Source organism: Hibiscus syriacus, unplaced genomic scaffold (genome assembly GCF_006381635.1).
Source record: "Hibiscus syriacus cultivar Baekdansim isolate YM2019G1 unplaced genomic scaffold, ASM638163v2 tig00112925_pilon, whole genome shotgun sequence".
NCBI lineage: Eukaryota > Viridiplantae > Streptophyta > Magnoliopsida > Malvales > Malvaceae > Hibiscus > Hibiscus syriacus.
The window spans coordinates 1,336,241-1,480,419 of record NW_024063420.1 but is presented as its reverse complement, the minus strand read 5'-3'; the positions used below and the strand labels follow the sequence as shown (position 1 = coordinate 1,480,419).

Sequence of the window (144,179 nt, the reverse complement as noted above, 5' to 3'; positions counted from 1 at the left end):
AAGATCTCCGGAATCTTAATCTTTTACTTAGGACTTCAGCAACTGTAATCCGTTGCTTAGAGTCCTTGGCTAAGAAATTCTTAATGATGTCCTTTGCACCTTTAGATATAGATGGTTATGGTTGGACTTTTATGTCAAGATTACCTTCTAAAATTGTATGTAGATACTAACTAGTACATTGCACCATAGAACCCCACTATACCTGAAGGTCCTTTGCACCTTCTTAAATTTAAGTTAAAAAATATTTCAAATTCATATATTTCTTCTATACATTTGAAATTCAGTTAATTTTTATTTTTAAGAATTTAATTTATTTAAATTTTAAATTTAAAAATTCATTTCAACTGTTAACTGTTATTTTTTTCAATTAAATCCATACCCACTGTGATGTCAATTTATTTGGATCATAACTTTCAATCAATTTAAACTTTATTTTACCATAAAGCAATAAATATTGAATTTAAGTATTGAATTTGTATCATAAAATCCGTTAGCATATTCTGAAAATGAAGTACTCAATATAAATCCGTTATTTGACACCTATATATATTGAATGTTGAAACCTATTCATTTCACAATGTTAAGCTTATTAACATAACATTTTATATTATTTTAAATAGTTCTAAATAAAATAAAATAAAATAAAAATTAAACATCTCATCTTTCGTTAGAAGAAAGTTTAAATAAAAATTTGCAACATATTCTGCATCTAAAAGATTAGTAGAACTACTTATCACATTAAAAACTTTTTTGTGATTTTTTTTATTAAATAAGATTAACATACCCCAGTTATCAAAGACATTAAAGAAATTAAACTATTCAAAACTTATGGTTAATGCTTTATCAAAGACACCCTAAGTTAGGGATATCATCCATATTGATCGACCAAAATTTCCTCATTACAAATTCTGCAAACACATAAAAGCTTCAATAACAGCTGTCGAAAATAAACGTAGAAGGAGAAAAATACAAACCCACATAGCAAGTTGAATTTTAGGAACATTCGTTTCCTCTTCGGGAGCTGCAGGAAGAAAGAAACAAGAAAAAGCAATTAACAGCGGCAAAACATGAAAGATGTGATGTATCCAAACATAATTTTAAGAGAAACAAAATATGGAATTTGTACGTTGATCATGTGGGAAGGATTCCCAGCATGTCATCCTCATGTGGAGCCTTTGAACCATCATTTTCCGGCTGGACCTTCGAATCTTCAATGTCCAGCTGAGGCTTTGAACTCACACACTCCAGCTGGCCCTTGGGTTCTTCATTCCTCACTTCAGCCTTTGGACCCTCAGTCTCCACCTCAGGCTTTGAACCCTCATCCTTAAACCTGGCCTTTGTATCCTCACTCTCTAACTGGGGCTTAGGATCCTCACACTCCACTGTGATATCAGTATTCACATTCTCATTTTTCCTGAGCTCTGCAAATCTTGTCCAAGCAATGGTACCTCAGATACCATATCCTTGGTAACTGTTATCTTGGTCTGAAAAGTGGTGGTTTGAGCAATGAGCTCCTCTTGCATCATGATGTCCCTTTCCTGAATTCCTTCATGACCCAAAGAAGCTGCACTCTCATTAATGTCAACCTGAACCTTCACTCCACTCTCCTTAATCTCACAGTCACTATGGTCCACAATAGTTTTAATTGTCTCTACAATAACCGGCGTCACCTTTTCAATCCCTCCCTCATTTATAGGCTGGGGATCAGAATTTAAACCATTATCTTCCTCGTTTCCGGTATTTCCTTCTCCATTCTAAGCGCTTCATCCAAACGTTTTACCAAGTCCTCTTTCAAGCCCCTAGTTGACAATTTCCGCCTTTTAAGTTCTTTTCTCAACTCAGTAACCTTCCATTTATCAATGGGTCTATTGTCAAGTATTTGATACTTCGAAGACATCTTCTCCAACCAAATCTCACCTCCTAAACCTACTAGAAAGTATCATATTCCTCAGTCACAAAAAAGGTAAGACTCTTGTAAATGATGTACAATAGAAAGAGAAAACCAACAAGTCCAAAGAAAACATGTTAAAATAAATCATACTTACAAGCTAGAAGCAATAATGGAGCGAAAGGCACGATCTCTAACAGTTTAAACAATTTGAATAATGCAACACAACATAGAGATTAATTCCCAGAAATGAACCCCAAAAAAAGGCATTGAGTCAGGAAAAGACCTCTTGACAACACATTAGTTTTTAACCTGATTTTCCTAGACAAAATAAATGTACAAGAAACATCTACTTTCTCCCAAGAATGAGCAAATACCGAAGAAAATTAACGCATAAAAACAATAATATATTCATTTTCAGCTCAGAATTTTCCAAATCCCGACTTCAGAAATGAAACAATGGCATAAAAAATGAATCGTAGCTTTCATAAATTACAATTCCACTAACAACCATTAAAAAAATGCTTGCAGTTGCAGAGAGAAGTAGAGAATACTCACAGGATTATATATTTGGGAAGCCACTACAACCACACTTCCCTTACATGAGAAATAAAAATTATCTCAGAAACGACCTAATTGCAACAGACAAAATCCACAATCAGAGCAAACCCTAGTTTACAACAAAGACAGTTATGGAAAACAAGGAAAAATTAGAAGAAAAAGAAAGAAACAAATGGAAAATAGGAAACGATGTCTGAGAGAAGATATAGATGAGCAATTGATTTTGTTTCCAATGTAATACACGATCTGGCTCTCCTTTTCTTTTAGGATAGGATTTAGATAGAGAAATGGGGGATGGGAATTAAAGACAAGGGTGAAATTAGGGTTTTTCAAAGACATGCGTCCGCTCAAGTTTATCGAATGTAAAAAAACACGAAGCCAATAGTTCCAGTCAAGAGCTTACGTTTGGGCTAAACTACATATTTAGTCATCCAACTATCACTTTTATTCTATTTGGTTATCAAAATATTATTTATTTCAAAATCATTTGTAATATTAAGTTTATGTTTTATTTTGGTTACCCGTTGTTAAAAAAATAGAACTATTGACCTTGACAACTTTTTATTTTTTAATGATGATAAAGTAATATCTTACAGTAATACGTCAGTATCACTATTAACTTTTTAATGATATTTAATAAATAAAAAATAAAATTATAACTTTAAGTATAATTTAAAAAAATAATAGTCGAATGACTAAATAAATAATATATCTCTTGCTTTTGTTACCATTCCAATGCCTAAATTATCCACAATGTTTCCCTACGAGTCATACTTACCTCACGTGTTGATTTTATTTTCAACTGTATTACACTTTTTTCCATATACTTTTTCAAAATTTTATGCACCCCATAGAACTTTTTCACCATAATCTTATAAATTTTATTATTTTAATTTGAGGGCAGTATTTAACATTTTTCTTAATGTGTCATTAATTTTTTTAATTAAAAAAATAATTTACTTTTGAAGATTCTAAAGATTAAACTGGTAATTTTAAAAAATTAATCTATTTTTAATGACTTTAAATATTTTTAGGTCACATATCTATTTTCTAAACCTTTCAAAAATACACTAAAATTTTAACTAATAGAATTAATTTATGAACAGAAAATAAAAATAGAATGATATTAAGAATTTAAGAATTTATATAAAATAGGTTTAAATGCATCATCGCCCCTTAAACTATGCTATTTGTATCGAGTTAGCCCTTAAAATATATTTTAAGACGTTTTTCTCCTAAAGTTTAAAATGTTATCTCGTTTGCTTCAAATCGTTAACTCCATTAAAAATATCAAGGGTAAATTACATATTTAATCACTTAACTATTCTTACAATTTCATTTTGATTACCCAACTTTTTTTCCTTCTGAAATCATCATTAAACGTATATGACTTCTTTACAAGCGGTTAACTTTTGTATCTTCTTCTTCAAAGCAAACCTATGTAGCCATGTCCTTCCCAACGCTTTCATCGATCAAGTTTTCACCTCTTAAATTGCAACCTAAGTTATTGTCTCAAGAATCAAAGATTAGAGATGAATTCATCAACACGATCTCAACGGGAAAAAAAGTTAACGAGATCATTGTTTCAAGCAAACTCGCCTGCTTCAATGGCTACCTTACAACAACTTTTTGTTGTCTTAGAGGCAGTAATCTATGGAATGGAGATAAAACTGATTCATTTACTATCGAGCCAAACACATGCACATGTTTGGGTAAAAATTGTGACTTATGACTAATGTATTGTCACTTATTGTAATTCACTGGCATACCAATTTAGATCACTACCTAAAGTCTCTTTTGGCAATTGAAAATTCACATAAAGCTTTCATCAAGTATCATTTATCTCTGGAACTTAATCTAACATGTTGTTATTATAACCCAAAATAATTAATACACATAGACCACAACTACATTGATTCAGATCACATCAAATACATTAGTAGGGGTGAGCATTATTTGGTTTTAATATTTAACTAATAACACTGACTTACATCAGTTTCATTTACTAAACTATCAACGCTGACTTACATCGGTGTTAGCACACCTCATTAATAATTCGCTCAAATTAAAACCAGCTGATGGATTAATTGTTCACCAAACAAAAATCTTTAACTAATATTGTTAAGTAATTCTAATGGATTAAAACATATCAAAATAATATATTGAAACTTTAATTTTCATGAGGTCGATACCTTCTTCCATGATCCAATTTAGTCCAAAAATTTTCAATAAGTCCTCAAGTAATCTTGAGTTTGAGAAATTATAAAAATTGACTATCGAGTTAGAGATTTAATACTAAATATAGGGTCAATTTTTATAATTTCTGAAACTCAAGATTACTTGAGGACTTATTAAAATTTTTTGGACTAAATTGGATCATGGGGGAAAGTATCGGCCTCATCAAAATTAAAATTTCAATATATTATTATTTTGATATGCTTCGATCCATTAGAATTACTTAACGGTATTAATTAAAGTGATTTCTGTTTGATGAAAACTAATCCATCAATTGACTTTAATTTTAGCGAATTATTAATGAGCTATGATAACACTGTGTAAGTCAGTATTGATAGTTTAGTAAATGAAATGACTAACTTATACCAATGTAAATTAGTGTTGATAGTTTAGTAAATGAAATAACTAACTTACACTGGTGTAAGTTAGTGTTGTGCGTTAAATCGATTAAAACCGAATAATACTCACCCCTACTAATGTATTTAATGTGATATGAATCAATATAGTTGTGGTCTAAATGTATTAATTATTTGGGTTATAATAGCAACATGTTAGATTAAGTTCCAGAGATAAATGATACTTGATGAAAGCTTATTGTTAGTTTTCAATTGCCAAAAGAGACTATAGGTAGTGATCTAAGTTGGTATGCCTATTTACCACAATAAATGACAAAAATATTAATCATAAGTCACAATTTTCACCCAAACTTCATGTGCATGTGTTTGGCTCGACAATGAATAAATATGTTTTATCTTCATTCTATCGACTACTGCCTCTAAAACAACAAAAAGTTGTTGTAAGGTAGTTATTGAAGCAGATGAGTTTGCTTGAAACAATGATCTCTCGTCTTTTTTCTTGTTAGGATAGTGTTGACGAATTCATCTATAATCTTTGATTCTTGAAACAATATCTTGGGTTGCAATTTAGGAGGTAAAAGCTTGATCGATGAAAGCTTTAAAATGGACATGGTTGCATGGGTTTGCTTTGAAGAAGAAGATACAAAAGTTAGCAACTTGGAAAGAAGCCATATACGTTTAATGATGATTTTGAAAGATAAAACATGTTCATTCATTGTCGAGCCAAACACATGCACATGAAATTTGGGTGAAGATTGTGATTTATGACTAATATTTTGTCAATTACTGTAATTCATAAGCATAACAATTAGATCTTTTACAGTCTCTTCTCACAATTAAAAATTGAAAATTAGTTTTTATCAAGTTTCATTTATCTCTGGAACTTAATTTAACATGTTGCTATTATAACTCAAAATAATTAACACATATAGACCACAACTACATTGATTCATATCACATCAAATATGTTAGTAGTGGTGAGCATTAGTCGGTTTTAACTGATTTAATTGACAACACTAACTTACACTAGTGTGAGTTAGTTATTTCATTTACTAAACTATCAATGTTGACTTGCACCGATGTTAGCACACCTCATTAATAATTCTCTCAAATTAAAGTCAATTGATAGATTAATTATTCATCAAACAAAAATCACTTTAACTAATACCGTTAAGTAATTCTAATAGATCAAAACATATTGAAAATTTAATTTTGACGAGGCCGATACCTTTTCCATGATCCAATTTAGTCCAAAAATACACTATTATTTATGTTTTTTTTTTCATTTATCGTTCAAAATCATGGCTCATATTATACCCAAATTAAATTTATTTTTTTTGTATGTAAGGTTTTTTCTTAACAAAATAATAAAAATAATGTTTGAAAAAATTTATTCATTTTTCTACGACTTATTAATATAATATTGAATTATTTATCTAAAGTAATAAAATATACTTTTGTTAAGAATTTATTTTTGAATTTTACTCGTGATCTCGAAAACATCCGAGACTACTATGTTGTAAGTAGGATCCGCCCAAATGTAACCCTCCAGACCTGATCTGTAAGTTAGACCCAAATCTAAGTGGTCACATATCCCATTCAGAGTTTCTTTTTTCTTCTTAAAATACATTAGATATAATATAGAACAAAAATATTAATAATACAGATATATCCAAAACGATAGCAAATACATGTCACCAATCATAACCGAAAAACATATAGAGATATACGTTCGTACAAAATAAGTAGTTGATCTCCCCTGATGCCAAATCTGCTAGCTTACGGTCTGATGTTATCTGAAAAATGTTAAAAACTACAAAATTATCTAAAAAGCCCAGTGTGCTCCATACAGTATATAAAAAAACATACAGATAAAAACTTTCAATAAAATCAGTTTATGCAACATGTTTTTAAAACATGAACACTACCCCCATCCGTTCACATCATAAATGTGTAGGTTCCCCAGAACCATACACCCAACCACACATGCCATTTAGACCCTGAGCACAAAGCCGAGGAGTCTGCAGATAATCTTCCTTCGACAATACCCCCCAATGACAATATTAAACATGAATGTATTCAAGTGAAAACAATGATTAATCACTTAAAACATAAAAATGTTTCATACTTGGAAACCATATGCAGAAATACGGAAATCAGAATTCAAAACAGTAATATATGGTAATTCAGATGTCAGATAATCAGATTTCAGAAATCGGTATGAAATACCTTAATCCAGAAATTATATCGGAATATACATTAAATCAGATATCAAATACTTGGTACTCAGATGAATCATTTTAAAACAGTAATGTAATACTGTCAGGAAACACACCTGTAACAGTATGAGAAATCAGATAGGGAAGCCTACTACTGGGTTTGTCGATCACGCTCTGCTGCAGCAGTAGATCCTACGAATTGGAAAAATCCATATTGGAATCCTAATATAAATAATCTTAATATTTATTTAAATAATATACGGAAACCTACGGGTAATTCTTGTAGTACGCGGTTCGAGCTGATCTGACGAACGAACAACTCCGGACCTAACTGATCCTCGCTCAGGTGAAACACGAGTACCTTCATAAAATATTTTATTGAATCAATTCCTTAACCAAATCTCAAATAAATAATTAAAATATTAAAATACTAAGCCCTTTTTTGGTTCACGTGCTCGATTTGGGAATTTCGGGACATAATTTGGCAAAACGAACTTCGGAATCAGATTCAGGACGTCGAAAAACATAAAGTATGGCCTTCCGGATATTTAAATTCTTGGTCAAAGTCAAACAGACCCCAAAAACGGATTTGGGACGTCAAAAAATGTCAGGATAAGTATACTCGGAAAAGATTAACGGTCATTTAATGGCCGATCAAAGTTCTGGTCAAAGGAGGTCAACGGGCGGGCCGGGTCGAACCGGTTAACCGGTTAAGACCGGTCAATCCGGTTTCAAGCACTGACCGAGCCTTCCCCACGTACAATGGCGGCGTGTGGGGGCACGTGGGACCTCCTCCGGTGTCCTATAATTCACGAAAAAATTTCTAAAAATTATTTTGAGCGATTTCGAGATACTTACAAAGCTCGGTTCAAATTTTTGAACGGCGGAGAGCTCGATTTCAATAAATCGGAAACTTTGATTGCTTCACCTCCCCACGCCGCCGTCTACGGAGACCAAGGATGACACCGGCGGACTCGGAACGGTACAAGGAACACGATGGTGTGGGAGGTGTCGTAAACAGAGCAACGATCAGCGATGAATTTAAGATTTTCTCGGCGATTGTCCTAAAAAAACATCGAGACTTTGACTTGAAATTCTCGGCGTTTGGCAGCGTTTCACTTTAATTAATTTAAGGGGTTTGTTCCTCGCTCGATGATGAACACAGTGATGCTTTCAAATCGACGATCGGAGGTCGGATGGCGTCGAAATAGTGGTCGGAAGTTGGGGCTTTGAGGAGGAAATTTGGTGAAATTCATTCTGATTTCAGAATGAATTTCACACTTATAATGCGTGCATGCCGACACTCTAGGGGTAAATTCAGGGCTTGGTCCCTGAATTTCCTTCATCTCTAAAATAAGCTACAAGTTTAAAAACTTTTAATTTAGTCCCCAAATTTCACCAACTTACTTAATTAACTCGTCCAATTTCAATTAAAATTATTATTATTATTATTTTCAAATTTCCGGGTTGTTATAATTCTCCCCCTCTATAAGAAATTTCGTCCTCGAAATTTACCTTATGAAAATAGATGAGGAAACTGAGCCTCCATTGACTCCAAAGTCTCCCAAGTAGCTTTTGAGGGACTACGATTACTCCACTGAACTTTGACCATTGGAATACGCCTATTCCGAAGAACTCGTTCATCCCTCTCTAAAACCTAAACAGGCTCCTCCTCATATGATAAATCAAGTCTCAGTTCTACCTCATCAACCTGAATGATGTGATCGGGATCTGGACAGTATCGCCTCAATATAGACATATGAAAAACATCATGAATACGACTGAGCTGTGGAGGTAACTCAAGCTGATAAGCAACAGGTCCAACTTTCTTCAAAATACAATACGGCCCAATAAATCGTGGACTCAGTTTACCCTTACATCCAAATCTCAATACCTTCTTCCAGGGGGATACTTTGAGAAAAACATGATCTCCCACCTCAAACTCGATATCCTTACGTCGCTTATCTGCGTATGATTTTTGCCTATCGAATGCTTCTTTTAAGCGATCACGGATCAATCTGACAGTATCTTCAGTCTCTCGAACCAAGTCTGGACCCAAAGTTTTTCTATCATGCAACTCTGTCCAACATATAGGAGTACGGCATCTACGTCCATACAGAGCCTCGTACGGTGCCATGCGAATACTCGCCTGAAAACTATTATTGTAAGCAAACTCAGCTAACGACAAGAAATCTTCCCAGCTACCACGAAAATCAATCACACAACCCCGTAACATATCCTCCAATACTTGAATAACTCGTTCAGACTATCCATCAGTCTGAGGATGAAAAGATGTACTAAAATTCAAACGAGTACCCAGAGCCTCATGCAAAGCTTTCCAAAACCTGGAAGTGAACCTCGGATCTCGGTCAGATATGATAGACAACGGTACACCATGAAGTCTAACGATCTCAGAAATGTACAACTTAGCCAGTTTGTCCAGAGAATAATTAATCCGGATAGGAATAAAGTGCGCTGACTTGGTAAGTCGATCAACAATCACCCAAATAGAATCCTTTTTAGAAGGAGTCAGAGGAAGACCAATAACAAAGTCCATCGTAATACACTCCCATTTCCACTCAGGAATCTTAATTGACTGTAACAATCCAGATGGATGCTGATGTTCTGCCTTAACCTACTGACAAGTCAAACAGCTCACCACAAAATCTGAAATATTCTTTTTCATACCAGTCTAAAAGTAGCACTCCTTGAGATTATTGTACATTTTGTCCCCGCCAGGATGCATAGCATAAGGACTACTATAAGCCTCCTGAAGAATAACCCATCTCAATTCATCATCTTTAGGTACGCAGTAACGACCGTGAAAACACAAAATACCATCCTGATTCACAGTATACTCTGAACCCGTTCCCTGCTTAAATTGTTCAATAATGGGAAGCAATGAGCTATCCAGAAGTTGTTTGGCCTTAATCTCCTCGGCCAAAGTGGGTTTAACCTACAACTCTGCTAACAGACTGTTATCATCAAATAAACTCAAGTTAGCGAATAAGGCTTTGAGATCTGATATCGTCTTACGGCTCAAGGCGTCTGCCACTACATTAGCTTTTCCTGGATGACATTTTATCTCTAAATCATAGTCCTTTAGAAGCTCCAAACAGCGACACTGTCTCAAATTTAATTCTTTCTGAGTAAGCAGATACTTCAGACTCTTATGATCAGTATACAAATAACACTTTTCTCCGTATAGGTAGTGTCTCCATATCTTTAAAGAAAAAACCACGACAGCTAACTCCAGATCGTGAATAGGATAGTTACGCTCATGCGGCTTTAACTGAAGCGAAGCATAAGCGACAACTTTCCCATCTTGCATCAAAACACATCCTAATCCAGAGTGAGAAGCATCACTGTAGACAGAAAAATCTTTCCCAGATTCAGGTTGAATCAGCACTGGGGCTTGAGTTAGAATAGTCTTCAATTTCTCAAAGCTAGCTTGTTGGTTCTCAGACCTGACAAATGGAACATTTTTCCTCAATAGTTTCGTAAGAGGAACTGAAATAAGGGAGAACCCCTCAACGAAACGAAGGTAGTAACCAGCTAAGCCCAAGAAACTACGGATCTCAAAAATGTTCCTGGGTTGCTTCCAGTTCAGAATAGCCTCCACTTTGTTTGGATCCACCCGAATACCAACAGCAGAAATGATATGTCCAAGAAACGTCACTTCACTGAGCCAAAACTCACACTTGCTCAGCTTAGCGTATAGCTTATTCTCCCTTAGAGTCTGTAGAACAATCCTTAAATGCTCCTCATGTTCTGCTTCACTTCTAGAATACACCAGTATGTCATCAATGAACACAACTACAAACTGGTCCAAATAAGGTCGAAACACCCTATACATCAGACCTATAAAAGCAGCAAGGGCATTTGTTAACCCGAATGACATCACTAAAAACTCATAATGCCCATACAGAGTACGGAAAGTAGTCTTCGGAATATCCGAGTCTTTCACTTTGAGTTGATAATAACCAGACCTCAAGTCTATTTTTGAAAAGATATAAGCCCCTCGAAATTGGCCAAATAGATCATCGATCCTGGGCAGAGGATATTTGTTTTTAATCGTGAGCTTGTTCAGCTTCCTATAATCAATACAGAGTCTCAATGTCCCGTCTTTCTTCTTGACAAAGAAAACTGGGGCTCCCCACGGTGATACACTAGGTCGGATAAATCCCCTATCCAACAACTCCTGAAGTTGGACTTTCAGTTCCTTAAGCTCCTTTGGGGACATACGATAAGGATCCATTGAAACTGGAGTGGAACCAGAATAGACTTCAATCTCAAACTCAACTTCTCTATCCGGAGTTAATCCAGGCAACTCCTCGGGAAAAACATCGGGAAATTCCTTAACAATCCGGATGCCTTCAATATCAGATTGAGAACTCCTAGTATCTAATATATAAGCAAGAAACGCCTTGGAACCTTTCCTGATCATCTTCTCAGCTACCAAAGCAAACATAATATTCGTCAGAAATCCACGGCGTTCCCCGATCATTACAATTTTTCGATTATATGGGGTCTTCAGAACAACTCTCTTAGTCTCAAAATCAATATTTACTCGATGTTTGTCCAACCAATCTACGCCGAGAATCAAATCAAACTCTTCCAAAGGTAACTCCATCAGGTCGGCCAGAAAAATTTCCCTATTGATCTCTATAGGACACTCTCTAAAAATACGATCCAACATTATGGACTTGCCTATGGGACTTTGAACTATCACCGAATACTCAGTATTCTCAACATGAATATTTAGACCCTCAGAAATGGAATACGATACATAGGAATTGGTAGAACCAATATCAAACAATAAAAAGTAGGGAAATAAATGAATAGTAACAGAACCTGCAGTCACATTAGGCCCATCACGATCTTGTCGAAGTCTGGCAGTGCAAACCAATGTAGGCTATCTGGCCTTAGATCTGACTGGACCCCTACTCTGAGATGCTCGGCCTCTGCTAGCCGATCCCGATGATCTCTCATGAGTACGACCACCTACAAGAGTCTGAACAGTACTCTGATTATGAGCGGGAATATGAACTGGTGTCTGAACTATAGTAACTGACACTGGAAAATCCCTTATAATATGGTCACCAGAACCACATCTAAAACAGGTGCCAAATTTTTTTCTGCATTCCCCAAGATGATGTTTCCCACAATAATCACATGTCTGCAAAGATTGTAACCCAGAAGAGCCACTATGTCTAGAAGGCTGAACAGCTGAAGAACCAGATGCAGCAGGTCTGACACTCACACCGCCTTTCTGAAAGGAATCACCTCTGCCTCTCTTGCTAGGATATGCAGAAGAATCAACAGAACCAGAAGGCCTCCTGAATCGGTTTTGAGCCCGATCACTGTCTCTCTTAGCTCCATACCCAATCGCTCTATTTCCTCAGTAGTCTTAGCTATCTCAACCAAGGCATCCAAATTCCTCTCCCGGTGAGTAGCAACTCGGCTCTTGATTTCATACCTGAGTCCATTCTCGAACCTCAAGCATCTATCTACCTCAGTGTCAACAAGTCCAGGGGCATAACGACTCAATCAGATGAACTCCACCTCGTAATCTATAACAGACATATTACCCTGCTTCAGATCTTGAAACTCCTGGCGTCGCTCCTACAGATATCTCTCCCCAATATAGCGACTCTGAGAACGTGTCTTGAAAAGATCCTATGTTAACTGGTTTCTAGGAATACTACCTGAAATTGATTGCCACCATCTAAAGCTCTCTTTCTTCAACATAGTTAGGGCTCCCTTCAACTTCTGCTCAGGTCTGAGATCCATCTCATCCATAATCCTCTCTCTGTCCTCCAACCAATACTCAGCGTCTATCGTAGGTCCACCAGTAATACCCTCGAATGGAACTACACCAGCAGCGACCAGAGAATTTGAAATCTCAACCGCAGTCATATTACTAGGGGCTCTGACAGCTCTCTAAACCATGCATAATATAGCTCTATTAATGGCGTCTTCGTTCATGTCACTATCCTCATCTCCAGTGACGGGAGGGTCTCTCACAGGAGTAAACTGGTCATCATGAGAAAGGGTCGGATCTACTTGCGGAACAGGAAGATCACGTGGAGATATCGGATCGTCGATCGTAACAGAAGGTCGAGCGACTCGTCCTCGGCCACGGCCACGACCTGTCCTACGACCCCTAGCAGCACTCATCGTTGGATCTATAAAGCACTACAGAAAGAATTTGAAACATATGTCAGATTAACATCAGGGATCTCGAGAAAACTTTAAATCATAAAATAAGGTGACATGTTTTTTTTCTCTTCAAAATTTCTTTAAAACTCCAAAGTTTAGGACCCATATACAGTCCCAGTGTTTAAAACCGAAAGCTTTAATACCACCAAATGTAACCCTCCAGACCCGGTCTGTAAGTTAGACCCAAACCTAATTGGTCACATATAGACCACAACTACATTGATTCATATCACATCAAATATGTTAGTAGTGGTGAGCATTAGTTGGTTTTAACTGATTTAATTGACAACACTAAATTACACTAGTGTGAGTTAGTTATTTCATTTACTAAACTATCAATGTTGACTTGCACCGATGTTAGCACACCTCATTAATAATTCTATCAAATTAAAGTCAATTGATAGATTAATTATTCATCAAACAAAAATCACTTTAACTAATACCGTTAAGTAATTCTAATGGATCAAAACATATTGAAAATTTAATTTTGATGAGGCCGATACCTTTTCCATGATCCAATTTAGTCCAAAAATACACTATTATTTATGTTTTTTTCATTTATCGTTCAAAATCAAGACTCATGTTATACCCAAATTTAATTTAAATTTTTTTTATGTAAGGTGTTTTCTTAACAAAATAATAAAAATAATGTTTGAAAAAATTTGTTCATTTTTCTACGACTTATTAATATAATATTGAATTATTTATCTAAAGTAATAAAATATACTTTTGTTAAGGATTTATTTTTGAATTTTACTCGTGATCTCGAAAACATCTTAGACTACTATGTTGTAAGTAGGATCCGCCCAAATGTAACCCTCCAGACCCGGTTTGTAAGTTAGACCCAAACCTAAGTGGTTACATATCCCATTCAGAGTTTCTTTTTTCTTCTTAAAATACATTAGATATAATATAGAACAAAATATTAATAATACAGATATATCCAAAACGATAGCAAAAACATGTCACCAAACATAACCGAAAAACATATATAGATATATGTTCGTACAAAATAAGTAGTTGATATCTCCTGATGCCAAATCTGCTAGCTTACGGTCTGCTGTTAACTGAAAAAGGTTAAAAACTACAGAATTAGCTAAAAAGCCCAGTGTGCTCCATACAGTATATAAAAAAAACATACAGATAAAAACTTTCAATAAAATCAGTTTATGCAACATGTTTTTAAAACATGAACACTACCCCCATCCGTTCACGTCATAAATGTGTAGGTTCCCCAGAACTATACACCCAACCGCACATGCCATTTAGACCCTGAGCACAAAGCCGAGGAGTCTGCAGATAATCTTCCTTCGACAATACCCCCCAATGACAATATTAAACATAAATGTATTCAAGTGAAAACAATGATTAATCACTTAAAACATAAAAATGTTTCATACTTGGAAACCATATGCAGAAATACGGAAATCAGAATTCAAAACAATAATATATGGTAATTTAGATGTCAGATAATCAGATTTCAGAAATCGGTATGAAATACCTTAATCCAGAAATTATATCGGAATATACAGTAAATCAGATATCAAATACTTGGTACTTAGATGAATCATTTTAAAACAGTAATGTAATACTGTCAGGAAACACACTTGTAACAGTCTGAGAAATCAGATAGGGAAGCCTACTACTGGGTTTGTCGATCACGCTCTGCTGCAGCAGTAGATCCTACGAATTGGAAAAATCCATATTGGAATCCTAATATAAATAATCTTAATCTTTATTTAAATAATATACGGAAACCTACGGGTAATTCTTGTAGTACGCGGTTCGAGCTGATCTGACGAACGAACAACTCCGGACCTAACTGATCCTCGCTCAGGTGAAATACGAGTACCTTCCTAAAATATTTTATTGAATCAATTCCTTAATCAAATCTTAAATAAATAATTAAAATATTAAAATACTAAGCCCTTTTTGGGTTCACGTGCTCCATTTGGGAATTTCGGGTCATAATTTGGCAAAACGAACTTCGGAATCAGATTCAGGACGTCGAAAAACATAAAGTATGACCTTCCGGATATTTAAATTCTTGGTCAAAGTTAAAGTCAAAGGTTTTGACTGACAATTTGGAGGCTTTCGAGTTCGAATTTGGTGAAACGGACCCCAAAAACAGAATCAAGACGTCGAAAAATGTCAGGATAGGTATACTCGGAAAAGATTAACGGTCTTTTAATGGCCGGTCAAAGCTCTGGTCAAAGGAGGTCAACGGTCAACAGTAAACGGTTAACGGGTCGGGTCAACAAGTCGGGTCAACGGGTCGGGTAGGGTCGGACCGGTCAACCCGGTTCAGACCGGTCAAACTGATTTCAAGCACTGACCGAGCCTTCCCCACGAGCAGTGGCGGCGCGTGGGACCTCCTCCGGTGTCCTATAATTCACGGAAAAATTTCTAAAAATTATTTTGAGCGATTTCGAGATACTTACAAAGCTCGGTTCAAATTTTTGAACGGCGGAGAGCTCGATTTCAACAAATCAGAAACTTTGACCGCTTTCCCTCCGCAGTCGTCGCCGTCTACAGAGACCAAGGATGACACTGCCGGACTCGGAACGGCACAAGGAACACGATGGTGCGGGAGGTGTCGTAAACGGAGCAACGATCGGTGATGAATTTAAGATTTTCTCGGCGATTGTGCTAAAACAACGTCGAGACTTTAACTTGAAATTCCCAACGTTTAGCAGCGTTTTACTTCAATTAATTTAAGGGGTTTGTTCCTCGCTCGATGATGAACACGGTGGTGCTTTCAAATCGACAATCAGAGGTCGGACGGCGTCGGAATATTGGTCGGAAGTTAGGGCTTTGAGGAGGAAATTTGGTGAAATTCATTATGATTTCAGAATGAATTTCACGCTTATAATGCGTGAATGCCGACACTCCATGGGTAAATTCAGGGCTTAGTCCCTGAATTTCCTTCATCTCTAAAACAAGCTACAAGTTTTAAAACTTTCAATTTAGTATCTAAATTTCACCAATTTACTTAATTAACTCGTCCAATTTCAATTAAAATTATAATTATTATTATTATTTCAATTTTTCGGGTTGTTACAATCCGGATTACATTCATGTAACTTTGCAAGGTTTATTATATAAAAAAAACTTTGCAAGGTTTGTAGAAACACCATTTCCATTCACAACTTCTTTATAAAATCTTTTGTCCTTTAGTGATGCAAGATCATTCATGTTTAAAACCACCTGTATACTAAAATTTTCTTGATTATAAGTAGGAGCTTTGCATTGAAAATCTTGATAGAGAAACCGTCTTTGACCCTGACATTTCCTCTCTCGACCGGTTTGAAGCTATGGTGATTTGAAGCTATATTTTTAGGGGTCCATAAACCTTTGCTCTTGGACTCCATTGAATCCTTTCTTTCTAACTCCGTTGGTTCCATTGACTCCGATTACTCTTTGCTCGGTTAGTTCCTTTCCCCCACCATGCTCTCTCCACTCCACTTAAATGTGATTCACTTGTTTTTTCTTTTAATTGTTGAGCTTTCTTTCCTTTCTTTACTTGCTCTACTCTCCTTTTTCTTTTTGTTATTGCGGTTATTTGAAGATTTTGAGTCTTGATATTTCATAACTGAGTTAGTTGAATATATGCATTTTATAATTGAAATTAGATATAAATCAGGATTGATTGAATGGAATAATATGCATTTATTAGACATATTATGTTCTTATTATAAGAGAATGGAAAGGTGCATGCATTTTGTTTGAAGATTTGTCTCCGATTAAATTTAATGGTATCAGAGTCTGGTTCATCCCTCGGACTGCGGAGCTCGACCATAAATGTTTTATTTGACACCTACACATATTGAATTTTGAAAACTATTCATTTCACAATGTTAAGCTTACTAACATAACATTTTATATTATTTTAAATAGTTTTAAATAAAATAAAATAATTAAACATCTCGTCTTTCGGTAGAAGAAATTTCAAATAAAAATTTGCAACATGTTCTGCATCTAAAAGATTAGTAGAATTGCTTAATACATTAAAAAAATTCTGAATTTTTTCTATTCAATAACATTGACATACCCGAGTTGTCAAAAACATTAAAGAAATTAAACTATTCAAAACTTATTGTCAATGTTTTATCAAAGACACCCTAAGTTAGAGATATCATCCAATATTTGATCGACCAAAAGTTCCTCATTACAAATTCTACAAAGACATAAAAGTTTCAATAATAGCCGTCGAAAATAAACGTAGAAGGAGAAAAATACAAACCCACACAACTCTTAGTTTTACATTTTTTAGAACCGTTAGACGAGGGAAATCAAATGTTGAGATTATCTTCTAGTTTTTTTTTCATTAAATATCTTTTCATTTTCCACTGTTAATCTTATTTTCTAATTTACTTCATCCAACCATTTTAAAAAGGTATAATGCTACTGAGTGTAATTATTCTGCCCCGTAATAATAATCCATCTAAAATTTTGTTTGTACAAATTACTTTTAAATATAAAATTAATAATATACTAAAAAATAAATAATATTTAAGTCAATTACAAAAATCTCTTAATTTATACTTTTATATATATTATAAAAAAATAGATGATGTAGAATCTAAATAATAATTTTAGAATATCGATTAAGTTTAACTTGATTGAGAACATTATCAATAGGAGTGTTTAATGAGTTGAGTAACTCGTGAGTTGTTTGAACTAGACTTTGTCAAAATTTGATCATTATTCGACTCAGGTTGACTCGACTCGAAACTTTAACGAATTGAGTTGAGCAAGGTCCAACTCGACTTGATAAGTTAACGAGCACTTAATTTTTTTTTAATAATTACCTTAAAAATTATTTTATTGAAAAAAGTACAATTACTAATTTACTAATAGATAATAATGAAAGATATTAAATTACTAATTAATATCACTACTAATTTATTAATTTTTAAAAAACAATATAAAGTATATTAAATTATTAATTTACTAGATTTCTCACATACTTAAAAAAATAAGATAAAAATCACGTTAAACTCAACGAGTGTTGAATATGAAAAACAAAGTTAAAAGATAAATCTTTCTATATTCAACAATGAATAACGAGTTGAACAATGAATATTGAATTGAATAATAATTTTTTTAGAAACTTTTATTAAAAGATATTTTTTTATTTATAATAATCTTCTTTCATCTTTTAGATCTTTGAATAAAATTCAATTATAAAAAATATATACCTTAAATTCATCAATTTGACATGAGAAAGTCCACTTTTAATATCATCCAATGAGAAGCTTGCAGACAGACATTAAAATATCACTAATTGTAACATTTAATAAAAGTTCTACCCATTGGCTAAGACAGACATTAAAATATCACTAGTTGTAACATTTAAATTTTAATAAAAGTTCTACCCATTGACTAAGTGTTGGAATGAGTTTCAAGTTTTAACCGTTTTGTAAATCCCCAAAGAAAGATCTTGTCTTGGGCTGTAAAGGGTTAAGTTTTGGATTGGACCATGAGTTTCACATTTATATGGTCTTAATTGTTAACATAATATATATATATATATATATATATATATATATAGTAATATTTACGATAAGTTATGTATTTATTCATCTAATTATTACTTTGATCATCTAACTATTTTTTCTTAAAAAATCATCATTAATATTACGTTTTGATTTCATTTCGATCATCTGTGAGTCACTATTAAAAAATTAACAAAACTGTTGACATGCTATTTTTTTATTTTTTCAATGTTAACGTGACTAAATATGTGATCAAAGTACCAAAATGATAATCAAGTAATTTCATACATAATTTACGAATAAAACAGTGAAAATGTAGAATATGAAGTGTGATGATGAAAGATGGAGCTCACTTGTAAATCTATTTTCATCAATAATTGAAGATAAGCTGAGCTTTTACGTCTTTGTCAAGACTGAACAAGTGGTTCCATACTGTTCCACCACACTTGAATGTTTATTATTTGATTCCATGACAATACCTCATTTATTTACAACTTGATGTATCCCTCAATAATCTTCAAAAAGAAAACAATTGATGTATCCGTCCGTATATACTCATATTTGCTTAATTTGTTGATTTAGTTGGTGAACTAATAAACGTTTTCTTTTACATTGTGGATCTTTTTTCAGTTTAATTATATTATTATTATTGTAATATTCGAGATAATAATTATCTTTCTATTTTATGTCAGAAAATATCTTTCTATTTAAAAGTTTGGAGAGAAAATATGAATAAAAATGTATAAAATGTATATTTTCTAAATAAAATAATAATATTACCAATTGACTTTTGTCTTTCAAATTTATACATAATATTTTCAAAATATCCTGAACCACTCTTTGAAAATGCATTCTCTCTATAGAAAACCCCTTTCTGAATAAAAAAAACAATAGATTTATATAACAATTTAGTATTTCATGAATTAGACTGTAAGTTAATGAGTTTGTATCTGAATTAATTCTTTACTTTCAAATTCGTGATCAATTAAGGTCCTCATATTGAAAAATTATTGATTATACTTGACATATATTATGTCATAATACGATAACTTCATGGATGAATTGATGGAGGGTGGGTGGGAAATATAAAATTATCGTATATTTTAGATTTTTTTATTAAAATTTATTTTCGTTTTCCTGAAATTTTATAAGTTCGTCCCATTCTAAAAATTTATAGATTCTCCCCTAGCATAAATTTTTTTGAGTGATTTTTAGGTAAAAAAAACCCCATAATCTCTTAAAAATTTTAAATTCTATTACATAGTAAGTCCTTAAAAGTTTTAAAATTTTGTAAATTAAATATTATCTCTTAATGTTTAGGGATTTAATTACTTCTTAGATCCCTATTAGTTTTAAAACCAAACAAATTAAATTATAAACTTTATTTTTTAATATAAATACTTCTTAAATCTTTATCAGTCTTGATATTAGATAAAATAAACAACATTTTTATTATTTTCATTAAACTACTTAGATCCTTATCAATTTCAAATTTAGATAAATTAATCATAGCTTCTAAATCTAATTCTTAAATTTGCACTTAACAACTAGATTTTAATTTATTTTTTATTATTTAAATTTTCCCTCCTTTTCTATCATATTAATTACATCTATAGTTCATATTAATTACATTAATGTAGTGGATTTTAGGAGGAATCATGGCAGATTTCAAAAAGAGAAAGAGTACCCTACTTTGTTGAAGATGAATTAGGAGTGAATATTTGATGAGTTGAGTTAAGTTTAAAAAAATTGAATTAGTTGAGCTGATGGAAACTTTATTTGATTTTTTTAAGTCGATTAGAATTAAATCGGATTATTTGAGTTTATGAAATTCGAGTTGTTTGAGTTTCTGATTAAATTTAATTGTATGTATTTATAATATTATGGTACTAATTGATTCTAATTTAAATAGTTTTTATAACCATATGCGATATACATATACATTTCTTCATTTTTTTCATATATAATATACATATACATGGACAGAGCTATGTTCGAGCCCAAAGAAGCCCCGACCCCTGTAAAAAATTTATTTATTCCATATATTTTGGTCTAATAATATTTTGTTTCAAGTAAAAATAAGTATTCAATTAAAAAATATAACATTTTATTAAATATTTAATCAAGTAGGGGTCGAACTAAATAAGGACAATTCAATGTTCCCAATTTTTTTTGTCTAATAACAATTTAGGTCATTTCAAATTTAAATATTATATAAATTAAATATATTTTTCTGAATTTTGAGTTTAAATACATAATAAGTCGTTATATTTTTCTTAAAAAGTTCAATATTTCAGTCCCTACTGATATTTAATCCTAGCTCCGTCACTGTACATATATCATACAAAATTAAGAGACTCGACTTGAACTTAAAAATCAATCTACTTATCATGAAATATTAAGTTATTCAAATCATCCGAATCTTATTTTATAACTTAAACTTTATTTTAATTTTTTTCGAGTTGAGATGAGTTTATAAAATTATGAGTCTTGTCAAACTAAAATAATTTTTTTAATATTAAATTAAAATTTTAAAATATTAATTATTTTTAAATCAAATTTTATTCACCTAATTTTTTTTAGGAATATAGAATATAATCATATAACTCGTATGTCATATCTATGGGGAACTTCTGCTGTGCAACGCCTAAAAAATGGCGTGACCGGTTAAAATATATACCAATTATGTTATATCATTTAACCGGAAATATTATCAAGTACAATAACAAATTAGGTAGCGCTTATATAATGTAATAGGTAGCGCTTATATAATAAAATAGGCATTTAACCGAAAATATTATCAAGTTCAATAACATATTAGGTAGCGCTTATATAATGTAATAGGTAGCGCTTATATTGACATATTTTCTAAGTAAACCGATATATTTATACCGGTAACATTGTAAATTTACCTAATACATTATAATTATCGGTTTCGATATTTTTTTGATCAATACAATTTTAAATGTACCGACACTTTATGCGTGCACCTCGTTGGGCATTCATTCTGGAAAAACGTATCGACACAAACGTAAAAAGTGTCGATACATTATTTAGACCTATTTTCTCATAAAACCGGTATGTTTATATCGGGTACATTGTAAATTTACCTATCACATTGTAATTATCGGTTTCGATGTTTTTGGGATCAATACTTTTAATAAATGTATCGACACTCTATGTGTGCACCCCGTTTGGCATTCATTATGGAAAAAATGTATCGACACAAATTTAACAAGTGTCGATACTTTATGCTGACCTATTTTCTCATAAAATCGGTATATTTATACCGGTTACATTGTAAATTTACCTATTACATTATAATTATTGGTTTCGATGTTTTTGGGATCGATACTTTTAAAAAATGTATCGACACTTTATGTGTGCACCTCGTTTGGGCATTCATTCTGGACAATAAGTATCGACACAAATTCCATAAGTGTCGATACATTATGTTGACATGTTTTCTAATTAACCGGTATATTTATACTGGTTACATTGTTAATTTACCTATTACATTATAATTATTGGTTTCGATATTTTTTTGGATCGATACTTTTAGAAAATGTATCGACACATATTTAGGTAGTTATTGTACATACCTAAATATGTCCTGCGAATTTAATGTTGTACCCACCCTTCAACTACCAATACCACATCATATTGAAAGCACGACTGAAACATGTTCAGTGAACCTTTACTTACATCTCCATCAACTCCGAGACCACTAAACTTGCACAACAAAATTTTTGCTATGGATCATACTGATACAGACAATGTTAAGCCAACTGAGGAATGCCATGAAGTACATAATGTTGATGAATCTGACAGATTGGTTGGTCAGATCTTCTCTTCATGTGATCAAGCTTGGTACTTTTACAATGTTAGCTAGTTCTAGAATAGTTTATTATCTTGTAGCAGTTAAGTTGTTGAGCTGTTAACAGTTTGTTGTAACAGAAGATGTTTCCATTCTTATCTGTATAAATAGCCTCTCTCTAATTCAAGAGAGGTCAACTTCTTGTTAATAAAGAATTACAAAGTTTTCAGTTCATTTCTTGTTTCCTTAAATAGCTCAACTTCTATCTTATCATAGTATCTTTCGCCAATACCTAGGTGTTTTCTTCCGTTGTTTCTTCTTCTTTCCAGTAGCTGCACGAGATTAAGTTATCACATCGCGTATTCTTGGTATCATGGTTGATTTGATGGTTGATCCTGAGGATGTGTCTCCAAACACTTCTTCCCTGAGTCCGGGCGCTTCTCGAGGTATGTTTGGCATTCAACACATACCAAAGCATGATATTGTTAAACTCACTGAATCCACATACCTTCTTAGGAAGCATCAAGTGGCTTTGATAATTGATGGTTATGGGTTGCTGAGGTTCATCTCGGCCGGTTCTGTTGCACCAGATGAGTTCATTACTAATGCTTCTGGACAACTTGAAGAGAATCCAGTGTTTGTAGCTCATCACCAACAAGATAAACTGCGTGCTTCCTGGCTTTTAACTACTTTGAGTACAGAAGTTCTACCTCACAGCAGTGCCAATTTGGAACACTATATCTCGTCTGTTTGGGGCTCGGTCCAGTGCCAAGATTTCTTCTCTCCGGCATAGTCTTCATTCCGAGCGAAAGATTGGCTTGACGATTAGGGAGTATCTTGCTAAGGTCAAATCCATTTGTGATTTGCTGAACGCTTCAGGCAGTGTAGTTACTGAGCAAGAACATGTTAATGTTGTGTTAACTGGACTTACAATGGAGTTTGAATCCATCATTGAAATTGCGTCACGAGAAAACTTTTCTCTTGATGTTCTTACTGAAATGTTGTTAGATTACGAGGCTCGACAGAAGGTGTTCTTGAGTGAAGGTATTTCTGCAAATCTTGTTCTTCACTCTCAGGAAGGTGGTGCTGCTGAAATTGATTCTTATGGAACTTAGGATACTAATACTGGGTCATCACAGGGTCATTTATCTCACGGTCAGTCAAACTCCTATCGTGGTAAAGGTCGAGGGCGTAATAATAATCATCCTCAATGCCAGTTGTGTGGTCGTTTTAGACATGTGGTCCAAAAGTGTTATCATCGTTTTGATAGAGACTACACTGGCGTGTCTGGATCTGAATCATTGACTGAGAATGGTTTGAAGTCCACTGGTGCTAGGAACTCTTCTAAATATGTGCAATCTGGTGGACAACCCTATGCTCACAACATAACCTCTATGCCTTCTCGTTCAAACTTTGTTCCCACTCCAGTTTACTTTCCCTCCCCATATGCTCCTGGATATTACTCCTTTCTTGGCTTCTCATCCGGATTTACTTCGAATGCTTCTTATGATCCTCATGGTATATCTCTCTCCTTTTCGATACCTAGCTCGGCAGCATATATGTCCACTATTCCAACAAACTCCGGGTCCAGTTCTTCAACATGGACCGACTCCTTGTGGTATCCTGACACTGGTGCTACACATCATATAACAAACAATATGTCTGTGTTCCAATCAGGTACTCTTTATACGGGTGGTAATTCCTTGCTTATGGGTAATGGTGATGGTATTCCAATTACACATGTTGGTCAAGGATTTTTGAGCTCAAATAGAAAGCCGTTAATTTTACAAAATATGTTGCACGTACCTAACATAAAGAAAAAATTGTTGTTTGTTTCTCAGTTCACACGTGACAATGGTGTCTTCATGGAATTTTACCCTTCTGAATGTCTTGTGAAGGATTCTCAGACTCAAGTGGCTCTGCTTCGCGGGAGGCTCACGGATGATGGACTCTATCAGGTGCTTCCTTGTAAGAACCAAGGTTCATCTGCCCTGGTGAATAATGTTTCAAAATCCACCACTTCTTTGAACTTGTGGCATCAGCGTCTTGGCCACCCTTCGCTTGATACAGTTCGACTTGTTATGAAGTCTTGTAATCTTGTTTCAAATAAAAATGATGAGCTGAGTATATGTTCTGCTTGTATGCAAAGGAAATCACATAAGTTACCCTTTTGTAAATCATTGACAGAATATAATGAGCCTTTTCAACTTGTTATCTTTGACGTATGGGGACCAACTCCTGTATGCTCCACTGATGGTTTTCTTTATTATGTTTCCTTTGTTGATGTTTGTAGCCGTTATATCTGGATGTATCTCTTGAAACATAAATCTGAGGTGGCTCAGTGCTTTCTTGACTTTGCGAAATTAGTTGAAGTACAGTTTGGATACAAAATGAAAGCCCTCCAGACTGATGGTGGTGGGGAATATCAACCACTTCGAAAGTGGTTCTCTGTAAATAGAGTTCAGCATCGTCTCTCGTGCCCTGGCACCTCGGAACAGAATGGTAAGGCTGAAAGGAAGCATAGGCACATTGTTGAAACATGATTGACAATATTAGCTCAGGCTTCTTTACCTCAGAAATTTTGGAGTTATGTCTTTGTTTCTGTTGTTTATCTTATTAATCGATTACCCACATCTGTTTTGCATGACAAGTCTCCCTTTGAAGCTCTGCATCGTGTATTGCCAGATTATTCTTTTCTCAGGGTATTTGTATGTGCTTACTATCCTTGTTTGCGTTTATTTAATTGTCATAAGCTAGATTTCAGGTCAAAGATGTGCGTGTTTCTAGGATACAGCACTACCCATAAGGGGTATAAATGTCACGATGACTCTGGCAGAGTAATAATTTCTAGGCACGTTGTATTTGATGAAAGGGTTTTCCCTTATGCAGTGTGTAGTGTTTCAAATATTGCTCCAGATAATGGTGTTTCCACAGGTATTATTCCTCTTGTCTCCCCTGTACAGACATTGCAAGTCCCATTAACGTGTGCTTCACTAGTGCCTTCTCCATCAATGTGCGTTCCACCAGTACTTGCTCTATCAACACGTGCTCCAACGATGCATGCTCCAATAATGTGTGCAAGTGCTCCGATAATGCGTGCAACGCCTGCCCTATTAAGTGAGAACAATCCATGTGCTTCTCCATCAACGCATGACTCATCAAATAGTCGAAGGCATAATGCGCATGGGTGTCAAAACATTGTTACCACACCTTTTGCCATGGTCGAGGACCAAGTGTTGGATGAACATGATTTGGTAATGCGAATGAAGGCACTTTCAACGTTGTTGGGTCAGGTGCGCATGGGACCACAGCTTTTGAAAACACGCATGGGACCACGCTGCAAAATGAAAACACGCATGGTGCTCTTTCAACGCGTTCAATGCGTGATTTTTTAATTGCAAATGCTCCAACAACAAGTGTTCCACCAATGCGTGCAAACAGTCCACGTGCAGTTGATTCCACGCCATCTCCACCAAATTCAACCGGTGCTATGTTAAATGGAAACAATCCATATGAAGCTCCATCAACATGTGCTCCTTCAATGCATGTTGATAGTGCTCTTGGTCCCACACATGCGGCTACTTCAACACATCCAACGCATGGATTACTAATTGCCAACAGTCCATGTGCAGTTGATTCCATGCATGGTGCTTCACGATATTCAACACGTGATTTTTTAATTCCAAATAGCCCACATGTTGCGCCGTTGCTTGACAATGAGTCACTCGACCATGATGTTGCGGATGGGGCCACCCCCTTTGGAGCAATATTCGATCGTGATGGTACACATGGGGTTACTTCAACGGGTGACAATGCGCATGGGGCTGTTTCAGTCCAAAATATACATCCAATGGTTACCAGGGCCAAAGAAGACATTCGAAAACCTCCTGTTCTGCATGTTGAATTCTTTGATGAAGAGCCTCGGTCCATTAAAGAAGCTATGAAAATTCCTCATTAGAAGAAAGTTGCACAGGAAGAGTTTGATGCTTTGATTACAAATAACACGTGGTCTATGGTTCCCCTTTCTAAAGATCGTGTACCTGTCAACTGCAAATGGATTTTTAAGGTGAAACGTAATGCTGATGGCTCAGTGTCTCGGTACAAGGCTCGTCTTGTTGTAAAGGGGTTTTTTCAACGACCAGTGATTGATTTTCATGAGGTTTTTAGTCCAATTGTGAAACCTGTAATGGTACGAGTGATTCTTACTCTTACATTGACAAGAGGTTGGTTGCTGCATCAAGTAGATATTAATAATGCCTTTTTAAATGGGGCATTGATGGAAGAGGTTTACATGACTCAACCTCCTGGTTTTGTGCAAGCTGGTGATGGTTTAGTTTGCAAGCTGCATAAAACAATTTATGGCTTGAAGCAAGCTCCTCGGGCCTGGTTTGAGAGCCTTTGAGAATACATGGTCTCTGAAACGTTCGTTCTGTCTAATCTAATTCATCCTTGTTTGTTCGAAAATCAGCTTACATGCTTGTATATGTAGATGATATCATCTTGACAGGGAGTGATGCTAGTTAGGTTCAGTATGTGATTGAAAAACTGAATTCTCATTTTTCGTTAAAGGATCTTGGTTCTCTTAATTTCTTTCTTGGTATAGAGGTGTGTTCTGATGGAAATGGCCTTGTTTTGACTCAACAAAAACATATTCGTGAGCTATTGCATAAACATGGTTTTGGAGATGTCAAGAGCCTTCCTACTCCCATGGTCTCCAACTGCAAGTTATCGAATGATGCTGGTGACCCCATTGAAGATGCAGCCCAATATAGAAACATTGTAGGGGCTCTCCAGTACATATTAGTCACTCGGCCAGATATTGCTTTTGCAGTAAACAAAGTTTTCCAGTTCATGCAGTCACCTCGCAATAGCCATTTTCAGGATGTTAAGAGGATTTTATGTTATCTTTAAGGAACGGCTGATTAGGGATCTGATCCTGATGATAGGCGTTCCACGACTGGTTACTGTATTTTCTTTGGTGGAAAACTTATTTCTTGGAGCTCACGCAAGCAGTAAGTTGTTTCTCGTTCCACAGCTGAAGCTGAGTATAGGAGTGTTGCTTCTACAGCTGTTGGCATTGTTTGGATTGAGTCATTGCTTCAGGAGTTGTGTGTGGTTCCACATGGTAAAGCTACATTGTGGTGTGATAATTCCAGCACTGTTGCGGTCTGTGCCAATCCTGTTCAGCATTCTAAGTTCAAGCATGTAGAGCTTGACTTATTTTTTGTACGAGAAATGGTTGCTAAAGGTCGTTTACAGTTTAATGAGGTTCCTGCTTATGAGCAGGTGGCAGATGTTTTGACAAAGCCACTTTCTTCCTCTTCGTTTCTCAAGCACAGACAGAAACTCTTGGTAACACAACTAAGAGGTCATTGAAGCAGGGTGAATGTTAATGAAGCAGCTAATGCTGAAGCAAGTGCTGAAGAAGTTAATGAAGTAGGGTGAATGTTAGTGTTATGAACACATGCTTATGGATGTGTTGTGAGTTCTAGAATAGTTTGTTAGCTAGTTCTAGAATAGTTTGTTATCTTGTAGCAGTTAAGTTGTTGAGCTATTAACAATTTGTTGTAACAGCAGATGCTTCCATTCTTATCTGTATAAATAGCCTCTCTCTAATTCAAGAGAGGTCAGCTTCTTATTAATAAAGAATTACAAAGTTTTCAGTTCATTTCTTGTTTCCTTAGATAGCTCAACTGCTATCTTATCAGCAGGTTCTATCTTTAGGACTTTTGACATTCTAAGATAATATAGAAGATTCAAAACAGAGAAAATGGCCGAGCACTTGAGGAAGCATGAAGCAGTACTACAATATATGGTACACAATTTATCATATTCACAACTTCAATTGATTAATCGAATTTTACAAATAATGAATGAATAAGAACCACAAAAAGGGTGTCCCAAATTCTCATAAATTTTGAGATAATTCATTAACTCAATAAGCCAGGGGAAGGACCCTCTTATGCTTCATCCCATATTCTCATTGAAGACGAGTTTTTCCTTCTCTTTTCATTCATCTGAGCACTGAATGAGAATGCTTGAGCAAATTGTTAATTGGTTGGCTTCCTTGGGCTTTACGTAATAGATTCTTCATTCTTTCTGTCACCTGCTACATTCAGTTCATTTTCCTTTTTAGTCCTCACTAACCAAATCAAGAAACCATGTTACATAATTATTCACAAATTGGTATGGAATAAAACCTGTCCCAAACTTCCCCTTGTGTAGGGACGGTGATTTCCTGCTGGTTTCTTCCCTGCATGTCGATTTTCCACTTCTACTTCGTGTCGTTATCGTTGGGGTACTCTTCCAACTTCCATTCAATATGGCAGGGAGGCTGGATTCCTAGCATCATACAAACTCAAATACTTAAAACATTTGATCTTTTGATTCTAAGATGAAGTTAAATTCATGCGAACATACCAAAAAGAGAACAGTTGCACAATGCTTTAAAACCTCTAAATTCATGCGAACATCATCCAGGCTCCTGTGTTTTTGCTTCCCAAGCCCAAAGTAAGTAGCTAAGCTCGCCATCTGCTCGACGGGAAATCAGATCAGGGCAACTATTTCGGACATAATAGGTTTGTCATGTCTTAAAATGATATTATTCATGTCTTAAAATGATATTATTCTTACATATAACAAGTTTGCTATGAATTTTGTACCTTCATATTACCAGCTCTTTTGCGAAACTTCTCTGTGAGGACTCCTAAAGAATCAATGATCCCAAAAGATACAGGAGGAGGCCTACCAATGTCGGCAAATGCCTCCTTGATACGAACACAATCGAATCTCTGAATGTTATGCCCACCCAAATCCTACCATTCAAAAGGCTGAATATTTTATCGGCAACGTCCTCGAATGCAGGCGCATTTGCAACAGCATCTCTGGTTATCCCATCACATCGGGCAGACCTCAATGCAACAGAAGACAAGTCCTTGGGCTTAATCAGGGTACTATAGCTCTCTAGCTCAACGAGGTTCTTTGAACAAACTACAACGGCACCAAATTCCAATACCCAGAACCTTTGACCGACTCTGTTGGGTACTGTTGTTTCTATATCGAAGAACACAATTTCTGCTGACCCTTCTTGGCCTGGAATAAAACCCTCCATTGGAACAAGTGTAAAGGTTTTAGTTAAAGCTTTTCTATTTGGCGACGTTGATTGTGATTGTTGTAATCATGGTATATAAATGGGTGGAAGAAGAGAATTCTTGGCATTAGAGATTGATTGTTTTGTAGTTAAAGTCAATAGTTTTAGACTTTTACGGTTTGGATGAAAGGTTTTCAAAGCTTCTTAGGGATCAACTGCCTTACTGAAAGGGAATTCCAGATAGGCGGGAATAGTATTGAAAGGGGTTTGGTTTTGCTTCATTGATATGTTACCATATTCTAGCTATTTCTCATGGAGCAGCAACCTTTTGGACAAGTTGACGCTTTTCTGAACATTAAAATACTACGTTGGAACTCGTGTTTTGAAAACCGGACCGGACTGGCCAGTTCAACAGGGAACCGTTGTCTGGTCCGGTTCATTCTACACCGGTTGTGAACCGTTGAACCGGACCGGATCGTTAACCGGTTGAAAACCGATTTTATTTTTTTTTCTAAAAAAATTAAATCAAACGACATCGTTTGTTAAACGAGCCTAGACGAACTCAAAAACTTTAAAAGTAAGCTCAACTCGACTCAAAAACTCACGAGCTAAAAATTATCAAGTTCAACTCGAACTTGAAATATAATATTGAAACTTGAACTCAAAAATACTCGAACTCAAAAAAAAAAATTTAAAAGCTCAATTGAAGCCTGAAATTCGAGCTCAATTGAAGCGAAATAATAGTTCGCTCTGTGCTCAACAAAAGACCCCATGATTTTGAATGCCAAATTACCTATATTATTTATAGAAGTCAGTTGGGATGTTCTTCTATGTTTCTTAGCCACGTGGGATTGTTTTGTTTTCATATTTTTACTCTTTAGATTTTTGTGATGATCTTCTATGTTTCTTAGCCATGTGAGATTTTTTTTTAAAATAAATTTAACCAAACTACATCGTTTGTTATGATTTTTTTAGCCCCAAATTTATTTTTTGATTATAGTTATATAATTATATTTATTATTTAATATGTTTTACCTTAAATATTATGTTGTAGTTGATTTGAATCATTTTGTTTCACTTGATTTTATAGTTTTTAACTTATATATGTTATAACTTGCTTTGAATATGACTTGTGATATAAAAAACTATTTTTTATTAAATGTTTTTTATATTTTTATTTAAATTTTTTAAATAATTAATTAATTATGACGTCGTCCGGTTCTTCCGACCGGTCTAATCGGTTTAACCGGTTGAACTAGTGAACCAGTAGCACGACCGGGTCGTTGACCGGTCCGGATCTAAAAACCATGGTTGGAACATATGAAGCAAGCTTGAAAGGGAATCGGTTCCTTGGAATTATAGATCTGGCTACCGTTACCCCACAAGCAAAAATATTCCTTGGGAACATTCACATTGAGATGCTATGTTACCATCTTCTTACGCTGTTGACATGCAAAACGATGTTTTGTAATATTAATTATATAATACCACATATATAAATATAGACCTATCATTATTTTTTGACAAGAATATAGACCTATTATTTAATTTTATTATTTTATGTATAATATATATTTTTATAATATGATATATTTTTATATGATATTTATTAAATTTATAAATGAAGTAGTTAAGTTATTAAATAATTCATATTCTATTAATCATTATTAATTATAAGAAATACCTATATATTGTAATTTTCATTAGTCTTATTATAGGGAAGGGATAAATTTATATTAGTGGAAAATAAATTGAGTTTTATAGTCTTTTATAACTTTTTCTTATACTGATATTATAATATTTACCATTAATATATTAATGTAGATAATGTATGTCAAGTTTCGAATTAATTAAAAATATATAATTATTTATTATATATAATTTTTAAATTTTTAAATATATATTAATGAAGGCATTATTTTAATTTAATACGATAGAGATATTAGATCAATTCAATAATTTATGTGTACAATTATATTGATAAATCAAACCTTCATATTATTGAAATATAAATCATATAAAAAATCATGTAAGTCGGACAGATGTTTGCTTCATCACTGAGCTCTGTAGTTGAGTTAGTGCAGTTGGAAACTCAAGCTAGGGTGTTAATTTGTACTCAGTTATGTATAATAATAATAATAAAACTCGTATGAACGTTGATGATAATATTGATCTTTATATATTTGATTCAATAATTAAATTAAATGATTTTTTATTAATAAACATTGTTGAGTCCATTTAAAACAAGTCAAAACAAGCAACTGAACTGGAAACAAAAACCCTTAGGTTTCATATGTGATTTGGATTTAAAGAACATTATTTAAGATTGACTATTTTAGAAGTAATGGACGTGCAAGCATTTTCTGATTTAACAAAGTCAGTCGTTAGTGTTCGTGGAACGCATCAATTGTTGATTATAGTAAAGATGAATGAATTTTGTATTGATAATCAGCCTCTACTTTCCTTAATATGGAGCCAAGTTATGCGACATGCAAATCACTTACTATAAGCTGCTCCTTGCACTTCCTACTTGGAAAATAGTTCCCACCACAAACAAAATTGCTCGAGAACTCGATGAGATTTATAAGGATCTACACGAGCTTGACTTAGCAATTGATGTGCCTAAAATCCTGGTCAAAAAGTATAGCCTGCAAAAGGAGAAACATATACCGGTTGATCCAATTTCATTGCGAGAATCATCCATGGGAGAAATAAGCTTCAACATGATGTTAGCTCCCCAAGCTGATACTGAAATCCCTCTTCCACCCCCTTTGCTACCCGCAAAGCACAAGTTCTTAAGTTATAGCCCTCCCAACTCCGCGACGTCGTCCCCTCGATTCGGCTTGATTTTGTCAAGGAAGATCTTGAAAGCCGAAATCCAAACATCGCCTCCGCAGGTTGACAAGTTGGTGAAGAAGCATCCGTCACTGAAAAGCAAGTCTTGTGGAGATGGAAGAACATGTGCACCGCCAGATGAAGTCGATGATCTTTGGATGTACGAGAAAAACGCTTTTCATTACAACAAGCATTATAGACATGGAAGTTTAATCTCCAATCCGAATGTGATTAACAATGGTGATGAGATGGATGGTAATGAAGTTGACTTCAAATGCAATGCCCTTTGCTTGTTCCTACCAGGGTTTACCAAGGCCAAGCAAGTAAAGCCTAGAAAAGAAGCAATGGCGATGGAGAATTATAATGCGATATCCAGAACAGTTTCCCTGGAAAAGTTCGAATGCGGTTCCTGGGCTTCATCAACGATAATACCAGACCGTGATGTTGATGACGGTGACTCCATGAATACCTACTTCGATCTTCCATTGGAGTTGATTAAAAGTCTTGGGAACGATTCGGATTTACCGGTTTCTTCTGCTTTCGTGTTCGATAATAAAGATGTAAAAGGAGTTTTGAAGAATGGTTCAAGTCAAACAAGATCAACAGGCAGGAAATCACACGAATCATCATCATCTCGGCATGTCAGGTTCACTGCATCATCCCCAACATCGTACCCTGCCTCACCTGCTTCTCGCATAACGCCTCGTTTGCGTAAGGCTAGGGACGATTTAATGCTTTCTTAGAAGCACCGACACAGACTGCATGAGATTACTTACTCAAAATTCTGTCCTTTTAATCACTGTGTATGAGTTTTTCCTTTTTTTTCCCTCTTTATTTTCCGTTGAGGCATTGCCTCAAGAAAATAACACTTTGCAAATTGCATTGCTCCAATTTGCTACAAATTAAGATGTTCTTGAAAGGAAGATAGAAGAATTGCTCTTGAAAGGTGTATTAGAAAGCAAATATACACCTATTATTAAAGGTGTCTCCCAATTGAATTTGAAGGCGTAATTTTACCTTTTAAAGCTTGTGTGCAATTTTTTTAAGTTTAAAATATTAGTATACTTTCTTATCCTACGATAATGCATACACATTCTGTACACGTAATGTTCGACAAGAATTTTAGAAAAAAACTATATTCCTTTCACCACTAAGCTCACTCAAGAGTTCAATTAATGAAATATTAATAAATCTTCATCTGAATAATTGAATAGAATTAAAATATTACTTAAATAAAATAATAAAATTAAAAGTTCATGTATTATAATAATATACATAAAATCAATATTCATGTCTAATTTTATGATCTACTATTAGGAACTACTATTAATTGAAAATAGGATAAAGTACACTAATGGTTTTCCAATTATAAAGTGATATTTTGTTGAGTTTATCATTATTGAAAGTTATAAAAATGATCCCTCAATTATAAGGCCTTATTTTGTTGAGTCATCCGATTATTAAAAGTTACAAAATAGTCACTCAAACATGTGCTATTTTTAGGCTAAACTTAAATATATTAATTATCTATCTATTTATTCATATATTGTAATAATTAATTTTAATTATACGTATACCGATATATAAAATATAATTTATTTGTGCATTATATTTATTTTTTGTTGTCCTTCTAGTATTAAGACTTCATCTTGACTATTTTGGACTGACTTGCGTCGCATACCTAGTTTAAACGATATACAAGGACTCGAACTCGAGATCTTGCTTAAGCGATATCAAGCTACTTACCACTTGAATCAACTCATGTTGATACATTTGTGCATTATATAAACTAATCTAATTAAAATTACAAATTTGACTTTTTTCTCCAACTTTTCAACCATACCGGAGCATTCTCCACCACCGACCAAGTTACAACAGCCGTTACAAAAACACATTTGAGGGGAAGTTTTACCATGCTTCCCCTTAATATACGGTTAAAGAAAGATGTTACTAATTTTATTATTATTATTTTAATAAAACAGTAAAATATTACCTAAAATATTATTATTTCTACCTAAAACATTAATATTTTTTAACATTTCCGGTAAAGTGTCAAATAATAACAAAACCGGTAGAAAAAATAATATTTTAGGTAACGTTTTATCGGATATGTTAACAAAATTGGTAAAACGCCCAATAATAACAAAACCGGTAGAAATAATAATGTTTTTGATAATTTTTTACTGATTTTATTAAAAAAATAATAACAAAACCGATAGCTCATTTCCTTAGCCGTATATTAAGGTTGTCGAGACTTTCCAAGTTTTGTATTTCCTGAATTAGGCTAAAGTAAAACCTTTATTTTCTAATAATTGTAACATAAAGGGTAAATTATATCACACTTCACTGTATTATTTGTATGTTTACAATTAGGTCACTTTTTAAAAAAAATCACAATTGAGTCACTCAATTAATCAATTGTCACAATCAAGTCATTGCGTCGTTCAATATCAAACGGACATTAACTTTTTATTTATTTTAGTCACTTAACTATGAATATGCTAAAATTTTGATCATTTAATTATTAATAAATTTACATTTTGGTCACTCAACTTTTGGTTGTGAGTAAATATTTTTTAGTTTTTTTTTCTAGTTTCTTACAGGCTGATGCAAGATCCATTTTCAATTATCTTAGTGTTCTTCTTGCACAAAATATCTTTGATTTTTTTTTTTGCTTGGATGATTGCTTTGATGCTTTTATACTTCGCCAATCTATAGAAAAAAAATAGGAAAAGCATTTTTTGTTTGAATTATTATATTACAATCTACCCATTGGTTCTAAAGTTGAATAGAAGCTTTTAGCTTTCGGTTGCATCATAACATACACCTCAAGAAAGATGAATCAATATGTTTCATTTTCATTATATGCTAATGTTAGTAACCTGTATGGTGTATAATGGTGGTCTAATACTTTAATGTGCACTTACAAAGGAAACTTATCACATTATCAGTAAATTAATTTGGTATGTAATAAATTTTTAAGAGAAGATGATGATTGTGAAAAGGCAAGCAGTGAAGATATAATTTAAGCAGAAAATGTTATTTTCATTTTACATTACAGACTCATGAAGAATAAAAGTACTAAAGATTTTTTGTTCAAGAACATCGAGTGAATAAGGAATCGATGTTGCTTTAGCTTTATTTGATCGATATCTAAAGTAATAGGACCTAAAATTATTTGCATACAACATATACTAGTTCTTAATAGATTAACATTTTACTATATTTGAACTTTCTCATTTTAAAGTTTCTCTGTAGCAGTTATTTTGCATTTTGAAAGTTACCACCAGTTTTTGGCGTTGAGGGCAGCGGGTGGTGGCTTTGCCCGGCCACTACCTTGTTCTTTTTTATTTTTCAGTCAATTGTTTCGTTTTTGTTATTATTTAGATATTTTTAATATATTTACGATAATATTTTCTCTCGGCCCTTTCTCTGACAGAGGGTATCATGACTACCGATGCCTTTAGGTTTTCGGTACATGTTTCTTTCTTTGATTTCTATTCGGTTTCTGATCTCAATTTTCTTGCAATACCATCTTTTGGTCATGTTTTCCTTTGTATGGAGCATGGCTTCTTTTCGACGGCTTGTTCTTTGTCCTCCCTCTGTTCTTTTTGTGATGGTAGGATAAGATAGCGATTAACGGAAGATTGGTTTTTCATTCATTCGTGTTGGATTCTCTCTAGGTTCTTCTCCTCTATGTTTTTTGTTCGGAGATGTTAGAATGATCCGTCTCTATATGTCGTTGTCTCAATAATTTCCGCTTTTGTTCATCCGACTGTCACTATTCATTATTCTGTTTATGATTATCTTGGATGTATCTCCGATAATATTGTAAATGATTTTTTATGGCTAATGCAATATACGTACCTATTTTAAAAAAACTCCACTTAATTAATTTTAAAGAATTGCTCTAGTTTGAGAAAAAAAATTGTATGCAATTGAGAATATATAGAAAGGGGGGGGGGATATCAGCCTCATGGAGAAGCAGCCAAACAAATAAAGAAAAGGTTTGACCATTACTCCTCAAAACTTATCCAGAATCAATAACAATTACTTCGTAACAGCGGGGAATCTGCATTGTCACCAAAACTCCCTGCATGTGGACTTTCTTTTTACATCATCATAAATTTATTACTTACCAACTATTTGGATTCCCTTCCGTTTCCGAACAAATTCTTTTTCTCATTTTTATTTAAACTCATCAATTGATCTTAGTAGTTAAAATAATGTTATTCTTCCTCGAGGTCATGAGTTCAAGCAATTACGCCTGTAGGTGTGTGCATTGACAATTGCTAATAAAAATTTTGAACATATACTATTATGTAATACTATAGTATTTAATTTTTTTAAGTTGATTGTACGGAACATTTTAAAATTAAATTAATTTAACAGCAAAATTTTAATAAAGCTTTATTAACAATGTAATTTAATGGCTAATGAAAGGACTTGACTAGAACTATATTGATGATTTGAGACTCAATTACAATGTGTTGAAGTTTAAGGATCAATTTAGAGTTCACCTAATAATTTTGGGATGTTTGACGTTATTTACCCCAACCTTTTTAACGACCCTCGGGCTTAGAGCTTGAGGTGTCATCATTTGAATAATGAAAAAAAACTCGAAATTGTGAATTTGTTAGCCTTTTTATTTTATGGTAATTAGTCAAAATTTGTAATACATAAAAAAATGAAGGAAAAAAATCTATTGGCCGCTTATAAAATGGCTTTACACATGCATGGCAAGCACAGACAGATTGCCAGCCTGGTATTTGTTTCCATTGAATACAAGTGAAATCACTCACAGTTCATAATTCCTTTGCTTCTCATATTTTCAACTCTTCTTCCCCTTTCTTTCTTCTTCATGGCTGGTTCAGGGAAGAGAAAGAAAGACGATGATGATGAAGTATCGACAACTCGAGGGGCATTATCTAAACGCAGAGCCTGTCTCATTCGAAAAGCTAACGAAATCTTCGTCAACTGCGGCGTCGATATTGCACTCATCGCCTTCTCTCCCTGCGCCCGCTTTTGCAGATTCTTCTGCCGGGGAAAGTCATAACTTTTAACTTTTTCTTTTCATTTTTGTTTTCTTCGGCACTGATTTTAAGTGTTTATTTCTGTCGTCTTTTGTATTTTTTAAATAGGATGGAACATGTGCTTGAGCGTTACATCAACCTACCCACAGAGAAAAGATACCAGTATGAATTTTAATTTCTATTATTATTATTATTATTATTTACTATCATGGAGCTAATCGGTTTGATGGGTCTTTTTCAAAAAAATTATTGGCCAAAACAGAAGTATAGCATGTTTAGAGGTAATATATATATATATATATATTAGATTTGTGAATTTTTTCTTCTTAAATTTATGATTTATATTGTTGAGAGTAGGAAATTAATGTAATATTTCCAAATGTATGCAGTGGAGGTTACATAGGATGAAGCAATTGGACTACATCCAGGGAGATGAAATCAAGCTATTTCACCTCGAGATTCAGTTTGTTTATCTTCTATCTATTTTTTTCTCTTCAGTTCTTACAACTTTGCATTTATTTTACATATATATATAACTATAAACCGTATAAAAATAAACTTTTTCCGTACCGTTAAAGATTCGTACTTAAATTTTACCGTTAATCGTTAATACCGGACATATTTTTCGTTATTTCTTATAAATATTAAAGAGAAAATAATTTCAGTGTCCGAAAATGTCTTATAATATACGATTTTAATCAAATTTTTTTAGATTTGCGAAAATGACCAACAAATTCGCAACGCGAACTCCCATTTCGCAACACAGGTTTCAAATTCGCAACGCGAATATGTAAATCCCAACATAGAAGTCAAATTCGTAACACAGAAGTCAAAATCGCAACACAGAAGTCAAAATCGCAACGCGAATTTTATTTTCGAATTTGAAACACAAATTAATTTCGCAACACAAATGCAAACAATACAACGGCAACTCATAACCTAAAACCCAAAATCACAACTCAGTCTCATCTCCATCTCTCACTCTCTCCGGCGACATCCGTCCCCATCTCCAGCGACATCCGTCCCCATATCCGGCGACCCCCCTCTATCTCTATCTCTCAGAGCCACCCTCACAACCATTCACGACCACAAATGGAAAATCAACCACCGAGGGTTAGTTTTTTTAATTATTTTTATTTTGAAATTTTTATTATTATTAGATTTTTCATATTTAAATTGATGATAAATTTACTGGTAATTTCAATATATAGATTAACCATTTCACTTAGATTGCTTTGTAAATTCATTTAGTTGCTGCCAATACTGCTAAACTGTTTAGTTTTTAACCTTGTGAAGTTAGTTTTGGTTGAAGTAATGCAATTCATTCAGGTTTCAATTTGCAGAAGAATAGTTTTTGAAACTTAAATTCGCAACACGAAAATGAAATTCGCAACACGAAAATCGCAACGTGATTTTGGTTTCGCGTTGCGATTTTCATTTTCGCATTGCGATTTTCATTTTCGTGTTGCGAATTTAAGTTTCAAAAACTACTCTTCTTCTGCAAATTGAAACTTGAATGAATTGCATTACTTCAACCAAAAACCAAAGACAAATACTAACTTCACAGTGTTGCGAATTTAAGTTTCAAGAATAAAATACTACTCTTGTCCTTTTAAATGTTTATATAAGTGCTTACTTCTGGAATGTTATCTTATGCATTTTGTGAACTATGATGGAATAATGACTTGAGTGAATACCGTGCTAGTTTGAAACATATTTGACTATATTCCAGTTTAATATCATGTATGTTTATAGTGTATAATTTGTAGTTTTTGGTATATCTAACTTGGTATGTTTATTGTTTTTGTTAAGAATTTTTTTCGGCTTCATTGACTTTAAGGAATAAATTAAGCCTACCCACTACAATTGCGTCAACACTTACACCTGTACAAAGAAAGTTGTTTGAGAATACATGTTTCGAGCCATGGCTGAAAGTACAACATCCAGGTGGAGATGCTATGTTGACCCATTTGTTTCTTCAGACCATGACTAACGATCTACCCGAGAGGATACAACGTGGTGATGAAGAGATATGGTTTCATTTTCCACGGGCGTATACTTTTTTTGGGCGGGAGAAGTTTTGCTTAATCACTGGTCTACGTTTCGGACGACACGATGAAGTAGGTCGGTACACTAGTCATATCCCCCGCCCATCATGGTTATTTCGGGTTTTTCCTGATCTGGCAAAGGCGAAGCCCAGTTTACACGTCTACGATTTGAAAAGATTACTTCTTAAAGATGATTTTACTCGGATGGATGACCTTGATGTTGTCCGAGTATGCCTTTTATTACTTTTGAATGGTGGCTTTTTAGGCAAAGAGGGCAGACAACCTATTTATGAGGATTTAATATTATTGGTAGAGGACCTAAATGCATGGAACGTGTTTCCGTGGGGTTCATATCTATGGAAAGCTACCTGGAAAAAGTTGTCATCTGCCTTTGAGGACCATCGTAGTTTGCGTGGCCCTGGTTCTAAATACACTTTGGTAGGCTTTATTTGGGCCTTTAAGGTAAGAATTTCTATATAATGTTTCCAAAATTATAATTAATTATTTAATAATTACTAATGTTTGTATATTATAGTGTTTGTAGATTTGGATATTTGAGGCTTTTCCCCGCATGCGGACATATGCAAATTCAAATGATATTCCTAGGGCTACTACTTGGAGGAGGATCCGAATGTTGGATTGGGAAGATTTACTACCATATACGACGATGAATGATGTAAGTTAACACAAATACTACCATATATAAACAAGTTATTACTAGTAGACGTTTAACTTTGTTTGAACTTTTATATTGTTAGGAGGCCAACTATCCATTACAGAGGCTGAGCTTGCCACTGATTGGTGGCAAGCTAGTAAGCATTTTTTTGATGGGATAGATGATGAGCACCCCCCACTTTGAGAGCCATCACTTGATCGAGCTGATTCTACAGCTCGACACCCAGAGCCATCAACTAATCGAGCCGATTATACACCTCCACAACGAGAGCCATCACCTATACCATCACATCATCGAGCCTCTTCTCCACCATCACCTCATGATAGGTGACCGAAAAAGATGCCACGACATTTATCTCCCTGTTCTCCACCTCCACGGGATGAGTTAGTGGAGTTACGTGATGTGGTCAGTGCTTTGTGTGATGAGGTCAGTACTTTACGTGACGATAATGGTACATGGCGTGATGAGGTACGGTCTTTACGTGGTGAGGTAAATTTTTTACGCGATGACAATGGTGCTTTACGTGGTGAGATATCTACTTTACGTGATGAGGTAGCCGCTCTACGTGAGATTGTTTCATCGTTATAGAATGAGGTTCATACTCTACGCAATGAGGTACGTTTGTTTAATACTATACTAAAAATGAAAATAACCTTTTTTCGACATTATTTATTTATTTATTTATTTATTTTTAGCGGCCCGATAAGGTAGATGCTTTATTTCGGGTTTTTCTTCCACGATGGGGTTCACGCATCAGACATCGTGAATGTGCCATTACGTCTCCTTTCACCCCAATAGTTCCAAGACTCCGTAAGAAGAATCCCGATTCACCTGTCATTATTCAAGAGGCCCCTCATGTCGTTCAAGAGGCCCCTCTCATCGTTCAAGAGGCCCCTCTCATCGTTCAAGAGGCCCCTCCCACCGTTCAAGAGCCCGATTCACATAGCATATTATGTCAACATATTGATAAACCCCCTCACGTGCCCGGTATGATGGATGAGAGTTGGCTTTCGTATCAGTTATCGGCTAGTACCATTCCTCAGCAGGAGAGGAGAACACTACCAGACACAATTATGGATAATACCCTTTGGGCTAAGACCACAATTAATTTTTATCTACATGAGCAGAGCCAGGGGTGTTACGTTGACATATGCAAATTTGGTCTTGGTGGGGTGTTTTATTAGGGGTTGAAGAGAATGGCTATTTCGAATGGCGGGTAAGTCTTATATTCTTCTTATATTGCATTTTGATTAATTTTTTTAAAAATTTATTAAATTCACTAATATATGTATTTTTTTATAAACAACATATTGATGCATGGGTGTCACGTCTTCTGATTATAAGGAAATTGAAGAAAATAAAAAAGAAGCGATGGACTATTATGCCTTCGTCTTTTCACGTAGCTCACTTGAAGGATCAGAGAGACGCTTCATATGCGTTGGGTAATGGAAAAGCTATCTTTATCCTGCGTGGTGCGAGGTCGATAAGGTTAGTATTTATTTTTGAATATTTTAAAGGTGTTCATAAATTTTATTTTATGTGCGCAATTGAATTATTATAAAATTACAAGTGTTTATCCTTGTTATGGAACGTCGTCATTGGCTTCTCGTCGAGCTTCAGCTCTCATCCCTGAAGACGATAATATATGACAGCATGTTGAATTACATACCATTGTCTGATTTGAAAGATATTATTTGTAAGGGATGGAGCGCTCATTTGGCTAAATACTTGGATGCGATTGATCATTGGACTAATTCTGGAAACAAGAAGCCAAAAAAGTTCAAAGTTACAATGATGAGAGACGAGACAGCGCCACAACAAACGACGGGAGCCAGAAGGGATTGTGGTCCTCTTGTATGTATGTGCTTGGAACGTTTGACGACAAGAGGTAAACAGTTTCTACCTCCCACAGATAGAGATAGAGGTGCAGTAGGGTTGTGGTTTCGGCATTTTATGGCTAGAGCGATATATGTGAGACGTTGCCTACCTGCATCCGCGTGCTGAAAGTGTGCGTAAACAACCATTTGTTATTGGTAAGTTTGAGCAAGTGTTGTTAACATATATACTCTTTGTTGGTTTGAAAATGTTTGGTTAAGTACCTAGAATTCTATAATTTGTTGTTTGTTGGTTTTAGATGTGTAGAAAATCTCATGGCCATAACGTTTCTGCAGGTTAATCCTGAAGTGAGCTGCGTGAACTGTTGGTTAAGTACCTAGAATTCAATAATTGATGTATTTGGATGTAAGCTCCTATTGTTAGGAGCATTTGGATATATTGTCTAGGGCTAATTGTATCAATGTGCTGTCAAGTGTAAATAAGAATTGTTTTTTTTTGTTTAATTGATTTGTTGTTTAATTTCAATCTGCATTATGTTGAAGGCAAAAATAACCTGTTGAAGGTACACTTTCGTAATGGGAAAGTCAAATTCGCGTTGCGATAGTCAAATTCGCAACTTGAAAGTCAAATTTACAACGCGAAAATCAAATTCGCAAGCAAAAATCGCAACGCGAAAGTCAAATTCGCGTTGCGATTTTTGCCTTGTGAATTTGATTTTCACGTTGCGAATTCAAGGAAAACACCTTCAAAAATCTAACAAACAACAATCTGATAAGTGATAACAACTGAACAGATCATAGCAATGTTCAAACTCAAGTTACTAATGCATGTCTAACTGAAAATGTATACATTCACACATAAAATACATATGATACAACGTTTGCATTTAAAAATCACCTAAGTTAATAAGTCCCAAAAGGTGAAGCCGGTTGTGATTGGGATTTTGATTTTGATTTCCTTTTGCTTGGCACCATATGAGCTTTGGATTTTGATGAGGATCCATATTTTGGTAGAGGAAAAGATGATTGTGATGGCACTGGTGATCCACATGTCAACCTTGTATGACCACTTTCCTTGCACCGACTACATGTTGATATCCTCTTCTCTTCACCCTTAGACGGTATACGATCGTGATTTTTTGGTCGGCCAGGTAGCCTGCTGTCCATGACTGGTGGCAAAACTGTTTGTAAGTCATCTGATATGTCTCACTCAGAAGGATGTGGAATAGGGTAGACAATCTCGACATAAGTCTGTCGATATACTTCTGTAGTGTAGCAATCCATAGCGTATGCGCTTGAATCATCTTGGTTTAGATAAAGAGCAACTTTTATAACATGGCCACACGGATAACCAAATGTTTTCCATTTCATACAACTACACGTCTTTGCATTTAGATCGACAAGCCCATTTAAGTTATTATCCAATACTTCAAATAAAGTGTTTGAACATGGTTTAACTCTCCATGATGTTGACTTCACAACACGTTTCATTATCTTTTTTTCAGTCCATGGTGTAACACGACGTTCCAATGTTCCTGTAAAATTAAATAAATAATACTTAGTAAAATATTTAAATTAATTATGATAAGTTACGAATTTAAAGAAATAATACATGCATGGTTTCTTTTCTTGTAGTACCACTATTGAATAGAGGCTCAAAAAAACTCCATTAACATAGTAATGAGTAATTTTCGGGAATGACGACTTAGAGCGTTGATTGATTCTGCACTATTAGACGTCATTAAACCATATCTTGCTCCAAGTTGATGTACTCTTGACCATCTTTCAAACCCGACATCTTCTAGTGTTTGAGCACATTGAGGCAAAACACGTCTTAAACAATTTATATGCTTATTAAAATCCACTTCCCGATAAGTTTTTACAGCATTCCAATATGTCTATTTGTGATTTTTTATACCAACAGACCTTAATTTTAGATTTCTGTACAAATGAACACCACAAAGTCCATGAAAAGCATCTGGGAAACACCTTCTAACAGCGTTGTCAATTGAGTTTGCCCTATCGGATATGATTTTCAGATTGCTAATAGAACCTATGCAATCCCTAAGATGCCCATAAACTATGTCCATGAATTAGAGGTTTCAAATTTGCCAACCCCGTAAGCTATTGGCAGTATCCCATTGTTAGCATCCATGGCTAATGCTAATAAGTTTACTCCAAGGTATCGACCTTTCAAATGTGCTCCGTCAACTATAATAACTGGGCGCATGCAAGTAATAAACGAACGAATCTATAAAATAATATACACAAGAAATATAATCATTTAAATGTGAAATTCATGTAACTAACAAAAATGAGTCAACAAAATTATATTGATTTACTAACCGCAGCACCAATGGCGAAAAACAGCAACTCAAAGCGTCCATCTCTATCTGTTTTGATATGAGTTACCGACCTAGGATTTTTCAGCTTTAAATTGTGACAATAAGCCGGCAATTGGGCAAACGATGCTTCTGGTGACCCCCTCAACAATTCCAAGGCATAACATTTGGCTCTCCAAGCTTGAGAATATGAGATACTAATATTGAACCAAGCATTCATGTCAGTCATAATTTCATGTCTACGATATACCATGCCATTCAAAAACATTAACTCATCCAGAAAACCACCCAACACCTTTTTGTTTGCTGTCTATGGTGAGGAAAAAATTGGGTTCTTGAACATGTATGTTTATCAATAAAAGTCCTAACTTTAAACATTTCGCAATCTTTTATCCTCTTTACAATCATATGCCACATACAGTTTTTGTCAATCATACACTTTGTTTCGAAACGGTCTTTGCTTGATTTGTTAACTTTTAGTTGATAGCCATCTTCCACACATTTCGTATACAAAGCTATCTTCAAGTCTACCTTTGTATCAAAACAATCATCTTTCTTGATAATAATAACTTTTGTGTAACAATCAACTGATATCTTTACCAACTCTTCTTCTGGTATCTGAGTAATTCTGGCATATTCCAGTTATACTCCAGTGGCATTTTCTTCTTTTTCTTTTCTCCGGGGACTTCTTCTTCTTCTTCTTCTTCTTCTTCAGGGTTATATGAATTACAGAATGGATGTTCAACATGTTCATTCATAGTCGTAACTTCCTCCTCATTACCATCAACAACATCTTCCTCGGCAGTAGTTGTTTCATCATCAAAATTCGGGTATTGACCAATATCAAAATCATTACACGCAGGGTTTGTTTCTTCTTCTGAAACATCATCAAAATCCGAGTATTGACCAAGATCAAATTTCGAATACTGACTAGTACTCATAATATTTTCTGTTGGCTCATCATCGTCTAACTGGTCAATACGAAAATCGAAATTTGGTGCTGAAAGTTGATTGGGATTTGGATTAGGGAAAGGTTGTGGGTTTTGAGATTGTGTTTGATATTGTGTTTGGTATTGGAAATGTGGTGAAACAAAATTTTCTTGGTGATGAAATTGTGGTGGAACCATTAAATTTTGAGGTTGATAACAACGTTGTACATTGTGAGCACCATAAACTGGGGTTGAAGCACTTAGTTGATTACTACCCGCTACTGACCCAACTTCACTACTTCTAGGTTCAACAACATACAATGTAACATCATCTTGCGAAACAATAATGTAAGCAATGAATCGTTCAACATCTTCATTGTCGGTTAACAAATAAACTTTACCTTTTCTCTGATAAGACAACCTAAATCCACTTAGAGGCTCTAAATTCAATTTCTTTGCAACACGTAACATTAGAGTTTCATAAGTTAACTTTTTTAATGACAAATTTAGTTGAAGATTCATGGGTAAAGGCATATATTGTAAAACACCATGAACATTCTCCCATGACCCTCCAAAACACAAATCTATCCAAACATGATCAACATTAGATGATCATTCTACAAATTGTAAATTAATTTACTAAACAAACGAGCTATAAACTAGATATCATCACTAACTTAGAGAAAAACATACCTTTATTAAGTTGATAGTTGATAATTTTGGAGACAAATCATTGAAAAATTATATAGAAATAAAATTATGTAAAAAAAATTAGAGATGGTGAAGGATGTCGTTGGATATTGGAACGGATGTCGTCGAAGAGGGTGATAGATGGAGATGGAATGAGTTGTGATTTAGGGATTTAGGTTATGAGTTGTTGTTGCTGCGTAGTTTATATACCCAAAACATTTGTGTTACGAAAATAAAAGCTGTTGCGAAATTAAAATTTGTGTTGCGAATTCGAAAATCGAGTTGCGAAAACAAAATTCGTGTTGCGATTTAGAAAATCTTGTTGCGAAAAGGAAATTTGTGTATGAAAAATAAATTCGGGTTGCGAATTTGAAATTTCGTGTTGCGAATTTGACTTCTGTTTTGCGATTTTGACTTCTGTGTTGCGAATTTGACTTCTGTGTTGCGAATTTGACTTATGTGCTACAATTTACATATTCGCGTTGCAAATTTGGAACCTGTGTTGCGAAATTGGAGTTCGCGTTGCGAATTTGTTGGTCATTTTCGCAAATTCAAAAAAAGTTGATTAAAATCGTATATTATAAGGCATTTTCGGTCACTGAAGTTATTTTCTCAATATTAAAATATGATATTCAACTATATCGATCAATCGAATTCATTAGTTCAAACTTGATCTGATTCAAATAAAATATATCAAATTGATAGTCACTTTTTTTAACAGTTTTAGTTTTAAACTTTTAATTTTCTTTTCTTTTAAATTATTACTATTTTGAGAAAAAAAATTATTGTTGCATGCAAGCATTCATCTTTGTCGGTTGTATTTGGAGTTACATTTCATGTATTTTTGTTCTATAATAAGCATTAGTATTGACTACATGCTTACAAAAAATATGAGTTCAGATTCCTACTTTAATTTTTTGAAAAGGTATTTATTTTCAAAATTAATTTTTAATGTCATAAGTAATAAATTTGATTGATTTTTCTTGATTTTTTCCTCAATACATATGTTATATGAGTGTGTATATTTATTAAAAAATAATAAATTGATTAATATTTAATTTATGTATGGAAACCATGTAATTAATAACATTTGTTTTGGCCAAAAGAAGATAATCTCAGAATAATAAATACATCAAATTTATTATATATTTTCATTTTTTTTCTTTTTATTAGAACTTACGACAATACTACTCATAAATAACGAGTTGTTCATTCCTTAAAAACATATACATTTTATTTTAAAAATAATCTTTTTATATAGAGAAATAGAATAAAAGGTCTCATGCTTAGTTTTTTTTTATTTAAAATGCAACTTCAAATTGATTATAAAATCACTAAAAATATTGCATGCAACTGTGTTGTATATTGTTATTATTTTATAGCTTTATTAATATAATTCACTTGATATTTTTCTAACTATAAGTTTCACTTTGCTTTTGATTCCTGCATCGACAACTTCTTCACGTGGTGCTCAATCCCTGGCTGATCGACTACTTGCAGAATCGAAGTAAATATATATATACAACTTCTAGTATTGAATCGATCTTCATTTTATACATTTTCTAGTTGATAATCATACCTTGGGTGCTATGAATTTACTATTCAGCGCAACCTGGAGGAGCAAATCAAGAACATTGAAGTAGAGTTGGAAATAGTGAATGCCAATCTCAAGTAACTCTCGACCATGGCTAACCTGTAACACCTCAACCCGTACCCGACCCGGATACGAGTCTGGGGTGTCATATTGACTTTTCAAAACATGTACATTCATAAAAACTATATGAAATTTTAAACTTTTAGTAAAACAAAAGTCATATTTACATCATTGAGTTCAAAACATTATAGAGTTGATCAGAGCATACGCAAATCTATATTTATTTACATGCCAACGCCTATAATACAATGAAATACCTACTATGTGATTTACTTCTGATCTGATCTCTTGTGAAGATATGTTGTTCTGCCGGTCTCAAGTTTGGTCCTCGTGCTTCTTAGTACCTACGTGTAAAGCACTTACACGCTAAGTCATAAACTTAGTGAGGCATCCACATATAATAAAGAATTTCTATAATTATAACCATCTAATCAAGTATCTAATAACAATTATACATATTACATTATAAATTCACACTTTCATATAGGAATCAATATAAACAATAATAACATTTTAACATGCAACATGTACACACTCTTTACATCTTTTATAAGCCCATGCACACTATTGAGAACTCAAGGTATACGAGTACTATGAGGTTGTGCACATATATGCTGTCACCACAGCTCGTATAATATCCACTAAGTGACATATGAAATCTATGTCCCGAAGGACCTATCCATATGTTTCGAAGAACATAGGTAGATGTCCATATGTCCTAAAGGACATAGGTAATCGTGTCCATATGTCCCGAAGGACATAGGTAAACTATCCATATGTCTCGAAAGACATAGGTAACCCTCGACTCTTGGCATGCCAACTATACCTCTAGCTCTCAGGATACATAACATAGGCATTATATTTTATCCTTTCACATAATCAAATATCCATCTATTCACATCATATAACTCATATCATATTTTCATGTAATCACATATTTCCTTTAACATACTTTATATCACTTACACTTTCTCTTTCATATATCTCACGTCATATCATTCATAATCACATAACTTTAACATACTTAATATATATCATATAACTCAACTAACTCAATCTCAATTCACATGTAGTTTCCTAACTTATTCCTATTTAGGTTATTTAACATAAACAAGTAATCTCATGTATCCTATAAGTAAATATTATCTATTTGGTCTCACTCTTCCATTTACTCATATAAATCATTTCTATTAATTCAATTTTACATAACTCCTATATTATAGTTTACTTTGAGTATATAATTCTTTCCTAAATTAATTATCTTACAATTTCGTATCATCTATTATGTTCAAGTCTCCTCATTAATATACTATTCTCATTTAGTCATATAATTTAATTATATTGATTCCTATAATTGATCACATATATCATTTAGCATGTGTAGTCATCTATTATATAACTTATTTATATGGTTCAATTCCTATAAACTTCTCATATGATTTCCTATATTCTTTGTGCTATACTTTATATTACATAAAAACTTACATATTTTATATCATAATTCCATTTATACAATTCCTTATATCTCTATTGTCCTTTATCATGTCACATATATTCCATACATTCACCTATGTTCACATAACCATGTAATATATATATAATCACATATCCTAATATCAATCACATGCTCATATTTATGATTCATGTATACTACTATAGGAAATAGACTCATCGCAAGTCTTATTTCCATTCATCATATATTACTAATACACACTCACCTTAGCCTTGTTTGAATTGAATCGATTCTAATTCTTCAAATCACGTTTAATATCTACATAATTATACATTGATACATATCATTATTTCACTTTATATACTCTAATCTTTCATTTCTTATACTAAAGGAAAAGCTAATTTCATTCCATGTTTAACATAGGTATCGGTACACTCTACAGGGTATCAGTACACTCTACAGGGTATCGGTACATCCCTTAAGTGGGGTATCAGTACCATGCCTATGTATCGATACCCATATTGCATTCTAAAATTTTTTGTTCAAGGGGTATCGATACACTCATAAAGGTATCGTTACCCTTTGAATATTTTTCTGAATTTTGCTCGGAGGTATCGATACCTGTTGAATGGGTACTGATACCCCTTGCCCAGAATTCACATTTTAAGCACGAAAATTCACTCAATTTCTCACAAATACCTCATGTTTCAACCCTTTACATATCCATAACTCATATACACATGCTTAAACCCATTTCTACTCATTAATCACATCTTAAACCTCAAAATCCTATCCACCACATGGAATTCAAGAATTAAGCTAAATTTTTAACATGTTATAAATCCCATTTTAACACTTCATATCTCTTAATTTAACCCTTGGCAAGTCAAATTTAGCCTTCAATTTAACTTATCAACTCTTCTTCCAAATTTCATTTAAAAACTCATTATCTTTAAACTCTCCAAATTCCTTCATCGTATGGTTTTAAGACAATTTAAGCTTTCCTTAAGCTTACTTATCACCTAAGTATCATAAACCAAGTTTGAACTCAACAAATAACCAACAAACATGGAAACTCACCTTTTACCTTTGGGTTCCACGGTGAAGAGAAAGAAAAAGAAAAAGAGAACTCTAGAAAGCTTCATTTTCCCCTTCATCTCCCACATGTAACTTATATAACCCCTTTATTCATTTTTAATTCATTTCTAGGTCAAATGACCATTTTGCCCTTCTATTTCTCCTTTTTTGATATTTAATCCTTTACAAAATTTTTAATATGAGTCCTTGAACTTTTCAAGTAATCTACTTTGACCAACAAATTCTGAAATTTTTCAATTTAGTCACTAGCTCGATATTGAGGATGTTACATAACCTCAATACCATTAATCCTCTTTTATTATATACATAATTTGGCATTCATTTTCATGAAGGGAGTATGAAGTTGAGAATGAAGAAAGTATTTCACTTTCTCAAATCTCGTCGTGTGAGCAAAACCTGCATCATTCCCTCCAAGAATTCAAGGATAAGAAAGCGAGTTCTAAGTACTAAATGATATATGTTATTGTTTGTGTTCAAAAACCAGTAAGGTATATTAGTAACTGGACATGTTTTTTTATGTTGATTTTTGCAGCAAAGTTCTCTTAGGGAAACGTGCCCATCAATGGGACAAATAAGGCATCAGCAGGTATTAGGTTCTAAAAAAGATAAACAATTTTAATATAGTTTGAAGGGGGAAAGCATATTACATATGTTTTTTTAACTTGCGATTTGTAACTAAAAATGGTGATGCAAATATCACAAGATCGACAAAAACCATTTGTAGTCAATCCTAGACCTGAAAAACAAGTGTTGAACTGGGAAAGCCAAAACCTGAGTTCCATCCTTCGAAGGCAACATGATCTCAGGACCTACCCTTACAGGTTAACCCAACATCAAATCATTAGAATTGGGTTTTCATTATTCAAGGTTGAATCCAATGCATGTGATATAGTGATTATTACTGTGATTTCCAGGGCTCGTAATGGTCTACGAGATCTGCTTTATAAACGTAGAGGAATATCACCATGTTCTCTTGGTGCATCCCGCAACTATTCTGGTTATTCTCCCATTTACCGACCTGGAAGCTGTTATTTAACTCGGAAAAATGCAATCTCGCCTATTTACCATCCAATCTAGGTATCAATTCCAAGTTATAAACATCAAAGTTAACCCATCATAATTTGTTTTAAGTGCTAAACTGCTTGGAAGTTTTTCTAACAACAAGCTTTTTATTGGGATCAGACTCGTCCTGGTATTCAGAATCTGCAGTACTAGATGCATGAAAATTCATCAACGGTAAGCCATCTTTATCCAACAGTTTCATCCAAATTCTCCATCTTACCAATAATCCCCTCAAATGTTGTCAAATTTATAGCAACAATCAATCACAGGGAATCCTACTATACCTTGTGTTCCATATCAGCAGCCACTAGGAGCATTATGAACCTCAAATCTGGTATGTTTTGGCACACTATATTGTTACGAGACTATTAAAGAAGAAATATTTAAAGAAATTGTTTTATAGTAAACTACTCTTACTTGTAATTACTAATCAGACAAGTTTTTTCTTCTTCTGGAAAATCACAGTACCAACCAACAATGCCTGATATTATGGACCAGGAACTAGGACTTGGAGGGTTTGGAAGCACATATGTGGTATGTTATGGCATTAAGTAAAAATTTAGAGATTACTTTATACTATAATGTAATCAAATCAAATCACACCAATAACCATGAACTTTAGGCGACTTATTTTTTGTATGCGATGGCACGTAATTTATCAATTTCTGCTCCCATTTGTAGCCATTCACTTACCATCGATCCTCCAATGAATTTTAGAATCAATTCTTGATGAGAAACGACAACATGACATATAATGTTCACATCCAACACCAACAAGTAGTTATAGGCATCACATCATTGGTATATGTGATAGCATTCCATATTTTAAGCTTTAAATTCAATTTGTGCTATCTTCGTTTTTTTTATGAATTTTCTAATTTTAATTCATACAATTTTCCCCTTCAAAAAAATAATTTGTGCTAATTTTCATGCTTTTGAATTCTTACTTTAGGTACATGAGGCAAATAATGTACCTTTCGGAGATCAACAAAATCAAACAGTAACTTCTTATGATAATTATGTCAGTTCCCCTATTTTAACTCTAAATTTTCTAAAGTTTTCAATATACTTATATAGATTGTAATGTACTTTTCTGGAATTAGAGACCTCAAAATGGTGCCTCGAAAATACAAGTGATGTCTCAACTTCAAGTTAATCCAAATCCAATGAACTTATCACGCAGTCCTAATGACAAGGCAGTGCAAAATTTTGATGTTACTTCCCCTTTCAATTCCGAGAGGTATGTATGTCATCGAAAGGCATCTAATATCAGCATCAATGGTAATTTATAAAATGACTTGTTTTGCAGCTATACATACAATATCGGGTCAAGCTTGGATGTTACACCCCTTTCAACTTTGAGAGGTATGTATGTCATCAAAACATGCACCTAATATTAGATTTAAATGCAATTTACTAATATAAATAAATTATACAGTCATGATTACAACACACTGCAAAATTTGAATGTTACACCCATTTTTAACTCCGAAATGTATGCATATCATCAACACATGCAAGCACCCATTATTAGAATCAAAGAAAATCCTAATAAAATTTGTTATGTAATCCTAATTGCAGTACATTACAGAATTTATATGTTGCACCCACATTAAACTATAAGAGGTATGCATGTCATCAAAGCAAGCATTCAATATTAACATTAAATCAACTCACTAAATTATTTTGTTGTGTAGTTCTAATTGTAACACATTGCAAAATTTAGATGTTAGACCCACTTCAACATCTGAGAGGTATGTATGTCATCAAAGCAAGCATCCAATAATAACATCAAAGGCAATTCATTGATATTAACTTGTTTTCTAGTTCTAATTATGACATATTACTGAATTTGGATGTTACTTTTTTAACCCTGAGAGTTACGTATGTTATCAAAGAAAGCATCTGATATTCACATCAAAAGTAACTCACTGAAATTAACTTGTTATGCAGTCCTGATCGCAACACACTACAGAATTTGGATGTTACACCCACTTCAAACTTTATGAGGTATGTACATCATCAAAGTAAGCATCCAATATTCATATCAAAGGTAATTCACTAAAATTAACTTGTCATGCAGTCCTAACTATGACACAATGTTGAATTTGGATGTTACAACTTTTTTAAACTCTGAGAGGTACGTTCGTCATCAAAGAAAACATACAATATTAACAAAGGCAATTCACTGAAATTAACTTGTTTTGCAGTCCTAATTTCGACATAATTTTGAATTTGGATATTACATCTCTTTTGGACTCTGAGATGTATGTATGTCATCAAAGAAAGCATTTAATATTAACATCTAGGGTAACTCACTGAAATTAACTTGTTATGTAGTCTTGATTGCAAGACGTTGCAGAATTTGGATGTTAGGCCCACTTCAAACTCTAAGAGATATGTATATTATCAAAGAAAACATACAATATTAATATTAAAAACAACTCATTGAATCGTTTCATTCAATGGAATTCATTATACAATTGTGTTTTCAGGATTTCCTTTGAATCTTTCTTTATCAACCACAACCATGAAGATGATAATATTGTAAAAGATGGCACCGTAGACCATAGCAGCACCAATATTAATAACAAAAGCTATAATATAGGCAGCAATGAAACAAATGGGGAAGAGAATCCACAGCCAGAGTCCCTATACTCGATTTTTATTAATTGGCTTTTGAATGAGGTGAGAACTTAGTTTACTTGATAACATCAAAATCTATAGTTTTTTATGGAATCTAAATAGAATTTTTCTTCAGCCTGCAATAGAAGAATACAAATAAAAAAGTGCAGCAAACAAGGGGGAAGCAACTCTATGGAATTGGATGACTTTGTATTACCAGAAAACATGACCTTGGGGGACTTTGATATGCTATTTTAAGCAATCATACATTTCGTTCTCAGGTTGTACTTATTTTATTTTAGTTGTTTCCTTTGAACTTTCTTTCTTGAGGAAAATCTAGGTCTTAGAATTATATAATGAAACTATGAAATAAGATATTGTATGAAATGACAAAGAAAACATGAACTTGACCTTGATAAGTGAGGCTTATCTCTATTCCATGTTTCATAAATTAACTACTTTCAACACATAAATGACTTCTAGATCATTTTAATTTTGTTATTTTTTGAATTGTTAAGCTTGGATTGAAGTTAGAAGATAGTTCAGTTGCTATGTATTCTTGGAAAGTGAAAATGTATCGAATTTTATGAGAAACCTAGGATGAAAAAGAATAACATTTAGGATATAAATGTCCAATCTATAAATAAATCAGGACCAAACATCAAGTCCCTATTGCAGTCCTCAGAAAAAAATGAAAATCAATCACCATGAATTCGTCACTGGTGTACATGTAGCCCAACCTTAAAAGGATTTACATGAATAAGTTAACCAATATGTGTATTTCATAAATAGACAAATTGACCTTATTCTAAAAATTTAGATAAATTGTATAATCCATGTGATCATAAAACTACATGATGTTCTAATCTCTATAGCCCATAATCGAGATCATGATTCTTATCTTGAATATGAAATTCTATCAAGAAACTATAAAAACTAGTGGAAGTTTTTAACTCTAAAGAAGAAGAAAAAGATTATATTTAAATGGTGTGAAGTACTTGAATATGTTATCAAGTGTCACCATTGAATTAGAATATTAAATGTCTAAAAATTTAATGGGTATTTTTTGAATTTAAAAATTGGTGATATTGTGTAAAGCTAAATGATTGAATCATAAGTGTGAGAATATGGTTGCAACTGCATTTGAATTGTGTCATACAAAGTAGGACTATTTTAGTTTGTTTGAATTGTGGTACTTTATATATTGATTAATGTTGCATATAATAATTTAACGATTGAGAGGTAAATTTTGAAAATACGAAAAAATTTATATTGATTTTTATGATATTCGAACTACAATAAGTGCAACATTAATATATGATACTAATGGTGGATCTACAGTAAGTTTAGAATGAGTACGTGTCCATCTTGAAATCTAAATTTTCTTTGATTAATTACTTATTTTGTTTATTGTCCACTATAGAATTTTATTTGTGTTCATCCCGTATAGAATTTTTGTGTTATTAAGATATGTGGGTTCATCTTCAAAAATATTTTTGGATCCGTCACTATGTGATTAGGGATGGGCATGGGTTGAGTTAGATTAGATTTTTGGTCAATCCTACTCGACCCGAAAAATATCCATCCTCCACCTGAAATTCAACCTGACCCAAGTTTAGGATGACTTCCTGAAATCCAATTTGTCTTTTGAGATAATACTCGAACCTGATCCAGCTCGAAACAAATATATTTATAAAAATATTAATTTTATTCAATAAAATAAGGATTTAATTGAAAAATATATAGAGAGAGATGTATTATTGTAATTTATTTCTAAATATATAAGGTATAATTACATTATATTTCGGGTTAGGTCAAAACCCATCGAATTCGGGTCTCGTACCCATCCCCTACATGTGATACGTAAATATTTTTATAACTTTCGATAGTTAGATATCTTCTTATATGTAAGTTAATTAGATTTTAGCAATTAAATAAAATATGAACTACATATGTGTAAATACTAAAATGATTAATTAACGATGGACTGATTATAAATTATGATTAATTTGTTAGGTTATTTATTAGGGTTATGATCCCTAAATTACAGTTGAATTGACTTTTTTGACATCTCGAGGTATTTTCTAAATACTTGTGTGTTAATTTGGAAAGTCAAAATCAAATATTATAATTTCAACATCAAGATTCAAAGTTTTTATTTACTTAGGTATGCTTCCATATTTAGTTTGTTGTTATTGATAATTTAACATAAACCTTAAATTTGAATTTTATATTATATTTTATTTTTAATCTAACAAGTGATATCAATATCATGTCATGTTAAATAATTAAAAGTTAATTAATTTTTTTACTATTTTCGGATTGGATTGCTCCTAAATTTTTTTAAAGATTCTATATTTTGATTTTGAAATTTAAGATTTTGAAATTTTATAAATTTAGATTTTAAAGATTATTATAATCATAATTATAATCTTATTAGGTAGTTCGATTATTGATTGTTATCAATTCTAGTGGTAATTGATGGTTCATCAATGTCATAATGAAATAGTTGTTTCTCAAACACTTCAAAGGTTGTACCTCCAAATCTCCTCTGCAAACTACACTTCCCTTATTGCTCCGCTGCTTGTCAAAACCTCTGAAAAGACAGTCTCTAGAGGAACTTCTCCGCTAAGCAAAGGCTTTAGAGTTCAACATCATCTGACAAGCCAAAGGCCCTTAACAATACCTCATACAAGTCTACAAGATTTATCATGATCAAATTTACTGTCCTAACATAAACATTAAAAATCAATATATAAATCTCATTGCGAGATTAAAAAAGCAATTGGGGATTCATTCTCTCTTGGACATGCATCATTCTTCATCTTCAATTTACTATTCTTCATTAAACAACGGGTTAAAACTCTTAGTCCAAATCAGAAGAAGTGAACTATCTATCACATAATCCAAATTTTACTATATATTATTATATGATACATAGGTAATTTGTTAAAATTTTATTGGATTGATATAACATATATTTAAGAATTGCGAAATACTATCAAACCTTAAATTCTAAAATTTATTTATTTGAATTTTTTTAAGATTTATTTAAAGAGAAAATCGCCTCAGTGACCAAAAATGCCTTATAATATACGATTTTAACCAACTTTTTCCGGATTTGCCAAAATGACCAACAAAATCGCAATGCGATCGCTAATTCGCAACGCGATCTCCATTATCGCAAATTCGCGTTGCGATAGTTGGAAATCGCGTTGCGATGGTCTACAGTGTCGTTGCGATTTTCCCAATTCGCAATGCGAATAAGTAAATCGCAACGCGAATTGGGAAAATCGCAATGCGATATTGACTATCGCAATGCGATACTTACTATCGCAATGCGATAATACAAAATCACAACGAGTTACTGACTTTCGCAACGTGATTCTGACTTTCGCAACGCGATTTACATAGCGCCATTCGTATTAACGCGTATTTTTTTTTCAAATTCCAAACACGAATTTTTTCTTAATAAATCGGAAACTGAACCGTCCACAGTAATCGCAACTCATAACCTCAAACCCAAAATCACAACACTCAGTCTCATCTACATCTCTCACTCTCTACAGCGAAATCCGTCCCCATCTCCGAAGATTTCCGTCCCCATCGCCGGCGAAATCCCTCACAACCATTCACAGTAAAAAATCCCTCACAATCATTCAGAAATGGAAAATCAAACTCCGATAGTTAGTTTTGTTTTATTTTTATTTTGAAATTTTTGCATTATTTTAGGTTTTTCATATTGAGATTGATGATAAGTTTACTGGTAATTTCAATAATAGATTAACCATTTCACTTAGATTTCTTATTAAATTCATTCGATTGCTGCCAATACTGCTAAACTGTTTAGCCTGTGAAGTTAGTATTTGTCTTTGTTTTGTCTTTTGGTTGAAGTAATTCAGAAGAAGAATAGTTTCTAGAATGAAAATCGCAACGCGGAAATAACTATCGCAACGAGAGAATCGCAACGCGAAATAAAAATCGCAACGCGAAACCAAAATCGCATTGCGATTTTCATTTCGCGTTGCGATTTTCATTTCGCGTTGCGATAGTCATTTCACGTTGCGATTCTCTCGTTGCGATAGTCATTTCCGCGTTGCGATTCTCATTATCTCGTTGCGATTTTCATTTCAACCAAAAGACAAAACAGTGTTGCAAATTTTAGTTTCAAGAATAAACTACTATTTATGTTTATTGTTTTTGGTATATCTTGACATTGTAGTTTTTGGTATATCTAACTTGGTATGTTTATTGTTTTTGTAGAAATTTTTTTCGGCTTCATTGACATTAAGGAATAAAGTTAGCCTAGCCACTACAATTGCTTCGAAGCTTTCACCTGCACAAAGAAAATTGTTTGAGGAAACCTGCTTCGGGCCATGGCTGAGAGTACAGCATCCGGGTGGAGATGCTAATTTGACCCATTTGTGGCTTCAGACCATGACTAGAGATCTACCCGACAGTATACAACGTGGTGAGGAAGAGATATGGTTTCATTTTCCACCGGCGTATACTTGTTTTGGGCGGAAGGAGTTCTGCCTAATCACTGGTCTACGATTCGGACACGATGATGTAGGCCGGTACACTCGTCATATCACCCGCCCATCATGGTTATCCAGGGTTTTTCCTGATGAGTCAATAGAGAAGCCGAACTTACACGTCGACGACATGAAGAAATTGTTTAATAAGAAAGATGGTTTTACTAGGATGAATGACGTCGATGTTGTCCGAGTATGCCTTCTACTACTTTTGTATGCCAGCTTTTTAGGAAGAGAGGCCAGACAACCTATTCCTCAGGAGCTAATATTATTGGTAGAGGACCTAAATGCATGGAATCTGTTTCCGTGGGGTTCGTATATATGGAAAGCTACCTGGACTAAGTTGTCGTCTGCCTTTGATGACCGCAAAAGTTTGCGGGGCGATGGGTCGAAATACACTTTGTTAGGCTTTGTTTGGGCCTTTAAGGTAAGAATTTCTATATAATGTTTTCAAAATTATAATTAATTATTTAACAATTACTAATGTTTGTTATTATATTGTTTGTAGATTTGGATATTCGAGGCCTTTCCCGCCATGAAGACATATGCAATAAAAACTTCAAATGATATTCCCAGGGCTATTTCCTGGAAGAGGAAACGTCTGTTGGATTGGGAAGACTTAATACCATATGCGACAATAAATAATGTAAGTTAACACAAATACTATCATATATAAACAAGTTATTAATAGTAGACGTTTAACTTTGTTTGAGTTTTTATATTTTTAGGAGGCCAACATTCCATTAATTAGACTGACACCCACGGAGGTTGAGCTTGCCACTGATTGGTGGCAATCTAGTCAGCGTTTTCTTGATGGCACGAATGATGAGCAGCCTCCACTCCACTTCGAGAGCCATCACCTCACCTAGAGCCATCACCTGATCGACCCACTATACACCTCTACAACGAGAGCCATCACCTATCCCGTCACATCATCGAGCCTCTTCTCCACCATCACCTCATGATAGGCGACCGGGAAAGATGCCACGACTTCTATCTCCATGTTCTCCACCTCCACGGGATGAGTCAAGGGAGTTACGTGATGAGGTCAATGCCTTGCGTGAGGAGATCGGTACTCTACTCGATAACGATGGTGCATGGCATGTGGAGGTGTCTACTTTACGTGAGGTTGCCGCTCTACGTGAGATGGTAGTATCGTTGCAGAATGAGGTTTATACTCTACGCAACGAGGTAAGTTTAAGATTTTCCATATTTAACTTGATGATAAATTTACTCCTAATTTCACTTAAATTAACCATTTCACTTAGATTGCTTAGTAAATTTATTCGGTTGCTGCCAATACTGCTAAACTGTTTATTAACACTGTGAAGTTAGTATTTGTCTTTTTGTTTTGTCTTTTGGTTGAAGTAAATTTATTTGGTTGCTGCCAATTCTGCTAAACTGTGTATTCTTTAACACTGTGAAGTTAGTATTTGTCTTTGTTTTGTCTTTTGGTTGAAAGTTTGAAATATATTTGTCTTTGTTTTCACTGTTTAAATATCATGTCTGTTTATTTACTGATATTTGTATTTAATTATTTAGCGGACCGATAAGGTGGATGCTTTACGTCGGGTTTTTCTTGCACGACAGAGTTCACGCATCAGACGACGTGCACATGCTATTAAGTCTCCATATACCCCAATAGTGCGAAGACACCGCAAGAAGAAGCCCGACTCGCCTGTCATCCCTCAAGAGTCCACTCCTATCGTTGAAGAGGCCCCTATCATTCCTCGAGAGTCCCCTCCCACAGTTCAAGAGGCCACTGTCATCCCTCAAGAGTCCACTCCTATCGTTGAAGAGGCCCCTATCATTCCTCGAGAGTCCCCTCCCACCGTTCAAGAGGCCACTGTCATCGTTGAAGAGGTCCCTCCCACCATTCAAGAGCCCGATTCATATGGCGTCATATGTAGGATTCTTGAGAAACCCTCTGACGTGCCGGACATGATGGATTCAAGTTGGCTCTCGTATGAGTTACCGGCCAGTACCATACCGGTATCTGAAGTGGAGAGGAAACAACTACCGGACACAATTCTGGATAACACCCTTTGGGCTAAGACCGCAGTTGATTTTTATCTACATGAGCGAAGCCATGGGTGTTTCACTGACATATGCAAGCTCAATGATGATATCTATTTGTTTCTTGATCAGTCTTGGTGGGGCGTATTATTAGGGGTCGAAGACAATGGCTATTTCGATGGAGGGGTAAGTCTTATATTTTTCTTATATTTTAATTTGATTATTTTTTTGTAAATTTATATAAGTTACTAATATATGTCTTTTTTTGTAAAACAGCATATCGATGCGTGGGTGTCACGTCTTCTAATAATTAGGAAACTTAAGGAAAATAAAAGAAATACACGATATACAATTATGCCGACGTCTTTTAACGTCGTTCACTTGAAGAATCAACGAGATGAATCATTTACTTTGGGCAATGGACAAGCTAAACTTTATCCTGCATGGTGGGAGGTCGATAAGGTTAGTGTTTATTTTAGATTGAGTTTAAAGGTATTCATAAATAAGTGCGCAAATGAATGAATTATTACTTATGATTGCAGGTGTTTATCCCTATTTTGGAACGTAACCATTGGCTTCTCGTCGAGCTTCAGATCCCATCCCTTAAGGCAATAGTATATGACAGCATGATAAATTACATATCATTGGCTGATTTAAGAGATATTATTAAGGGATGGAGCTCTTATTTGGCTAAATTCTTGGATGCGATAAATTATTGGACTCGTTCTGGAAACAAGAAGCCAAAGAAGCTCAATATTACAGTTAGCAGAGACGAGACCGCACCACAACAAACGAAAGGACCCAGAGGGGATTGTCCTCTCGTATGCTTGGCGTTGGACCGTTTGATCACAGGAAGTATAAAGTATCTACCTCCCACCGATATAGATAGAGCTGCAGTAGGCTTGTGGTTTCGACATTATATGGCTAGATCGATATATACGAGACGCTGCCTACCTGCATCCGCGTTATAAAAATGTCCATAAACAATTGGTATGTTTATAGGCTTGTGGTTTGAAAATGTTTGGTTAAGTACATAGAATTCAATAATTTGCTGTTTGTAGGTTTAGATGTGTAGAAAGTGTTGTTTGAGCAAATGTTTGGTTTATGCAGGTTAATCTCAGAAGTGAGCTGCGTGAAAATGATGTATGGCTGAAAAAGTTGATTCAATAGTAGAAGTGTTATTTTCTCTAATAATTATTGCTTATTTTTTGATTGTTTAATTGATTTGTAAAAGGTGATTTGTAAAAGTTGATTTGTTTAATTGATGTTAACATAATTCTTATTTGTGCTTGTTTAATTGATTGAAATGTAATGGTTGATTTTGTTGATTTCAATCTGCATTATGTTGAAGGCAAAAAGTACTATCGCAATGCGAAATGAAAATCGCAACGAGAGAATCGCAACGCGAAATGAAAATCGCAACGAGAGAATCGCAACGCGAAATTAAATTCGCGTCGCGATTTTCATTTCGCATTGCGATTCCCTCGTTGCGATTTTCATTTCGCATTGTGAAATTAGCGTTGCGATTTTCATTTCGCATTGCGATTCTCACGTTGCGATTTTCATTTCGTATTGCGATAGTAATTTCCACGTTGCGATAGACATTAAGATGATTGCCTATTAAGTGATAACAACTGAACAAATCATAGCAATTTTCAAACTCAAGTTACTAATACATGCCTAACTGAAAATGTTAAAAGTTCACACATAAAATCTACATAATACAACGTTTGCATTTAAAAATCACCTAAGTTAACAGTCCCAAAAGGTGAAGCCAGTTGTGATTGGGATTTTAAAGATGATTGCGATTTTGATTGCCTTTTTCTTGACACCATACGAGCTTTGGATTTTGATGATGATCCATATTTTAGTAGAGGAAAAGATGATTGTGATGGTACTGGTGATCCACATGTCAACCTTGTATGACCACTTTCCTTGCACCGACTACATGTCGATCTCTTCTTCTCTTCACCCTTAGACGGTATACGATCGTGACTTTTTGGTCGGCCAGGTAGCCTTCTGTCCATGGCTGGTGGCAAAAATGTTTGTAAGTCATCTGGTATATCCCACTCAGAAGGATGTGGAATAGGGTAGACAATCTCGGCATAAGTCTGTCGATATACTTCTGTAGTGTAGCAATCCATAGCGTATGTGCTTGAATCATCTTGGTTTAGATGAAGAGCAACTTTTATAACATGGCCACACGGATAACCAGATGTTTGCCATTTCATACAACTACACGTCCTTGCATTTAGATCGACAAGCCCATTTAAGTTATTATCCAGTACTTCAAACAAAGTGTTTGAACATGGTTCAACTCTCCATGACGTTGACTTCACAACACGTTTCGTTATCTTTTTTCAGTCCATGGTGTAACACGATGTTCCAATGTTCCTGTAAATTTAAATAAATAATACTTAGTAAAATATATGATAAGTTACGAATTCAAAGAAATAATACCTGCATGGTTTCTTTTCTTGTAGTACCACTGTTGAATAGAGGCTCGAAAAAACTCCATTAACATAGTAATGGGTAATTTCCGGGAATGACGACTTAGAGCGTTGATTGATTCTGCACTATTAGACGTCATGAAACCATATCTTGCTCCAAGTTGATGTACTCTTGACCATCTTTCAAACCCGACATCTTCTAGTTTGAGCACACTGAGGCAAAACACGTCTTAAACAGTTTATATGCTTATTAAAATCCTTCCGATAAGCTTTTACAGCCTTCCAGTATGTCATTTGTGCTTTTTTATACCAGCAGACCTTGATTTTAGATTTCTATACAAATGAACACCACAAAGTCCATGAAAAGCATCTAGGAAACACCTTCTAACAGCGTTGTCAATTGAGTTTGCCCTATCGGATATGATTGTCAGATTGCTAATAGGACCTATGCAATCCCTAAGATGCCCCATAAACCATGTCCATGAATCAGAGGTTTCAGATTTGCCAACCCCGTAAGCTATTGGCAATATCCCATTGTTAGCATCCATGGCTACTGCTAATAAGTTTACTCCAAGGTATCAACCTTTCAAATGTGCTCCGTCAACTATAATAACTGGGCGCATGCAAGTAATAAACGAACGAATTTACAAAATAATATACACAAGAAATATAATCATTTAAATGTGAAATGCATGTAACTAACAGAAATGAGTCAACAGAATTATATTGATTTACTAACCGCAGCACCAATGGCGATAAACAGCAACTCAAAGCGTCCATCTCTATCTGTTTTGATATGAGTTACCGACCCATGATTTTTCAGCTTTAAATTGTGACAATAAGCCGGCAGTTGGGCAAACGATGCTTCTGGCAACCCCCTCAACAATTCCAAGGCATAACATTTGGCTCTCCAAGCTTGAGAATATGATATACTAATCTTGAACCGAGCATTCATGTCAGTCATAATTTCATGTCCTCGATATACTCTGCCATTCAAAAACATTAACTCAGCCAGAAAACCACCCAACACCTTTTTGTTTGCTTGTCTATGGTTAGGAAAAACTTGGGTTCTTGAACATGTATGTTTATCAATAAAAGTCCTAACTTGAAACATTTCGCAATCTTTTATCCTCTTTGCAATCATACGCCACGTACAGTTTTTGTCAATCATACACCTTGTTTCGAAACGATCTTTGCTTGATTTGTTAACTTTTAGTTGATAGCCATCTTCCACATTTCGTATACAAAGCTATCTTCAAGTCTTCCTTTGTATCAAAACAATCATCTTTCTTGATACGAATAACTTTTGTGTAACAATCAACTGCTTTCTTTACCAACTCTTCTTCCGGTATCTGAAGTAATTCTGGCATATTCCAGTTATACTCCCGTGGCATTTTCTTTTCTTCGGGGACTTTCTTCTCTTTTCTTCTTCAGGATTATATGAATTACAGAATGGATGTTCAACATGTTCATTCACAGCCTCCACTTCCTCCTCATTATCATCAACAACATCTTCCTCGGCAACGGTTGTTTCATCATCAAAATTCGGGTATTGACCAATATCAAAATCATTACACGCAGGGTCTGTTTCTTCTTCTGAAACATCATCAAAATCCGAGTATTGACCAATATCAAAGTCCGGGTATTGACCAAGATCAAATTTCGAATACTGACTAGTACTCACAATTTTTTTCTCTTGGCTCATCATCGTCTAATTGATCAATACGAAAACCGGAATTTGGTGCTGAAAGTTGATTGGGATTTGGATTAGAGAAAGGTTGTAGGTTTTGAGAAAAACTTAGTTGATTACTACCCGCTACTGACCCAACAATACTACTTCTAGGTTCAACAACATACAATGTAACATCATCACTTGAAACACTAATGTAAGCAATGAATCGTTCAACATATTCATTGTCGGTTAACAAATAAACTTTACCATTCCTCTGATAAGATAGCCTAAATCCACTTAGGGGCTCTAAATTCAATTTCTTTGAAACACATAACATTAGAGTTTCATAAGTTAACTTTTTTAATGACAGTTTTAGTTGAAGATTCATGGGTAAAGGCATATATTGTAAAACACCATGAACATTCTCCCATGACCCTCCAAAACACAAATTTTATCCAAACATGATCAACATTAGATGATTTCATGGTTGTAAATTAATTTACTAAACAAACGAGCTGCGAAACTAAGACATGTTGCCGGATGGGGAAGGATGTAGGAACGGATATAGGAACGGATGTCGCCAGAGAGAGTGATAGATGGAGATGGAATGAGTTGCGATTTAGGGATTTAGGTTATGAGTTGTGCTTCTGCGTAGATATATACACAAAAAATTTGTGTTGCGAAACTAAAACCTATTGCGAACTTTGAAAATCGCATTGCGATTCTGTATTATCTCGTCGCGAAAGTAAGTATCGCGTTGCGATTTTCCTAATTCGCAATGCGAATAAGTAAATCGCAATGCGAATTTGGAAAATCGCAATGCGATACTGACTATCTCAACGAGATAATACAAAATCGCAACGAGATTCTGACTTTCGCAACGAGATTCTGAAAATCGCAATCATCTTCAAAATCCCAATCACAACCGGCTTCACCTTTTGGGACTGTTAACTTAGGTGATTTTTAAATGCAAACGTTGTATTATGTGTATTTTATGTGTGCACTTTTAACATTTTCAGTTAGGCATGTATTAGTAACTTGAGTTTGAACATTGCTATGATATGTTCAGTTGTTATCACTTATTAGACATTCATTTGACTATCGCAACGGGGAAATCGCAACGCGAAAATGGCTATCGCAACGAGAAAATCGCAATGCGAAATGAAAATCGCAATGCGAAAATGGCTATCGCAACTAGAAAATCGCAATGCGAAATGAAAATCGCATTGCGATTTTCTCGTTGCGATTTTCATTTCGCATTACGATTTTCATTTCGCATTGCGATTTTCTCGTTACGATAGTCAGTTTCGTGTTGCGATAGTCTGTTTTACCTTCAACATAATGCAGATTGAAAATCAACAAATCAACTATTACATTTCAATCAATTAAACAAGCACAAATAAGAATTATGTACACATCAATTAAACAAATCAACATTTACAAATCATCTTTTACAAATCAATTAAACAATCAAAAAATAATAATAATTCTTATTTCTTCATAAATAATTGAATCGATGAATCAACAACTTTGTGACCCCGTACATCCATTTCACGCAGCTCACTTAAGGATTAACCTACAGAAACCAAACATTTGCTCAAACAAGACTTCCTACACATCTAAAACCTACAAACAGCAAATTATTGAATTCTAGGTACTTAACCAAACATTTTCAAACCAAAAGGAGTATATATGTTAACAAAACTTGCATTTGACTTACCAATTAACAATGGACACTTTCATAATGCGGATGCAGGTAGGCAGCGTCTCGAATATATTGCTCTAGCCATATAATGCCGAAACCACAAGCCTACTGCAGCTCTATCTCTATCGGTGGGAGGTAGAAACTCTGTGCTTCCCGTCGTCAAACGCGCTACAGAAACCAAACATTTGCTCAAACAAGACTTCCTACACATCTAAAACCTACAAACAGCAAATTATTGAATTCTAGGTACTTAACCAAACATTTTCAAACCAAAAGGAGTATATATGTTAACAAAACTTGCATTTGACTTACCAATTAACAATGGACACTTTCATAAGGCGGATGCAGGTAGGCAGCGTCTCGAATATATTGCTCTAGCCATATAATGCCGAAACCACAAGCCTACTGCAGCTCTATCTCTATCGGTGGGAGGTAGAAACTCTGTGCTTCCCGTCATCAAACGCGCCAAGCACAAGCATACGAGAGGACCATAATCCCCTCTGGCTCCCGGCGATTGTTGTGGCGCGGTCTCGTCTCTGACAACCGTGACATTGAACTTCTTTGGCTTCTTGTGTCCAGAATGAGTCCAATAATTAATCCCATCCAAGAATTTAGCCAAATGAGAGCTCCATCCCTTGATCATATCTCTCAAATCAGACTGTGATATGTAATTTATCATGCTGTCATACACTATTATCTTCAGGAATGGGAGCTGAAGTTGGACGAGAAGCCAATGACGACGTTCCAAAACAGGGATAAACACCTGCAATCATAAGTAATAATTCATTTATTTGCGCACTTATTTATGAACACCTTTAAAAAATTTAAAAAATAAACACTAACTGTATCGACCTCTCACCATGCAGGATAAAGTTTAGCTTGTCCGTTGCCCAACGAAAATGATTCATCTCGTTGATTCTTCAAGTAACTGCGTGAAAAGCCGCCGGCATTATTGTATATCGCGAATTTTTTTTATTTTTCCTAAGCTTCCTTATTATTAGTAGACGTGACACCACGCATCAATATGCTGTTTTACAAAAAAATACATATATTAGTGAATTACATTAATTTTTAAAAAAATTAATCAAAATCATATATAAGACAAATATAATACTTACCTCCCCATCGAAATAGCCACTGTCTTCAACCCCTAATAGCACACCCCACCAAGACCGATCAAGCAACAAAAACATTTCATCGTTGAGTTTGCTTATGCCAGTGTAACACCCTTGGCTCCGCTCATGTAAATAAAAATCAACTGCGGTCTTAGCCCAAAGGGTATTATCCAAAATTGTTTCCGGTAGTTGTCTCCTCTCCACATCAGATACCGGAAGGGTACTAGCCGGTAACTCATACGAGAGCCAACTCTAATCCATCATGTCCGAAACCGGTGGGGGTTTCTCAATACTTCGATATATTACCCCATGTGAATCGGGCTCTGGAATGGTGAGAGGGACCTCTTCAACGATGACAGTGGCCTCTTGAACGGTGGGGGGGACTCTTGAGGGAGGATAGGGGCCTCTTGAACGATTGGAGGGGACTCTTGAGGGATGACAGGTGAGTCGGGCTTCTTCTTGCAGAGTCTTCGCACCATTGGGGTGAACGGAGACGTAATAGCACGTCCACGCCGTCTGATGCGTGAACTCCGTCGTGCAAGGAAAACCCGACGTAAAGCATCCACCTTATCGGGCCGCTAAAAAAAATTAATACATAAATCAGTAAATAAACAGACATGATATTAAACAAAGACAAATATGTTTCAAACTAGCATTGTATTCACCCAAGTCATTATTCTATCATAGTTCACAAAATGCTCAGATAACATTCCAGAAGTAAGCACTTATATAAACATTTAAAAAGACAACATATATAAACATTCCAGAAGAAGAATAGTTTACTTTCGCAGCACGAAACTTAAAATCGCAACGCGAAAATGACTATCGCAACTGCGATTTGTGTTTCGCGTTGCGATTTTGTCGTTGCGATTTCATTTCGCATTGCAATTTTGTCGTTGCGATTTTCATTTCGCATTGCGATAGCCATTTCCGCATTGCGATAGTCATTTTCGTGTTGCTCAAGTAAACTATTCTTCTTCTGCAAATTGAAACTTGAATGGATTGCATTACTTCAACCAAAAGACAAAAACAAAACCAAAAACAAATACTAACAAAAACAGTTTAGCAGTATTGGCAGCAACCGAATGAATTACGAGTATGAAAAATCTTAAACTTACCTCGTTGCGTAGAGTATGAACCTCATTCTGCAACGATGCTACCATCTCACGTAGAGCGGCTACCTCACCGCGTAATGTAGACACCTCAACACGCCATGCACCATCGTCTTTGCGTAAAGTACCGACCTCCTCACGCAAGGCATTGACCTCATCACGTAACTCCCCTAACTCATCCCGTTGAGGTGGAGGTGGAGAACAGGGAGATAAACGTCGTGAAATTTTTGCCGGTCGCCTATCTTGCGGTGATGGTGGAGAAGAAGCTCGATGATGTGACAGAATAGGTGATGGCTGTCGTTGTGGAGGTGTATAGTCGGGTCGATCAGATGATGGCTCTGGGTGAGGTGATAGCTCTGGGCGAGGTGATGGCTCCCGAAGTGGAGGTTACTCATCAACCGTTCCATCAAAAAAATGCTTACTAGCTTGCCACCAATCAGTGGCAAGCTCAGCTTCCGTGGGTGTCAGCCTCTGTAGAGGAGTGTTGGCCTCCTAACAATATAAAAGCTCAAACAAAGTTAAACGTGTACTAGTAATAACTTGTTTATAAACATATGGTAGTATTTATGTTAACTTGCATTATTTATTGTCGTATACCGTAGTAAATCTTCCCATTGCAAGGTTCGTTTCCTCTTCCAGGAAATAGCCCTGGGAATATCATTTGAAGTTTTTATTGAATATGTCTTCATGGCGGGAAAGGCCTCAAATATCCAAATCTACAAACAATATAATAACAAACATTAGTAATTGTTAAATAATTACTTATAATTTTGGAAACATTATATAAAAATTCTTACCTTAAAGGCCCAAATAAAGCCTGTCAAAGTGTATTTGGAACCATCGCCATGCAAACTTTTTCGATCATCCAAGGCAGACGATAACTTATTCCATGTAGCTTTCCATAAATACGAGCCCCACGGAAACAGGTTCCACGCATTTAGGTCTTCTACCAATTTGATTAGATCATTTGGAATAGGTTGTCTGGCCTCTCTGCCTAAAAAGCCGGCATGCAAAAGAATTAGAAGGCATACTCGGACAACGTCGACGTCATCCATCCGAGTAAAACCATCTTTCTTATTCAACAATCTTGTCAGGTCTTCTACGTGTAGATTCGGCCTCTCCAGCTCAAGAAAAACCCGGGATAGCCATGATGGGCGGGTAGTGTGTCTAGTGTACCGACCTACATCATCGTGTCCGAAGCGTAGACCTGTGATTAAGCAAAACTCCTCCCGCCCAAAACACGTATACGCCGGTGGAAAATCAAACAATATCTCTTCATCACGAAGTTGTATAGTCTCTGGTAGATCGCTAGTCATGGTTTGAAGAAACAGGTGTGTCAACATCGCATCTCCACCGGGATGTTGTACTTTCAGCCATGGCCCGAAGCATGTATCCTCAAACATTTTTCTTTGTGCAGGTGAAAGCTTCGACGCAATTGTTTTGGCCAGGCTGACTTTATTTCTTAAGGTCAATTGAGCCGAATAAAAGTTCTACAAAAACAATAAACATACTAAGTTAGATATACCAAAAACTACATTGTGAATATATACCAAAAACAATAATAAACATAAAGAGTAGTAGTTTATTCTTCAAACTTAAATTTGCAACACTGTGAATTTCGTATTTGTCTTTGTTTTTTGGTTGAAGTAATGCAATTCATTCAAGTTTCAATTTGCAGAAGAAGAATAGTTTCTGAAAATGAAAATCGCAACACGAAAATGACTATCGCAACGCGAATTTGACTATCGCAACGAGAGAATTGCAACGTGAAACTAAAATCGCGTTGCGATTTACATTTCGCGTTACGATTCTCGGTTGATTTAATAAGAAATCTAAGTGAAATGATTAATCTATTATTGAAATTACCAGTAAACTTATCATCAATTTCAATATGAAAAACCTAATAATAATGCAAAAATTTCAAAAAGAAAATAATTAAAAAAACTAACCCTCGTTGGTTGATTTGGTTGATTTTCCATTTCTGATTGTGAGGGTGGCTCTGAGAGATGGAGATAGACGGATTTTGCCGGAGATGGGGACGGATTTCATCGGAGATGGGTGAGAGAGTGAGAGATGGAGATGGGACTGAGTTGTGATTTTAGGTTTTAGGTTATGAGTTGCGATTACGGGATATACTGTGGACGGTTTAGTGTTCCAATATATTAATATTCGTGTTTGGAATTTAAAAATAAAATACTTGGCCAGGATACTAATGGCGCTTTGAAAATCGCATTGCGATTATGTATTATCGCGTTGCGAAAGTCAGAATCGCGTTGCGAAAGTCAGTATCTCGTTGCGATTTTGTATTATCGCATTGCGATAGTAAGTATCGCATTGCGATAGTCAGTATCGCATTGCGATAGTCAGTATCGCATTGTGATTTTCCCAATTCGCGTTGCGATTTACTTATTCGCATTGCGAATTGGGACCATCGCAACGACACTGTAACCATCGCAACGCGATTTTCAACTATCGCAAATGCAACGCGAATTTGCGATAATGGAGATCGCGTTGCGAATTAGCGATCGCATTGCGATTTTGTTGGTCATTTTGGCAAATACAAAAAAAGTTGGTTAAAATCGTATATTATATGAGAATTTTGGTCACTGAGGCGATTTTCTCTTATTTAAATTACTATTTAAAAATAGCCTCCAGGATTTTTAAATTATTTAAAAATCTTATATAATCTTTAACCTTAAATATTTACATATAAAAAATACTATTAAATTATAATTCATTAAAAATATTAATACGTTTAAAATATTACCTAATTAGATTTAAACATAATTGCATATAATTATACAATTATTACATGTTTAATCAAATATTATAATTCATTCCATTAATTATTATATTTGAAGTAAAAATATTTATAAGTTAGGTAATTATAAGTAAACCAAAATCCAATATAATTTATATAACTTTCCAGACACACCCTTAAAACTCATCAAAATTCATCTGTGCGAAACTCTCCAATTTATCCTAAAAAAAAAAACTGATCTTCCAATATGATCCAATTTGAACTGAAAAATAAAATCCAATAACCAAAATAAAAGAATAAGCTCATTTCAGTTCAAAAAATGCATATCGACCCCAATAAAGTTGATCACTTTAGGGCAGCTTATATAATGTAAACATAAAATTTACGTGGCAGAGAGGAGATTCTTATTAATCCCGAGTCATCCCTCCACCAAGCTCAGCTCCACGTTGCACAAATAAAACCCTCACTAAAACTACACATGCATGCATAAAACGAGTGGGAGAAGATGATAATTACCGGCGAATCTCATCCACTTGAGCTAAGTAATCTATGCAAAACATGCAGAGTTAGATTCTAAAAAATCATGTTTCATAAAAGTAACTGATATTATTCAGGAGAACCAATCCATTACAAAAGAGAGCTCTAAGTTTTAAGGATATTAATGCTACACGGAAATAAAAACTCAAGCCCAAAGTAGCTGTCAGAAAACCGATATCAATCACCGGATAAGTTCCCTTCGCATGGCTGAAACAATTCCTTCCAATAATCAAAACCTGCAGACCTGCAAAGATGCAATTATGTGACACTTCTTTACCATTATCTAACATACAGACCACCGACCGATAGAACAACCTGATCTCTACTGCTTGATGTTTTTGCCCTCTGCTGCTGGCTTTGTTGCAACTTGTTCATATGACAAAGGCAAATAGTAGATCCGGGAGTTGCTTTGGTTTTCCGAAACAAATCATCTAGAGTGACAATAGGAGGATCTATTTTCTTGGGAGGTGGAGACAGAGGTGGTGGTGGCGATGGAAGCACATAAGTTGGCGAAAGCTGCTGTCTAGAAATATGTTGACGAGGTGAAGGTTGAGGCTAAGAAACATTTATTTAATAAATTAGAAGAAAAAATAGCATTAAATCTTGAAATAATGCTATTTTATTAAAAAAGTATAACTACTGCATTATTTTATTAAAAAGTATGATTATTTTTTGAATATATAAAAGTATATGTACACCAAACTACGTAGTTTTGATAGGTTTAAGGTAAGCTCAATCTAATATATATATATATATATATATATATATATATTGCTTTTATGGTTTATCTCTTGCCGTCATCAAGAGTCTTGTTTCAAGGTAACTCTTTTTTTTAGTTTCATCTAAATTTCTTACTGAACTCTCAAATCTATTTTTTTACAACAAAGGATTGTGTATTCCTTGGAACAATTAGAATCGATGCTTCTGCTTATATCTAACTTTTGATTCCCAATTTCTAATATCAACTGCATTTGCTTTATTTCCGAAGGGCATTTTTTTTGTATTTTGGTTTACTGCTATCTCGTTTCATCATGTCCTAATCTGGAGCATATCCTTCTTCGGAAGACTCGGACTCGGACTCGGACTTTGAGGTATGCTTTTGAAGGGTTTCATTTTTTTTATCAGTTTTTCCTTCTCTTAGTTCTCTGTTATAAAATAACTATTTTAGTATTTGCTTTCCGTTTTCTATTTTTTTTTCGGCTTGAATTCTTATACTTAATCATTTATTTACCATTCAACCTTCTAATGATTCTCATACTAATCATGGGATTCTTTCTCTCTTTTCTTTTTTAAATTATGTTGACAGATATGTTTATCATATGATGATTTTCCTTTTGGTGATACGAAACTTCTTGATTTGGTAGTCGTTGATAATAAGGATGCATTTGTTCAACGTATTAAGAAGCAGAGGAAACGATCAGAAATTCATGATGCTTGGTATCAATCAAAAAATATGTTATCTTCAATTTTCTTTTATATCTCTGCAAGAAATGCAGTAAAGTGTGCAACTGCTCTATTAGCCGGAGAAACAGGTCTCGATGTAGACATTAATGCCCTTCATCCTGTGTTTGGTTCAACTCCACTGCATTTTACATCAGGTCCTCCTGAGTAGATCAACTTATATATTCGCAATGGAGCTCGGACTGACATCAGACATAAGGGCATGTTACCTTTAAACAAATTTCTTGACTACATAAGGTATTGGTTTGGAATATTTTTCTACTTGGTTAATTGCTCTATTGATCTATTACATATAGAAGCAGGGTTGGGAAGTAGTGTATTAATTATCTATTTTCATTTATGTTTGCATGTTTGTTTTCTATTGCAGAAGGGGATATGAAAATGTTGATTGGTCTTCAAGACAATCTATCTGCATGTTGGTTGTTTTTTTGTGCTTAGATATGGTCGGTAATTATCTATGAACTCTTATTATATTGCATTTTCTTTGAATATATATATCCTAGATTTCTATTATTGTTATTAGTTTGTTTGTGTTGTATCAATGTCAGGAAAAGTTGGAGTCTCTTAGGTTTCTTTTTGAGAACACAAAAGAGGTTGAAAAAGAAGTATATCACTACATGAAGGGCGGAAAATTTGTTGAGACAACTGCCTTATTGATGATAGCTCGAGAAGAAATTACATCACCAGTTCTTTTCAAGGATTTTACTTCGAGTGGGAGCACGTCCCTTCTCCAATTGGTTTTGTTAGAGATAGAATCACTAAAAGCATCACAAATGAAACTAGATTCTACTAGTAAGGAGATACATGAGCTGAAGAATAAGTTGGAAACAATGAATTCTATGTTACACTTGATTAAAGTTCTTCAAAGTGTTGGTCCTGAAATTGACCAATATCGTCAAGACCTACCTAAGGTGTGTTTTCCTTGATGTTCTTGATCACTTTCTACTTATCGTTTGAGTTTCTTTCTGTTGGGTAAACAGTGTCTTTTGGTTTAATTTGTTGCCGATAATCATTTACAGTTGAGCATGGAAGAATTGGCTACAAAAGTGGCATACCTGCTTATCAGCAAAGGATTTGTTGAATATGAGCACTTGAAACGGTTTGAAATTCTGCTTTGTCTATGCTGCCTACCACCTTCTGCTTGCATTTGTCACATATTTAGAAATTAAAAGAAAAACTTTAATTTGGCCTCCTGCCTTAAATAATATACAATTTTCATTTTAGTTTCATATCAGTTTCAGAAGAGACATTGCCGACATCCCATCAGCACTTTCTGAAATCATTAGGTAATTGCTTTATTTGTTGCTTGTTCTGTTACTGATTAGATTGTAAAGAAAACAATATGCAAGATCTTTCTAACAGCATAGATTTTGTTTTAATGTAGGAAGTAAATTACATGGAGAAAATGAAGGCAGTCAGTTGGAAAGCAAAGATGTGGCGGACGCCGTGGTAAGAAAAATAAAGCTCACTGTGCTGATCAGTTTGTTGTTAATATGTTCATTATCTTTGAAAGCAATCAGTACTCCCTTTCAAAAACCTGAAATTGTGTTATATTGGTAAGTGAATTAAAATTTTTGGTTCTGAGCATGAATGTTTTTAAATGTCACTCGGCATTCTGTCGATGCAGCCCATATTTATTAATAATAAATATTCACATGTATTTATATCTCTTTTTTGCCTATGTTTATGTGACCCCCATCATTTGATCACTCTAGCTTCTGAATCCCATTGCAACAGTTCCTCAAACATTTTGTATACCGAGTTTTGAGGTAATTAGTTGGTATATACTCCTGTTGTTTTCTTCTTTTTGCTATTCTGCTAACAGCGTAGCGCAAACGTTGGCTATGTCTGGATTTTGTAGTGATGACGAGGAAGATGTTGTGCAACCAACACCTTGATACTATTGGCCGAAGAAACCAAAAACTGGATTTGTTGATTTTATCTCAAATCATTAATAATTTTGTGTGAACTTTTTATGGTTCTGTTTGATAAGTACCATTATAGTATATTTTGCCTGCTTGTCCGGTTGGCTTCTCTTGATGTGAAATAACTTGTTAGTGAAGCTACTTTATGGGAAGCTAGTTCAATAAATACATAAACTTTAAAAGGTAGTCTTAAACTTTAAGAAGTTATCATCCATGCTTGACATATGCAACTCTGGTTGATCCAAATTATCAAGTAATGGAATTAATGCATCCAATGTAGTTTTTAGACTCAATTTGAGTTGTCTGAGGTTAATTGTTTATTGAGAAATTATTGTAATAGGTTCTGCAATTCAGAAGGCCCATGTAGTTCCATGTAATAAACCTAACATACTGCGTTTGCTGTTTCTCTTGTTATTTATGCTGTAATTATCTTGCAAGAAGCAAATGTAAAATGGATTTTCATTATATCATGTTTCACACCTTTGGCAACCTTGAATCTCCGTTTAGGTAGATGCCATAGAGAATCCAGAAATGAATCGTTGTCTTAGAATGAAAAATTGGCCTCCTACTTCTTGTCTTGTGGCCTTGATGCTTATCCTTCATGAAATGAGTTGGTTGGGATGCTTGGATGGTTTAGTTGTTCAAATATGTGGCTCACATGATATTAATTGGTTTTTGTGCTGTTCCTGTCCTGGAACATGTATTTATTTCCAGTGGATCTGTTGCAAGTTTGTCTTGAATTAATATTCCACTGCCACCAGGTCAATAACCTGCATTCTTAATGTGTTCTTCTCCAGGGAAATGGTGACCAGTCAGCAAGTCTAGTAAAAAATCAACATGCCTATGGCGTATCCTCTAAACATGATGGAAGAGAAAAGGTAATGGCACTCTTGCAATGATTGGATATAATTGGTATTCACTTGGTCATGATTCATGCACCCTTCTGCTGTTTTGATTTTTGGCCTTAGTGATACTAAACACTTTCTATTGGTTTTCCCATCTCATTTCACCTGTTTTTCTATTTGTTTCTTTAGATGATGAATGAACTATATGAATGTCTTCTAGGAGCTTGCAGATATGCTGGAAGAGAAAAATAGGCCCCTGGGGGCAATTCAAGCTAATCATGAATTACAGATAAAGCAATTGAATATGGAACCTGAAAAGGAATGTGATAAACTTGGGAATCTGCAGATGAGCTTGCAAGGTATATTTGTACACCTTGAAGTTCCAATTATGATACTTGGAATATCATCAGTTGTCAAAGAAATGAAACATCATCTTCATTTGTAAAATTCCAGAGGAGCACAAGCTGAATGAGTCTCTTCAGGAGGAGCTTGGAGTTACTGAAATCAGAGAAGGATAAAGTAAGCTTCTAAATTGTTCAGTGTCGATTGATGTTATCATTTGTTTGGTTGCATAGCTCCCAACGCTTTCTTTTATAGCACATAATTACTTTGTATGTTGAAAATTACACATAGTATTCTCTTCAATTCAGGTAGTCTTACCTTCAATTATCAACGAGGATATTGATCATGACTTGGCAAGTTTAACATGCTTTCTACTGCCTTAAATTTCAATGTTCCAATTGTATAATCAATTTGCTGTACTTTTGTTTCAGTATTTTTAGCATCAATCACAGTATTTAGGGTCTTCCTTGAAATTATTGTGTTTTTCAAATGGATTCTGTGCATAATGATTGTTCAATATCAACTAATCGTTTAGTTTTTTTTTTGGTCAAACAGAAAGCAATGAAGGTAAAAGCTGGATATGTTGCATGAATCTCCATTAGAACAACCCACCACCACCACCTCATAATAAATAAAGTGAAATAATTACGAGGCTGAGCTACTGTAAAAGCTCTTAATTATTTCATAGCTCTTAATTTCCTATCCCCTTTTCCATCCTTCTCATTAATTTATTTAATTTCGAATTAAATTTAGTCATATTTTTTTTTCAAATTGTGTTCTTCAATTTATCCAATATTCTTTAATTCTTAGGCTTCTTCAATCTTAATCTAATGGTAAAATAATTCATTTGCTACAACTACCTTCAACAACTTTTTGTTTTCTTAGAGGCAATAGTCAATAGAATAAAGAAAGCATATTCATTCATTGTCGAGCCAAATACATGCACATGAAATTTGGGTGAAGATTGTGATTATGACTAATATTTTGTCACTTACTGTAATACATAAGCATAACAATTAGATCTTTTACAGTCTCTTCTCACAATTAAAAATTGAAAATTAGATTATATCAAGTTTCATTTATCTCTGGAACTTAATTTAACATGTTGCTATTATAACTCAAAATAATTAACACATATAGACCACAACTACATTGATTCATATCACATCAAATACGTTAGTAGTAGTGAGCATTAATCGGTTTTAACTGATTTAATTGACAACACTGACTTACACTAGTGTGAGTTATTTCATTTACTAAACTATCAATGTCGACTTGCACCGATGTTAGCACACCTCATTAATAATTCTCTCAAATTAAAGTCAATTGATAGATTAATTATTCATCAAACAAAAATCACTTTAACTAATACCGTTAAGTAATTCTAATGGATCAAAACATATTGAAAATTTAATTTTGATGAGGCCGATACCTTTTCCATGATCCAATTTAGTCCAAAAATACACTATTATTTATGTTTTTTTCATTTATCGTTCAAAATCAAGACTCATATTATACCCAAATTTAATTTATTTTTTTTTTGTATGTAAGGAGTTTTCTTAACAAAATAATAAAAATAATGTTTGAAAAAATTTGTTCATTTTTCTACGACTTATTAATATAATATTGAATTATTTATCTAAAGTAATAAATATACTTTTGTTAAGGATTTATTTTTGAATTTTGCTCGTGATCTCGAAAACATCCGAGACTACTGTGTTGTAAGTAGGATCCGGATTACATTCATGTAACTTTGCAAGGTTTATTATAAAAAAAAGCTTTGCAAGGTTTGTAGAAACACCATTTCCAATAACAACTTCTTTATAAAATCTTTTGTCCTTTAGTGACGCAAGATCATTCATGTTTAAAACCACCTGTATACGAAAATTTTCTTGATTATAAGTAGGAGCTTTGCATTGAAAATCTTGATAGAGAAACCGTCTTTGACCCTGACATTTCCTCTCTCGACCGGTTTGAAGCTATGGTGATTTGAAGCTATATTTTTAGGGGTCCATAAACCTTCGCTCTTGGACTCCATTGACTCCTTTCTCTCTAACTCCGTTGGTTCCATTGACTCCGATTACTCTTTGCTCGGTTAGTTCCTTTCCCCACCATGCTCTCTCCACTCCACTTAAATGCGATTCACTTGTTTTTTCTTTTAATTGTTGAGCTTTCTTTCCTTTCTTTACTTGCTCTACTCTCCTTTTTCTTTTTGTTATTGCGGTTATTTGAAGATTTTAAGTCTTAATATTTCATAACTGAGTTGTTGAATATATGCATTTCATAATTGAAATTAGATATAAATCAGGGTTGATTGAATGGAATAATATGCATTTATTAGACATATTATGTTCTTATTATAAGAGAATGGAAAGGTGCATGCATTTTGTTTGAAGATTTGTCTCTAAAGTTTTCTATTCCGAGCTTTCTAAATGGAGATCATCTGCCCCCTCATTGGTGCCCTGCTCCGTGTCCTTTGCACCATAACGCGCCACGTAATAATATTTATTAGTTTCACATTTAAGTTTGAACTTTTTTCTATACAATTTATTTATTTAATGACAAGTATCAATTCAAACTAAATTATACTAAATAATATTTTTAATTATATATTTATATTATATATCTTCAGAATATATATTATTATAATAATAATATTTTAACAAAATATCATCTATGTAAAATATTAAATATAAAAAATATTTTAATAATGTATTGAAATTATTCAATTTAGAGATAAATTATATTTTGTAAATTTTTATTAGATTATTTTAATAATTTAAGATTAAAATTATTGTTATCGATATCATATCAATTGATACATTTAATATAAAAAGAACTAATTTTAAAACAATAATTTTATTAGATTATGTTAATTATTATAAACAATTATTCTAAAAACTCATTGAATTTCCTCGACGCTTAAAATAAATTTTGTTTTCTTTTGAGATTCTGGATTCGAGCATCCACGTCTACAGGGTGTGTTATGTTGTCAAAGGTTAAAAAATATTATGAACAAATATTATATTATAATCACCCTAAATTATTTAAAAAATGGTAATTTTAAACTATTAAATGATTTTAAACAATTGATATATTTAATTATTTATAAAAATGATTAATTTTTTTAAAGTCAAATTATTATAATAATGTATATAATATAAATATTTTTCTGAAAATACATAATATAAATATAAATAAATATATAACTAAAATATTATTTAGTATAATTTAATTTGAATTGATATTTGTCATTAAATAAATAAATTGTATAGAAAAAAGTTCAAACTCAAATATAAAACTAATATATATTATTACGTGACGCTTTATGGTGCAAAGGACACGGAGCGGGGCACCAACGAGGGACAGACAATCTCCATTAGCATTATGTCCACTTATATATCTAGAAATGTTGACCTAACAAATAGACAAAAAATTAAATAAGACATGTTCAATTTGAAAGAGTTACATAATTTTTTGTATTAGTTCATAACTCAACCAAGACTTAGACGAAGTGGATGTAGCTGAACCAATGTCAAAGGGCACGAGTTTAGTCCCTCGACAATGATGAAATTTTATTGTAATGTAAGCTTTGGTGGCTGAATCAATCTTGCATGCGAGCCGCTTAGAAAATTTGATGATTAAATTAGCTGATGTTAGTAGTGAATAATCAAATTATTTATTGAGATTTATTTGAAATAATTTTTCCTTGCATGCAGAAAAAATACCTGACTTCACCATTTTATCTTCGGAACAAGTAGAAGAAATCTTACACAAATTTAAAGATGAAATACATGAATACGAAAAAAGAGTGTTAAAAATAAACAAAGGTGACTTTAGAAGAGAAATCAACATTGGAAGCTTAGTCAACTGGATAAAAAATGCAGGTGATATGTATGTTCATGTTGGATCTCTCCTTAATTGGAGAGGTTCTAGAAATTTCTATAGCTTTCTAGAGAAGTGTAGAATTTTATAGAACATTCCGGAGAACTCTAGAGAAGTGTAGAACTCTCTAGAAGCTTGTGGAAGAGTGTGGAATCCTCTGGAATATTCTGGAGATGTGTGGAACCTTGTGGAGTAGTGTGGATCCTTATGGAAGAGTGTGGAAGAATATGGAAGGGAATGGAAGAGTGTAGAATTCCTTAGAGTGTGTGGAGCATTCTATATAAATAATCTCCACCCTTGGATGTAAGTAATCTCCACCATTCATTGTGGAGGTGGAGTAGTATAAATAGGGGTGAGAGACTTCATTCCTAACCATACAAGAGTTCCAAAAACATTAAGAGAGTCCACTTCTTAGAGTGAGAAACTAGAGAGTTAGAGAGCCTCTTTGAGAGAGAAGAGAGATAGCTTGGGAAGTCTTTACCCTCAAGCTTGAGTGAGCCACCAAGTGTGAGTCATTTTGTGAACACATCCTTGTAATCCTACTATTCTTTTGTATAGTGGAAAAATCTCCAAATTGAAGAATTATACTCTTGTTCTCTCTTTACTATCCTTAATCTCTAAGTGCATATCTTAACTTCACGAAGCGGGAAAGACCGTGATTCCCAACAGTTTTAAACATTCTAGAGAACATGCAGTCTCGCAACGTAAGAATTGATTACAATGATTACAGTGCCGCAATTATTACTCCTAATGTGATCCATTACTGGAATGATCTCGAAATAGGGTAAGAATTAATTTATATTTTATTAAAAATTTATTTATACTATTTCTTTATTTATTTTATCTTGTATGAACTAAGATAATTGTATTTTCAGCTGTTATTTAGTTTCCGTTGACGCTTCATGCACAAACAATTACTCGGGCGGTGGAGCTGTCTTACAAAATTGGGCAGAAGAAATTCTAGATCACGTGCAATTTGAATTGGATATCGACGATACATACTTAGCCAAACTTCAGACTGCATTTGCCACCTTCGATTGGGTGCTCGAATATTTTCAAAGAAAAAATATTAAAAAAAAAGGCACTGCGGGTTAAGATGGATCGAAAGGATATTTTCAAAATCCTTTCTACCAAGGAATTAAGCGGAGATAAGATAAATACTAAGTTAGCTACAAAATTTTCGTAAGTATTAGTAATATTCAATTTTTTATTAAAAATTATTTTATATTTTTCAATTAATAATTAATTAAAAATGCAGGGACTTTTTCCACAAAATCGAACATCTGGATGCATGTGAGTTTTGTTGGGCTCCCAGAAAACTCAATCAGCTTGCTTACACGAGAGCACAAAATAATAAAGATGGAAATAGAGTCGAAGATGAAAAAGAAATCCTAAAAACTTTGCATGAAACCTACCTAAATAAAATGGTTTGCGATATCCCAGGAAATTTTCCTGGATATAGAAAGATTTGAAATCTTTGGATTATCTCATTTGCTATGATTTTCCATGGTCTCTTTTGCTATGATTTTCCATTGTCTCATTTTTCTCTCTTTGTATTGTGTATGGTTCATATACACAAAATGGAAACATTTGAAATCTTTCTTTTTTGTCTTGGAGGGTTGTGCCTAATAAGATCTCCGGAATCTTAATCTTTTACTTAGGACTTCAGCAACTGTAATCCGTTGCTTAGAGTCCTTGGCTAAGAAATTCTTAATGATGTCCTTTGCACCTTTAGATATAGATGGTTATGGTTGGACTTTTATGTCAAGATTACCTTCTAAAATTGTATGTAGATACTAACTAGTACATTGCACCATAGAACCCCACTATACCTGAAGGTCCTTTGCACCTTCTTAAATTTAAGTTAAAAAATATTTCAAATTCATATATTTCTTCTATACATTTGAAATTCAGTTAATTTTTATTTTTAAGAATTTAATTTATTTAAATTTTAAATTTAAAAATTCATTTCAACTGTTAACTGTTATTTTTTTCAATTAAATCCATACCCACTGTGATGTCAATTTATTTGGATCATAACTTTCAATCAATTTAAACTTTATTTTACCATAAAAGCAATAAATATTGAATTTAAGTATTGAATTTGTATCATAAAATCCGTTTAGCATATTTCTGAAAATGAAGTACTCAATATAAATCCGTTATTTGACACCTATATATATTGAATGTTGAAACCTATTCATTTCACAATGTTAAGCTTATTAACATAACATTTTATATTATTTTAAATAGTTCTAAATAAAATAAAATAAAATAAAAAATTAAACATCTCATCTTTCGTTAGAAGAAAGTTTAAATAAAAATTTGCAACATATTCTGCATCTAAAAGATTAGTAGAACTACTTATCACATTAAAAACTTTTTTTGTGATTTTTTTTATTAAATAAGATTAACATACCCCAGTTATCAAAGACATTAAAGAAATTAAACTATTCAAAACTTATGGTTAATGCTTTATCAAAGACACCCTAAGTTAGGGATATCATCCAATATTTGATCGACCAAAATTTCCTCATTACAAATTCTGCAAACACATAAAAGCTTCAATAACAGCTGTCGAAAATAAACGTAGAAGGAGAAAAATACAAACCCACATAGCAAGTTGAATTTTAGGAACATTCGTTTCCTCTTCGGGAGCTGCAGGAAGAAAGAAACAAGAAAAAGCAATTAACAGCGGCAAAACATGAAAGATGTGATGTATCCAAACATAATTTTAAGAGAAACAAAATATGGAATTTGTACGTTGATCATGTGGGAAGGATTCCCAGCATGTCATCCTCATGTGGAGCCTTTGAACCATCATTTTCCGGCTGGACCTTCGAATCTTCAATGTCCAGCTGAGGCTTTGAACTCACACACTCCAGCTGGCCCTTGGGTTCTTCATTCCTCACTTCAGCCTTTGGACCCTCAGTCTCCACCTCAGGCTTTGAACCCTCATCCTTAAACCTGGCCTTTGTATCCTCACTCTCTAACTGGGGCTTAGGATCCTCACACTCCACTGTGATATCAGTATTCACATTCTCATTTTTTCCTGAGCTCTGCAAATCTTGTCCAAGCAATGGTACCTCAGATACCATATCCTTGGTAACTGTTATCTTGGTCTGAAAAGTGGTGGTTTGAGCAATGAGCTCCTCTTGCATCATGATGTCCCTTTCCTGAATTCCTTCATGACCCAAAGAAGCTGCACTCTCATTAATGTCAACCTGAACCTTCACTCCACTCTCCTTAATCTCACAGTCACTATGGTCCACAATAGTTTTAATTGTCTCTACAATAACCGGCGTCACCTTTTCAATCCCTCCCTCATTTATAGGCTGGGGATCAGAATTTAAACCATTATCTTCCTCGTTTCCGGTATTTCCTTCTCCATTCTAAGCGCTTCATCCAAACGTTTTACCAAGTCCTCTTTCAAGCCCCTAGTTGACAATTTCCGCCTTTTAAGTTCTTTTCTCAACTCAGTAACCTTCCATTTATCAATGGGTCTATTGTCAAGTATTTGATACTTCGAAGACATCTTCTCCAACCAAATCTCACCTCCTAAACCTACTAGAAAGTATCATATTCCTCAGTCACAAAAAAGGTAAGACTCTTGTAAATGATGTACAATAGAAAGAGAAAACCAACAAGTCCAAAGAAAACATGTTAAAATAAATCATACTTACAAGCTAGAAGCAATAATGGAGCGAAAGGCACGATCTCTAACAGTTTAAACAATTTGAATAATGCAACACAACATAGAGATTAATTCCCAGAAATGAACCCCAAAAAAAGGCATTGAGTCAGGAAAAGACCTCTTGACAACACATTAGTTTTTAACCTGATTTTCCTAGACAAAATAAATGTACAAGAAACATCTACTTTCTCCCAAGAATGAGCAAATACCGAAGAAAATTAACGCATAACAAACAATAATATATTCATTTTCAGCTCAGAATTTTCCAAATCCCGACTTCAGAAATGAAACAATGGCATAAAAAATGAATCGTAGCTTTCATAAATTACAATTCCACTAACAACCATTAAAAAAATGCTTGCAGTTGCAGAGAGAAGTAGAGAATACTCACAGGATTATATATTTGGGAAGCCACTACAACCACACTTCCCTTACATGAGAAATAAAAATTATCTCAGAAACGACCTAATTGCAACAGACAAAATCCACAATCAGAGCAAACCCTAGTTTACAACAAAGACAGTTATGGAAAACAAGGAAAAATTAGAAGAAAAAGAAAGAAACAAATGGAAAATAGGAAACGATGTCTGAGAGAAGATATAGATGAGCAATTGATTTTGTTTCCAATGTAATACACGATCTGGCTCTCCTTTTCTTTTAGGATAGGATTTAGATAGAGAAATGGGGGATGGGAATTAAAGACAAGGGTGAAATTAGGGTTTTTCAAAGACATGCGTCCGCTCAAGTTTATCGAATGTAAAAAAACACGAAGCCAATAGTTCCAGTCAAGAGCTTACGTTTGGGCTAAACTACATATTTAGTCATCCAACTATCACTTTTATTCTATTTGGTTATCAAAATATTATTTATTTCAAAATCATTTGTAATATTAAGTTTATGTTTTATTTTGGTTACCGTTGTTAAAAAAAATAGAACTATTGACCTTGACAACTTTTTATTTTTTAATGATGATAAAGTAATATCTTACAGTAATACGTCAGTATCACTATTAACTTTTTAATGATATTTAATAAATAAAAAATAAAATTATAACTTTAAGTATAATTTAAAAAAATAATAGTCGAATGACTAAATAAATATATCTCTTGCTTTTGTTACCATTCCAATGCCTAAATTATCCACAATGTTTCCCTACGAGTCATACTTACCTCACGTGTTGATTTTATTTTCAACTGTATTACACTTTTTTCCATATACTTTTTCAAAATTTTATGCACCCCATAGAACTTTTTCACCATAATCTTATAAATTTTATTATTTTAATTTGAGGGCAGTATTTAACATTTTTCTTAATGTGTCATTAATTTTTTTAATTAAAAAAATAATTTACTTTTGAAGATTCTAAAGATTAAACTGGTAATTTTAAAAAATTAATCTATTTTTAATGACTTTAAATATTTTTAGGTCACATATCTATTTTCTAAACCTTTCAAAAATACACTAAAATTTTAACTAATAGAATTAATTTATGAACAGAAAATAAAAATAGAATGATATTAAGAATTTAAGAATTTATATAAAATAGGTTTAAATGCATCATCGCCCCTTAAACTATGCTATTTGTATCGAGTTAGCCCTTAAAATATATTTTAAGACGTTTTTCTCCTAAAGTTTAAAATGTTATCTCGTTTGCCTCAAATCGTTAACTCCATTAAAAATATCAAGGGTAAATTACATATTTAATCACTTAACTATTCTTACAATTTTATTTTGATTACCCAACTTTTTTTCCTTCTGAAATCATCATTAAACGTATATGACTTCTTTACAAGCGGTTAACTTTTGTATCTTCTTCTTCAAAGCAAACCTATGTAGCCATGTCCTTCCCAACGCTTTCATCGATCAAGTTTTCACCTCTTAAATTGCAACCTAAGTTATTGTCTCAAGAATCAAAGATTAGAGATGAATTCATCAACACGATCTCAACGGGAAAAAAAGTTAACGAGATCATTGTTTCAAGCAAACTCGCCTGCTTCAATGGCTACCTTACAACTTTTTGTTGTCTTAGAGGCAGTAATCTATGGAATGGAGATAAAACTGATTCATTTACTATCGAGCCAAACACATGCACATGTTTGGGTAAAAATTGTGACTTATGACTAATGTATTGTCACTTATTGTAATTCACTGGCATACCAATTTAGATCACTACCTAAAGTCTCTTTTGGCAATTGAAAATTCACATAAAGCTTTCATCAAGTATCATTTATCTCTGGAACTTAATCTAACATGTTGTTATTATAACCCAAAATAATTAATACACATAGACCACAACTACATTGATTCAGATCACATCAAATACATTAGTAGGGGTGAGCATTATTTGGTTTTAATATTTAACTAATAACACTGACTTACATCAGTTTCATTTACTAAACTATCAACGCTGACTTACACCGGTGTTAGCACACCTCATTAATAATTCGCTCAAATTAAAACCAGCTGATGGATTAATTGTTCACCAAACAAAAATCTTTAACTAATATTGTTAAGTAATTCTAATGGATTAAAACATATCAAAATAATAATATATTGAAACTTTAATTTTCATGAGGTCGATACCTTCTTCCATGATCCAATTTAGTCCAAAAATTTTCAATAAGTCCTCAAGTAATCTTGAGTTTGAGAAATTATAAAAATTGACTATCGAGTTAGAGATTTAATACTAAATATAGGGTCAATTTTTATAATTTCTGAAACTCAAGATTACTTGAGGACTTATTAAAATTTTTTGGACTAAATTGGATCATGGGGGAAAGTATCGGCCTCATCAAAATTAAAATTTCAATATATTATTATTTTGATATGCTTCGATCCATTAGAATTACTTAACGGTATTAATTAAAGTGATTTCTGTTTGATGAAAACTAATCCATCAATTGACTTTAATTTTAGCGAATTATTAATGAGCTATGATAACACTGTGTAAGTCAGTATTGATAGTTTAGTAAATGAAATGACTAACTTATACCAATGTAAATTAGTGTTGATAGTTTAGTAAATGAAATAACTAACTTACACTGGTGTAAGTTAGTGTTGTGCGTTAAATCGATTAAAACCGAATAATACTCACCCCTACTAATGTATTTAATGTGATATGAATCAATATAGTTGTGGTCTAAATGTATTAATTATTTTGGGTTATAATAGCAACATGTTAGATTAAGTTCCAGAGATAAATGATACTTGATGAAAGCTTATTGTTAGTTTTCAATTGCCAAAAGAGACTATAGGTAGTGATCTAAGTTGGTATGCCTATTTACCACAATAAATGACAAAAATATTAATCATAAGTCACAATTTTCACCCAAACTTCATGTGCATGTGTTTGGCTCGACAATGAATAAATATGTTTTATCTTCATTCTATCGACTACTGCCTCTAAAACAACAAAAAGTTGTTGTAAGGTAGTTATTGAAGCAGATGAGTTTGCTTGAAACAATGATCTCTCGTCTTTTTTCTTGTTAGGATAGTGTTGACGAATTCATCTATAATCTTTGATTCTTGAAACAATATCTTGGGTTGCAATTTAGGAGGTAAAAGCTTGATCGATGAAAGCTTTAAAATGGACATGGTTGCATGGGTTTGCTTTGAAGAAGAAGATACAAAAGTTAGCAACTTGGAAAGAAGCCATATACGTTTAATGATGATTTTGAAAGATAAAACATGTTCATTCATTGTCGAGCCAAACACATGCACATGAAATTTGGGTGAAGATTGTGATTTATGACTAATATTTTGTCAATTACTGTAATTCATAAGCATAACAATTAGATCTTTTACAGTCTCTTCTCACAATTAAAAATTGAAAATTAGTTTTTATCAAGTTTCATTTATCTCTGGAACTTAATTTAACATGTTGCTATTATAACTCAAAATAATTAACACATATAGACCACAACTACATTGATTCATATCACATCAAATATGTTAGTAGTGGTGAGCATTAGTCGGTTTTAACTGATTTAATTGACAACACTAACTTACACTAGTGTGAGTTAGTTATTTCATTTACTAAACTATCAATGTTGACTTGCACCGATGTTAGCACACCTCATTAATAATTCTCTCAAATTAAAGTCAATTGATAGATTAATTATTCATCAAACAAAAATCACTTTAACTAATACCGTTAAGTAATTCTAATAGATCAAAACATATTGAAAATTTAATTTTGACGAGGCCGATACCTTTTCCATGATCCAATTTAGTCCAAAAATACACTATTATTTATGTTTTTTTCATTTATCGTTCAAAATCATGGCTCATATTATACCCAAATTAAATTTATTTTTTTTGTATGTAAGGTGTTTTCTTAACAAAATAATAAACATAATGTTTGAAAAAATTTATTCATTTTTCTACGACTTATTAATATAATATTGAATTATTTATCTAAAGTAATAAAATATACTTTTGTTAAGAATTTATTTTTGAATTTTACTCGTGATCTCGAAAACATCCGAGACTACTATGTTGTAAGTAGGATCCGCCCAAATGTAACCCTCCAGACCTGATCTGTAAGTTAGACCCAAATCTAAGTGGTCACATATCCCATTCAGAGTTTCTTTTTTCTTCTTAAAATACATTAGATATAATATAGAACAAAATATTAATAATACAGATATATCCAAAACGATAGCAAATACATGTCACCAATCATAACCGAAAAACATATAGAGATATACGTTCGTACAAAATAAGTAGTTGATCTCCCCTGATGCCAAATCTGCTAGCTTACGGTCTGCTGTTATCTGAAAAATGTTAAAAACTACAAAATTAGCTAAAAAGCCCAGTGTGCTCCATACAGTATATAAAAAAACATACAGATAAAACTTTCAATAAAATCGGTTTATGCAACATGTTTTTAAAACATGAACACTACCCCCATCCGTTCACATCATAAATGTGTAGGTTCCCCAGAACCATACACCCAACCACACATGCCATTTAGACCCTGAGCACAAAGCCGAGGAGTCTGCAGATAATCTTCCTTCGACAATACCCCCCAATGACAATATTAAACATGAATGTATTCAAGTGAAAACAATGATTAATCACTTAAAACATAAAAATGTTTCATACTTGGAAACCATATGCAGAAATACGGAAATCAGAATTCAAAACAGTAATATATGGTAATTCAGATGTCAGATAATCAGATTTCAGAAATCGGTATGAAATACCTTAATCCAGAAATTATATCGGAATATACATTAAATCAGATATCAAATACTTGGTACTCAGATGAATCATTTTAAAACAGTAATGTAATACTGTCAGGAAACACACCTGTAACAGTATGAGAAATCAGATAGGGAAGCCTACTACTGGGTTTGTCGATCACGCTCTGCTGCAGCAGTAGATCCTACGAATTGGAAAAATCCATATTGGAATCCTAATATAAATAATCTTAATATTTATTTAAATAATATACGGAAACCTACGGGTAATTCTTGTAGTACGCGGTTCGAGCTGATCTGACGAACGAACAACTCCGGACCTAACTGATCCTCGCTCAGGTGAAACACGAGTACCTTCATAAAATATTTTATTGAATCAATTCCTTAACCAAATCTCAAATAAATAATTAAAATATTAAAATACTAAGCCCTTTTTTGGTTCACGTGCTCGATTTGGGAATTTCGGGACATAATTTGGCAAAACGAACTTCGGAATCAGATTCAGGACGTCGAAAAACATAAAGTATGGCCTTCCGGATATTTAAATTCTTGGTCAAAGTCAAACAGACCCCAAAAACGGATTTGGGACGTCAAAAAATGTCAGGATAAGTATACTCGGAAAAGATTAACGGTCATTTAATGGCCGATCAAAGTTCTGGTCAAAGGAGGTCAACGGGGCGGGCCGGGTCGAACCGGTTAACCGGTTAAGACCGGTCAATCCGGTTTCAAGCACTGACCGAGCCTTCCCCACGTACAATGGCGGCGTGTGGGGGCACGTGGGACCTCCTCCGGTGTCCTATAATTCACGAAAAAATTTCTAAAAATTATTTTGAGCGATTTCGAGATACTTACAAAGCTCGGTTCAAATTTTTGAACGGCGGAGAGCTCGATTTCAATAAATCGGAAACTTTGATTGCTTCACCTCCCCACGCGCCGCCGTTTACGGAGACCAAGGATGACACCGGCGGACTCGGAACGGCACAAGGAACACGATGGTGTGGGAGGTGTCGTAAACAGAGCAACGATCAGCGATGAATTTAAGATTTTCTCGGCGATTGTCCTAAAAAAACATCGAGACTTTGACTTGAAATTCTCGGCGTTTGGCAGCGTTTCACTTTAATTAATTTAAGGGGTTTGTTCCTCGCTCGATGATGAACACAGTGATGCTTTCAAATCGACGATCGGAGGTCGGATGGCGTCAAAATAGTGGTCGGAAGTTGGGGCTTTGAGGAGGAAATTTGGTGAAATTCATTCTGATTTCAGAATGAATTTCACACTTATAATGCGTGCATGCCGACACTCTAGGGGTAAATTCAGGGCTTGGTCCCTGAATTTCCTTCATCTCTAAAATAAGCTACAAGTTTAAAAACTTTTAATTTAGTCCCCAAATTTCACCAACTTACTTAATTAACTCGTCCAATTTCAATTAAAATTATTATTATTATTATTATTTTCAAATTTCCGGGTTGTTATAATTCTCCCCCTCTATAAGAAATTTCGTCCTCGAAATTTACCTTATGAAAATAGATGAGGAAACTGAGCCTCCATTGACTCCAAAGTCTCCCAAGTAGCTTTTGAGGGACTACGATTACTCCACTGAACTTTGACCATTGGAATACGCCTATTCCGAAGAACTCGTTCATCCCTCTCTAAAACCTAAACAGGCTCCTCCTCATATGATAAATCAAGTCTCAGTTCTACCTCATCAACCTGAATGATGTGATCGGGATCTGGACAGTATCGCCTCAATATAGACACATGAAAAACATCATGAATACGACTGATCTGTGGAGGTAACTCAAGCTGATAAGCAACAGGTCCAACTTTCTTCAAAATACAATACGGCCCAATAAATCGTGGACTCAGTTTACCCTTACGTCCAAATCTCAATACCTTCTTCCAGGGGGATACCTTGAGAAAAACATGATCTCCCACCTCAAACTCGATATCCTTACGTCGCTTATCTGCGTATGATTTTTGCCTATCGAATGCTTCTTTTAAGCGATCACGGATCAATCTGACAGTATCTTCAGTCTCTCGAACCAAGTCTGGACCCAAAGTTTTTCTATCATGCAACTCTATCCAACATATAGGAGTACGGCATCTACATCCATACAGAGCCTCGTACGGTGCCATGCGAATACTCGCCTGAAAACTATTATTGTAAGCAAACTCAGCTAACGACAAGAAATCTTCCCAGCTACCACGAAAATCAATCACACAACCCCGTAACATATCCTCCAATACTTGAATAACTCGTTCAGACTGTCCATCAGTCTGAGGATGAAAAGCTGTACTAAAATTCAAACGAGTACCCAGAGCCTCATGCAAAGCTTTCCAAAACCTGGAAGTGAACCTCGGATCTCGGTCAGATATGATAGACAACGGTACACCATGAAGTCTAACGATCTCAGAAATGTACAACTTAGCCAGTTTGTTTCAGAGAATAATTAATCCGGATAGGAATAAAGTGCGCTGACTTGGTAAGTCGATCAACAATCACCCAAATAGAATCCTTTTTAGAAGGAGTCAGAGGAAGACCAATAACAAAGTCCATCGTAATACGCTCCCATTTCCACTCAGGAATCTTAATTGACTGTAACAATCCAGATGGATGCTGATGTTCTGCCTTAACCTACTGACAAGTCAAACAGCTCGCCACAAAATCTGAAATATTCTTTTTCATACCAGTCTAAAAGTAGCACTCCTTGAGATTATTGTACATTTTGTCCCCGCCAGGATGCATAGCATAAGGACTACTATAAGCCTCCTGAAGAATAACCCATCTCAATTCATCATCTTTAGGTACGCAGTAACGACCGTGAAAACACAAAATACCATCCTGATTCACAGTATACTCTGAACCCGTTCCCTGCTTAAATTGTTCAATAATGGTAAGCAATGAGCTATCCAGAAGTTGTTTGGCCTTAATCTCCTCGGCCAAAGTGGGTTTAACCTACAACTCTGCTAACAGACTGTTATCATCAAATAAACTCAAGTTAGCGAATAAGGCTTTGAGATCTGATATCGTCTTACGGCTCAAGGCGTCTGCCACTACATTAGCTTTTCCTGGATGACATTTTATCTCTAAATCATAGTCCTTTAGAAGCTCCAAACAGCGACGCTGTCTCAAATTTAATTCTTTCTGAGTAAGCAGATACTTCAGACTCTTATGATCAGTATACAAATAACACTTTTCTCCGTATAGGTAGTGTCTCCATATCTTTAAAGAAAAAACCACGACAGCTAACTCCAGATCGTGAATAAGATAGTTACGCTCATGCGGCTTTAACTGAAGCGAAGCATAAGCGACAACTTTCCCATCTTGCATCAAAACACATCCTAATCCAGAGTGAGAAGCATCACTGTAGACAGAAAAATCTTTCCCAGATTCAGGTTGAATCAGCACTGGGGCTTGAGTTAGAATAGTCTTCAATTTCTCAAAGCTAGCTTGTTGGTTCTCAGACTAGACAAATGGAACATATTTCCTCAATAGTTTCGTAAGAGGAGCTGAAATAAGGGAGAACCCTTCAACGAAACGAAGGTAGTAACCAGCTAAGCCCAAGAAACTACGGATCTCAAAAATGTTCCTGGGTTGCTTCCAGTTCAGAATAGCCTCCACTTTGTTTGGATCCACCCGAATACCATCAGCAGAAATGATATGTCCAAGAAACGTCACTTCACTGAGCCAAAACTCACACTTGCTCATCTTAGCGTATAGCTTATTCTCCCTTAGAGTCTGTAGAACAATCCTTAAATGCTCCTCATGTTCTGCTTCACTTCTAGAATACACCAGTATGTCATCAATGAACACAACTACAAACTGGTCCAAATAAGGTCGAAACACCCTATACATCAGACCTATAAAAGCAGCAAGGGCATTTGTTAACCCGAATGACATCACTAAAAACTCATAATGCCCATACAGAGTACGGAAAGTAGTCTTCGGAATATCCGAGTCTTTCACTTTGAGTTGATAATAACCAGACCTCAAGTCTATTTTTGAAAAGATATAAGCCCCTCGAAATTGGCCAAATAGATCATCGATCCTGGGCAGAGGATATTTGTTTTTAATCGTGAGCTTGTTCAGCTTCCTATAATCAATACAGAGTCTCAATGTCCCGTCTTTCTTCTTGACAAAGAAAACTGGGGCTCCCCACGGTGATACATAGGTCGGATAAATCCCCTATCCAACAACTCCTGAAGTTGGACTTTCAGTTCCTTAAGCTCCTTTGGGGACATACGATAAGGATCCATTGAAACTGGAGTGGAACCAGAATAGACTTCAATCTCAAACTCAACTTCTCTATCCGGAGTTAATCCAGGCAACTCCTCGGGAAAAACATCGGGAAATTCCTTAACAATCCGGATGCCTTCAATATCAGATTGAGAACTCCTAGTATCTAATATATAAGCAAGAAACGCCTCGGAACCTTTCCTGATCATCTTCTCAGCTACCAAAGCAAACATAATATTCGTCAGAAATCCACGGCGTTCCCCGATCATTACAATTTTTCGATTATATGGGGTCTTCAGAACAACTCTCTTAGTCTCAAAATCAATATTTACTCGATGTTTGTCCAACCAATCTACGCCGAGAATCAAATCAAACTCTTCCAAAGGTAACTCCATCAGGTCGGCCAGAAAAATTTCCCTATTGATCTCTATAGGACACTCTCTAAAAATACGATCCAACATTATGGACTTGCCTATGGGACTTTGAACTATCACCGAATACTCAGTATTCTCAACATGAATATTTAGACCCTCAGAAATGGAATACGATACATAGGAATTGGTAGAACCAATATCAAACAATAAAAAGTAGGGAAATAAATGAATAGTAACAGAACCTGCAGTCACATTAGGCCCATCACGATCTTGTCGATGTCTGGCAGTGCAAACCAATGTAGGCTGTCTGGCCTTAGATCTGACTGGACCCCTACTCTGAGATGCTCGGCCTCTGCTAGCCGATCCCGATGATCTCTCATGAGTACGACCACCTACAAGAGTCTGAACAGTACTCTGATTATGAGCGGGAATATGAGATGGTGTCTGAACTATAGTAACTGACACTGGAAAATCCCTTATAATATGGTCACCAGAACCACATCTAAAACAGGTGCCAAATTTTTTTCTGCATTCCCCAAGATAATGTTTCCCACAATAATCACATGTCTGCAAAGATTGTAACCCAGAAGAGCCACTATGTCTAGAAGGCTGAACAGCTGAAGAACCAGATGCAGCAGGTCTGACACTCACACCGCCTTTCTGAAAGGAATCACCTCTGCCTCTCTTGCTAGGATATGCAGAAGAATCAACAGAACCAGAAGGCCTCCTGAATCGGTTTTGAGCCCGATCACTGTCTCTCTTAGCTCCATACCCAATCGCTCTATTTCCTCAGTAGTCTTGGCTATCTCAACCAAGGCATCCAAATTCCTCTCCCGGTGAGTAGCAACTCGGCTCTTGATTTCATACCTGAGTCCATTCTCGAACCTCAAGCATCTATCTACCTCAGTGTCAACAAGTCCAGGGGCATAACGACTCAATCAGATGAACTCCACCTCGTAATCTATAACAGACATATTACCCTGCTTCAGATCCTGAAACTCCTGGCGTCGCTCCTACAGATATCTCTCCCCAATATAGCGACTCTGAGAACGTGTCTTGAAAAGATCCTATGTTAACTGGTTTCTAGGAATACTACCTGAAATTGATTGCCACCATCTAAAGCTCTCTTTCTTCAACATAGTTAGGGCTCCCTTCAACTTCTGCTCAGGTCTGAGATCCATCTCATCCATAATCCTCTCTGTGTCCTCCAGCCAATACTCAGCGTCTATCGTAGGTCCACCAGTAATACCCTCGAATGGAACTACACCAGCAGCGACCAGAGAATTGAAATCTCAACCGCAGTCATATTACTAGGGGCTCTGACAGCTCTCTAAACCATGCATAATATAGCTCTATTAATGGCGTCTTCGTTCATGTCACTATCCTCATCTCCAGTGATGGGAGGGTCTCTCACAGGAGTAAACTGGTCATCATGAGAAAGGGTCGGATCTACTTGCGGAACAGGAAGATCACGTGGAGATATCGGATCGTCGATCGTAACAGAAGGTCGAGCGACTCGTCCTCGGCCACGGCCACGACCTGTCCTACGACCCCTAGCAGCACTCATCGTTGGATCTATAAAGCACTACAGAAAGAATTTGAAACATATGTCAGATTAACATCAGGGATCTCGAGAAAACTTTAAATCATAAAATAAGGTGACATGTTTTTTTTCTCTTCAAAATTTCTTTAAAACTCCAAAGTTTAGGACCCATATACAGTCCCAGTGTTTAAAACCGAAAGCTTTAATACCACCAAATGTAACCCTCCAGACCTGGTCTGTAAGTTAGACCCAAACCTAATTGGTCACATATAGACCACAACTACATTGATTCATATCACATCAAATATGTTAGTAGTGGTGAGCATTAGTTGGTTTTAACTGATTTAATTGACAACACTAAATTACACTAGTGTGAGTTAGTTATTTCATTTACTAAACTATCAATGTTGACTTGCACCGACACACCTCATTAATAATTCTATCAAATTAAAGTCAATTGATAGATTAATTATTCATCAAACAAAAATCACTTTAACTAATACCGTTAAGTAATTCTAATGGATCAAAACATATTGAAAATTTAATTTTGATGAGGCCGATACCTTTTCCATGATCCAATTTAGTCCAAAAATACACTATTATTTATGTTTTTTTCATTTATCGTTCAAAATCAAGACTCATGTTATACCCAAATTTAATTTAAATTTTTTTATGTAAGGTGTTTTCTTAACAAAATAATAAAAATAATGTTTGAAAAAATTTGTTCATTTTTCTACGACTTATTAATATAATATTGAATTATTTATTTAAAGTAATAAAATATACTTTTGTTAAGGATTTATTTTTGAATTTTACTCGTGATCTCGAAAACATCTTAGACTACTATGTTGTAAGTAGGATCCGCCCAAATGTAACCCTCCAGACCCGGTCTGTAAGTTAGACCCAAACCTAAGTGGTCACATATCCCATTCAGAGTTTCTTTTTTCTTCTTAAAATACATTAGATATAATATAGAACAAAATATTAATAATACAGATATATCCAAAACGATAGCAAAAACATGTCACCAAACATAACCGAAAAACATATATAGATATATGTTCGTACAAAATAAGTAGTTGATATCCCTGATGCAAATCTGCTAGCTTACGGTCTGCTGTTAACTGAAAAAGGTTAAAAACTACAGAATTAGCTAAAAAGCCCAGTGTGCTCCATACAGTATATAAAAAAACATACAGATAAAAACTTTCAATAAAATCAGTTTATGCAACATGTTTTTAAAACATGAACACTACCCCATCCGTTCACGTCATAAATGTGTAGGTTCCCCAGAACTATACACCCAACCGCACATGCCATTTAGACCCTGAGCACAAAGCCGAGGAGTCTGCAGATAATCTTCCTTCGACAATACCCCCCAATGACAATATTAAACATAAATGTATTCAAGTGAAAACAATGATTAATCACTTAAAACATAAAAATGTTTCATACTTGGAAACCATATGCAGAAATACGGAAATCAGAATTCAAAACAATAATATATGGTAATTTAGATGTCAGATAATCAGATTTCAGAAATCGGTATGAAATACCTTAATCCAGAAATTATATCGGAATATACAGTAAATCAGATATCAAATACTTGGTACTTAGATGAATCATTTTAAAACAGTAATGTAATACTGTCAGGAAATACACTTGTAACAGTCTGAGAAATCAGATAGGGAAGCCTACTACTGGGTTTGTCGATCACGCTCTGTTGCAGCAGTAGATCCTACGAATTGGAAAAATCCATATTGGAATCCTAATATAAATAATCTTAATCTTTATTTAAATAATATACGGAAACCTACGGGTAATTCTTGTAGTACGCGGTTCGAGCTGATCTGACGAACGAACAACTCCGGACCTAACTGATCCTCGCTCAGGTGAAACACGAGTACCTTCATAAAATATTTTATTGAATCAATTCCTTAATCAAATCTTAAATAAATAATTAAAATATTAAAATACTAAGCCATTTTTGGGTTCACGTGCTCCATTTGGGAATTTCGGGTCATAATTTGGCAAAACGAACTTCGGAATCAGATTCAGGACGTCGAAAAACATAAAGTATGACCTTCCGGATATTTAAATTCTTGGTCAAAGTTAAAGTCAAAGGTTTTGACTGACAATTTGGAGGCTTTCGGGTTCGAATTTGGTGAAACGGACCCCAAAAACAAATCAAGACGTCGAAAAATGTCAGGATAGGTATACTCGGAAAAGATTAACGGTCTTTTAATGGCCGGTCAAAGCTCTGGTCAAAGGAGGTCAACGGTCAACAGTAAACGGTTAACGGGTCGGGTCAACAAGTCGGGTCAACGGGTCGGGTAGGGTCGGACCGGTCAACCCGGTTCAGACCGGTCAAACTGATTTCAAGCACTGACCGAGCCTTCCCCACGAGCAGTGGCAGCGCGTGGGACCTCCTCCGGTGTCCTATAATTCACGGAAAAATTTCTAAAAATTATTTTGAGCGATTTCGAGATACTTACAAAGCTCGGTTCAAATTTTTGAACGGCGGAGAGCTCGATTTCAACAAATCGGAAACTTTGACCGCTTTCCCTCCGCAGTCGTCGCCGTCTACAGAGACCAAGGATGACACTGCCGGACTCGGAACGGCACAAGGAACACGATGGTGCGGGAGGTGTCGTAAACGGAGCAACGATCGACGATGAATTTAAGATTTTCTCGGCGATTGTGCTAAAACAACGTCGAGACTTTAACTTGAAATTCCCAACGTTTAGCAGCGTTTTACTTCAATTAATTTAAGGGGTTTGTTCCTCGCTCGATGATGAACACGGTGGTGCTTTCAAATCGACAATCAGAGGTCGGACGGCGTCGGAATATTGGTCGGAAGTTAGGGCTTTGAGGAGGAAATTTGGTGAAATTCATTATGATTTCAGAATGAATTTCACGCTTATAATGCGTGAATGCCGACACTTCATGGGTAAATTCAGGGCTTAGTCCCTGAATTTCCTTCATCTCTAAAACAAGCTACAAGTTTTAAAACTTTCAATTTAGTATCTAAATTTCACCAATTTACTTAATTAACTCGTCCAATTTCAATTAAAATTATTATTATTATTATTATTTCAATTTTTCGGGTTGTTATAATCCGGATTACATTCATGTAACTTTGCAAGGTTTATTATATAAAAAAAAACTTTGCAAGGTTTGTAGAAACACCATTTCCAATCACAACTTCTTTATAAAATCTTTTGTCCTTTAGTGATGCAAGATCATTCATGTTTAAAACCACCTGTATACTAAAATTTTCTTGATTATAAGTAGGAGCTTTGCATGAAAATCTTGATAGAGAAACCGTCTTTGACCCTGACATTTCCTCTCTCGACCGGTTTGAAGCTATGGTGATTTGAAGCTATATTTTTAGGGGTCCATAAACCTTTGCTCTTGGACTCCATTGAATCCTTTCTTTCTAACTCCGTTGGTTCCATTGACTCCGATTACTCTTTGCTCGGTTAGTTCCTTTCCCCCACCATGCTCTCTCCACTCCACTTAAATGTGATTCACTTGTTTTTTCTTTTAATTGTTGAGCTTTCTTTCCTTTCTTTACTTGCTCTACTCTCCTTTTTCTTTTTGTTATTGCGGTTATTTGAAGATTTTGAGTCTTGATATTTCATAATTGAGTTAGTTGAATATATGCATTTCATAATTGAAATTAGATATAAATCAGGATTGATTGAATGTAATAATATGCATTTATTAGACATATTATGTTCTTATTATAAGAGAATGGAAAGGTGCATGCATTTTGTTTGAAGATTTGTCTCCGATTAAATTTAATGGTATCAGAGTCTGGTTCATCCCTCGGACTGCGGAGCTCGACCATAAATGTTTTATTTGACACCTACACATATTGAATTTTGAAAACTATTCATTTCACAATGTTAAGCTTACTAACATAACATTTTATATTATTTTAAATAGTTTTAAATAAAATAAAATAATTAAACATCTCGTCTTTCGGTAGAAGAAATTTCAAATAAAAATTTGCAACATGTTCTGCATCTAAAAGATTAGTAGAATTGCTTAATACATTAAAAAAATTCTGAATTTTTTCTATTCAATAACATTGACATACCCGAGTTGTCAAAAACATTAAAGAAATTAAACTATTCAAAACTTATTGTCAATGTTTTATCAAAGACACCCTAAGTTAGAGATATCATCCAATATTTGATCGACCAAAAGTTCCTCATTACAAATTCTACAAAGACATAAAAGTTTCAATAATAGCTGTCGAAAATAAACGTAGAAGGAGAAAAATACAAACCCACACAACTCTTAGTTTTACATTTTTTAGAACCGTTAGACGAGGGAAATCAAATGTTGAGATTATCTTCTAGTTTTTTTTTTCATTAAATATCTTTTCATTTTTCACTGTTAATCTTATTTTCTAATTTACTTCATCCAACCATTTTAAAAAGGTATAATGCTACTGAGTGTAATTATATTCTGCCCCGTAATAATAATCCATCTAAAATTTTGTTTGTACAAATTACTTTTAAATATAAAATTAATAATATACTAAAAAATAAATAATATTTAAGTCAATTACAAAAATCTCTTAATTTATACTTTTATATATATTATAAAAAAATAGATGATGTAGAATCTAAATAATAATTTTAGAATATCGATTAAGTTTAACTTGATTGAGAACATTATCAATAGGAGTGTTTAATGAGTTGAGTAACTCGTGAGTTGTTTGAACTAGACTTTGTCAAAATTTGATCATTATTCGACTCAGGTTGACTCGACTCGAAACTTTAACGAATTGAGTTGAGCAAGGTCCAACTCGACTTGATAAGTTACGAGCACTTAATTTTTTTTTAATAATTACCTTAAAAATTATTTTATTGAAAAAAGTACAATTACTAATTTACTAATAGATAATAATGAAAGATATTAAATTACTAATTAATATCACTACTAATTTATTAATTTTTAAAAAACAATATAAAGTATATTAAATTATTAATTTACTAGATTTCTCACATACTTAAAAAATAAGATAAAATCACGTTAAACTCAACGAGTGTTGAATATGAAAAACAAAGTTAAAAGATAAATCTTTCTATATTCAACAATGAATAACGAGTTGAACAATGAATATTGAATTGAATAATAATTTTTTTAGAAACTTTTATTAAATGATATTTTTTTATTTATAATAATCTTCTTTCATCTTTTAGATCTTTGAATAAAATTCAATTATACCTTAAATTCATCAATTTGACATGAGAAAGTCCACTTTTAATATCATCCAATGAGAAGCTTGCAGACAGACATTAAAATATCACTAATTGTAACATTTAATAAAAGTTCTACCCATTGGCTAAGACAGACATTAAAATATCACTAGTTGTAACATTTAAATTTTAATAAAAGTTCTACCCATTGACTAAGTGTTGGAATGAGTTTCAAGTTTTAACCGTTTTGTAAATCCCCAAAGAAAGATCTTGTCTTGGGCTGTAAAGGGTTAAGTTTTGGATTGGACCATGAGTTTCACATTTATATGGTCTTAATTGTTAACATAATATATATATATATATATATATATATATATATATATATATATATATATATATATATATACGATATATGTATTTATTCATCTAATTATTACTTTGATCATCTAACTATTTTTTCTTAAAAAATCATCATTAATATTACGTTTTGATTTCATTTCGATCATCTGTGAGTCACTATTAAAAAATTAACAAAACTGTTGACATGCTATTTTTTTATTTTTTTCAATGTTAACGTGACTAAATATGTGATCAAAGTACCAAAATGATAATCAAGTAATTTCATACATAATTTACGAATAAAACAGTGAAAATGTAGAATATGAAGTGTGATGATGAAAGATGGAGCTCACTTGTAAATCTATTTTCATCAATAATTGAAGATAAGCTGAGCTTTTACGTCTTTGTCAAGACTGAACAAGTGGTTCCATACTGTTCCACCACACTTGAATGTTTATTATTTGATTCCATGACAATACCTCATTTATTTACAACTTGATGTATCCCTCAATAATCTTCAAAAAGAAAACAATTGATGTATCCGTCCGTATATACTCATATTTGCTTAATTTGTTGATTTAGTTGGTGAACTAATAAACGTTTTCTTTTACATTGTGGATCTTTTTTCAGTTTAATTAATATTATTATTATTGTAATATTCGAGATAATATAATTATCTTTCTATTTTATGTCAGAAAATATCTTTCTATTTAAAAGTTTGGAGAGAAAATATGAATAAAAATGTATAAAATGTATATTTTCTAAATAAAATAATAATATTACCAATTGACTTTTGTCTTTCAAATTTATACATAATATTTTCAAAATATCCTGAACCACTCTTTGAAAATGCATTCTCTCTATAGAAAAACCCTTTCTGAATAAAAAAAACAATAGATTTATATAACAATTTAGTATTTCATGAATTAGACTGTAAGTTAATGAGTTTGTATCTGAATTAATTCTTTACTTTCAAATTCGTGATCAATTAAGGTCCTCATATTGAAAAATTATTGATTATACTTGACATATATTATGTCATAATACGATAACTTCATGGATGAATTGATGGAAGGTGGGTGGGAAATATAAAATTATCGTATATTTTGGATTTTTTATTAAAATTTATTTTCGTTTTCCTGAAATTTTATAAGTTCGTCCCATTCTAAAAATTTATAGATTCTCCCCTAGCATAAATTTTTTTGAGTGATTTTTAGGTAAAAAAAACCCCATAATCTCTTAAAAATTTTAAATTCTATTACATAGTAAGTCCTTAAAAGTTTTAAAATTTTGTAAATTAAATATTATCTCTTAATGTTTAGGGATTTAATTACTTCTTAGATCCCTATTAGTTTTAAAACCAAACAAATTAAATTATAAACTTTATTTTTTAATATAAATACTTCTTAAATCTTTATCAGTCTTGATATTAGATAAAATAAACAACATTTTTATTATTTTCATTAAACTACTTAGATCCTTATCAATTTCAAATTTAGATAAATTAATCATAGCTTCTAAATCTAATTCTTAAATTTGCACTTAACAACTAGATTTTAATTTATTTTTTATTATTTAAATTTTCCCTCCTTTTCTATCATATTAATTACATCTATAGTTCATATTAATTACATTAATCTAGTGGATTTTAGGAGGAATCATGGCAGATTTCAAAAGAGAAAGAGTACCCTACTTTGTTGAAGATGAATTAGGAGTGAATATTTGATGAGTTGAGTTAAGTTTTAAAAAATTGAATTAGTTGAGCTGATGGAAACTTTATTTGATTTTTTTAAGTCGATTAGAATTAAATCGGATTATTTGAGTTTATGAAATTCGAGTTGTTTGAGTTTCTGATTAAATTTAATTGTATGTATTTATAATATTATGGTACTAATTGATTCTAATTTACATATACATGGACAGAGCTATGTTCGAGCCCAAAGAAGCCCCGACCCCTGTAAAAATGTTATTTATTCCATATATTTTGGTTCAAGTAAAAATAAGTATTCAATTAAAAAATATAACATTTTATTAAATATTTAACCAAGTAGGGGTCGAACTAAATAAGGATAATTCAATGTTCCCAATTTTTTTTGTCTAATAACAATTTAGGTCATTTCAAATTTAAATATTATATAAATTAAATATATTTTTCTGAATTTTGAGTTTAAATACATAATAAGTCGTTATATTTTTCTTAAAAAGTTCAATATTTCAGTCCTACTGATATTTAATCCTAGCTCCGTCACTGTACATATATCATACAAAATTGAGAGACTCGACTTGAACTTAAAAATCAATCTACTTATCATGAATTATTAAGTTATTCAAATCATCCGAATCTTATTTTATAACTTAAACTTTATTTTAATTTTTTTCGAGTTGAGATGAGTTTATAAAATTATGAGTCTTGTCAAACTAAAATAATTTTTTTTAATATTAAATTAAAATTTTAAAATATTAATTATTTTTAAATCAAATCAAATTTTATTCACCTAATTTTTTTTAGGAAGATAGAATATAATCATATAACTCGTATGTCATATCTATGGGGAATTTCTGCTGTGCGACGCCTAAAAAATGGCGTGACCGGTTAAAATATAGACCAGTTATGTTATATCATTTAACCAGAAATATTATCAAGTACAATAACAAATTAGGTAGCGCTTATATAATGTAATAGGTATCGCTTATAAAATAAAATAGGCATTTAACCGAAAATATTATCAAGTACAATAACATATTAGGTAGTGCTTATATAATGTAATAGGTAGCGCTTATATTGACCTATTTTCTAAGTAAACCGGTATATTTATACCGATAACATTGCAAATTTACCTAATACATTATAATTATCGGTTTTGATATTTTTTTGATCAATACAATTTTAAATGTACCGACACTTTATGTGTGCACCTCGTTGGGCATTCATTCTAGAAAAACGTATCGACACAAACGTAAAAAGTGTCGATACATTATTTAGACCTATTTTCTCATAAAACCGGTATATTTCTATCGGGTACATTGTAAATTTTCCTATCACATTGTAATTATCGGTTTCGATGTTTTTGGGATCAATACTTTTAATAAATGTATCGACACTCTATGTGTGCAACCCGTTTGACATTCATTATGGACAAAATGTATCGACACAAATTTAACAAGTGTCGATACTTTATGCTGACCTATTTTCTCATAAAATCGATATATTTATATCGGTTACATTGTAAATTTACCTATTACATTATAATTATTGGTTTCGATGTTTTTGGGATCGATACTTTTAATAAATGTATCGACACTTTATGTGTGCACCTCGTTTGGGCATTCATTCTGGACAATAAGTATCGACACAAATTCCACAAGTGTCGATACATTATGTTGACATGTTTTCTAATTAACTGGTATATTTATACCGGTTACATTATTAATTTACCTATTACATTATAATTATTGGTTTCGATGTTTTTTTGGATCGATACTTTTGGAAAATGTATCGACACATATTTAGGTAGTTATTGTACATACCTAAATATGTCCTGCAAATTTAATGTTGTACCCACCCTTCAACTACCACTACCAATACCACATCCTATTGAAAGCACGACTGAAACATGTTCAATGAACCTTTACTTACATCTCCATCAACTCCGGGACCACTGAACTTGCACAACAAAATTTTTGCTATGGATCATACTGATGCAGACAATGTTAAGCCAACCGAGGAATGCCATGAAGTACATAATGTTGATGAATCTGACAAATTGGTTGGTCAGATCTTCTCTTCACGTGATCAAGCTTGGTACTTTTACAAGGGATTCACACAGGAACATGGGTTTAGTGCACATAAGGGAACAACACGGCTTCACGTAGAAGGGAATGTAAAGACACAAGAATTTTGTTGTTCCAAAAAAGGGTTTCGAGCATCAAAACTCAATACTCTTGATCGTCAACGTGCTCATACGTTAGTCACAAGAACAGGATGCAAGGCTAGAGTCATAGTTACAGCAATAAATACAAACGATCATTGGGTTATAAGTAAGTCTTATCAGAAACATATTCATGCATTGTGCACACCTGCTATGACACCATTTATGCGTTCTAATAGAGCTGTAAGTAAGGCTGATATCAATGAGGCAACAACATTGAAAGAGGTCGGTGTTGGCACGTCACAAGTAATGAACTATTTAACGCAGCAGGCATGGGGCTATCATAATGTTGGATTTATACATAAAGACCTCTACAATGCACTTCAAAGAGGTAAAACAAAGGAAATCGTCGATGGGGATGTGAATGCGCTTATTGATTACTTTGATTATAAGAAACATGATGATCTCGGGTTTTTATAACATACTCGGTAGACGAATAAGGGGCATTGCATAATCTTATTTGGTCGGATTCTACATCGAGATCAGATTGCACATGCTTCGGTGATGTAATTACGTTCGACACAACGTATAAAGATAATTTGTATGGTCGACCAATTATGCCTATTGTCGGTGTCAATCATCACCATAACACAATTGTGCTTGCCATTGCAATAATCGCTGATGAGATATCCCAATCTTTTGAGTGGGTGCTACAAAATATTTTTAGAAGCCATGATGAATAAATCGCTTATTTCAGTTGTCACCGATGAGGATAGGGCAATGCAGATGGCTATCAAATCCGTTATCCCTTATGCTAAGCACAGATTATGTTCTTGGCATCTTTCTCAGAATACACAAGCTAACATTGGTGACCCAAAATTTACAGCAGCATTCTCAAAATGCATAGTTTCCTGATGGACAACTGAGGAATTTGATATTCAATGGCGTTCGGTTGTTTTAGAATTCAACATCGAAAAGCATCCATGGGTGATTGAGAAGGGAAATACTCGTCACTTATGGGCACAAGATATCTAACCGGTCATTTCTTTGCCAATATTCGCTCAACACAAAGGTGCGACTCAATAAATGCTTCACTAGCGATTGCACTGAAACACAAGAAGACATATTTAGATGTTGTTCGTGTAATTGAAGATGGAATTAGTAGAATGTGTATAAACGAGTTGAAAGTGGATTACTTAAGTTCCCACACAAAGCCCTTCCAGATCACAAAACTGGTCTACCTTGAAAGCCATGTTGCTGAGATTTTTACCCGCGAATCTTTTTGTGTGTTCTAAGATAAACTTCTACGGGAGACATTGTACTGGATTGAGGAAGAGATTCAGTTGTTATTAGATGAATGTCAACATTATATTTTGACTAAGTACAAAGAAAAAAATAGGACATTTGAAATTAGTTTTGATTCTCGTACGGAAACCCTAATTTACTCCTACAAAAAATTCGAGACCGTTGGACTTCCGTGTCGCCATCAACTTCACATTTTGAAACACTTGGATTACACATATTTGCCCGGGAATTTGATTCAAAGTATGTGGACTAAGTATGTGAAGGCTTCTACACCCAATTATGTTGACTTGAATGTGCCTCTAGAAGTGATGCAAATGGCAAGTTCGCTGCTCTACGTTCAATGTCAAGTAGGTTATGCTACATTGCATCAAAGACAGACGAGTCTTTCAAAATCGCAAGAGATGAGATGAAAAGACTAACAGCAGAATTTGAAAACTTGTTTGGTTTAAATGATTCAGTCAACCAGAGCAGTGTAGTAAACAACGTTCGCGACCCTCAACGAAAACAACGCAACCGAAAAGAAGTACTGAAGAACAAGGTCGAGAAGAAAATTAGGCGATGTGGGTACTGCAACGGTGAGGGACATAACAAACTAACATGCCCTCAAGTCAAGCTTAATTTGAATACAAGCATACAGCCTACATCAACTGATTTTTTTGAAGACAGAATGGAATGGCCATTCAGTCCCGCACGTGATGACAAATTGATCTACATATATCGTAAGTATCAACATGACTCCTATTGTGTATAAGAAACATGTATAACAACCTATTGCTAACCTTTCTCGTCTCATACATAATTACATTCACATACAAAATTATAAATCGTATACAAAATTATAAATCTTATACAAAATTAACCCTACATTAACAAAATTTCATCTCTTATTCTATTTTGATTGTGGCTTACGAGACCGTTTAATATTTCATCCGCATCATCACATAAATGCCAAACAATCTGTAGACTATAGTCTCCTGCAATCATGGCCGGAATCAGTTCTGTAACTGGGATTATCCAGGTTAATCATGTTGACTATATAGCCAATAAAACCTGGGGGTCCAAATGGTAAGCTAAGAATTGGTAAGGCAAGCTTCCTTTGAGGGTTTAGGGTTTAGAGCCCTCCAACGTAAGGAGTGCATGATTGAACATTATGTATAATAGTTGTATTCAGTTGTTGAAGAATTGTTCTTAATTTTATATAAGGATAGTTGTTATGATATACGTTCACATTTCGGGACCAATTAGTTAGATGCGTACAGTAGCCTATATCCTCGAGGCAGAGCATAAGAAATCTGGCACTTAAAGAATTACCAAGAGCGGTAGCTTTTGCTATGAATGCATACCGAACCTAGAATCAACTTTACAATTATGCCTATCATGTTAAAGAGAACATGCTGAATACTAGGATTTGCACACAACTACAAGCATTTTAAACGCTAAACCCAACTCCTCACATGGAAAATTATACAACAGAGATGTCAAGATTTCCCATAAAATGATTGACATCTCTGTTGCATAATTACGCACATAATTACGCATACCTATTTTCTATAAAACCGATATATTTATACTGGTTACATTGTAAATTTACCTCTTACATTAGAATTTTTGGTTTCGATGTTTTGTGGATCGAAACTTTTAATAAATGTATCGACACATTATGCGTGCACCTTGTTGAGCAAACAAAGCCTCGCACAAAAAGTATCGACACAAATTTAAAAGGTGTCGATACATTATGTATACATATTTTCTTATAAAACCGGTATATTTATACCAGTTACATTGTAAATTTACCTATTACATTATAATTTTCGGTTTCGATGTTTTTTGGATCGACACTTTTAATAAATGTATCGAATCTTTATGTGTGCTCCTTATTGAGGAAACAAAGCCTCGCACAAAAAGTATCGACACAAATTTAAAAGGTGACGATACATTATGTATACCTATTTTCTTATAAAACCGGTATATTTATACCGGTTACATTGTAAGTTTACCTATTACATTATAATTTTTGTTTCGATGTTTTTTGGATCGACACTTTTAATAAATGTATCGACACTTTATGCGTGCACCTTGTTGAGAAAACAAAGCCTCGCACAAAAAGTATCGACCCAAATTTAAAAGGTGTCGATACATTATGTATACCTATTTTCTTATAAAATCGATATATTTATACCGGTTACATTGTAAATTTACCTATTACATTATAATTTTCGGTTTCGATGTTTTTTGGATCGACACTTTATGCATGCACCTTGTTAAGCAAACAATGCCTCGCACAAAAAGTATCGACACAAATTTAAAATATAGTTGAAAAAAAACAATGGAAATTAGGCATAATCAATGATAACATGCATATTAGCTAAGTTACTAAGTTTTGAAAAAGGTAAGTTGTTACCTTATAAACGAAATTTGAAACACTCCCGATGCTTCCATTGAGTAAGTTGTTGTTTGGATGGAACAAAGGCTCGAGCTAATATTTATAGTGGATCCAAAATTTATATTGAAACTCAAACTCAAATTGAAATTGAAATTCAAACTCCAATTACATATGAAATGAATTTGAAATTCAGTGTTAAATTGAACATGGAAATTGCATAATTGATTCATACTATTCAAGTAATATGAGTTATGAACCATCAAGAGGGTAAAAGACAATATTGATTGAGTTCAAAGCTGAGTTGTGAGTTGACGGGGTTGTCATACTTGTCACATGGTGGGAATAAAGTACTCACATGGAAGAGATAGATAGATTGTTTTGTTATGCACAACCCATCCCATCCGAATGAAAATATACACACAATATAATCAAACCAAAACATACATACACAACAAATTTATACATAACAATGTTCAAATAATGTACCCACAACGAAATTAATCCGAAGAAAAGGGTTATTTCTAACGAAGTCCGGAATATTAGACGCTTTCAACAAATTTTCCAAATACTCTCGTATGTTACTGCTTTATTCTGAGGACATATATAAATAATTTCAATTATCAAACTAATGAGGTGCAATTTTACTAACAATAAACTAAATTCGCATAAGCAGGAATAAATTTGTGTCATACCTAGAGCATTGTCGTTCGAATTAGAAGCAGCGTCAAAGGGATGTGGACATATATAATTGTATTTCAATATAAACACATAAATTGTTAATCAATCAATGTATGAACACCTGTTTAACTGGAAAAACATATTGCATAAATGTAACTTACAGGATTATAAATCATTTTTTTCGCTGAATCATCGACCAACAGTGTATTTAGGTCATTAAAATGAGGAAACGCGTTCCAAACATCATTGAGATCTTTACAATAGGTAACATTATCGTATGTTTTACAGTTTGTTTGATCCTGTTCACAAACATTCGAATATAAATATGTAAGAATCATAGACAAATAAAAGTCAGCAAACTGTAATGTCATTCATCTTACCCAAATGAATAGAAAATGCTCAGACAACAAAGGTAGTTTCTTAAGTACACGGTCGATGTTATGTCTGAGATTGTAATCAAGTTTGAATGTTAACATTTAAATGTATATTAACGATTTTGGTTACAGTAATTCAATTACTCAATAATTCTAACCTCATATTGGAAAACCAAATGCCAACAACAAAATTGTCTACACAAAAATGTATAAATTCATATAATCTTATTCTGAGGACAACATTTACAACATGAAGAAAATGAGATTAAAGTTCTACGCTTATATGTTAAAATAATGGATACAAAAGAACATAATTAAAACCTTTTGACTGTCTTGGGAAGTAGGCAAGGACACCATCTGTTAAAACATAATTACAAGTTTTCTTGAAGGCGGCGTTGCAGACACGATATACTTGTTTGGATCACCATCATCATCTTCATCTTTATTGACCGCTTGGTTGTCCACATCTGTTAAAAGAAAATAAAATACATTTCAGAACGTGTAAATGTTTAGAAACATAAATAATTAATTACCTAACTCGTTTGATATCGTTGACGTAATTCGTCACGCAACATGGAGACTTCATCGCGCAATGATGAAATATCACCTCGCATTCCACTAACAAGGGAGTCAATATGCTCCCGAAAATTGACCATGTATTCCATCACCATCTTAATTGTGACATCCTCTCCAACTGGAGCTTCTGGAGCTTCTTCCATCATTGCGTCTCCAATTGATTGGTCGTATTCATGGCCAATGAGGTTCATTTCCTCCCTCTCTTGATCTAATCTGACATCTTTGACACGCTTTCAACCGACTTTTTCAAAAAAATCATATTTTTCTTTTTTAATAAATAACATGTCAATCTTGTGGGTTAATCGAACAGGGGCGTCATACGAAAAATCAACTTCTTTCTTATTCAACAGATGGGTGATGACACATCCATATGGTAGTGAAGTTGAAATTGTTGCTCAATTTGTGACCATATATACAATTGTATTAAATATCAGTTTAGCAATGTTTGGAGCCGCTTTGGATTTATACTTTGTTATCCACCAATAATCGTTGTCTCGAATCATTGAATGGTTTCCCCTAATAGGCCAGATATACCAAGTGAGCATTTTGTGAAACACTCTCGACTCTACATCTAGGTGAATTGGGCTATTTCTAGCAACCCGTTGTATTGTAGTATCTAAATCATTTTCATATGCATCCCCTTTATTCTCGACACTTAGACCATCCATAATAGTATCTGGATATATATATATATATATATATATCATTTCCCATGACATGGGTATTAATTCCTTTTATATTAGTTTTATTAGGCTCGTGTTGTAAGGAAGCATTGTTGTAGAAGACTCTAACTAGGTTGGGATAATATTTTGGTTCTACACCAAGGAATTCAAGCCAACCCCAAGATGTAAATGTGGATTTAAAACTAAATGCATATTTATCATCGAACAAGAAACCCAGGTCAATGACACGTTCGGGACGAATCTTCCTTACTTTAAAACTCCTCTGCCATCTTTCTTTCTATGTATCAGATCTAAAGTTCAGAGATTCGAACGACCTGATTTCCTCAGAAGAAGCGATTATTTGAGAATGAGGTTGTGGTTGAGAAAAGCTGGGTTGAAAAGAGCTCTGAGAAAGACTGCACTTCTGACGTTGACGTTTTGGAATCATTTTGGGTGTGGATGTTATTACATTTGAACAAAAACACATCCAGGAAAAAAACTCCAATCTGGAAATCAATCAAACCCATAAAATATCGATAAATTTACCTAAATATCTGACCGTCACTGTTATGAGAATGTTGGTATTCGTCGGTACATTATGTAGACCTATTACATTACAAATATGGGTTTCGATGTTTTTGGGATCGATATTTCTTTATAAATGTATCGACACTTTATGCGTGCACCCTTTTGGGCATTAGTTATGGACAAAAAGTATCGACACAAATTCCAAAATTGTCGATACACTATATAGACCTATTCTCTCATAAAATCGGTATATTTATACCGGTTACATTGTAAATTTACCTATTACATTATAATTATGAGTTTCGATGTTTTTGAGATCGATACTTTTTATAAATGTATCGACACTTTATGCGTGCACCCTTTTGGGCATTCATTCTGGACAAAAAGTATCGACACAAATTCCAAAAGTGTCGATACATTATGTAGACCTATTCTCTCATAAAACCGGTATAGTTATACCGGTTACATTGTAAATTTACCTATTACAATATAATTATGGGTTTCGATGTTTTTGGGATAAATACTTTTTATAAATGTATCAACACATCTACTTACCTATTCTCTCATTAAACCGATATATTTTACCTATTACTTTATAATAATTGGCTTCGATGTTTTTAGGATCGATACTTATAATAAATGCATCGACACACGTTTTTGGAACTTTACGTTTGGGAACCATACTGGACAAAATGTTGGAAAGAAATCTGTGTTTAATAATATTGTCATTAAAAAAGTCTATTTTTATCACCTACATTGTAAATTTACCTTTTACTTTAAAGTTATTGAATTTTGTAGTTATTGTACATACTTTCAATATGGAATGGTCATTCAGTCCCGCACATGATGTCAATTATGATGACATTTGGAATAATGCAGACAACGATCTCCATATATCATAAGTATCAATATGACTCCTACTGTGTATAAGAAACATGTACAACAACCTACTGCTAAATTTTCTCATCTCATACATAATTACATTCACATACAAAATTATAAATCGTATACAAAATTATAAATCTTATACAAAATTAACCCCACATTTACATCATCGCTTCCTTTTATAATTCTTGTGTCTCATAGCAGCTTTTGTTATCTCCTCTCTTAGTTCATTTTGATTGTGGCTTACGAGATCGTTTAATATTCGCGGTCGATCCCAATGTCCAACAACCTATATTCAAATTATCAATACGTTAAGTATTATAAACCACAATATTCAATATACGACTTTTAATAATTTAACTGCAAACTAATTTTTAATTCTACTTATAAAATCACCAGTTGCCCCTGTAGAATCGATCAATTCCATCCGCATCATCACATAAATGTCGCAATCATATTTGTTACAAAATTTGAATACTACACATGTTAATTATGATATCTGCATAAATTAAACTTTCTATTTATAATAACATTTCATACCCATTCAATTGCTCATTCATCTTATGCTCCACAAATTTGAAATTTTCAAGGGAAACTTTCCTAGAGATCCACATGCTTCTACCCAATTGCGTTTCTTATTATAACTATCTAATATTTTCATTTGCATTAAAAAATATGAAGTTATGATTCAAAAAAATTATGCATTATAATTTACATAATTTCCTTTTATATATACCAATCTCTTAGTATCATTCACTCTCTGTTTAGCTGCTTCAGATGTAAACAGACTATCATATACCCGTTGCAACACGATATGCCATATCCAACATCAACAGATACCAATGTGAACTTTGGTAGTTTATTGTGATCATGATCTGTAACAAATTTCACACCCAATTTGATAAAATTCAACATTATATATCCGAAAACATCATTTCCAATTCGTATGGTGTCTTACTTTCTCACAATCGGTGAATTTGGCATAGTTATCCAATATGGGACCCCAAAAGCTAGCAATACTCTCAACACTTACTTTGCTGTTGGCATCCAATTCCTGTTACTGCAATTACGTGACAATCATTATTAATTTACCGTTTATAACACTACTTTTCAACATTTATTAATTTAACTCACTGCTAAGTGGTATGGAATGTAGTCAATCCTCCGGAGTGACTTTTTCGCATCGTAGCATACTGTCTAGGTGAGCAAATCAATAACCTAACAAAATTAATTACACAATTCAGAACATATTCAATAGGTTTTAACATTTTGTACTTTCTACTTACCACACCGCCAACTCATTCCGTAGGCTTCAACGTTGCAACGTCGGATACACTAGCGAATTGATTTCCCATTGAGATTACATAATATCTGTATGAATCATTAGGATTAATATCTTGTCATGAAATATTTAAATATCACTCACAAAGCAATATATTTCACTTACTCCGATTCTAACCCACTATTCCATAAATAATCACACATTACAACTTCGAGCTGATCAATTCCGCTCAGAATATCCGCTTTTTCAACCTACAATTTTGTATACAAATTTTTGTCACAACAACATGATAAAGATCAAATTAAGTTTTCTTTTATTCAACTTACCTTCTGCTTCTTCTTCTGTGGTGCAGGACATTCCGAATCCAAATCTGCATCTATAACACTCTTCGGTATATAGATCACATCGACATTATCCCTCCTCATTTCCTTCATCTTTTCTTCTTCCTCCATCTTTTCTTCTTCATATTTTTTCAGTTCATCGTATTTTTACTCTACATAGCTCTTCATCTCTTTTTATTTCACCCTTCAAGTTTTCTCATTCTTCCAAGTTTTTTCTCAACCACCCTCTTTACCCCCGTAAGTTCACTTCTCAATTCCACAACCTCCTTCACCACTCCATCAATTTTTTTCACCCGTCACCATCTTAAGTTCACCCCTTAACACCTCAACTTTTTTCACCACTTCACCCCTCAACACCTCAACTTCTTTCACCACTCCATCTATTTTTCCTTCCACTTCCCCCTTATGCCTCTCAAGTGTCTCTTCGACTCTTGATTGTCTTTGCATGATATCAAAAATGAATTTTTTGATATCAGCCAATTCAGACATCAAAATTTTAAATTTACTCTGTTTTCTCTCACCGTCATCCCTCAATACAATCATCTCTTTTTCCTTTTCATCTATCTCCACTCCCTCCTCTACCTCCTTACCAATAACCTTCAAAATTAAATTACAATATTAAGACATTGATTATATTCTTAATATTATTTAATTATATTTATTACTCTTTCTTGCTTCCTTAGTCTATCCAACTTTAACTTCGCCATCACTCTAACCACCTCTTCCTTCCTCCATGCACGGATGTGTGCCACTCCGGTTCTTTCATAAGCCGGCACTGCCTCACATCCTGACCAAAAATCGAACAGTGCAACCTGCATTTATAATAAAATTTATCATTTTATATAAAAAAACAAAAACATTCTTCAACTCGTTTACCTCTAAGATTGCTATGCACCCTTTGAGGTATCCCTGGCTGCCCTTTTTAGGTGATTATTGATTTAATCAATCTTGAATGGACATATTCAGCCCAATTGAATTCACCATTCAAGCCTTCATCGTAAATGAGCTTCATATAGTCCTTGTTCGTTGACGTATCACCCGTTGGACAAAGAAAGATCCCGACAAGGTACAATAGAACTCGGGCCTTCAACCCATCCCCCCGTAAGATCCACTTTTGATTTTCTCTTCAAGTTCAGCATATGTCACCTTCTGCTTCAAACCATATTTGGAGGCAAGTGCTTTCCAGTTCTTACTCTTAGAGACTTCTACAACACTTTTGCCTTCATTTCCTACCCCCAAGACGGTTACAGCTCATGAGATCCCAGAGGAAATGAATAATAACCATATTTAGCAATACATTGTTGGACATCAAATTGCTCCATCAAGGATCACACAATTCCCTCCAAATAAGTCGATCTCTTACTCCTACCAACGAATTGATCATTCTCCTTAAGATGTTTAATTAATGAATTCACCCTTTTAATGATGCACCTTGTCGACACTTCCTATTTTTTTTTAACAATATATAATGTTATTGTTCTTATATATTTTGTATCAACGTATTTACAAGTTTAATGAATACATTATTTTCATGTGCTTTCCTCCATTCTTTGTATTCTTCACTATCTATCTTTGATTGTGCGATGTAAGGTTCTTTATCAGCATCACTCATCGAATTCCATTTCTCCAACACATCATTTCTCACCTAATATTAAGCATAAACGTTTCTTAATCAATACATTAACGCTAAATAATACTCAATGTCAATTTTAATTTACATACCGAATCGATGTGTTTGCCACATTCCTTCATCATTTGGCATTCGATCATACTGTCAATATTTAAAATTTGTAATCAATTTAAAGTTCTTAAATACTTTAATCCAATTACCATTTCAACAATAATAAAAAAAGACATTGATACTTACTAGAAGTACATATATCCACCCTTTGGTTGCTTTCAAATCTCGACCTCAATTTCAACATCATCTTCACCACCAACAATTCCAAGATCCTTTGACTTCATTTTTCCTTCATATATCAGTTTACGCAAATCAAATCAAATACTAGTTACATACACTTTATTCAATATACAAATATCGATAACTACTCTTGTAGTAAAACGGTTTCTTTTAAAAGAATTTGAATGTCCACTACAACAAGTGTCGACACATTTATACAACCTACAATATCATTTCTACCTATAATATTATAAACAAACATCCATATTTATTTTCTACCTATAATATTATATAATCGGTCCCAGATCCTTCTTGGCTCCGATTCGAAATCCCCAAACCAAACCTAAAAACCCTAATCTATATTTCCTTCAAACGAATGGGAACACTTAATACTACAAGTATCGACATATTTATACAACCTATAATATCATTTTCTACCTAGAATATTGAATAAAAGTATCGATATTTAGATTTTATCTAGAATATCACTTTCTAACCTGTAATTGGTCCCAAATGCTTCTTTACTCCAAAACCCAAAACAACATATAAAAATCCTATTTCGATTACTGTAATAATAAAAACTAGGGTTTCGACAACGTACTTTTCAATTCGACTGCAGCAACAAACAAACAAACTTCGCTTCAGAAACGCCTTCTGAAATACAACAACAATTACGCTTCGATTTCAAAAACTCGTATGTTCTATCTATTTTTCAGAGGATATTTAACTATTCCCTTTATATTTTCACCGGATATGTTATTTATATTTAATCGATACAACTACCAAAGTGTCGATACTTTTATGTCAGGTGTCGATACTTTCGATAGTATAATTACCTATTTCTTTGAAAATATCGATAATTTATTACTTGTACTTATTAAAATTTCGACACTTTCAATATATCCGGTAGCTCTTTACCGGTTTTGTCATTTCGAGACCGGTTTTGTCATATTTTTACCTGCTATATCGTTATGGATTGATGCATTATCATAAAGTATAGACACTTTATAGGCGCTAAAACTGCTTCTCTTTTAAATTCCTAAAGTGTCGATACTTATATTAAAGTATCGACACTTTCAATATATTCGGTAGCTCTTTACCAGTTTTGTCATTTCGAGACCGGTTTTGTCATATTTTTACCTGTTATATCGTTATGGATCGATACATTATCATAAAGTATCGACACTTTATAGGCACTAAAACTGCTTCTCTTTTAAATTCCCAAAGTGTCAATACTTATATTAAAGTATCGACACTTTCAATATATCCGGTAGCGCTTTACCGGTTTTATCTTTCCGAGACCAGTTTTGTCATATTTTTACCTGTTGTATCGTTATGGATCGATACATTTTTATAAAGTATCGACACTTTATAGGCGCTAAAATTACTTCTCTTTTAAATTATCAAAGTGTCGATACTTATATTAAAGTATCAACACTTTCAATATATCCGGTAGCTCTTTACCGATTTTGTCATTTCGAGACCGGTTTTGTCATATTTTTACATGTTATATCGTTATGGATTGATACATTTTTATAAAGTATCGACACTTTATAGGTGATATTACTGCTTCTCTTTTAAATTCACAAAGTGTCGATACTTATTTCAATCTAATCGATACTTTCAACATATTCGGTAGCGCTTTACCGGTTGTCATAATTAAACCGATTTTATCATATTTTTACTTGTTATATTGATATGGATCGATACAATTTTTATTTGGATCGACACAAACCGACAAGCTAAGTTTGTCGATTGCCAATTTTATAAATATTTCTTCATGATTTAGACCTACTACATTATTATTACTCAACATTTCCGATAGTGTTAAACCGAATTTATTAAATATCTTTTAATGTATCCGATAACGCCGTATCTTAACCGTATATTAATATGCCTTTCCTGAGAGAATCCCTATATCTATGTATGTAAAGTGGTTAAAAAGTTAGACTGATGTGATGAGTGTAAATTTCACTATCATATAATGATTATTACATTATAGAATGTACAACAACATATTTGTAAAATTATATTTTTATTTTAAAAAACTAACTCCATCAAATAAAAAATGAAGGAAAAAATGTTAGATTTAGGGTTTCAAAAGTAAAATACATTTTCTTCAATATTAACCGAAGTAATTATTCAAATAAATGAAAACCGGATTGAGATCAGCTCAATCAATTAATTGTGATTATGCCTTTTAGTAGTCTAATCATTACTTTTTTTACCGCAAAAGTTGTCACCTTTTTTTATTTTAGTTTTTTTTTGAATTTAAACTTATTATTATTATTATTATTATTATTATTGAATTAAGCAAGCAAATTTTAGAGATTTATTATTATCTTTTGAGATCTCAAGTTCCGACGTCACATGTATCAGGAGTATAAAAGTTTATTATCAAAATAGTTGAGAGTCTTTAAACATATATTACTTTGTATTCACCGTAGATTTATAAAAAAAACTTTTTTATTATTTGAATTTTAAGATAAAGTACACAAATGGTCCATTGACTATAAGGTATTACTTTGTTAAGTCATTCGATTATTAAAAATTTCAAAAATGGTCACCCGACTATTATATGTTCTGAACTCATCTTTTTCGTTAAACATTGATGACTTTCTGAATTAGACATTAATATACTAACTACGATATGATAAAATCTGATAATAAATCATTTGAGTTGTATTTTTTGAATTAAGTCTTCATTTATGTTATGTCATCGAGTTAGTAGAATCATTATGACATCGAGCCAATGCTTGAAAGCAATGACAATGCCTGTAAAGATCATTAAAATACGATTTTAGCATATCTCAATCATTAGATTAACGTCCAATTCAGGCTGCCATCAATTTTTTAACGGAAAGGACGAGCTTGGAACATATAAATAATCAGAGTGATCATTTTGTAACTTTTAATAGTGAGGGGACTCAACAAAGTAGCGACTTATTATTATGGACCATTTGCGTACTTGACCCTAAAATTTATTAATGATGAGATTTTTAAAAATATATTTCAAAAATTTTCATTTAAATACGTTTTTAAACATGTATTTTATAAAATTAATTATTTAAAATATAAAAGTTAAAAGAATAAAAAATAATTATAAGAAAATCAGTAAATAATAAATTTAATAAGATGATTAAAATATTATTTATACAAATATGACACAATAATATTAAATTATATTTAGAAAAGATTAATAATTCGTTGATTTTATGAATAAATTTTAAAAATATTTAAACATATTACTCATTGATTATTATTTTATTAAAGAAGTTGAATTATTCACTGAAAAAAAATAAAAGGAATTTTAGTTATATATTCTCACTTAATCTTAAATTTATATAAAACTAAAAGTATTATGTAAATAAATCTTAACCCCTCCTCTCTCTCTCTCTCTCTCTCTATCTAAAAAACGCGTATGTATGATTGAATTAAAAAAAAAAGGAATAATTTATATACAGTTACTCGGTCGAAATTGTTACGTACGGCTTTAGGCCTTTAAAGGGCAAGGGTGGGTCATCTCATCTTGTAAAAAGATAACTTTTCCAAATCCATACAACTTTTTCATCTCCTTCCTCCACCAGCCATGGCTGCTCTCACTGAATTCTTCTCCCACCTCTACACCATGACCGTCGTCTTCTTCACTCTCCTACTCCTCGAAATCGTAATCCTCGTCAGGTCCATCACCGGCGGCGGTTCCGATTCCGAGAAACGTCTCATCACCACCACCCAGTACCTCAAATTCATTGAAGAAAAGAACCCGACAATCATTCACTCCACAGGATCATCCATGGTGGATCAGTCATCGAGTCAGTGTGCCGTGTGTTTGTCGGAGCTGGAAGAGGGCGAGAAGGTGAGGAAATTGAAATGTAAACACACTTTCCACAAGGACTGCCTTGATCGGTGGCTCCAACAGTACTGGGCTACTTGCCCACTTTGTAGGACCAAAGTTTTACCCGACGAGATCGTTGCTAACTATCACAGGCTGCAAAATCAGGTAGAGTATGATGGAAGTGATGAGGATATGATTTTCTTGTTGTCTGCTCTTCATGATAATAGTTTACACAGATTGTTCTGAATTCTCCTTTCTTATTACACTTCTAGGATTTTTTACTTTTTCTTTTCTTTTCCTTTCAACTTATTTTGCCGACAGAAGCTCATTACTTGGTGGACTATTGTAACTTTTTCTCACCTTTATTTTTTTTCTCTTTGGTAAATTTTGATGTAGATTTTACTTCACCTATGTATGTAATTCCCTGTATTGCCTATCTTATGAAAATTAAACGTACATATGGCTTTAGTTGCCTCTCTGTACTGTGTTTTCTGGGTTAATTTCTGCCCCTCAACTAGAAGTTTGTCAAAGAGATCCAAAGAAACATTTGGTGATCTAATTTTATGAATCAGCTTCATGGTAATCACTGCTAAAACCCATAGATGTTTCTTCATTATCAATATAATCATCTACCAACATTTTTATCAGAAGATTGGTAGGTAAACAAGTGAGAGACAGTGGAGAGGTTTTTTATATTTTATATTTTATATTTTATATTTTGTCCCTTATAAGTATAAAGTTTTACGTCTATCTCTATATTTAGGAATGAACAGAAGAAGAGCGATCGGAGACAATTTTTTTTAAAAAATCTCAAATTATCATTTACTATTTTCGTCTATAAAATTTTGTACATTTATTTTTTCTAAAATTCTAAAAATTCGTCTACTTTAATATAAAATCTTGCTTATCCTTAGTGTATTCTCTTTTATTAGTTTGGAAGGTCTTAAAAGGGAAGGGTTAGATATAGGTATATGGAGAAAAATAGAGGAGTTGTTTTTATTCTTCCACTGTCTTAACAAGGGAATGGAGGTTCAGATGCAGGATTACCGACACTGATAGATAAACTGTGCTTAGGATTTAGACAAATTCAGTCATGTTTTTTCTTTCAAATCTGACATTGCTCCAATTTGATCTCCATTTGCTTCAATAAATTACCTGTGGGATTTTGTTCAGAATTTGTTGAGAAGCAGAGGGAATCACTGGTTTCTACCTAATATATGCCATGTTGCCAGCAGCATTTATGTTCATGTTTTTCTACCTTTGCTATTCTTCCATAAACATTGCTTGGATGTTGATAAAAACTTGTTTTCCCTTCCCAAAAAATATGCAACTATAGCATCCCTTACTGATTTTGGAGCATGAGATCATCAGTGGCCCTGAAACTAATTTGCATCATTCACGTGTATTTCTTTATCAAAAACATTATGTAAACATCATTCTTAACTTTTAATTTCAGCTGTAAAGGTTTTGAAGGATAAAATTTTATTTACTTACGAAAAAACACAAAATTTTATGTAAAGGATGTGAACTTAAAAAATTATATTAAAAATTTAAAGGACACAAAATTACAAAATTTTTGGATATGAAACAATAATAGAAAATACAATAAAAATATCTAAATTATATAAAAATTAAAATTTGTAAAAGTGCGATTGCATTCAATACCCGTTGATCCATCCTTGTATTTAGTATTTACTATTAGGTCAAACAACAAGTTTAATTTGATGATTTTATAATACTATATATTTTTTAGTAATACATAATTATTTTAATTTTTAAAAACGTGTATTTACAAATCTTGTTAAAAAAATTACATATATTTCAAATCTAGCTAGTAGTATTATAAATGAGATGAGACAGATTGTAAGTTATTCAAACTCAATTTGGTTAAAGTTCGATCAATATTCAAATCAAATAGGCTCGACTTGAGTTCTTAACGAGCCAAAGCAAGCTATTGATAAACGACTTGAAAATCTCTTGAGCAACTAAAAAAAAGTAACATATTATACTTTTATTTTTTAAAATTAAATTATTAATAATATTAACACTTATATGTTGTTGTTTTTAAGTTTGTGAACTTTCGAGTTGAATCGAGTTCAACTTTAAAATTTTTAATTCGAGTCGAGCTTAATTATACTCGAGTTTAATTTGAATTGTTTACTGTCTTAGTAATTAGCAATTATAACTTAGACATTCTTTAATTGTAGGTAAATTACACAAATGGCCCCCCGACTATAGGGTGATGCTTTGTTGAGTCCCTCGACTATCAAAAGTTACAAAATAGTCACATGAATATTCATATGTTACAAACTCGTCCTTTCCCGTTTAGTAATTGACGACCATCTGAGCTAGACGTTAATTTGTTGATTGAGATATGATAAAATCATATTTTAATGGTATATTGGCACCAACGTTGCTTTCAAGCACTGGCTCGACGACATAATGTAAACGGAGAGTATATCGACAAAATTCAACTCAAACAATTTTGGGATAAGATTTTATCATATGTCAGTCAACATGTTATTATCTAGCTCAGATAGTCGCCATTTTTTTAACGAAAAAGGGCAAATTTGGAACATATGAATAGTCGAGTGACTATTTTGTAACTTTCAATAGTAGGAGGACTCAATAAAACGATGATCTATAATTAGAGGACTATTTTATAACTTTTAATAGTCGAGGAACTCAACAAAGCAGCGGCCTATAGTCGGAGGACCATTTGTGTACTTTACTCTTAAATGTAATTAGCAATTATAACTTAGTCTTTAAATGTAATTAGCAATTATTGGTGTAATATTTGGAACAGATAGTGTATGGTATACAGAAATTACCTTTAAATTGAATATAAGGTGTGTAGTCATGTCGGGAGGGTAAGCTTATTTAATGCGAAGAAATAGTAGATGAAGAAATAATTTAAGCCACAATCACAAAAAGGAAATGCTTACTAAATCATGCATGTCACAGTCGCATTTCTACTCTTCACATATATTGGAATCACATTTTATGAGACTTTTCCTGAATTCCAATAATTTTAATAATTCATTTTTAGGTACTGTTTTTTTCACACGTTTTTGTGTGGGGGGGTTTTTGGACAAATTTTGCTTATCTCTCATTAATATGCATTGATTTGGTCATTAAAGTATCTCTTTCTTCTATTTTGATGTTTTTAATTTTTTTAGTTAATTGCATCACATGTTCTCAAAGTATGACCCTTGCTTTAAATTAGTTCCTACACTTTAAAGTTCTAGTGACATCCCTAAACTATGACTATCATTCTAAATTAGTCCTTAAACTTTTGAACATTTTAATTTTATCGCTAAACTATGACCTTCATTCTATATTGGTCCCCAAACTTTCTAATTTCACTCCAAACTATACATATATATTAATCACGTCTCTTGTTAATAAAATTGTTAGGCTAAGTTATATTACTGTATGTTTGAATAAACAAATTTTAGGTTAAATTATGGTTGAAACCAATTACATATTGGATGGATTTGGATATGAAGTTAGAATATTCAAAAGTTTAGGGACTAATTTAGAAAGAGGATCATAGTTTAGGGATGAAATTATAATGTTAAAAAGTTTATTGACTAATTTAAAATAAGTCATAATTTAGAGATATATGATGTAATTAATTCTATTTAATCTCATATCATAATTTTTTTTAAATTGACTTTTATGACTACTAATATCATTTAAAAAAACTAATATATTATATGTCTTAAAACAAGTCACGTCACACCTGCAATAAAAAGTAACATGATACTTAATATTCATATAGATTTAAATTAAAATATATATATGAAGACACTTAATTTCGTCCGATGTTATACTATATAGTATTATAAACTATATTATATAATTCTTCATTCATATTATATTTACATTCATTTACATTTGCTTTTCTATTTTCAGGCCCGATAATAAGATCACGACCCAGCAGCACAAAGACCAACTGCACGTGACCCAGTCCAGGATTCAGGATCTGCTGAAGGCTAGGGTTTCCAGCAAGCCTCCCCCTCTGCGCTGTAAGTCACTCCCAAGCTCGTACGCCTCTCCCCCGTGCTTCTCGGCAACAAGCTACGATCGTGGACGTGTGGGACTCCAACCAACACGCTTCAACCCACCGAACCATCTGGCGCGAGAATCTCGGCCATCATCAACACACCAACGTTAGTATTTTACTATGATGTAAATACCCAAAAATAAGGGGTACACGAACACTATAAATACAGTGTAATCCCTACTGTAACAGACGGGGGATATGAAATAGAAGCAGAGATTACGAATTAAAACCAGAGCATTTTTTTCGACGTTTGCGAAAACCACAGAAGGTAAACTTCATACCTTTTACTTTTTTATGCTTGCGTGCTTGTGATGGCTGCGTTTTTTGACTCGAAACCACTCGTAGGAGTGTTTGGCCGAGGACAAAGGGGGAGCTTTTCGAACTTTCGTTCTTAGATTCACGCTCCCCCAAGGCTAATTTTTTTAAACCAATACGTTTTTGGAGAAGTGGGGCTCGAGATCTACCGAAAAAAAACAAAACTTTTTAAAATTTCACCGCCGAGGAACGGCGGCCGGCGAGGCGGCACAGTGCCGGAATCTGAAAAACCAGGCGCCGTTCTTCATTTGGAAGAACAAGTTGAGAGCATTTTCTGGAATGGGGGGCTCTCTTGTGTGAAGAAGAGAGAAATGAAGATTTAAAAAAAATTGACATTTATACGCGACCCGCGCGTCGACCCTGACCCGGGAAGGATCCGCTCGTTTTTGTGCATTTAAGGGTAAATTGAATTTTGGTCCCTCTGATTTTAAAACGATTCTATTTTACCCCGAAATCAATTTTTAATCTTTGCTTTTCTTCGAAATTTATCCCTTAATTTTTACTCTGTTCTAATTTGATCTCCACTATTATCATTATTATATTTTCATTATTATTATAATTTTATATTTTATTCCCTTATATATATATATATATATTATATACGTCATTTTTTTATTATTATATATATATAGCTATTATTATTTCTATTATTATTATTATTATTTTTAACTTCATACCTTTCTTTTATTTATTTATTTAATATATGTTTTTATTTTTATTTCTTGTTTTTAAATAATTTTCATTTCTTTGTTTTATGTTTGCTTTCTTTCTTTTATTACTATTCACGCATTTATATATATATATATATATATTTATTTATTTATTTAATATATGTTTTATTTTTTATTTTTTTCCCTTTATTTTTTTCCCTTTATTTATCCTATTTATCATTAGTTTATTTTTATTGTCTCTTCTTATTTGCATCAGTGGTTTTGTAGTTGTTTTCATCTTATTTATTTTCATCATTCCAAACCTAACGTTTTCTTCTTAAGGGCCTTCATTCAAATTTATCAGAGGTAAGTAATTGTGGATCGACATTTTACCTTTTTATTTAAAGTTACAACTTTCTTAATTAAAGACAACTGGAAATTACATAGTACCGAAAGGGCAATTCAAAGTTGCTAACCCTTCCTTGACTGTAACCGACTCCCGAATCCGACACATCACTGGTAAGACGCATATCAGGCAAGAAATAAGGTGCCCGATCAACCTATTTACTTTTTTAAAATGATCGGTGGCGACTCCAATTTGTTTAATCCAAGTCGAAGCCAAATTTCGGGCTCAACCGAAATACGGTTTCGACAGCTTGGTTACTCCGCTAGGGATAGGTAAGTGAGTCAGGCTAAGGTAATTTCCAGTTGTTTTTTTAACGAAAAGGGTAAGTTTAAATTTTAAGGTAACAGTTTGATCATTTTTTTACTTATTTTTATTATATTTTCGAGTAAATAGTTGTACTAATCGTTTTCTCATGATTTCAGCCTTCAAAGCTTTTTTCACTTAAGGCTCTATACCCGAGCTCCAAACCCTATTTTAAGTGGGGGTGAAAGCGACGCCTTCGTGTGAATTTATTCACCATGCGGGCCTAGCAAGTAGTCTTCAGGATTCATATACCTTATGTCTTTGTGTGAATTTATTCACCGCATGGGCATAAGGGAATATGTCATCTTGAGTTTAAATTAGTCCACACAAGCCTGTGATGGGTTTAGGACTAAGGGTCTGGCAAGCCCAAGGGGACACCAGCAAGGAGAACTTGAGTACCGTTTTTTAGAACCCAAACCGGAAGACCATAGAGAATTAGAGCCTACCCCGAAACCACATTCCAAAACCTAGGATATTTTTACCCTAACCATTTTTTTTTCTTTCGTCATTTATTTATTTATTTTTATTTTACTAACCTTTTTGCCTTTGTGTTTGTTTTCTAGCATTTGCATCATAACTAGAGGCTATTGATACTTAAAAAGCGTTTGTTAAACACAAAATAATACGAATAAATGGACAAAGGTATTGTAATACAAGAGATTGAAAACGTTGAGGCACGACTATGGTCCGAGAAGACTCAGAAAGAGAAGGGAGACAGTCTTCAGGGAAACTATGTGTCAGAGCTGGTTAGTTACACCCCTGTCGGCCTGAAACAGAACGATGTCCAAGAGCTGCGAAACATTTGGAACAGTTGGAATAATGACAGAAAGCAAAAGTTCAGCCAACAATATGGTGATATTGCTCTCTTACTCCATGTCAAGACCGATGAGCCCCTGCTCCGAGCATTAATTCAATTCTGGAACCCGGGATATAGTTGCTTCACCTTTAACGGGAGGACATGGTGCCCACTATCGAAGAGTATACTACCCTACTGCACTGCGAAAGCATCAGACTAGAGAGGGCATATATCAAACATATCAAGAGTCAACCTCTCAATAACGGACTGGCTAAGATTGCAGGAGTTGACCAAAAATGGGTGATTGATCGACTCTGACACAAAGGTAACGGGGAAAGAATCGAGTGGATTCATATAAGGCAACTAATGAAGAACCACCCAGATGAATGGAAGACTATAGACCTTTTTGCACTAGGTCTGTACGGTTTGGTTATCTTTCCGAAGACTTTGGGATGCATCGATGCAGCCGTGGTGGAGCTATTCGAACAACTTCCAAGGCGAGTCAACCCAGCACCGGCCATCTTAGCCGAGACCTTTTGATCCCTTAATCATTACAGAAGAACTGGCAGAGAAAGGTTCACTGGGTGTGTTCAGCTCATTCAAGTCTGGATTCACAGTCATTTATGGAAGACTAACGGGGTTTCCTACCACCGATTTAGCACCACTTATTCACCTTTGAGAGAGTTCATCACTATGAAATAGCATTAAGGTGTTACAAAGGAAAAATGGATGGAGGTCTTCACTCATCTTCAGGACCGGGATATTACCTGGAGAGCCCCCTGGTTGTTCTTTAGTGATGTTCTTTTCCGGTGTGGGGATTCTGATACTATGGCCTTACTTGGACTTTGGGGTGCAGTTGGGTATGCTCCATCAGTGGCGCTTAGACAATATGGGGCACGTCAATTCATCCTGGTTACATATGGATTATCTATATCAGAGTTTGTGTACCATGGTGATAATTATAAGAAGGTGATCAAAGATGTAGTTGACTCATGGAAGAAAGTGTTTCGAATGGATATTGTGGCTGCTAGAGACATGCTTACTCCGGATTATGTGGAATGGAGAAGATTGAGAAAGAATGATAACATCCCGGTGCCAGACTGTGAAGACACCCGGACCATGGAGAAACATCTCAGGCCTGTCCCTTCTGAACTTAAGATAGCCAAAGCAGAGTTTGAAGTTGTGAATAACGAGCTGAAGCAGAGGGTTAAGGAACTTGAATCTGAACGTTATCAATGGAAGCTCGATGCCGACTCTCAGAAAGATAAAGCAGACAAACTGGAAAGGGAACAGAAAAGAGTCTGTTTTGAGCTCGAAGACTTGAGAAAGGGCTATAAAGATAAAGTCAAGGATAACTCCAAGCTGAAAGTAACCTCTGAATACTGGAAAAACGAAGCTCATAGCCTGAAGAGAAAGTTCAAGGGGCCTGATGAAAGAGCTTGGAAGGAACAGCTGAAGACTGCTCAAAGACGCTTGGCAGACAGTCAACATCAGAACCAACGCTTGAGAATCCGGGTGGCTGATCTAGAGAAACAACATAAGAAAGATGGCAAGACAATAGCTGAGTTAGAAGCTATTGTAGATGGGTTCAAGAAACAAGCGAACGAGCTTCAGATAGTGCCCTTCGATGGAGGATTACAGTGGCATTTCCGTTGGGAGCAAGCACAGAAAAGGGTGAGGGATAAAGACGCAACCATCCGAGATTTTCTAGATCAAGTACAGAAGGTAGCCCGACATCTTCACCGCTGGCAAGAGAAGCTGGAGTGGTTCGACAAGGCATTCAACCAGTGACAGACGAAGGCAGAAGACTTGTCAACCTACTAGAAGCTGTTCGGGGTCTAGAGGATTTAGTCTGAATGTACATTTGATTTGTTTTTATGTCTCTTAAAAGATAAAACATTTTTGTCTGAATAAGGATTATTTATAATAATGGATACTTTTCTGGATCAATGCCTCCAAATTGCATACATCATACATTGTATATTTTCCATTTTATATTTCATGTTTGTCTTTTTACTTTATATTTTCCATATTTTTACATTCGTATTAACTAGCAGAACATGTCTCAGACACCAAGCTTACCACCGCAAGCATTAGACACACATCACCCTCACAACACTCATGCAAAGAAGAGACAAATGGAAGCCAGAATCGAGAAGATTGAGGAGAACATGGCAAGGCTGTAGAAAGAATTGAAGGACAAAATGGCTCAGAACAGTCAAAGTACCATGGAGTCCATCAAGAAAAACATAGATTCTTTAGTCTACCAGATCGTGGCTAAGTTATCTGACTTACAATAACAAGCAAGTGCACCTGGAGTAAGTGCATCTGAGGGGATAACCATACCACCTACCCCACAAGTGGTTATCTCATCCGGGATCTTACCCGGACTGCAAGGTGACTCATCTGCCGCCAAAGGAAAAGCTGTATCGGTTACAAATTTACAGGCTTTTACAACAAATCTTGATAATCATCCAAACGATTGCAATATCCCGGATTTCGATGAAGAGGAAAAAGCGAAAAAGATGGAAGAGAATATCAGAATACTGGAAGATCAGATGAAGATGGTCCAAGGAGACAATGATTATTATGGAGTGGACGCAATAGAGCTGAGCCTAGTTCCATATTTGGTGTTTTCACCAAATTTTAAGGTCCCGAAGTTCGAGAAGTTTGACGGGAACAGTTGCCCTTCGACCCATATCACTATGTTTTGTCGAAAGATGATGGGATATGGGGGAAATGACCAACTCTTGATCCACTGCTTTCAGAAGAGCTTGTCCGGTTCAGCTATCCGGTGGTAAAACCAGCTCAGTCGAACTCATATCAAGACGTGGAAAGACTTAGCCAAGTCTTTCTTAGAGTAGTACAAGCATATCAATGATATAAAACGAGACCGGGTTATGCTACAAAGCTTGGAGAAAAAGCATAACGAAAGCTTCCGACAGTATACACAGATATGGAGGGATTTATCTGTGCAAGTTCATCCACCGTTGGACGAAAAAGAAACAAGAAAGTTGTTTGTATAGACCCTGAAGACACCTTACTTCGGGCACCTGGTGGCAATCACATCAGGAAGTTTCTCAAATCTGGTCATGGCCAGTGAAATGGTCGAACTGGCCATAAAACAAGAAAAATCGAATGAGGGGACTCTAGTAAGAAGTCTTCCATGAAGAACAAGGACCGCGAGATCAACAATGTCAACACCTACAACGCCAGCAAAGGTGTTACGATCTCAAGTTCAAAAACCATTGCAGCTGTACCATCCGATACTTCTAGCCAAACTCATAGAGAACCAATGAAAGAAAGGGAAAGGGAGCAGTTCGATCCCATTCCCATGACATATAAAGAGTTATATCAACAACTCTTTGGCACTCACGTAGTATCACCCTACCCAATGGATCTGATAAAGCCCCTGTATCCAAAATAGTTTGACGAAAATGCCCACTGCGAATATCATGGAGGTGTGCAGGGGCATTCAATCAAAAACTATCTCGCATTCAAGAGGCTTGTACAACGAATGCGGAATAAGAATTGGATCCATTTTAGCTCCGGAGCACCGAACATCGCCCAGAATCCCTTGCCTAATCATCCAAAGACTAGAATCAATGCAGTCACCATCGAGAATGGTAGGAGAATCAAAACCTGTGTTTCAAAAATTAAAGCTCCTTTAGCTTGGATATGGAGTCAAACTGTAAAAGCGGGGCTTCTTGCACCCCAATCACGTACAACAAGGATTGAAGATGGTAACCATCGCTGTTACCACAACGAAGGGGGGCATAAGGTGCAAGATTTCCCAGAATTCAAGTCATTAGTCCATGATGGACCGGAAAGAGCTGTAATTTTACGAAGAAAATCAAGATTCTTTGGAAGCAGATGTTTGTGCTACCGGAGAATCATCTGACAAGAAGTACGGCAGGGGTAATCCTTTGATAATTACCCCTAAAGCAAAGATGACCACAATAACACCAGCCAAGGTGGTAATCACATCACCTCGGCCTTTTCAATACAAAGACAATCGGCAAGTGCCATGGAAGTACGAATGCCAGGTAAGTACTTCCAAAGGATGTGATAGCAAAGTGGGTCAAAGACCACTTGAGCCATTCAAAGAAGATGTGCTAGTTGTCAATGAACCTGTAAAGGAGGAAGAAGCTAAAGAGTTCCTCAAGATCTTGAAGCAAATCAAGTACAACATTGTAGAACACCTCCACAGCTTACCTACACGTACTTCAATGCTAGCACTATTTTTAAAGTCGGAGGTACACCGAGAAGCACTGTTGAAAGTCCTTAATCAAACGTTCGTGCCACAAGACATGCCAGTTAGCAAGATGGATCAATTGGTAAATAATATTCAAGCTGATAATCTCATCTCGTTTTCAAATGATGAAATTCCATCTGGAGAAAGAGGTCGAACAAAGGCACTGCATATCACTATGTATTACAAGGGGCACGCTTTACCGAGTGTATTGATTGACAATGGCTTGACTCTGAACGTGATGTCTTTAGTGACATTGAAGAGACTGTTAATAGATACCTCTCATATGAGAGCCTGTCAGAACGTGGTCTGAGCATTTGACGAGACCAAAAGAGAGGTAGTCGGTAAAATCGAGGTACCGTTGACCATCAGACCAACCACCTATGACGTTGAGTTCCTTGTGATGGATATCATGCCGTCCTATAGCTGTCTTTTGGGAAGGCCATGGATTCATCAAGCAGGTGCAGTACCCTCCACGCTGCACCAAAAAGTTAAATTTGTTATTGACAGGGCCTTAGTAATCATCAATGCTGAGGAAGATATTTTGGCAAGTGTAAGCACGGAGGCCCCATACATCGAAGTAGATGAGGAAACGGTGGAGTGCTCATTCCGCTCCTTAGAATTTGTGAATGTCATATTCGTGGCAGAAGAAAGAAAGATTCCTAAACCCTGACTCTCCCAGTGCACCAAGATAGAGATCAAGCAAACTTTGGGATAAGGTGCCAAGACCAGAAAAGGGTTTGGGAAATTTCTACAAGAAATGATCAATCCCGTCCTTCCTGTTTTGAAGTTAGATCAGTTTGGGCTCGATTTTTAGCCCAGTTACCATGAAAAGAGGAAGGAAGTCCAGAAGAACTGAGAAAGAAGACTAGCCAGGTTAACTGGAGGTGAACTTCAACGGGAACTCATGGTATTCCCGCCTCCTTACAATATATTCAAGTCGGGTGGTTATGTGTTCGAAACCACCTCATCTGATCTAGAAGCGGCTCTGAAAGATCTGAACATCAATGTCGTGACCACAGAAGATGTTGATAATGAAGGTAGATTTGGGATATGCCCTCTGCCACCTGGGTTCGTGCCTAGCAGTTGGTCGGTGGAAGAACTACATGTGGTTTACAAGAGTCTTTCAGAGTAATATTCGAACTATCCTATTTGCCTATACCCAGGGCAATAGGTGATCTTTTGTAAGGGTGAATAAACATTTTGTTTAAGCTCAATAAAAGATGCATTTTTCTCCTTTGTCCATGGCAAACAAATTTTCTTTCATTTTTTTTTAATTCATTGTCTATTTTCTTCATTTTAGTACTTCATTTCCATTCTTTCGAATTTGATTATTGACTGTTCCATGTGGGATATTTCCTCTCTCACACACATATCTTCTTTGTTTCTTAAGGACACCAGATAATGATAATGATAATGTAGGCACTGATGATCTTGATCCGAAAGTGGATTTTAAATCGGCCATTTGTCTCGGAGAATTTGATGAATGCGACACTGAAGAGAAGTGTAACTTGCCTACTGAATTGTTGAGAATGGTAGAAAGAGAAGAGAAGGAAATACTACCACATGAGGAGGCGATCGAAATTTTGAATCTGGCCACTGAATATGACAAAAAGGAGGTTAAAATCGGCACAACTCTCTCGGCTGAAACAAGACAAAACCTGATAGTCTTACTTCAGGAGTATAGAGATGTGTTCGCCTGGTCATATCAGGACATGCCGGGACTAGACACAGATATGGTAGTTCATAAACTGTCAATTAAGCCAGAGTGTAAACCCGTACAACAGAAACTGAGAAGGATGCGACCTGAGATGCTCCTTAAAATTAAAGAAGAGGTCAACAAGCAATTTGATGCCGGTTTCCTTCAAGTGGCCAAGTATCCAGAGTGGGTGGCCAACATAGTGCCAGTTTCGAACAAAGACGGGAAGGTTCACATGTGCGTCGATTACCGGGATCTTAACAAGATGAGCCCTAAAGATAACTTTCCTCTGCCTCACATTGACACGTTGGTAGACAATACAGCCGGGAACGCTTTCTTTTCATTCATGGATGAATTCTCGGGATATAACCAGATCAAGATGCATCCTAAAGACATGGAGAAGACCACGTTCATTACGATGTGGGGAACTTTTTGCTATAAAGTGATGTCTTTCGGTTTGAAGAATGCTGGGGCAAAATATCAAAGAGCTATAGTGAATCTATTCCATGATATGATACACAAATAGATCGAGGTTTATGTCGACGACATGATTGTCAAGGCACAAACCGAGAATGAACATGTTGAGAATCTAAGGAAGCTCTTCCAGAGATTGAGAAAGTTCCAAATGAGGTTGAACCCTAGCAAGTGCACTTTCGGGGTAATATCCGGGAAGCTATTAGTCTTTGTGGTCAGTAGAAAAGGCATCGAGGTTGATCCTGATAAAGTTAAGGCTATCCAGAATCTACATCCACTATGAATGCAAAAGGGGGTTCGAGGTTTTCTAGGTAGATTAAACTACATAGCACGGTTCATATCTCAGTTATCCGATAAATGTGACCCAATCTTCCGTCTTCTTCGAAAGAACAATCCAGAAGCATGGGATGAAAACTGTCAGATTGCATTCGAGAAAGTAAATGAGTATTTGTCTCACACTCCTGTCATGATATCCCCTATTCCGGGAAAACCTCTGTTCTTGTATCTTTCCATATTCGAGAACTCAATAGGGTTTGTCATAGATCAACATGATGAATCCGGGAAGAAGGAAAGAGCTATCTACTATTTAAGCAAGAAGTTCACCGATTGCGAGTTCAGATATCCTCCTATCGAGAAGGTTTGTTGTGCTTTAGTCTGGGTCACAAAAAGACTCCGACAATACATGTTGTATCACACTACTTGGCTGATTTCCAAGTTAGATCCCCTGAAGTACCTGATGGGTATACCTACTCTATCTGGAAGGTTAGCCTGATGGCAGATGTTCTTGTCTGAATTTGACATCGGGTACGTGAGCCAAAAAGAAATCAAAGGACGTGCCATGTCGTAGTTCTTGGCTAGTAGAACCGATGAGAATTACGAGCCATTGGACTTTGACTTTCCAGATAAAGACTTAATGGTTATATCTTTAGAAGAAGCAAGTACTTCAACAGACATTTCCTGGAGAATGCATTTTGATGGTGCATCAAATTCATTAAGACATGTCGTCGAGGCAATCCTGATCTCTCCAGAAGGGAATCACTACCCATTTACCAGCAGACTGAACTTTGACTGCACCAATAACATGGCAGAGTATGAAACATGTGTCCTAGGAATCCGAGCTGCACTGGGTCAAAGCATAAAGACCTTACGGATATACGGAGATTCAACATTAGTAATCTATCAGCTCCGCGGAGAATAGGAAACCAAGGATACAAAGCTGATGGAATACCGGAGACTGATGTAACCCCCACAGACCGATAAGAGTAACCAGATCCGATCCGGGGTGTCACATTTGGGCCACCGGAGTGACCCACTATAAAAATAGCAAAAAATTTAAAACTTTTTAAATTACATGTAAACTAATAAAATCAGTTGTCGCTATTTAAAAATAAAACATATTTACAGACTCGTATATAAATCAAAATACAATTACATGCCCCCTAATCACATGTACCATACTCTGCAACAACGCCGGAAGAACTTCCTTACTGAAGTCGATAGATACACTGGTACAATTCTTTTAACCTGAAAAGATGAGTAATAGAGTGAGCTTCGAAAAGCTCAGTAATACAGAACTACCAGATGATGCTGAAGAACATGCAGATACAGATAAACATACATATCCTTATTATTTTCGAACATTTACAGATTTTTATGTTGAGCAGAGATCCTACTGATATTTCAGATGGTAACGGATAATGAGCTTTCAGTTCAGACAAATATTTCGGATGACTGAGTTCAGGAGATCAGAATAGGTTATCTAGTGTGTTCCCGCAAAACCTGTGAAAAGATGCATATCTTTTCTTTTAAAACAGTGGCAATTTAAAACATATTTTTATTCAAAAACCATATTAATTCATCCAACCAAACACACCATAATGTGTAGGTTCCCCAGAACCATACACCACCAATACACCAAGTAAGGCTCTGAGCACAAAGCAGAGGAGCATGCAGTAACGGTAACGATAACTTCCTCCAACAACACCCTCCCATAAAACATTTATCAAAAACCATAGTAATCCCTCCAACCGAACACACCATAATGTGTAGGTTTCCCAGAACCATACACCCACCAATACACCATAATGTGTAGGTTCCCCAGAACCATACACCCACCAACACACCAAGTAAAGCCCCGAGCATAAAGCCGAGGAACCTGCATATATAATAACCTCCAACAATACCCCCAAATAAAACATGTTCCGTCCGTAAATGGATATATCAAAAATCAAAACATAATTCATGTCAAGTATCATATCAAAATCCAGGTCAAGTATCATATCAGAATCCAAGTCAAGTATCAGATCAGAATTCAAATTGAAAATCAGATAAAATATTCATATGGGTAGGGAACACACCAGAGTTTACAGATATTATTCATAAGTACATAATAATCTTATCAGGCAGAGAACACGAATCTTCAATATACCGATAGAATGTTGGGATTTATAATCACTATTGGAAGAGTTCAATAACTGATGGAATCATAAGTTATTCAGAATGTGAATTATCAGGATATTATCTTATTCGGACAGTTTTCAGAAGCTGTACGTATTCAGAAGGTATTCAGAATCCTTTACATCCATGTCAATTGATCTGATAATTGAACAACTTGAGAACAAAGATTCAGAATCTTAACAATCTATGTCGATTGATCGTATTATCGAACAACTCTTAGATGAATAGTTCCCAGAACTAATACTTATTGACTGGTCATTTCGTGTCCTTCTAGGGTATTTACACTTTAATACCAAAAATTCTTATCCATAGATCATCTTCGGAATCATCACTGAATAGATCTTCCAATGTCTTTATTTTATTTTTACGCTTCCACTATATCATGAAATACTGACGTGTTTGATTTGTAGTTCATGATCCAGAAGAATAGTACATCGTGTATGTTCATTAACGTTTCCATACTCATCCAAATCACTTATTAAAATCTTAGTCATTGAGGTTACTTATTTCACTTAGTAGTCAAATCCATTCCAATTACTTCAGAGTTTTCCAGAGTAAATCAGACATTTTTTGAATTTCAGATACATATTGTACTTTCGTTCAGTTCAGTATTCGTGGTTGATTTGTCGAACAAATATCCAATTCTTAGTACTGAATATGATCTAGAGTTGAGTTGAGCTGAATACTTCCAAATTTATCATCGAGCCAAACTTGAAAAGACGAACACGTATTCCAGTAATATATATGTCGTTCAGGTATTGACATAGCTTTAGGGTTGATCTACTCACTTAAGTTTTGTTCCATAACTTTTAAAGGTAGTCCAACACCTATGCTTATTTGGATTCCTTAATTAATCCAAGATATTTACTTAATATAGGCCATAAGGGTATTTTGGTAATTTTGGTGTTCAGTTTTATTTCATTCATTTCAGACCTCGAGGATCTCCAATCATTCTTGAGCTTGGTGGTATTCTTGGGTCATTTCTATTACAGGGTTATTTTGGTCATTTTACAGATCTACGGTATTTCAATCTTTTCCTTCCATCCGATCTTATTATTTAATCCAATCTTATCATTTCCTTCAGTCCTTTCGAACAATTCTGATAGTAGAATACCCTCGATAAATTATTCTTTAGATATTTACTCATTACTCGAATATTTTCGGGTCAAGTGCCTTCTTAGATTTTAGAAACGGAATATCATGAATTTTTCTGTACAAAGATAGGATCTTAACAATTAAATTCGTACTTAATCGAGTTAAGTACAAATCCTCAAAGTACTTTCTCATTCAGGGTCAACTCAAATTATTTTATCTCTCAAGGGCATTTTCATAATTTCTTAACCAGATAATTTCGATATTATCTCTTAACGAAAATAATATAATTTAGAGATCCTATGATTAATTGCTTTCTTGAACACTCTCTGATCTTGAAATAATTCCCTGAACAGACTTCTAGTATCTTACATAAGCCCTCTTGGGGTTAAAAACCGGTTATCCATAACTTCCAAGTACAACTAACATTTCTTATGCACATCAATATATTTATCAGATCAATATGTCTTTTCAGATTTATTAATCCACTTCCAGGGACAATTCTTATCATTTTCCAATATAAGGGTAATTTCGTATTTTTACCCTACCAAAGTATTCTCATAATTTCCCATCCAAGTACCTTTAACATTTAACCTTTGATGATATAAAATATAATTTACAAATCCATGTCTGATTTCTTTATCACTAATCACAAACTTGTAATTTAATTCTAACAATCTTTCAATCTCTTATATTAATCATTTGATCCGTATTCAGATACTGAATTTCTACCACATTCATATCGAGTGTAGAAACTAATTAACTACACAAATGAGACCAACATTGTCTTAATCATGCATTTACCAATATTCACATGTTCCAAAAAGCAAAAAGAGGTAGTAAAATATTACCTCAATTTCCGTGCAATACTGATCGACCATAAAAATTCCATTCGAACACCTTTGATCTGCAATTCAACTTCCAATAATTCCTCAGATACATATCAACATAAATTATATCAGAAACAGAGCTTAATTGCGATAAACGGATCGAATCGGGTGATAAATCAGTGAAAAACAGCTTACCGGGTTCAAATTTAGCGAAACGGACTTCGGATTCAGGACGTCGAAAGCATAAAATATGACTTTTCGGAAATTTGGAAATTTTGGTCAAAATCAAAGTCAACGGGTTTGACAATCAATTTTGAGGTCTTCGGGTCAGAATTTCGAAAAACGGACTGCGGAATCGGATTTGGAACGTCGAAAAATATCAGGATAGGTATACTCGGTCAAAGTCAAAGGTCGTTTAATGCCCCGTCAAAGCCAGTCAACAGTGGTCAACGCCGGTCAACGGTTAACGGGTCAACGGTCAACGGGTCGGGTCGGGTCAACGGGTTAGGTCGGGTTGTGACCGGTCAAACCGGTCAACTGTGCACAAAAACCGGTCACTTTTGTCTTCCCCACGCGCAGTGGGGGCGCGTGGGGCGCGTGAATAGTGCCCTGATATCGTAAAATTCCCGAAAAAATTCTTAAAAATTATTTTAAGCGATTTCGAGATACTTCCAAAGCTCGGTTCAAATTTTTGAACGACGGAGAGCTCGATTTCAACGAATCGGAAACTTTGACTGCTTCACCTCCACACAAGCTGCCGCCGCCGGAGAAAAGGAAGGACACCGGTGGACTCGAAATGGCACAAGGAACATGATGGCGCGGGAGGTGTCGTAAACGGATGACCCGATCGTCGTGAATCGATGAAAAACCAACTAAAACCGAGTTATTACCGATGATACTTCCGACTGAAATTAACGATGAACGACGATGATTCACGATGAAAGGTTTAAGGGGTTTTGTTCCTCGGTTGACAACGAACACGATGGTGGTTTCAGCTTGTCGATCGAAGGTCGAACGGCGAGTAGATCGGAGTTGAAAGTTGGTTGATCGGAGAGGGAAAATCTGGAAAATTTTCCAGAAAACATACGGGAATGAGGGATTTATAATTCAACTCATAATAAAAATGGGTAAACCATGAGTTTAGTCACTGAACTTCCTGTACTTCTTAAAATGGTCTGCCAACTTTCAAATGTTACAATTTAATCCCCAATTCCTTCCAAAAATACCAATTAAATCCACCACTTTATAATTTCTTAATTTTAGCCCCTAAATTGGGGTGTTACAACTGATACTGGATCTTCTTGAAGAATTCGATGAAGTCACCTTCCACTACGTTCCTAGAGAAGAAAATCAAATGGCTGACGCTTTAGCTACCTTGGCAGCCGCATTCAAGGCTGGCGGGGAGTCTGAAATGATGTCAATTAACATGCAGTCGTATGAGTACCCGGCTCATTGTTACCAAATTGAAGAAGTGAAAGACACTAAGCCTTGGTACTACGACATTCAACAGTATATCAAGCATCGGAGTTATCTAGAAGAAGCCACCAAAATCGATAAGAGAACCCTTAGAAGGCTGGCAGCTGGATACATCCTTGACGGAGAGGTTTTATACAAGAAAAGCCATAATCAAGTCCTGTTAAGGTGCGTCGATGCTGAAGAGGCAAAAATGATATTGGAAGAAGTACATGATGGAGTTTGTGGAGCACATACAAATGGACATATGATGTCAAGACAAATAATGAGATGCGGATATTTTTTTTCACACTGGAAAGTGATTACATCAACTATGTTAGAAGATGTCATAAATGTCATATTTACAGAGATAAAATCAATGTTCCACCTCATCCACTTCATGTAATGACATCGCCCTGGCATTTCTCTGTGTGGGGCATGGATGTTATTGGGCAAATCCATCCAAAGGCTTCGAATGGTCACCGTTTCATTCTCGTGGCCATTTATTACTTCATAAAATGGGTAGAAGCTGCATCGTATGCCAACGTTACTCAGTCTACTATTTGCAAGTTTTTGAAAAAAGAAATCATATGTCGGTATGGTCTACCTAAAAGGATCATTACCGATAATGCTACAAACTTGAACAACAAGATGATGAATGCTGCTTGTGACCAGTTCAACATAAAACATCATAATTTCACTGCTTACAAACCAAAGATGAATGGAGAAGTAGAAGCAGCAAATAAAAACATTAAGAAGATAGTGGAGAAAACGACTGAAACTTACAAAGACTGGCATGAGAAGTTGCCTTTTGCTTTGTTCTCTTATCGAACCTTGGTACGAACCTCGATTGGAGAAACTCCATTTTCACTAGCTTATGGAATGGAAGCAGTGTTACCCATTGAAGTAGAGATTCCGTCACTCCGGGTCTTGACAGAGGTCAAACTGGATGATGCAGAATGGGTACAATCCAGATATGATCAGCTTAATCTGATAGATGAAAGGAGACTTAAAGCCATTCATCATGGTCAAATCTATCAGAAACGAATAATCCGAGAACATTACAAAAAGGTGCGCCCGAGAATATTCCACGAAGGAGATCTGGTAAAAAAAAGAATTTGGCCAGTCTAGAAAGATTTCCGAGGAAAATGGACACCAAATTGGGAAGAAACTTATGTCGTGAAAAAGGCCTTCTCTGGAGGAGCCCTTGTCCTAACTGAAATGGACGGACCTGAACTGCCACATCCCATCAACTCGGATGCAATCAAAAAGTATTTCGCTTAGGATAAAAACCCGGAAGGGCATCTTAAGTCGAAGAAAAAAAGGGGGAAAACAAAAAAAATAGAAAAAATGTTTAGGGTGAAAACCCGAAAGGGCGCCTTAAATTGAAAAAAAGGAAAAAAGAGAAAAAGAACAAAAAAGAATAAGAAAAATAAGGTGGGTTCAAGATGAAAACCCGCAAAGAGCGTTTTGCAACCAATGATGGGTCTAAGTTAAAAACCCGAAAAGGGCGATTTGGATATTGACAGTGGAAACATCCCGATATTTGAATCTTCTACAAACTCAACAAGGTGGAGAAGAGTTGCACTCTCCAGAACGTTGTCGCATTTTCAAAGATCCCTTGGCAAAGGTTGTGTTCAAAGTCACCTGACGGCTTTTCAGCGCAAAAGTGCCCGCATTATCGAGATCTCATACTTCATCATGTATTCATCTTTCAAAATGTTTGTCATGTATTATTTGCTCTTTTTCTACCTTATGAATAAAGACAATCTTTTCTCTAAATCAATTCCTTTTGAGCATCTTGAATTGAACTTAAACTCATTGATTTATCTACTTATGCAAAAGATAATCGCATATTACTGTACAAAGATTCGTTGGAAAGTACAGGTACCTGGAAGCCAATCAAGGCTCATGAATATATTTGAGGTGGTCGAGAAGCATTTCCCAAATCAAGAGAAAAAAATAGAATGTACACATCAGATTTGAAAATTTGAAGAATTCAAGATCAAGGATCAGAAATTCCAGATTTCAAGATCAAGAATCAACAACGACAGGCCACTGAAGAACGAGATTTCTCTCCAGAGGCCAGAATAATATATATTGCATATGCATTTTAGGCATACCTAAGAGAATTGCATCCTTAACATCGCATATAGGCATATCTTTTCAGGTTTTATCTAGAGCCAATTTAAACTTCGCAGCGAACAACACAATTTGCTCGAGAGTAGATTTCAACTTCACGACGAAGGATATCTAGCTCGAAGCCAAACTTCACAATAAAGGTGTCATCCACGGTTTTAACTTCACGACGAAGGGAATCGTGTCCACCCAAAGTATACAATACTTGGATTTCAACTTTACGACGAAGGATATTCAAGTCAAGGCTCAACTTCACGATGAATGGGTCATCCACGATTTCAACTCCATTACGGAGGATATTGTACCCACACATCCATGATTTCAACTCCACGATGGAGGATATCGTGCCATTTGAGGCTCAACTTCACGATGAATGGGCTTCCCAATTTCAAAGGCAATTTCAACTTCACAGCGAATGATATTGGACTCAAGACAACACAAGCTCAACTTCACGACGAAGGGGTGGTTGATTGTCAACAAATAACTTTTTAGTTTCATTCAAAGTCAATTTCAACTTCACAACGAAGGATATTAGACTCGAGACAGTACAAGCTCAACTTCACAGCGAAGGGGCAGCTGACTGTCAACAAACAATTTCCCAGTTCCAGAACCAATTTCAACTTCACGGGGGAGGATATTGGACTCGGAACAATTCAACTTACTTGGATTTCAATTACCAGGCTCAACTTCACGACGAAGGGGCCACCCGCGGTTTCAACTTCACGACTAAGGGAATCGTGCGCACAAGCAGCATCCATCTCCAGATTGGATTTCAACTTCACGACGAAGGATATTCAACTCAAAGAAGGAGTGTCTGTCAATAAACGTTCTAGTTTTATAGTCAATTTCAACTTCACAACGAAGGATATTGGCCTCGAAACAACGCAACTTTCATTGGATTTCAACTTCACGACAAAGGATATCCAATTCTCATGTTCAACTTCACGACGAATGGGCCATATATAATTCCAATTCCACAACGAAGGGTAACGCACCTTAACAGATTGACTCAACTTCATGACGAAGGATTCATCTGTAACACATCAACACCGAAGTCTTCCGGACAAGTTTCACCTTCACGTTGAAGTATCTAAAGCCAGAAGACGATCCATAAGTTACTGGTTAAAGCTTTGAGTTCGATTTCAACTTCACGACAAAAGATATCGCGCTCAGAATTTTCCAGTTCGACTTAATCTCACAGCGAGAGTTATTCCATGATTTAATCTAAATATTGGATTTCAACTCTACGACAGAGGGTATTCGATATGGACGAAATTTGTGTCTTTTTAATCTTTGCTCTATTTTCATTACACGATAATGAGCAAAGAGGGGCAGCTGAAGACACTTAATTTCATCCGATTTTATACTATATAGTATTATAAACTAAATTATATAATTCTTCATTCATATTATATTTACATTCATTTACATTTGCTTTTCTATTTTCAGGCCCGATAATAAGATCACGGCCCAGCAGCACAAAGACCAACTGCACGTGACACAGTCTAGGATTCAGGATCTGCAGAAGGCTAAGGTTTCCAGCAAGCCTTCCCCTCTGCACCGTAAGTCACTCCCAAGCTCATACGCCTCTCCCCCGTGCTTCTCGGCAACAAGCTACGATCGTGGACGTGTGGGACTCCAACCAATACGCTTCAACCCACCGAACCATCCAGCACGAGAATCTCGGCCATCATCAACACACCAGCGTTATTATTTTACTAGGATGTAAATACCCAAAAATAAGGGGTACACGAACACTATAAATACAGTGTAATCCCTACAGTAACAGAAGGGGGATATAAAATAGAAGCAGAGATTACGAATTAAAACTAGAGCATTTTTTTCGACGTTTGCGAAAATCACAGAAGGTAAACTTCATACCTTTTACTTTTTTATGCTTGCATGCTTGTGATGGTTGCGTTTTTTTGACTCGAAACCACTCGTAGGAGTGTTTGGTCGACGACAAAGGGGGAGCTTTTCGAACTTTCGTTCTTAGATTCACGCTCCTCTGAGGCTAATTTTTTGAAACTGAGACGTTTTTGGAGAAGTGGGGCTCGAGATCTACCGAGAAAAACAAAACTTTTTTAAATTTCGCCACCGAGTAACGGCGACCGACACTGTTCAACGGCGGTCGGCAAGGCGGCACGGTGCCAGAATCTGGAAAACCCAGACGCCGTTCTTTATTTGGAAGAACAAGTTGAGAGCATTTTCTGGAATGGGGGGCTCTCTCGTGTGAAGAAGAGAGAAATGAAGATTTTAAAAAAAATAACATTTATACGCGACCCGTCAACCCAAGCTGGTGACCCGAGTGTCGACCCTTACCCAGGAAGGATCCGCGCGTTTCTTCGCATTAAAGGGTAAATTGAATTTTGGTCCCTCTGATTTTAAAACGATTCTATTTTGCCCCGAAATCAATTTTTAATCTTTTCTTTTCTTCGAAATTTATCCCTTAATTTTTATTCTATTCTAATTTGATCCCACTATTATCATATATTATATTTTCATTATTATTATATTTTTATATTTTATTCCCTTATATATATATATATATATATATATATATATATATATATATTATATTACGTCATTTATTATTATTATATATATATAGCTATTATTATTTCTATTATTATTATTATTATTATTATTAACCTATATGCATATATATATATATATATATATATATATATATATTCCTTTGATTATTTTTATTATATACATTCTTTTATTTATTTCATTTACTTTTTTTATTCGTACCTTTCTTTTTTTATTTATTTAATATATGTTTTATTTTTATTTCTTTGTTTTTAAACAATTTTCATTTCTTTGTTTTTAAATAATTTTCATTTCTTTGTTTTATGTTTGCTTTCTTCCTTTTATTACTATTCACGCATGTATATATATTTTTATTTATTTATTTAATATATGTTTTATTTTTATTTTTTCCCTTTATTTCTTTTCCTTTATTTATCCTATTTATCATTAGTTTATTTTTATTGTCTCTTCTTATTTGCATCAGTGGTTTTGTAGTTGTTTTCATCTTATTTATTTTCATCATTCCAAACCTAACGTTTTCTTCTTAAGGGCCTTCATTCAAATTTATCAGAGGTAAGTAATTGTGGATCGACATTTTACCTTTTATTTAAAGTTACAACTTTCTTAATTAAAGACAACTGGAAATTACATAGTACCGAAAGGGCGGTTCAAGGGTGCTAACCCTTACTTGACTGTAACCGACTCCCGAATCCGACACATCACTGGTAAGACGCAGATCAGGTCAGAAATAAGGTACCCGATCAACCTATTTACTTTTTTAAAATGATCGGTGGCGACTCCAATTTATTTAATCCAAGTCGAAGTCAAATTCAGGGCCCAACCGAAATACGGTTCCGACAATATATATATATATATATATATATATTTTTTATTTAAACATATTAGAAAATTATCCTTTGATTTTGATCAATTGTTTATTGGTGTTAGATAAAAAAAA

At 34.3% G+C, this 144,179-nt stretch overlaps 4 protein-coding genes, 2 long non-coding RNA genes and 1 pseudogene across 9 annotated transcripts; 4 read left to right on the top strand and 3 right to left on the bottom strand.

Moving 5' to 3' along the window:
• Positions 1–926: 926 nt before the first annotated feature.
• Positions 927–2,725, bottom strand: LOC120184643. The gene is made up of 3 exons (XR_005522048.1): positions 2,447–2,725; positions 1,127–1,929; positions 927–1,021 (listed from the first exon to the last, which is right to left on the bottom strand). It is a non-coding gene; the product is annotated as an uncharacterized LOC120184643 (long non-coding RNA).
• A 26,145-nt stretch (positions 2,726–28,870) lies between these two features.
• LOC120184599 lies at positions 28,871–29,907 on the bottom strand (annotated as a pseudogene).
• Positions 29,908–32,375: 2,468 nt separating this feature from the next.
• LOC120184598 lies at positions 32,376–33,464 on the top strand. Its single transcript, XM_039189019.1, has one exon. The coding sequence runs from the start codon at positions 32,376–32,378 to the stop codon at positions 33,462–33,464; it is 1,089 nt and encodes a 362-aa protein (XP_039044950.1).
• Positions 33,465–72,871: 39,407 nt separating this feature from the next.
• Positions 72,872–75,243, top strand: LOC120184666. The gene is made up of 8 exons (XM_039189076.1): positions 72,872–72,888; positions 73,058–73,160; positions 73,376–73,767; positions 73,898–73,973; positions 74,079–74,441; positions 74,550–74,627; positions 74,759–74,816; positions 74,915–75,243. The coding sequence occupies exons 3-8, from the start codon at positions 73,733–73,735 to the stop codon at positions 75,088–75,090; spliced, it is 786 nt and encodes a 261-aa protein (XP_039045007.1). The 5' UTR covers positions 72,872–72,888; positions 73,058–73,160; positions 73,376–73,732; the 3' UTR covers positions 75,091–75,243.
• Positions 75,244–76,508: 1,265 nt separating this feature from the next.
• LOC120184668 lies at positions 76,509–77,352 on the top strand. The gene is made up of 3 exons (XR_005522052.1): positions 76,509–76,659; positions 76,754–76,819; positions 77,198–77,352. It is a non-coding gene; the product is annotated as an uncharacterized LOC120184668 (long non-coding RNA).
• A 5,738-nt stretch (positions 77,353–83,090) lies between these two features.
• On the bottom strand, positions 83,091–84,900 carry LOC120184667 (opioid growth factor receptor-like). 3 transcript variants are annotated; one of them, XM_039189078.1, is made up of 3 exons: positions 84,613–84,886; positions 83,291–84,094; positions 83,091–83,185 (listed from the first exon to the last, which is right to left on the bottom strand). In XM_039189078.1, exon 2 carries the CDS (start codon positions 83,689–83,691, stop codon positions 83,296–83,298), a length of 396 nt encoding a protein of 131 aa, XP_039045009.1. In that variant the 5' UTR covers positions 83,692–84,094; positions 84,613–84,886; the 3' UTR covers positions 83,091–83,185; positions 83,291–83,295. The 3 variants fall into 3 exon arrangements, with proteins under 3 accessions (XP_039045009.1, XP_039045010.1, XP_039045008.1); XM_039189079.1 differs by having other exon boundaries at positions 83,091–84,091; positions 84,613–84,900; XM_039189077.1 differs by having other exon boundaries at positions 83,091–84,094; positions 84,613–84,887.
• Positions 84,901–114,085: 29,185 nt separating this feature from the next.
• Positions 114,086–120,254, top strand: LOC120184571 (probable E3 ubiquitin-protein ligase XERICO). 2 transcript variants are annotated; one of them, XM_039189000.1, is made up of 2 exons: positions 114,086–114,108; positions 119,494–120,254. In XM_039189000.1, exon 2 carries the CDS (start codon positions 119,507–119,509, stop codon positions 119,996–119,998), a length of 492 nt encoding a protein of 163 aa, XP_039044931.1. In that variant the 5' UTR covers positions 114,086–114,108; positions 119,494–119,506; the 3' UTR covers positions 119,999–120,254. The 2 variants fall into 2 exon arrangements, with proteins under 2 accessions (XP_039044931.1, XP_039044930.1); XM_039188999.1 differs by having other exon boundaries at positions 114,094–114,108; positions 119,481–120,254.
• The last annotated feature ends 23,925 nt before the right edge of the window (positions 120,255–144,179 follow it).

Excerpts from the sequence above, each read along its gene's own strand:
- LOC120184598 (XM_039189019.1), top strand. The coding sequence starts at position 32,376 with ATGCAAATCACTTACTATAAGCTGCTCCTTGCACTTCCTACTTGGAAA.
- LOC120184666 (XM_039189076.1), top strand. The coding sequence starts at position 73,733 with ATGTTACCTTTAAACAAATTTCTTGACTACATAAG. Across the intron at positions 74,442-74,549 it reads ATCGTCAAGACCTACCTAAG|TTGAGCATGGAAGAATTGGC; the intron begins GTGTGTTTTCCT and ends AATCATTTACAG. Across the intron at positions 74,817-74,914 it reads GCACTTTCTGAAATCATTAG|GAAGTAAATTACATGGAGAA; the intron begins GTAATTGCTTTA and ends GTTTTAATGTAG.
- LOC120184667 (XM_039189079.1), bottom strand. The coding sequence starts at position 83,691 with ATGATGCAAGAGGAGCTCATTGCTCAAACCACCACTTTTCAGACCAAG.
- LOC120184571 (XM_039189000.1), top strand. The coding sequence starts at position 119,507 with ATGGCTGCTCTCACTGAATTCTTCTCCCACCTCTACACCATGACCGTC.